Source organism: Amphiprion ocellaris, chromosome 6 (assembly GCF_022539595.1).
Source record: "Amphiprion ocellaris isolate individual 3 ecotype Okinawa chromosome 6, ASM2253959v1, whole genome shotgun sequence".
Taxonomy (NCBI): Eukaryota; Metazoa; Chordata; class Actinopteri; family Pomacentridae; genus Amphiprion; species Amphiprion ocellaris.
In genome coordinates, this window is record NC_072771.1 from 18,170,443 (window position 1) to 18,313,736 (window position 143,294).

Genomic DNA, 143,294 nt, shown 5'->3' on the forward strand with positions numbered 1-143,294 from the left:
AATCACAATCAGAATCAGCTTTATTGGCCCACTTTTTACACATAAATAAGAAATGTGACTCTGGTGAGTCTCTGCTCTGAGTGCAGTAATCAGGGAAAGAAACTAAGAACTAAAAGTAGTAAAGAAAAAAACAGGAACAATAAAAATAACACCAATATAAGAACACATGAACAGCAGCATTTACAGTGTGTGTGTAAAGTGGCTTACTGAGGGAGAAGTGGTACATTTAAAGTAGTATTATTAGTACTGGTAGTAGTATTAGTTGTAGTGATTAATAGTACTGGTAGCAGTATTATTAGTCGTGAAAGCAAATGATAAATAAGTATTATAACTGAGGAGAAGATGATGACATCAGTCAGACTGTATAAATGCAAAAGTTAAATTCCTGACATGGAATAAGAGTTCTGTTAGAAGCTGATGTTCACTGAGATGCAGATGGAGTCTCGAGGTTCTGGTTCTGGTTCTGATGCTGCACAGCCTCCTGGAGGGAAACAGTCTGTTAGTAGAGTTATGGAAATAAATCAGAGTACATGTATCCTAGTACACACACACAGAGTGTATATTACTACACACACAGAGTGTACATTACTACACACAGAGTGTACAAGTATATTACTACACACACAGAGTGTACATTACTACACACACAGAGTGCACAAGTATATTACTACACACACACAGTGTACATTACTACACACAGAGTGTACAAGTATATTACTACACACACAGAGTGTACAATTATATTACTACACACACAGAGTGTACAATTATATTACTACACACATAGAGTGTATATTACTACACACACACAGTGTACATTACTACACACAGAGTGTACAAGTATATTACTACACACACAGAGTGTACAAGTATATTACTACACACACAGAGTGTACAATTATATTACTACACACATAGAGTGTACAAGTACATTACTACACACAGAGTGTATATTACTACACACACAGAGTGTACATTACTACACACAGAGTATACAAGTATATTACTACACACACAGTGTACATTACTACACACACAGAGTGTACATTACTACACACAGAGTGCAAAAAGAGTACATGTATATCAGTAAATACAGAACACGTGTATAATTTGTGAAATTTTAACAGTGTGTGTGTGTGTGTGTGTGTTTATACTGCAGTATAACGGTGCAGTATTTTCCACACTTATACTGTGCGCGTACCGGTACCGCCACGCGCACGCGACGGCACCGTTAACGTGCTTCGTTTTGGCCGTTTCGTTCCGGACCGGCCGTTTCGAACCGTCGCCGCGGCCGGGGATCGATCCGGCGACCGCTTTTCCCTCCTCCCCCCACCGAGAAGATTGACGACCTGAGGCAGGTTAACATCTGAAGCCTAATTCACACAATTCAACCTGTTACCAACCGTATGTAGCGCCGCTTCATCACTGTCCAGGGAAACCAGCTCTGTATGTTACAAGAAACTGCAAAGCGTTTCTCACAATCAAAATCTCTGGAGGTTGGAAACACTTTTAACCCCATAAAATACTAAATAAACGCATTCTGGCTCTGGACTGTGCCATGTTTGCAAGTGTTGTGAAGTTTACACTTGGTGAACATTTTCAATTAAAGTTATTTTTTTGTAGATTTCAGATCACTTTGACTCCAAACATGAAATAAATGTCTCCGGTTCATTTGGATTTTCACAATAAAAGCTGCAATAAAAATCCAGAGGGCCACTGTCTGCCAGTAGCAGTTCACAGGGTCTTTTCACATTGCTTCATAAACAGTTTAATACATGAATTTAAATCATTAAATAAAACATTTAAAGGAATTTACAACTTTTTAGAGATGTATTGAATCAACTTTAATTTGGTGCATTTTTTAAAATCTGTCCTAATTACAAATTTAATTTGAAATATTTTATGAATCCTTTAAAAGAGTTAATTGATCAAATGTAATATTTGTACTGGATGAAAATTGTATGTTTTATTAAATCTTTATGTTAGTTAATGGGGCAAAAATGAGCCAAATAACCTGTGCTGTTAAGGTGACATCATTTTATGACTTCATTTATTTTATTCTACATTATTTTTATTTTATTATCATATTCATTTTGCCTCTGAGTGATCATTTTATGGTTTATGGAACCCAGTTAGTTTGTATCATGTGTATCATTTGTTCCTGTCTTTCCACTGTGGAATAACCAGTAAGTCTGGAAAACAGGATTCCTCAGTGGCTTGAAGGTTGTTTACACAGAGATGATTGTTCTCCTCGTTAACAGCATCAGGCCTCAGGATGGCGCTGTTCACCCAGTAACTGACACTGGTGGGCAGGGGCAGATTTAGAGAAAAATTAATAGGGTGACAAAGAGATGGCAGATACATTTTAGGGTATATATATATATATATATATATATATATATATATATATATATATATATATATATATATATATATATATATATATATCACACTCTGTCAAGGAGGCGGAGCCTTGGTAGAGTGATGTGATGATTGGCATTGGTTTGTCTGTCTGTTAGCAAAATTACTCAAAAATGGAATGACGGATTTCGTTTAAATCCAGGAAAATAATCTTTAAATAACAACTTTTTTAAAAAAAGTTTAAATTCACATTATATGCTTTTTCCTCTTCTACATCTCAGGACTGATTGCATTGAGATCATTAAACAGCTTCACATCTGTCTTAAAATTCTTCTGCTCAGTAAATTTCAACCGGAATTGAGGATTATGTTTGTTGACAAAGTAATTAAGTCTACTTAAACTTCTTTTATGTTTTTAGACCTTTGATGATAAAAAGAAAGGACTAATAGTTATTTCCTACTGCCACAAGTGCACACTGAGCGAATTCATATCGTAGATTTGTTTTTTCTCAGGGTTTTACCTCCACAAGGAGAAGAAAAAATGCAGCAGATTGGATGATGCTGTCTTCATGTGTAAAGATCCAGTTAGTACAATTTATGCAGCTATTTTTTTGTATTATTTTATGCCTTTTATGATGTGTCTACAGGTGCAGATGGGGACGTTTTGATCAAATCAATTAAAATCTACTTATTAAATGAATCACTAAAACCTCTGCATCAGTGTCAGATAACGTGTTGGGAAGGAAACAGCACACTGTTACATAATTCCAGCAAGACATCGCTTTTATCTCAGGAGTCTTTCTCTCAGAGGAGCACCAGCTATTCCACTGCAGGTACAATATTTTGGCAGCAGATGATACTCTCGTTCCATTCTGCAGGATTTAGCCTGAAGCTACTCAGCTGTGTTATGCACACAGCAAACCTTGAGCATACAGACCCTGACATCCGTTTAACATGTGTGCGATTTCCAACAGTACCATTATCATTTACCCATGAAAGCATCTATAAAAATTTAGATTGAAACATCTGACCTCTCTGCCGCCCTAAAGGTATCATTACACTGAAGAATCATTTTATTACTCATTTTGGCAGTGGATGAATGTGTTACCGGCCTCCAGCCTAGGGGTACCTGGGCCGGTAGCGTTGCTGCTTCACAATCCTAAGAAACTGTGGAGCAGTAAGGAACAGACACAATGATTTATGTGTGACCGCTGCAAGCGTCATTTTATTCTGCCCGTATTCATAAAACAACACAACATTTCCACACATTGTCCCGTCGTGGCTAACGGCTAACTCAGACACACATCGTGGTCACTGTAAGCTAATGGCTAACTCGGAAAATACCTTGTACACAAACCATGGTCAAACTCTGTCCTCACACACTTGTTTTGTACACCAGTAAACCAGGATGTGTAAACAACTCGAAGTGAAACACTGGCTCATATTTAAATGATTTAATATCACTTTCTACGTACCTGTGGAGCAGTAAGGAACAGACACAATGATTTATGTGTGACCGCTGCAAGCGTCATTTTATTCTGCCACTTACGTGACAGTACGCTTCAGTGGTGTTTCCCTTACTGGTCCTGGCACTTGGGTGACACCTACTGTCACAAAAGGGTTATGACAGTGACCTTTTGACATTCTCATCTGATTGAAAAACAATTAATCAAAATAGCTCTACAACAATGTATTATTGTGTTTTGTTTTTGTAAGGGGGGTGTCAGTTTTTCTATAATACTTTTAATAGAGGCTTTTTCCCATCCTCTACAAATGCTGCAGTGAAACTGCTGCAAGTCAACAAGTGCTCCAGACCAGCAGTTATGATAATAACATTATGGATAATAACATCCTCCCTTCCTAATTCAGTTTAAAAGAGACACAGCACTGCCCTGCTGAAACCTCATGACATCATCTGATTCTAATAGAGAAAACCATTTTAGATTGTCCTCTAAAAGGATGATATTTATATCATCAAGATGTTAAAAAGTGTGGATTTGCATCCAAGGCATCTAGGAAACATACAAGCCATCGTGTTTAAGTATATGCACAGACAAAGTTGTTTTTTTTCATTGTAGTGAGTGCTATATGGAGGGCATCCATTAGTTTGAACACAATACAACAAAAGCATTTCTTTTGTTTTTGTTTTTTATCGGGGAAAGTGTAATGGTGTGACTACTGATTTTTGCATCAGGAATTCAAATGTCAGTGATAATCAAAGTAAAGTGACTCTAATTATGATCTGTCATAGGCCCATTTTACTTTAATAATTTGTCCATAACCAAATCGTAGCTTGGTTATATAATAATTTCTGCGCATGCATCCATTACTAGCCATTAACCTAAGAACAAGATCAAATTTGAAATTGAGGTTAATCTTATACAGTGACCTGTTCCTCTCATTTAACCAAATGTGTGGTTGTAGGATTGAAATGATTAAATAAATAAAATCTAATTGGCTGATTTAGATAATCCCTTTAAGCTGCAGACAAGACATTGGTTTAATGGGTTGTGTTGACATAATAATGTTGGCAGTTGCATCAGCATAACATTGTGCATAATTTAAACCTAAACTTCTGTTAGCTGTTTTAAAACTAAATTCAAATTCAGGTAACTTGATGAAAATGACTACTTTTTCTTCAGGATATCAATTCCGCTCATTTACATGGTTAAGATTAATAAGTAAACATAACTTTGATTGTAGAAGAAAAGCTAATTCACCTAACAGTGTAATGTGTTTGTTTAACTTCATTTTATTATAAGTTGTCATAACTGAAAACAAATTGGTTCAAGATGTCATGGTAAGTATTTATTTTCAAACATCCAGTCCACACATCATTTTTTTTAGATTGTAGATCAAAAGACTTGTGAGATAAAGCACCTTCTAAGAGCTTCTTTCCTCAATAGTTTATCAGAGGATGATGTCTCCTTTCAAGATTTTACATTCATTTTAATCTTACATGTAGTTTGACTACAAAGCTGTTCTGATTTAAGTGCCCAGTGTTTGTTCCAGCACTTCTTGTGTATAAATAATATTGAAACTGAAAATATAGATATTTTAAAAGAAAACAGACATGGTTCTTAATGGCAATCCTACAATAGTTTATCCTTCTGATCATTATCTTCCATGTTAATAGTGTATCCACCGTCTCTCTGTGGCTGACCCTGGAACACAGCTTTACAGTGTTTCCTTGTCTGTACAGTCTTATGTGCACTAATAGGAACTACTTTACTGTCAGAAGAATATTTGACATCTCTCTGGATGCAAACGAAAAAAAAAAAAAAAAAAAGCACTCAGAGAGCGTAGTACTTCGCCAAGGCTGCTCAGATCAAAACTTTTAAAAATTTGTGGTCCACAGCAGTCGATTTGTAGTAGGATCGTAATCATGTGGTTGTCAGCAGGCAGCTGATGTAGTGTTCACTTGTTACAGTGACGCCGTGCAGCTATTTCACAATGATACAGAAATCTTTAACAAATCCATAGGTCCAGACTATAAGCCGCGTCACTGCCAAAATCTAATCAGGTGGTCCTTGTGTCGTTTCTGACCTTCCCTGAAAATTTCATCCAAATCCATCAGTCTGTTTTGAATATTGTTGCTCACAAACAGACAGATCGTCACATAACTCAGCCGAGTCCCTTGGCGGAGTAATAAAATAAAGATTTTGATGCTGGTTAACAGGGGTTTTATTTTGAAACAGAACACCGGAAGTTGCACTCTTGTTTTTTTTTTTTTCTACTCTTGACACTTTGGATGGTTCTATCTTTCCATACAGGTGTGCCGGGATATTTGTTTGCAAGGCGGCGAGGATTGCGTGTTTTACTGTGTGAACGCATGATGCTGCAGCGGAGCGGCTTTTCCTCCGTGCAGCTCTCACACTGACGGCCGAGCAACTGGGGCATGCATTCTGTGAGCACAGCGGTCCAACAAGCTGCTGTGGTCTGTGGCACATTCACGGGAATAAAACGACTTCTTTTTGCTTTATATACGTGAATACAGTGGATTACTGGTCGCTGCATGAGGTGGCTTTGAAGCGGGATCTCAGTCTGAAGGATCAGGAGATATCACAGATGTGAGAAGGCAGGTGCGTTTCGAGATTCGCACCTTTTTTTTTTCTTAAATCTGATTTTCGTCCGGATCCTGTGAAATGCAGCCTCTACCTGACATATGTGTGACACCACAGCTGCAGCCTACAGGTCTGTATCGCCACAATCAATCCGAGCTTTGTTTTTTTGTGTGTGTGTGCTCTGAAAAATCGTCCAATACGAGCCTCTAACACAGAATACTGTAGAGAATTATTAGAAGCAACAGAGACAGTGCCGCTTGTGAGGCTTTCACTGCATCTGAACATCTTTCTGTGTAAGTGATCTTCTGTCTGCTGCGACTGTAGTAGGATCTGTCTGTTTGTGCACACTGCTCTGTTCCTTCTACACTCATCTGATGATTTTACTGCTGAGGCAGCTCACACACTCATACCCAGTTTTAGTTTCTACATTCTGAGTAAACAGAATCCCCCACAGCTACAGGCCACTGTTGGGCTCTCTACCACAGAACAGGTTGTGTCATCTCCTCTGAAGCTGAGAAATAACTCCTGGGACAAACAGCAGCGTTTGTTTACCGGTGTCTCTGTGCTTTTCTTGTCTTTTGTTCAGAGAGAGTCTCCTGTCTACCTGCTGCAGATCTGCTGTGGTTGGCTGTGGAGGACTGAGACTCCTACAGCTGCAAATCTCCCCATCAGCAGCATCTGCCACTTCAGTCGCGACAAGACGCAAGGGGACGGAGGCTGCTTTTTGCCTGATCAAAGTGGCAGCTAGTCAGAAAGCACCTGTAGACGATGACTCCAGTGGAGCTGTTTGCTTGACAGCAGCATGAGATAATTGAGGACTGTCATACTAATCGCTGATTCAAGCTTTTTTTCCCCCTGTTTGACGCTGATGAAAATGTTCCAGGGTGTCGTCAGTTGACTGACAGGGTGGCAGTGGTGCTCTAGTACGGGACACAGCCAGCAGCTGAAGGCACAGACACCACCAAGGAGATGGCTCGTCCGGGATCAGGGTTGCTGGTGCCCATAAACGGGTTGGGGTACCCGCCTCAGAACCTGGCCAGGGTGGTGGTCTGGGAGTGGCTGAACGAACACGGGCGCTGGAGGCCCTACAGCGCGGCGGTTTGCCATCATATCGAGAATGTACTGAAGGGGGATGCCCGGGGAAGCGTGGTTCTGGGGCAGGTGGACGCCCAGCTGTCCCCTTACATCATCGACCTGCAGTCCATGCATCAGTTTCGACAAGACACAGGTAGGTGACGTAGAAGTTTCCTGCGCAGATAGAAGTACACAAAACTGCACACCGGACAGTTCTCAGCTCTGAAGTACTACAAATGAATCAATGGATGAATTATGTTTGTATCTATAGAACAGATGATGTCGTGTTTGCTCTCTGGACACGGTTACGACACACTCAGCCGCTGTGTGGTTGCTACACAAACACTCTGTAACTTTCTAGGGAATAAACGAGAGTCCTGAATGCCCCCATGTCTGCTTTGGGACTCACGCAAATGAGCCACAGGTAGAGCTGAGAGGAAACAGAACATGAAGCGCAAAGATGACAAAAGTGCAGCAATTATTTATTCATCTAGGAGAGCCTTTATGCAGCTGCTGGGATGCCGTGACCTTGCCAAAGGTCATTACGTTGGAGGGGCTGTGAATCCATCAGGCAAATGAGAGCTGCAGCTCAGAGCACCGCTCCTCCCTCTTCTCAGCTCCCTGTGTTCGTCCACTGTGTTGTTATTAGTTTGTTCCTATTGTAGCTTTGTGATTTAGTAACTGGACATGGTAGTTTCTGCTGCATTATCTCAGTTTATTGAACTTTTCACACAATGGAAAGAATGCGCCTCATATGGAAAAATGGGGTTGGAATCAATATCCTGCTGTGTGTGAACGGCTGAGTGTTGAATCACAAAGTTTGCCTTCAGTTTTGTGTTTTATGTTGCTTCTCTGAGACAGCATGAGACCAACATTATCTTGATTGAAGGATCGATCGTCGCCGGCCACAACATGCAAACAGTGAAAGCTCTTGAACTCCCCCCTCCTGCTGCTACATGTCGCTTTAGAGTGAAATCCACCCTGTACAGCCTTTGTTTGGTTCGCTGTAATTCTCTCTGGTGACGGCTACCTTTTTAAACACGACCAGATGTTTTTGTTATGCTCCACCAGGGCTCGATACTCTCTCTGTGTTTGTCTCGATGTGTGGATTCACCTTCCTGCTGTCCCTGTGTTTGAAGCAAAGATATGGGGGAGGTTGTAGACATCTGTTTAGACCAGCCTTGGAGATTCTCAGCTTTCTGAATTATTCTGCACGATTCAGCTGCACATCACTGTGTTGTAGTCAATTATGAGCTATTTATTCTGATGTCTTTGTTGGATGTTCTGGGGAGCAGGTTGATCCCATCTGAAGATATTTCGTCATCTCATTGATCAGGTGAAGCATGAAGAGTACAACTACTCACACTTTTAAGTCCGAGGCAGGTGTCTCACTGTATATGAGGGCGTTATGTAACATCACAGCATCACGAGGTGCAGCCAGATACACACATGGGATCCACAGAAGGTGACCTCACTGTGCATGCATCTACACTGTGTCACCTTTCGTTAATTTGCATTTGCATTAATGCATATTTATTGGATTTATCTTGGACTGCTATGCAAAAAACAAAATAAGCAGAGTCTGTGGAGCATCTGTCAAACCAACAACTCACTTATTTTTGGGGAAAAACTCTTAAGATGTAATTATAAATGTCTAATTGTAAAGGGTTACAGTCTGCCAAAACACATGCATGTGCACTAAGCAGTAGCTGTATATGTGCTATCTTTTTAGTCTGCATGTACTTTTCTGCAGATGGGTGTTGCAAAACTGTTGAAGCTATAAATTCTGTGGAATGTGGCAGCAGTGGAAGGTCCCCTTTAAAAATAGATATGAGCAGTAACAAAAATACATTAAAAACAGTCAGTAATGGATAGACTGTAAAAATACCATGTCTTTATGCTGCAAAAGCTGGCGTGAAAGCTGCTGAAGGCATGAAAAGGCCCTCATATGGACTATATATGCTACACTGAACAACCACTTTTTCTATTGGTTCTATATAAGAGATAGTATGTAACACATGACATATCAGTGTTCTCTGTTCGGAAACAGTTTTCCGATGTTTGAGATGGTGAATATGAACACAGCTGTGTTCCTGAACGACTGTCGGGTGGGTTGTAGTATAAAGAGCCGCCTGCCTGGGCTTCTGCTGTTCTCATTGGTGTTTTCCCTTGTGATAGAACATAACGCAGAGCAGCACGTGTCGGGGTCGACTGGCTGTGAGATGAGCCACTGAGCCGTTTGTCAGCCATTACCACGGTCCTGACGTTAATCGCCCCTCGTTGTGCCGTTCGGTGTGTTGCCTTCCCCCTCGGCTGGGATAAACCTGTCACAGCAGGACCTGACGGACAGCAGCCCAGATGTCTCCTCTCCCTTCTCTCTGGTCATCATCTCCACTCTCTGTTCCTGTCACCAAAAAGGGGCAAAACTCCACCACACCGTCGTCATCGAACCGAGCTCCCGTGAGGCCTAGCTTCCAGGCTGTTGTGATGTTGTCGCACCACTGTTTGCACAAAAGGCCTTCAGTAAGCTTGTTATGATGTGGATTGTGATGCATCTGTTTCACATCAGATGTTTGCTATATTTGTAACTCAGCAGGTCGCCCACAGCCACTCGCTCTGTTGCAGGCTTACGGATTGTCCCTGTGGGGAAACCCCATTTTGTCGCAGAGCCAGTGATCTCGTCCTCTGAGGCTGTTTTTTGGCAAGAGCTGCAAAGAGAGTTGAGCGTACTTGACATCCATCGTGTATGTGTGTGTATATACGTCCTTGTGTGTGAGTGAAATGCTGAAATGTGTGTGTGTGTGTGTGACGGTGCCCTTTGCCAGCTGTGGTGTTGGCGTCCCGTCCCTGGAGGCGGTGTGAGGGTACCCTGCTCTCCTGTGGGTTTGGGAGGATCTCTGTGGGTGGCAACCGGGCAGAGTTGCTCCGGCTAATGAGGCAGCAGCTATAGTTTATCTCCATGGTTCCCTCTAATCAGAGCATCATGACGACAACACGCACCGCAGCAGGGCCCCTCGATGGAGGGAGCGCCCTAAACACGTCTGTATTTAATTGGCATTGAAAAACACAGGGCATGGGTTTCTTCCCAGTACAGCTGCTGGTGAGTTACACCAGTCTGTGGTGAGATCCTGAGCCCCAGTGCTGTGTGTGTGTGTGTGTGTGTGTGTGTGTGTGTGTGTGTGTGTGTGTGTGTGTGTGTGTGCAGTTTGAGTGAAGGCTTAGAGGCTTGTATATGTAAAGTTTGGATGAATATCTGGCTGAAGGCAGGGAGAGGATTGGCTCCCAGCCAAGAAACATCGATCCATTCTCCTCCCCAGAGGGGCATTTGAACCTCTAAACACTGCTGTGGACTGATCCCCTTTCACTACACCCACTCCCAAAGCAAAACACGTGGGCTTGTCTGCCATTTCCATCATATACCAACACTTCTGCTGCGTCTGATGGATTTCACAGCTACTTGCTGCGACTGCCTCACTTTTAGGCACTTTAGACATTTTAGATTTTCCTTTGTGGTAGAGAGCTGACACAAATCAGAGATTATCTGCTGTCATCTGCACTGTTGTAGCGTCACTACATGTTACTGGAAGAGAAACTTACTTTGTAGGAAACAGTGACTACAGCACAATAAATAGGTCAACCATACCAAAAGGCCCTGCCCTAACTGTAATGTTGATCCAAAATGAGAAGAGTTGCATATTTTTCTATTATGAATTTTTGTTCTTTTTTTCCAGTGTTGTTAATTGAAGTTTCATTTACTTAAGCACAGTAGGCTTTTTTATTCATTAAATGGTCAGAAATAACAACAGAATGCATAGATGTCTATAGATTTCTGTCAGATAAGGTAACACAGACACATTGTTTTTGCTACATGGATTGATCATGCTTACTGCCGTGTGTCGTGAAGCCTTACAGGCCCATTCTGAGCCAGGAAAAACCCTGCAATGTTGGTGATTGGATGGATGCCATGTCTGCATAAGCAGTCACTAAAAATAGTTCCTAATCACTTATATTCTAACAGACACACGTGGTTATCTCAATAGTTTCCATCAGTAGTAATGTCTGCTGCTTGCTAAAACTAAAAACATTCACATTTAAAAATCTAGATACAGAGGATTTAGGATTTAGATTTCAGAGGGAAAAAAATGCACAAACTGATTAAACAATTATCAGAGTAGTTTTCAATAAATATGATAGTTGACAGCTCAGTAAATCGTTGCAGAGTAGCTTGCTGAGTAGAATACAAACTCAGTGACATGATGGATCCTGCATTATCGCTATTTTTTTTCATTTTTCCTCACATGCTGTGAAGACAATTGAAATTTAGCTTTGACATCAGACAAACAGAATGTAGCGTGCCGTTACCTTCTGCATCTGCGCCGCATGTGTTTGTGGAGTTGTAAAGGACCATTACAGGGCCTTTGTGCTCACTGTTGTGAGATGGCCCGTGTGTGACTGCAGAGATAACCCCTATCAGCAGCTGTTGGCTGCTGTTTTGCAGGATTGGGCCTTTGTTTGTTTTGATTCCAGAGGCGTGAGAACCTCCTCTGCTCTGGTCTGTTTCCCTCAGCTAAGTGCCCTCTCTGACTAATTACAGTGAAAAACAGCAGAAGACAAAGATCTCATCTTCTATGTTGAGCTGCCAACCAACAGTAGCCTTGGTGATGATTTCAAAGCTACCTGTAAACTCGTCGAGCATATGTACTGCTGCAGATCGTCGAAGAGGGCGGCAGATTTGCTTTTTTTTTTCCTTTAATGTAGTTTAGTGTGTAGTAAGTGCGTGTGGGAACTGTTTTGGTGGTCTGTGGGAGGAAGCTGTAAAAAGGATTTCTGCTATGTACGTGCTAAAGGTCAGGTGCTGTATGCATCAGCTCTGACTGTGAAATCCCACTTGCGTCAGAAGAAAGCACAGTGAGCAAAGAGAGGAGCCCAACAAGTCAAGAAACGGGCTTAACAAGTAGAAATAGAAATAAGACAAAGCCAGGTAGTCAGGTGTGAGTGTAGTATGTATGAATGTATTTTTGAATGTGTGTAATGGAGCAAACATCAGCAGCACTGTGATGTTAGCTGACATACTGTGTTATATCTGTACATATATATACAGTGGTGGAAAAAAGCTTTCGGAACACGCTTAAAATTTTACACAAATATTATCATGAAATATTTGTGGGAAAAATCTGTTTTGCGTTTAAAAAGGTGTGGCTGCATTAGACAGACACAAATGAATACAAATGATATTTTTTTGTTTATTGTTTATAAGAAAAACTAACAAAACTGAATTCTTGACCGTTTCAATATGTCAGTTCTCAACATTATTATGGTCATTATTATTATTATTATTACTATTATTATTATTATTATTATTGTTGTTGTTGTTGTTGTTATTATTATTGTTTAGAAATTGTAGTATTTTGAAGAAGCAGAATAGATTTACAATCATTGTGTAAGGAGAAGGGATTAGATAAGCTTCATCTTCTTCCCACTCCTTTTTGAGCAACTTATTCATTGTCTTTTGTTGTTGTTTTCTCTTTATGTTGAAATGTTCAAATTAAACTTTCAAAAAACAGCATAAAGAAAATTGTTGGGATCAAAGTCAACAAATAATAGAGAATGTGTTCAAAACGGAACAAAAAATAAATTAACCATCAAATTAATATTTAGTAGTCCTGCCATTAGCATTTTGTAGAGCTCTAATCCTGACTGACATGTTCGCCACGAGCCTTTCACACTGTTGGGGGGTAATATTGTGCAATTTTTCTTGAATCACTGCTTTTAATTCTTCTAAATTCTTTGGTTTATGCGTTGAAACAGACCTTTTAATAATCCACCATAGATTTTCAATGGGGCTCATGACCAGGGATTGAGCTGGTCACTCTAAGACCTGGATGCTCTGCTCCTGCAGCCACGTTCTACTGGTCCTGGATGTGTTCAAGGGGTATTATCTTGTTGAAACATCCAGTTTTGACCTCGACGGAACAATGCATGTGCAGAAGGGAGCATGCTGGTTTGGAGAATGGAACAATACTTGGCAGAGTTCAGTGGGGGATCACAGTCAGTGAGATGACCGACACCAGCAGCACTCATGCATCCCTAAACTGTGATACTGCCTCCACCATGCTTGACAGTAGGTACTGTAGATGTTGGAGATAATGCTTTGCCTGGCCTTCTGCGTACCCTCACATTAGCAGGAGTAAGATAAAGCTGAAAACTGGACTCATCTGACCACAGAATCTTCTTCCAGTTGCTGGATGTCCAGTTCTTGTGTTCGTAGGACCAATGACGCTGTGCTGACCTCTGTCTCTCATTGATCAGGGGCTTCATGACAGCCTTGTAGGACCTTAAGCCATGATCTAAAAGTCAGTCATGTACAGTGCAGGTGGAACACTGGACACCAGTTTGGTTTGACCACTGCTGCTGAAACTCCTGTGATGTCATTCAGCAGTTTTCCCTGCACGTGTGGATCAGGATGTGGTCATTTCTTGCTGAAGAAACCCTTGGATGTCCAGATCTTAGTTTGTCTTCCAAGCTGTTGGTTCGTCTGTATTTCTGCAGAGTGTATCCAACTGCTGAAGGACTGCATCTGCACTTCCTGACTATCTGGCAGCAGCTGTACCTTCCTGGCTGAGAATCTGTATCCTCAGGCGTGTTTCCTGCAGTAGGTTCCTTGTTTTGGCCATTTTATTTCTGAAGAACTTTCAAATGAGCTGGCTTTACATAGACACAAAGCATGGCAACAAAAATTGTGTCTTTTAATAAAAAAAAAAAACATGACCTTCATTAGTGGATCATTGGTACCAAAATGACCCAATACTAAAAATGTATTCTGTATTTTTATGGAACCAATCAATTTTAAGTTTTTAATGGATTTTTTTAGGATTTGTTTAGTATTTTGACTGTGACTGTACTAAAAGAAATTGCACTTGAAGACCTGAGTGATTCTTGAAATATTTCACAAATGCATGGGGAGTCTGAAAACTTTTTTCCACCACTGTATGTAGTCGTATAAAGTTGTGCCCACGATAATAACTTTATTTATATAGCACATTTCTGAAATAAAGTTTCAAGATGCTGCACAAAGCAGACATTAAAATACAGGGGATGAAACCAAGCGAGCAAAACACCAAATACATAAAAGAACCAAATTAAATAAAGCATAATGTAAAGGACAACAAAAACAAATGGACCAACATAATAAAATATATAAATTATGAGTATAAAGTAAAATGTACAACAGTAAGAAATAAATAACTACAATAAAACCAACTGAGAGAAACCTTTGCGATAAAAGAAGGTTTTCAGTGGTGTCTTTAAAGAAGACAAAAAGAGGATTCTATAGCTTCGGTACAAGAACGGTGATTGATTACCTCTGATCACAAGCAGAGATTCAGAAACAGAAGGTTCCTGCCAGAGGACCTCAAACAGCAATGAATCTCATCAAATCAGCAATACAAACTTAAAATCATTCCTTAAACTGACTGGTAATTAGTGAAGTCCAGCAAGAACTGGAGTGATGTAGAGAAGCAGCATTTTGGATTAACTGAAGCCTTCTGGAGAGAAGTGTTCTACACTAATTGAGTCTACAGGTGATGAATGCCTGAATGACCTTTTCTACGCCTGAAACTGAAAAATATGATCTGACCTTAGAGATTGGCCTGCATAAAGCTGAATAAAAACCAGACTCTATTTCCTTTGTCAAGCGAACATTTAGAGAAAAACATTAATCAAAAACCACTCTGAGATTTCGGGCCTCTTGTTGAATGGGCTAATGGACCCAAAGCAGACACAAAATGATGCTTCTGGAAGGAGAAGGTGTGATTATAATGATTTCAGTTATCCATTATGACTTTTACCATGCAAGTGTTTGGATTATAGGAGGATGCCCACACATGCAGAGGTTCAAACCAGGCTTATTTTGGCTTAGACACCATGAGATTGTTGTGTGATAGAATTTGTGGATCCCACCAAGGACCACAGGTACATAAAGCTCTGTAGTGACATCCAACCACATCCCCAGTGATGTGGACAAAACAAAAAGATGAAGGTGAACAAATATGACATAATGGCCAAAGTAGTTTTTCCCTTAAAGCATGTTGTAATTAGCGTCATTAGCCAAAAGAGGCTCTTGAAGTGAGTGAAAATCAAAATGGTGCTTAGCCGATCCAGTGCTGATGTGTCACTGCACTCAGGGGTCCATTTTAGCACCAACCAGCTGGCTGGATTCCACTTGGATGTCGGCAGGAAAGCGAGCGACGCTGCAGGGAGGGAGTGAGGGAGGAGCATGCAGAGGTGAGGAGAGAAGAGGAACAGAGGGAGAGGTGGAACGTTTTCCTGATGGAAAGTGACAGTCAGAATGGAGGGAGGGATAATAACACTGGAAAGACCCTCAGCTGTCCACATTCCCCTGTTCCTTCACTCTCACACACATCCAGCTTCAGTGTTGCTGCTGTGAAGTCTCCCATCCGGAGTCCAAAGGTGGTAATTAGGAATTAATCTGCCCAGATTTGTCATCAGTTATGTGACATAATGTTTTGTTCATACAATATAATGAACAGAGACAGAAGCCTGCCAAAGCTACCAGAGTCAAAAAGTAATTTATATGGTGTGACCAGCAGTCGAAAGTGGAGCAATGCATGTGATTCTCTGCTTCCAGTGGCACAAAATCTAGAAGTCAAATTAATTTTACCATTTGTGAAACTGGGAGCACGTTTTCATAATTTTACTTTTAAATGTAGCTAAATATATCAGCAAAGAAAGAAGGCACAGTTTTGAAAATACTGCTTTTTCAGGCTACATCTAAACAAAATTTTCATTATTGATTAGTTTTTAGAATTTCAGTATTAAGTCTGCAAAGTATATGAAATTATCAACATGAACCCAAATGGACATCTTCATATTATTTGTTTCTTTGTTTAACCAACAGTCCAAAAACAAATTACATGCAAGTAAAAATAGTCCAAAATAGACAAAAAGTAGCAAATATCCATGCTGTAGAAAGATGAACCAGCAGATGGTTTTCTTTAGACTGATCATTTAAGCACAATACCTCTCCATTTCTTAGTTTTTTCATCGTAAACCATCAGCCTGACTGTTGTTCTCTCGTAGAGCGACCTCGTTTCCAGGGTCATGGTGCTTCGGTCTGCTCCATCCTCATCCTTATTGCATTACAGCTATGAGTCGGCTATGCAGCCTCTGGCGTCGGTAGCAGTAGCATCTCTGCGCATCTCCTTTTAACTTCTAATCCAGCGAGTCACCACTTTTAACTTTTAACTAAAGTGGATATCTTACGTTTTCATCATGGAAGCAGCTTTAAAGCTGCTCTCTGCACCACTCGCTTATCAGGCCTCTCTGGGAGGTCACTCAGATCAGAGGCTGTTGTCTGCCTCAGCCCATCAGCCCGCTGCTGAGAGAATAAGAATGAGGCTTCATCACAACATTGTTTGGGTACAATCCGCCTCCTGGCGCACTTCATTGACTGATCTGTTGACTTACTACTGCATGTCTTTAAATATCCTCACTCTCATCTTGTGTGCTGTGTTTGCAGTAAATCATTCTTCCAGTCTGTCCCAAAGATTTTCATTCATAAAAACGTCACTCATCATTACCACTCAAGTCAACAGAGCTGTTACAAAACGTGATAAAGTGAATGTTGATCCATCTGTTGTGTTAAAAGATGAGTTCTGCATACTCTTATAGCACACTGGCTCTCAAGCGTACAAACCAAATGTTAGCTGTCATGTTTAAAAGGGACACAGTGTTCCTGCTGTAACCAATGAGGTGGCTTTGATCTGCACGAGCATATGGTGTTAACATTTACTGAAAGCATCTTTTGACTGAAACCAGAGCTGCACTGATGCAACTCGGGCTGCCAGCGGTTGCACTGAGCCAAACTCAGCGTTCCCTTGATCAGCCGAGACAAGTGCAGAAACACAGCGCGGGACTTTTTACTTTTGGTCTCAGAATTTTCGCTCATTTTACAGAATAAAAAATAAAAAACCCTCCCCACTCTTATCCCGCCTTAGCACTATAGAGGCATGACAAATTGCTAAAGCTGCAATGGGATGGTTTTCTCAAAAGCATCTTAGTGGTAAGACAGTTGTCAGTGTTCCAGTGTAAGCTACTGTAATGGACAAAAAACATCTTCCAAAGTCTGGACAGACAGGTAGGCGTTTGCTCAGAGGCTGTCTGAACAATCAAGTACACTTGCTGCAAGTTTGGTAAACAGCCTTAGTTTACTCTGAGATTTGGCTCGACTGCATTCACAATAAAGTTTTTTTTTATTTACTATTTTGTATTCATGGGCCAATTAAATGTAAACACCTACTATGAGTTGTGGAAGAAGTATTCAGAATCTTCACTTGATGTAATGCAATATATAAATACCATTACCTGTAAAAGTTCTGCATAAAAAATCCTACTTAATTAAAGTACATTAGTATTACCAGCAAATTGTAGATGAAGTATTAAAGTAAAAGCCCTGGTTGATCCCCCTGACACTGACAAATACTGAGGCATCAGTTTGTCAGCAGCATATTCTTAGAGTACTTCATATACAGTTTTATATACAGGGACAGTAGATCAATCTGAGATCTCCTCACATGATTAATGGGAGAGGAAAGAAAGAAAACACATCTGATCCACTAATCTGTTCTCAGCTTTTGGACTTTTTCCTCTAATCTTTTAATTTTCAATGAGATATTGGATCATTTCAGGATTTACGGAAATGAAACCATGTCAGAAATTTAAAAGAGCAAAAAAATCAGTATTCGTTTGAGCTGTTAGCAAATCTTTGACATCTTATAAAAACATCAAAAGCCAAAATGATTGATTTAATATTTAGCAATGGGTTGTGTTTTAAAAGCTTTTTATATCATCCATTTTGAAAATCTTCCTTTCTAAGGTAACTAAAGCTGACAGATACATGTGGTGCAGTAGAAAATACAGTACTTCCTGCTGAAATCTAGTGGAGTGGAATAAGCAGTGATTTTCAAGTACTTGAATAAATGTACTCCATGATTTGCAATAAGAACTTAAAGGTCAGCTTGAAGGGCTAAAGTCAATATATAATTGAGGGACTTTTGAAGTCCATGGGATATATCTTGATGTTTTTTTACATTCATTATGATCGTGTCTTTACAAATTCCATAATTATTTATTATAGAAACAATCACTTATTAATAAAAAATGACTGGATATCACTAAAATGTCCACTAAATAACCGTCCAAATTTAATAACAACCACCTTCTAATTATCTAAACAATAATAAAATGAGCTGATTCAAATAACGTTTGTGTTCTTTTTATTAAGTTGAGATAATCATGACAGATATTTATTTTTTGGCAATATATTAAATTTTATATGGAAAATAACAAATTGTATCAGTGTCTGAGAAATTACTTTCAACTAAGTTACCCATTACAAAAACATCTCTCAAGGAATGTGTTAGTTCCAAATCACATGACCTGCTCCACATGATGTCATTTCCTCCTGAAGAACAGACTGGAAGACTCCAAGACTTTCTGAGTTATTTAATATAAAGTAGTGTGTGAGTCAAGTGTGAATCTATCACATGTCAACAGGTGTACAACAATATCTTTATAAATAACTTCCGTTTCAATTTTACTCAATTGAATATATAATATTTAGAAAAATCATTCTCTAAAAATGCCATGTGGTGTTTAGTTATCGGCGTCCATGTTGATTTTAGGCTTGAAAACAGCAAAAATGTCAGCTATGTTACAAAAAGTCTTGCAATTATATATTGACCCACTACATGAACATTCTAATGACATCAGCTTTCGTTGTACTCTTTGTTTTATGCTAATTAATAAATATAACCTCACTGATTGACAAAACTACAACAGTAAACGTGGTAATTCAGAGTAGACATGCCTCAGTGGCTACATATCTAATTGTGGTCATGTTAACATTTTAACGTTGCAGTTTAGGTCAAAGCATCACTGTGCCTCAGTGAGCCACTAGCATATCTTTGTCCTCTTAGGAAGAAAAATGTCATTTGTTGTCATCATATCATTGTGTATTGAATATCTTTCAGGGCTTTAGGAAGTTGTAATGAGCTTTTTTCACTGTTCACATGTTAAAAAATGTTTCACGTATTTGAAAAATATTTGCATACAATCATCGATGGCTTTCTGCAGGTACTGTTCTCAAGTTTTTGTGTGGACTTGTGCTCTTACAGTGAAGTCAGAGACCATTCAGACTGATGAAAACCAGAGGAGGAGTTACTGCAATGAGCACAGGCCTCCTTTTCACCTGTATAAAGAGCATCACTTATTTTGATTGTTTGCTGTCCGGGCGCTCCGCAGAATATCAGCGTGATCCACTCTCACCCTCTCCTCTTGTCTCGGTGTCACCTGTAAATACTTCCGAATCATTGCTCTTGGTGAGAGTCCAAGTTGTGCTACTGGTCAGCGTGCGCATCCTGCAGCAGCCTGAGAGGTGAAGAGTTTTTGGCCAGGTGCTGCTGGCAGCCGACCTCCACTTTTGTTGCTCAGAAGAGCTACTCACACACCATCCCTTTTTTTTTTCTTTTTTAGACATTTCAACATGAATGAGAGTGCGTAAACTCTCTAAGGATTTATACCTCTGGTGCTTCAAGGTCAATTTTACTCTGTTATTTCCTTTGCATGGATGCATTTTTGTCAGAGACATTTTTCAGTAGGAATGGGAATGAAAGTCATTGCAACAATATCTCTCAGGCTGAAAGGTTGATGTCTGAAGCTGTCAAGTTTTTTATCACGTGCACTTTTTCTATTTTGGAGGCAGATTTATTAAGGTTAATAGAGCAAACTGCTTTTTCTGAAGGACGATGTGAACATTAAATGCCTTCCTGACAATAAAAAAGTGTAAAAAACAATAAGTCGTTGAAGTAAACCTGATGGAACTCGTGCCCCAAGTTGTTGTCATCATTTGTATCATTAATTATTTGGCACAATACTCACTTATGTTGTCTCAGGTTTACATTCAAGCATTGTTTCAAGCAAAATATCATGAAAAAGAATAATAACTGTGATTGGCTCAGTGCATTAAATGCTGCTTCCAAATGCTCTTCTTTAAGTGCAGGTTTCTAAACACCCTTATTACAAGTGTTGTTAAGCACCTCATTACTTTAGCTTGTATTTTTGCTTTGTCTAATAGCTCAGCTGCTGTCATTTGAGAGACAGTGCTGGAGAGTTGAGGCAGCAGGTGGACGGTTCGATTAGACTTGTGTCACCGAATGTGAATGTGTTAGCTTTTCAAACGGTGGGAAATTGGAGGTGTTTGCCTGAAAGTGAGTCTTTTTCGTGAGAGCTGCACTTGGTATGTGAGATCTGGAAGCTCAGTATAAATGTCACATGTAATAATTATAATCAAAAACACTTCATTGTTCCCCACAGGAACATTGCTTTGTAACAGTTGCTCAAGATTGTGGAAGCTATAAAATTATACAACTTCAGCAGAAAGAGGAGGAATTATGTAACTGCATGGCCACAGGAAGGACCTCCTAAAGTTCAGTGGAGCATTTAGTCATTCTTAGTCTCTTGCTGAACATGCTTTACTGGCTAACCAGAACTCTGTAGAGGCTGGGTAACATTTTCTATGATGGAGAGGAGTTTTGACAACATCCTCGTTGCTTCTCTGCATCTGCGTGCAAATTGTTCAGCAACAGGACTGAGCTGGCCTTCTGGAAAAAGTCGTTGAGTCTTTCGGTGTCATGCACCCTCAGTCTTCAGCCCTAAAATCAAATAACAGAGTAGAAAATAGCAGTGACACCACAAACTAATAAAACATACACAGTGTGGTGCTACAACCACTAAAGAGACAGAAGCTCAGCAGGAAAAAGAGCAGATTCTGAGTGGTTCTGTAGAGAGTCTCTGACTTTTGGGGTAAAGGAGAGAGGAGTAGTATGAGTCTTACACCTCCTAAAGCTTAAAAATTCTTTAGGTAGCAGGTCTGTGTTGCATCTAAAGTCCAAAGTATGAGAGAGAGGAAAAGCGACTGGAAAATACCCTGTTCATTATAGTTCCTGTCATACACTTCTGAAGGTGCACATCTGGTAGAGTAGTCCATGATCCAGGATACCAGAGGAGCATCAGCCTGCATGACAGTCATCTTCCTCCTCAACAGGGGAGGGGAATAGTGTTAAAGGTGCTGGAGAAGTCAAAGACCATTAATTCCAACAGTGCCATCTGGCCTGTCCAGATGGGTATGGGCACAGTGGAATAGGTTTTGATGGTATCATCAACTGCTGTAGGGGGTCGAATGAAGACTTGATTAGTTGCCAAACGATATCCAGGACTAGCCTTTCATAACCCTTCCTTGATGGCATTGTGACAGGCCTTCTTCAGTACAGAGACCAGGCTGGATCTCTCCCACAGCACAGAGACCTCCTCCAGACGTAAGCTGAGAGTTTGGGTCGTGCCCTCCTTACCTGTTCAGCAGAGGTGGTCAGTAAGTTGGAGGTGTCTTTGTTGCTGCTGATCAGTTTGATCAATGGGATGCTCTGTGTTAAATTTACAGACGAAATGGTCCAGCTTGTTGGCTCTGTCGATGTTCCCGTCTGCTGTTTGACTACAAGCCTAGAACCACTGATGGTCTTCAAGCCTCTTTAGATCTATCTGGTGTTGTTCTGCTGCAGTCGCTGCTCCAGCTTCCTCCTATAGGCCTCCTTTCCCTCTCTCATATTCACTGACATTTGTTTCTGCTCCGTGTTTCAGACAGAAAATATCTCATGAATGTGTTTTTTATCTACAATAAATTCTAATCGCCAATTTGTTAATTCTTAAAATCACTTTTTTTTTATCTCCCAAATCTACGAAGATGCAAATGCTGCATTTCAAATTTTAACTACTTCTACTGCCCCTTCAGCATGAATATGAAAACAGCCTTCTAACATCAGTTTTTGTACACAGTGCAGGGAGACTTAAACCTCCAAATCAAGCAACAACATGTAAGGCATTTTTTTTAGCAGAGGATGAAGGTGATGCTCAAGACTTAGTATCAAGCAGTCACCCATGTTGACTTGAAATGTGGTTTTTAGGTTTGTAATTATGTTTTGTGGTCAGCTTGACTTTACACCAGTTAAAGAATATCAAACCGTAAACTGAAATGTGCCAGACTACCCCTGTGTAGTATAATTTGTTCTCTTTCGCTGGCCTCTTTTGTGGTTCAAGCAGCTGTCCAAAATACAGTTAAATACTCTGCCTTCAGCTGAGCTTTAGAGCTTTGGACCTTCAAGGTAGGAAGCAAAAGCACAGAAAAGCTGCAGATTTTTGGCTATCATTATAAGCCCGGATATCCCGCCCCTCCAATAGCCCTAAGAGTCCAACATAAATTGAATTTCAAAGTTGACCATCATCTGTTCTAGAGCAATTACACCTTCACAGAAAGTCATGAATGATTTATTCACTATAGTTCCATATAAATTATGAACATTTCCTCCAGCTGTGAGAGCCCCGAGAGCATGAAGTCATCTTCTCCAACCGATACTACACTTAAAACAACTTTCGTTATGATATCAGTGCACCACAAAGCAGCGCAGTTTCCTAGAACACCTTTTGAGCAGCTTCCTTTCCCTCCTCCTGCGCTGCAACGGAGATGACGACTTCGAAAAAGTGGATTTGTGAAATGAGTTTCTCTGTGTGCTTTGACCCTCCAGAGTCAGTGTACCGCTGTTTTACCCATGTAGGCTCTGATGAGGTCCACTGAACCTGCGGTCGTGCTTTAAGCTTGATAAAAGCTTTTAGCAACTTTGCAACGAGGACACGACCCTGACTTTATTCAGGCTCGACATTTAGCCTCGACAAGCACGGGTTGGTTCCCTGGATATCCTCTTTGCCTCACACCTAGTAGTCAAGTTTAGGGAAAGTGTACAAATGCGGCAGTAAAAATAACTGAGCTTTTACAATGAGCGATTAATGCTGAAAAAAGGAATGTCTCTTCATTCATTTTGAGGTATGAACACACCAGAAATGTGATTACACTTGTGATTCAGCAGGGAAAAGGTCCAGGCCTAATAATAAAAACTCCTTGGGAAAGTAGAACATACTTAAGGTGAAGCTGTGTTTGGTAAATCCATCACAGTGGACATTAGGTGAAGCATTCATCTCCTGGTCTGATGCCTGCTGACCTCTCTCACACCGTGTCCAGTTTACTGCTGATCAAAGCTGGCCAGTGTAGTCTGGCGCACTGACAATTTGCTTTAATGTAGCCAGACGTTTCCTCTGATAAGACCTGACTGCGTCTGACAGCCATGAAGTGTGTTATAAAAGCCCATCTCAGCAAACTCATTTACTGCATGCTGTTCATCTCAATGAGTCAGACTCCTTTTATTTGTCACATGTAATATTTCAGAGCAGCTTTACCTTTTTTGGTAACAAGAGCCTTTCCTCAGATCATCTGATATCATGTGTTAGAAGTTAATATTGTAACTAGTGGTTGAGCGTCCATATAAAGCTGGAGGTGGCTGCGTGAATAGGGAAGTGAGTCAGACATGTTTGACGTCTGAGCCCTACCAGACAATAAGAGATGAGGTGGTGGTCATGTGGAAACCTTCCTTATCTTACAGCCTGATTTGATGCTGCTGGTGTTTGCTCAGATTGTGATCGGTGGCTGTGCAGAATTAATTCTGGATCCGGTCGTGCAGCAGTAAGTGTTGCATGTCGCAGCGTGGCAGAGGTCACCTGATGGAGAACCGCGTGAGCTATTCCTCAAAGTCTCCTCTCATGTGCTACGGCCATCAATCAGGTTTCTGCTGAACACACAAAATGCTTTTACTGATGTACACTCTGTCGTTGCGGCGTGACGCCTGACATGAAATATCGCATCGTCACAGATAAGTACTGCACCAAGTTGGGGTGTGAGAGTCGTGTGTGTGTGTGTGTGCACGTGCGCGACTTTCTACTGCTGAATGGAGGCAGTCTGCAATGTAAGGTCAGGTGCAAGAGAATCATTCACAGCATTAAAACTGATAACATTAGTGCCACAACAGAGTATGAATATACTATTAATATCAATCACTTTATTGGATACCTGTGCAATCTGATGCCGTCCACTAAAACTGTTCTGCCACAACTTTTAGATATATTCATTTTTTTTGACAGAGGTATCTAATATATTATACAGTACATAATAATTTTGGAAATATGTCACCAGGTGAGCTCCATCACACGTTGGGTGTGTTGCTGTGAAGCCATGATAGTACAGTAGGAGTCGACCCAATATCAGCTTGGCCAGGTTTCCAATCCAATATCAGCATTTCTCTGGGCATCCTTATTACTTTTAACTTGTTCCCAATGAAGTTAAAAATTCCAAATTGTGCCACATGGCTCTGATGCAGCCATCTCTCCATCTGCAGTCACCTCTCTGTGGTCTTAATATTCTGCCCTCAGCACCGTCTGACTGGTTCCTGGTCACAGGTAATATCCAGTCAACACAACACAAAAAGGATAAAATTCTGCTTTAATTTAATGTATAAAACATAAGTAAGCAAGGTTTATGTTAGAGTTTGTGTTATTCTAAATTTTGAGATTTTCTTATTACTGGAAATCTATTATCTAACATTGGTCTCCTTGATTACTCATAATTGTATGTTATGTTTTATAACCTCTTTGTAACTGCTTTAGCCTGATGTTATTTTTTTGATTTCCACATGAAAAAACTTCTCTAAGTTTAGTGAGTAACAGCTGGAAAACCATGAATCCAATATTAAATTACCTCGAGCCCTGTGGATATGAAACACTTGGAAGAATTTTTGAAAAAATAAATCTCCTTATTCTTCCCAACAGGCCAAAGTCAGATCTGAAAAACTCCAGCAGAAACTGACATTTTTACTCCCACTTGATCAAAACAGTGAATTAGTGAGTAAATTAAAACCTGAGAACAATCAGTCAATGCCACTGATGTTATTGAAGTGCAGACGATAAGTAAAGATGGATGAACCCTCTGTGACGTCAGCACCAGACTTCTCCAGGTTTGTCCAAAAATGAGCAATGAGGTGGAGTGTGAGGGAATATGAGGCAGGTTATGCAAACATTTCTGGGCCATGGACCGTCCTATGACAATTGTCACTCAAGGCAGCCACACTTTTTATTCTATACAATTTTAAGACTTAATAGGCTTTGAATGAGAGAGTTCCATAAAAGTTCACCCTCCATACAGATGGCATGAATGGGACAAGTAGCTGTAAAGACCAAAATCGTTTTTGTACCAGGCTGTAAACACAGCTGTTTCTGCTCTAAGTCTGACATTGGTGTTTATAGGGATTGACTCACTTTTAGAGCCATCCCCAAGTGGCATTTGAGGAACTGCAGCTTCATTATTGGTTTAATTGTTTGGTGCCTGAGGTTGCACTTGGTGTTAAACAAAACCTTTAATTTCTGATTTGTCACACTTTTTAAACCTTTTTAGACTTGGAAAAAGTTTTTAAAACCAGGAGAAAGTTTTTAAAACGTTTTCTAAGTTTAAAAAACTAATTTAGTCAGTAACAGCTGCAAAACTGTGCAGCCAAAATGAACAACCATGAGCCCTATCAATAAGAGACATGTGGGAACGTTTCCATATCTCCAGGCTGTAGTGAGATTTTTCAATATATTCCTGCAAAAATTGACAATTTCACTCCCACTTAATCACAAAATAGTAAATTAGATGGTTAATAAAAGAAAACATTGAGTCAGTGACATAGATGTTCTAAAAATTCTTCACTGTAATGCTACCAAGTCTGATGCAACAGAAATGAAGCACTACATGCATTGTAATCATACTTTAGTCATAGTAGTACACGGCAGCCTCTCTACTGAGCTTGTCAATCTTCAAAAAGTGCTACCAGTAGTGTTTTTACAACAAAAACATCCTGGTTCCATTAGTGAGACCTGCAGGCACTTTACACAGAACTGTAATTGTTATCACACAAATATGTAGAATAATACGACAGTATCATCATCATGTGATGACCCTAAAATTGATAAATGGTTTATATTCTTCAGGCAGAAACTGTAGTTTTTCAGCTAAAATATTGCTTTACATACACTTAGCATGCCCAAGATGTAGCACTGCTGTTCAATAAAATGACAACTTAAGGTAAAAGCAGAACCTAAAGTTTTAATATAACTTATGTAAAGGGGAAAGTTTTTTTAATCAGATGAGCATGTTTTACATTTACAACATGTTTGAAAAAGATTGTATGTTGTATTTTTGTTGGAAAGTCAGTTATACACAGTAGATATAAATGGTAATATCAGTCTTCAGTGAGTACAAAATGGTAAACGTTCATGTTCACATAGTCTTTTACCCTTAATATTTTTAATTTCACACCTTCATACTACACATCTACTCACCATAATGTTTAATCCAAGTGTACTCATTGTGCCATTCACTCAGGCACTGATGAGTTTTCTAGACCATGTAGTGGTTTGGGCATCTTTTTTAGCTGATCTTACCTTCTTCAAAATATTAATTCATTTATTTGTAAAGGCTGAATCCTTTTGGAAAAAGAATGTTTTGATGCAGTGCATATTTCAAAGGTTTGTCATTTTCAGATTTCACATTTTTTATGTATTTTTTTTAATACGTTGTGCGGTACTATCTGGCAACACTGTACTCAAATTGGACCGATGTCAGGATGAAAAAGCTCAGCAGTACCCAGGCATAAGAAGCCTTCAGCTGGCAGCTACCGGGAGTGAGAAGAAATGCTGTGATAAAATAATAAGCCTCAGTAGCGCACGTGATGGAAGCAGGCAAAAATCCCAGAAAATTAGTCAGTCTCATACCTCAGAGGGAAAAGGTTGTCAGAAGCTGCATCGGCATATAAGCTGTGTCTGTTTTCAGCGTTGTCAGTCTGTGAGCCAGAGCTGCTGTCTTTCCTGGAAACATTAGCATGACAGGATTTTAGTTTTCGATGTGTGAAAGTGGCTCCTCTCTGCTAACAAGAAACCTGTGTTTACTGTAGCACTGGGCCATGTCATGTGAAGACTGCAGGTTTGTGTGTGTGTGTGTGTGTGTGTGTGTGTGTGTGTGTGTGTGTGTGTGTACGGCACGGCGCTGACACACTAATGAGGTTCCCGCTGGACATGATGAGGCTGAAATGGTGTGAAGTGGAAGCGATTGTGCGTTGAAACACACACACATATGCGAGCGCCGTGCGTTCAGACACACTGGCCTCCTCAGCGTGCCACTTCTGCCGTTTCTCTCGTACACAAACACACACTCGCGTGAAGTGTGCGCACACAAAGTGAGTCAGAGAGCATCCTCAGCAGAGCCGGAGCCGCTCGGCCGAGGACGGTCACGACACCATCAGAAGGTCGTTTCAGGGTCTGTTGCTGCAGTACAGGAGCTGGCAGGTGGACAGGACTGTAACTTAATTTTCTCAAGATTTTTTTAAATTTTTTTTATCCACTGTCTTTTTGTGGTGCCTCAGTAAGTGCAAACTCTGCACAAGTGCAGGGTAACTGGCCAGCTCTCCGGTCCAGGGTGTGGGAGAGTTTGGAGAGTTGAAGGGGGCTGAGGATGAGGACGGCTGCAGTGGGAGTTAAGCCACTTTTCTTCACCACTTTGTCTTGCTGGCAGCAAAAACTGTATTAGCTGGGCTGGTTTTACTGCAGTGTTCACTTTCTTAGCTCGGGCAGAAGTGAGACGTCCTCTTTTTTTTTTTATTGTTTTTTGGCAGCAAACCTCCACTCATCACATGCCTCCTATCCACTCCCTCCCTCCTTGTATACTCGCTCTACTTCTTTTCTCCCTCCTCCCCCTTTGTCTGGCCCTTTTCCATCCCCCTATCTTCCCTTTACATCTTCTCTCTCTCCTCCCTCCTTCCTACCTGCATGTCTTTCCTTCCCTCCCCTCTGTTTCCTCCTCCATCACTTTTCTCCATCCTTCTCCCCATGCCCCCCAACCATCAGCTGCTCCACCGCTTTTGTTCATCCATCATGTTTGTCGACAGAGATGAGGATGCTTAGGGGAATCCACGTCACCATTCACTCCTGTAGCTCATTATAAAGAAGTGCATCCTGGGAAAACCAAAGTGTCATCTCAGTATAGAAAATGAGCTTTAATGTGTGATTTTGTGAGAGAGGAGCGGAGGAGCTGCAATATTGTAACATATAATGCTGCTAAACCAGCTTAATGCCAGACTGTCATGCTCATTATTATGGTCTCTGATCTCTGGGTAATCGTTAATGAGCAGATAATGCTCCTACAGATCTCTCAGACTTTGATGTGCAGGTATGACAACAGCTTTTGAAATGAAGAGGTTTTTTTTGGTTTTTTTTTTCCATCCAAAGCCTCAGTGGGTCATGCATTTAAATGAAAGTTCACTTCTTATCATATTTATATCCTTTAGTATGAGATGTTTTCGAGACAGATGCTCTCTCTCAGCCTGCGATGCATTTAAACCACTCTGCAACACTCTGTCTCTTTATCATCCCTAATAGCCAGCTTGGGTTTATTGTTTGTGAAGGCCCTTTTTGGGAGATGAAAGTCCTTTTTTTTCCAAGCTGTACTCTGGGGTTTATGGGAAAACATCAAACGTGCTTCAATTATTTTATTTCCCCCATACTGTAGAATTTATTTGCATATTCATCATGTGTTCACTATTTATATGTAGGACATTGTGAAGTCTGTATGATGATAATTCGTGATGCTTGCACTGATGTAGTTGTGCTTTATGGCTCTGTTCTGTAGGTAGGTTTGTTAACTGTTAAACAAAATGAATGTCTACTTCTGGAAGAAATCAGAATCTTGTATGCTTATATGGTTGCTGGTATTAAGCTTGTGTTAATTTAAAAAGGTGGGCTGGAGGTGCAGTGAACAGTGAACAATGAACAGGGCAGCACTTGTGGGAACACGTTGTTCAAGGCATCAGCGTGACAATGGAAACTAATCCAGAGAACACTGTTGAAGTAAAAGATTAGTGCGTTTAGCAGCTTATTAAAAGGCGCTAATGTCTCTAATAACAGCAGTTTGTAATACTCACAGACAGAATTTAACTCTAGAAAGTTAGCATGACAACAAATATTTTATATTATATAACAATTATGAAGTAAACAGCAGAAATACAGTATTTAGTATGTTGTTTTACGCGTGACCTTCTTTCGGAAGACGTCTATAACCATACTAGAGGTTCAGTGAGGCATGCAATTATGTATATATTATTACCATTCAGAATTAAGATATTAAAATATTCATATGTGTAAAAACAATGAAGTTAACTTTAATATATAGAAATTAAATTGCCTATAATGTATCATGAAATATAGATAGGTTTACCAATGTTTATAGCTTTTATACACTGAAGAAAACAAATTTGTGCAACTTTTTTTGTGATAAATTCTGTGATTATACAAGATATCTTTCATTTAACAAACAAATCTGTCAAATGATAGAACCAGCACTTACTTTGCAGTTAATTGTCACTAATTGTATTAAATGTTAGAAATATATTGAAACTATTAAACTTGAATTTGAATGTTTTGTCTTTTAAATAAAAAGTAAATATTTGTAATTTGGCAGGTTTGTCATATAAAAATGATGTCAATTTTCTTTTTAAAAAATTGATTTGTATTTGTTCATATATGTAATTTTTAACATCATTTGACAATAGACATGTAAATTCGGGGTCTGTTTTGAAGTTTTGCTATATTTTTGTATTTTTTCAATTTAGAAAAAAACAAATCAGTAAAATGAAATTTTTCAACATTTTCAAAATTCCATAAAATCTTTTTTTTTCTTTTTTACAGAGCATAGCCCTCATGCTGAGCAGGTGTCCTCTCTGTGTGTCATTTTAGATGCTTCTGTTAGTACACTTCCATGTAGTACACTGTGTACACTGTGTGTACTGTGTATTATTTACTGGAATTGTACATGAATTTCATCAGGGCAGTGGGATCACACATCACAAGTTGTGCACTTACTGGAGATAACAATCACTAAAATGTACTGCAATTATCACCAACCAAAATAGCCGCCAGCTGTATTTGGTCACATGTATGTGTCTCTAACTTACATTTGTGTGGTGCTGCGTTCACTGTTCCAACTGCAGCTTCCTCGGCTGTGTTTTCACAAGTTTATAAATTGATTGGTGGCCAACATGGCAACAATTTAGGGTGGGAAGCGTGCAGCATTTCGCACTCAGAGTTTTGACCGTTATAAGCGCACCATCCGTGCACAGCGTGCTGCTATAATTGTCAGTGTGAACACACTTAGAAAAGTGATTCTAAGTAACACTATTTGAGACACAGCAACTGTTTACCAGTGTGTACCAAACACCGTTTACACCTGAGGCTGATGGAATGTCATTAGTTTTGAATTTAGAAAATAAACCCAACCATTAACCAAATCTGGGCTAATTAAAATTTTGACCAAAAGAAGATCATCAAAGCTAAAGCTCATCACTAAAATCAATGGGATTCATTCTCTGGGCAATGTGAATGTTTGAACTAAACCTCTCTTCAATTTGTTCAGTAGTTGTTGACATATTTATTCATGATAAAGCAAAAATGTTCTGCTAAATATATTTTCCAAATGAGGATTGTGGGTCCGTGTAACCCTTTGCAGTTGTTTTGTTCAATTTATACCATAAAAATGAATGAAAAAAGAAATAGTTTTGAAATGCTATTCATCTGTTTATATTTTTGTTTGTTTGTTTTCTGGATTACCTCACAAATGGATAATGATCTCAATTTACTTTTGTAATCAGTCACGTTTGGTTTGTTGCTTCAGAATTAGATTTTTGAACAAAAATCCAAAATGACTCTGTTTCTGTGTTTTGTATGTCAGGTTGGACTGTACCATTGGCACCCGGGGGAGTCTACAGAAAGCCACGGACATAGTAACATGTTATGTGTGGGGGTTGGGGAAAGAGTTACTCTCAAAGAGGGATTTAAAAGCTGCACGTCTAAGATTAATCTGAACAACACATAAAAATGTAAAGTCTATGTGTAATGCTCACATATGCCCCCAATCCCTCCCAACCAAAATAGGTTAACAGATAAATGATTGCATGGTCAGATGTGCTCTACATAATGTGGTGAGGTTACTGGGTCTGTAGTTGGCTGAGCACTAATGGTACAGCTCGCCCACAGGTGCAACACACTTTTTAAATTTTTGCTCAAAAATCTAATTCTTAAGCAACAGCCCAGACGTTTCAAACCAATTGTTCCCCAGGAGGAATGATTACAGCAAATCATTGCTTTTTCACTGCTACTGTGAGGAAGATTTGAAAGAAAAATGTGAACCTTTTCACAAAAGTCTACTCATAAATATTGTTTAATTGCAAAGTTTCCTTCAATCCATGATGAATACATTTTAAATATACTTGCTGTCGTAACCTGTCCCATCCTTATCAGTTCTGATCTGTCTTTCAGCAGCTCTTGATAAATCCCAGGGCCTCTCTGCTTTATGCGCACTGGGACAGATCAGCTACAATGTAAGAACAATATAAAAGGCTTTCTGACCAAGTGAGAAAAGTGAGAGAAGGGCATGAACAATGCTGCGGAGTACTTTGCCCTGCTGTTAAAATAACACAAAGCCACTGAAAGAGGAGTCGTGTTCCCCACCAGTGACTAGCTGTGGTAACACCTCTGCTGCAGGAACTCAAGTAGAAATTGACTTTCCTTTGTTTGCGGTGATTAGTGTGTTTGTGTGCTTGCTGAGAATGGTTGCAAATTAGTGAGTCTAGAAGGAAACAGTTACATCTTCTGTTGGTTCAGTTTGCTCCAGATTTACTTGAGATTGTCTGAATATTGAGGAATATTAACACATAGCCTAGTGTAGGTGTATTCAGATTCTCTTAAATCATGATTGTCTTTTACAGTGTCCTTCTCCTTCACACTTTTTCATAACCTCATTGGAAACAATCTAGAAAAAATGTTTAGAATATGTTTTTTTTTTTTATATTCTTCTCCAACTCTTGTTTGCCAAAATGTCTTTGTCAGTTTCTGCAAAAGCAAGCAGAAATATGCAAATTTAAACCTCTGAATTCAAAACTCTGCTGGTGGGTTTGAAAGGCATGTCGTCTTTAACAAATTCACCAACATGACACCATTGATAAGAAAGTACAAAAGCAGAAAAAATCTTTCTGTTTCGAATTTTTCAAAGGTCTTTGAACTACTCATCTTTGAGTGCTGTTCCGGAGAATCAACGAAAAGCTCAAAAATGGAATATTTCATCACACCACATTGTACACGTCTCATTTTTAAAAATCTACCAAAATAAAGTGTTTACTCAAACTCAATCGATCAATCAAGTGCCATGCCTTTCAGCGTAGGTGATCATTTCTCTCCATCTAATCCGATCTTTTGCTTTCTGAATTGTGACTTTTGCCTGTTCCATGTGTAGCCATGATGTCAGTCTATCTATCATTTTCATTCTCTGCCTGTCTCGTCCTCTCTTCCCATTAATTTTTCCAGTTGTGGTCCAGGGTCTCTTTCCTTGTGATGTGTCCAAAAAATGTTGCTGTCGTCTCTATTTTTGTTCAACAGCGTATAATTTGTTTTAAGACATCTTCATTGCTTATTCTGGCCATATAAGATATAGGTAGCATGCGTCTGTAAAACCACATTTCTGCTGCAGTGATTTTGTTGAGATTTTATTATTTATGTTCCAAGATTCACATCCGCACATCAGAACTGGTAGAATGCAACAGATGAGAGTCACTCAAACTAGATTACGTTAAAAAGAACAAAAAAAAATCTCCTTGGTGAAACTGAGAAGCTATTAGTGACTCAACTGCATCAAACATTTATGTGACAAAAATTCATCAACTTTTCAGCTGAACTGCAGGCTGTGTAAATATTTCTATCTATAGCATGTAGAGTCACCTGTTTTCTCCCTGGGGGCACTTGATTCCTGGTGTTTTCAATTTTGTAAAATAAAAACGGAAGGCATTCAGCTTTTGTTTTTTCTTTTTTAATTTATGGCATTATAGCTGTGTCATACCACACAGAAAACATTTCTGAGTTCTCTCTATTTCTACTCATGGTTGTTCCATTTCCACAGAGGTGCAGGACTTTATATAACAGTGAGAAATGAGCCCATAGTGAGTAAAAATGTGAGAGGAGCATGAAAACGCCCAGAGACTGCTTGGGGCTCAGGGTGTTAATGCCATCAGTTAGGTTTCACACACTGTGTAGCACTCTCTGTGACATGTAAACTGAACTTGACTGTACATTTAACCTCCTTCCTTGGTGCCCCCTGGAGTGTTGACGTCTTCATTTGCATTTGATTCACATGTCAAACAGGTCGCTCATGAACCACATCCGTATCGTACAAAAGCAGGCCTCAAATTAATTCCTTCTTTTGTGGTGTTCCCTGTTTTGTACTATACATATATGAGTTATCTCCTCTCTGGCAGAGGTCTGCCTGCTTTCCAGCAGAGACCCTAGATTAGCCGGCTCTAAATACCTCTCAGACAGCACTGAGACATATGATGCTGGACCTGTTACTGGCCTCTCTCCTTCTGTAGTTAAATGAAAAAAAATGCAGCAGTATGTTTTAATAGGCTCAACGCTGCCCCGGGGAAACAGGAGAGGCTTGTCAATTATAGGGATGTATTATAGAGCCTGATCCGGGTGCTTCTCACTGCTTTTTCCTTCTACAGCAGCAGCACAAGGAAGAGTATTAACTGCAAGGTGATGTGGGTGCTAATTCAATGACACAGATTTCTACTCTCTATCCAAGAGTTGAGCGTTGTGTGAGAGCAGAACGGGGTCCAGTGAGTGACAGAGTGGAAAATGTGAAGAATGGCTCAGCGTGTTGGTCAGGATCCAGGAGAGACGGCGTGGAGCGAGGGGAAAGCTGGCGTCAGCAGCAGATGAGATGAGTGAAGAGATCAGGATTTGACTGTGCTGGTGCAGTTCTCAGGGAAAGGAGTAGTAGGAAGGTTCACATACAGACCAACCTTCCTCCTGCCTCAGCCCCAGGGACGACTTGCATGACAACAAAGACTTTTCCTCAGTGTTTTTGTGACAACTGAGCCTGGATCTCATGCATTTTGCAGCAATTCTTCAGGTATTACCTGTGGTCACAGATCCCGTTAAGGGTGTTTTCATCACACTTTCTTGGACGACCACAGCGCAGAGGTGTTGGTGTGATATTTCTACTTCAGTGACAGATTTAGAAGCTCACGGTGTGGAGTGAAGCAGTTTCATGCTCTAGATGAGCTTTAAAGAGGTAGAACTAAATGTGGTCCCCATAGAGTCAAACCAAGATTTTTTACTCCGCCAAGGAATGCGGCGGAGTTATGTGACGATCAGCGTATTTGAATCTGTCTGTCTGTCTGTCTGCAACATTATTCAAAAACTGACTAACTTATTTGGATTAAATTTTCAGGGAAGGTCAGAAATGACACAAGGACCAACTGATTAGATTTTGGCAGTAATGCAGCTTATAGTCTGTATCCATGGATTTGTTGAAGATTTACCATTGCGAGATATAGCGGCACAGCGTCACTTTAACTATGACAAGAAGTGAATGCTGTCAACTGCCTGCTGACGATCACATGATTGTGATCCTACTACAAATCCACCGCTACAGACTTATCGTTTGGAAATGATACAAGGGACAATTAATTAAATTGTGGGAGTGTCTCTGAGTCCCACCAATTGCCGCCGCCCGCTACATATTTAGGTCACACGGTTCGGTATCCATACATAACGCACGCATGCATAACACACGCCTGTGTTCAGTGCAAGGTCATTTTGTTGGTGGGTACATCTATATTAAATGTCCACATTCTATGTTGTCATGACTTCTGATCATCAGTAACTAATAAAATATGCTGCATTTCTGACAATGCCATATGGGGGAATGAACAGCCTTGGTGGAGTACTGCACTCTGAGTGCATTTCTTGTTGATTATATAGTTATTTTCCTTATCACTTATTTGAAGATTTAAATGGTAGAGTTCGTTCTGGCTGATATAGTGGTCTGCCAACATTATCAGCTAATAGTATCACAGATAACAGTATTGGAACAAGCATGGTCCCATATGTGCTGATATGAAAACATTTTTCTTTTTTACAGAACTGAATGCATTAAGATACTTGAGATCATTTTTGAAACGGTGGTGTCTTCATGGTACTTACTTGTGATATACACTGCCGTTCAAAAGTTTGCGGTCACCCAGGCTATTTCATGTTTTCCTTTAGAACTCACACTTTTATTCATGTTCTAACATAATTGCACAAGGGTTTTCTAATCATCAGTGAGCCTTTCAACACCATTAGCTAACACAATGTAGCATTAGAACACAGGAGTGATGGTTACTGGAAATATTCCTCTGTACCCCTATGGAGATATTCCATTAAAATCAGCTGTTTCCAGCTAGAATAGTCATTTACCACATTAACAATGTCTAGACTGTATTTCTGATTTATTTCATATTATCGTGATTGGAAAAAATGGCTTTTCTTTCAAAAATAAGGACATTTCTAAGTGACCCCAAGTTTTTGAACGCTAGTGTACATTTAAATTCAATATACAACCACCCCTTTTCCATATAACTCTAATACACTATGTATATAATATCAGCCAATATAGTGATACAGGTATTTTTTACTTTCCAAAAATCGGCATCAGCCCCTAAAATCCAGTACTGGCTCTGAGTAGAGTATAACAGGCTATACGATGCAATATCAGCAAATCCAAATTACAATGCTTTGTGTATAGGAAAAAAATGTGTTTTAGTTCTGCTTTGAGGTTAAATCACATCTTTACGCTACACTTCTTGTATACAGTTTGTACAGTAATTGCACAGTTCTGATAAAAGCATCCAGTGAAAATGACTACGGAGCATCATGTTGCCAATCTGCTATCGTTCCCCGCAGTATGCCTCCGAGGGCAGTCAAGGATGTTGCAATTTAATGATGCACGTCCTCCCATTTAAAAGACTGATTCAGACAGGCCCTTTCTTCACTTCCAGAGGAAAACACAGCTATTAACGATGGAGACTGGCATGGCCTCACATGGCAAACAGACTGCAGGAAGCTTCCCCTCAGCTATGATGTGAGAGGGCGACCCGGCTCACCCTGAACCCACCTGGCCCCACATGACAGCGGGGTTAGCGTCCCACAGCGAGGCCCGATGCGGCAATACATCACACAGCCACAGCTTGCTCAAGGGGAACCACGCTGGTGTTGGGAAAGGACAGCTGGAGGACGTCGTGGGAGGGAGATAAGGGATGAGAAGGGAGGGCAGGAAAGATGGCAGCCAGAGGAACGCAGGGCCAATCGGGAAGTGGCCACTCTCGCTAAGTTTCCTGTTAGGAAGAGCATGAGGGGTCAAAGCGAGAACATCAACAACTGAGTGCCGATTTTTTGGCAGAGGCAGCTATATTATACACAGCAGTAAATTACAGCAGAATAGAAGGCAGGGATCAGAGTTTCAGGCTGTATGTTTTGAGTGAAGCTTCCCACGTGAGGCCCCGGGGCTCTTGTGTTGTTGTGGCCTCTGGTCTTTCCTTCCAGGGTCACTCATCAGCAACTTCTGCAGGCCCTGCATAAGAATGCAAATATTTTTAAAAAATACTCCTGCTTCATTAGATCTTGGCTTTTAATTTTGTAGTTGTGGCCATCAGTAATATTAGAAAAAATAGTGTTGTACGTATGAAGTTAACTAATAAGATGTGAGGGATTCAGCTTCTCGAAAATTAAAATTAAAACAAGCGATCAAACAGAATTATACAGGTTTAGCTAAACACATTTATCAGACAAAGCAAAGGCAAAAAGTTAACTCGTGAAAACGTTTTAGTTACAACTATAAAAGTACAGACTGACCTCTGTAAAGGAATAGTTGTTCGTGTAAGTGTACTTTTGTCCGCAGAGACGAGAACATTGCTACTCATATAACCATCTGTTCAGTTCGACTCAGGAAACAGCTTAGTTTGACATGAAAGCGGGTGCAAACAACGAGTCTGGCTCATTCCCAGGTTAGAAATATACAATTTTTTTTAATAGGATAAAAATGTCAGTCTCTGATTTTCAACAGCTCTTATCAAATGATTTTTTTCACCTTGTTAACATGTTCATGTGGTGTTTTTTATATGCTAGATGACACATCATGAGTGAAATAAGCAGTCAACACGATGACGGAGCCTTAAGTTTACTGATGATAGTCCCAAAAACACAGATTCAGACCCCCAGAGTTTCACATGTAATAAATCTAAGGAACCAATCCTGTCAGTTTGCCAGTTAAAGGGATTTCTGGATCATTATTCCTCTTTAGAATCAGTTTCCAGTTCGAATTTTTTATGCTTCAAATACCATTTGATCTTGTATCTCATAGAATAGATTTACAGTGTTTTAGCAGATTCATAGCTGAGCTGGTGTGTTCAATTGCAACTACAAGTAGCGGATGGACTTCATAGATCTACAGATCTAAAGGTAGCAACAGTGTAGAGTTAATTCTATGCAATTTTAAGGCAGGAAGAGATTACTTTTATAGAAAACCTAAAAATATGTAAATTTGGTACACAAAAATGAGTTTTTAAGGGGTGACTTTGAGGAGATAGCTGGCTCTGTAACTATCTCACTTTGCCTGCTAGCTCCAGGACATAACTTCCCATAAAACTACAACTTTTTGAAGCTTCTCAAAACATTATCCAGACAGCAGTATAGCCAAACCGATACTGGATTTTTAGGGGGTAAAAATTCTGATATTGACATGTCAGCTGTTTTTCCTTGTTACTGTATGTTTACAGATTATGTATATGTCCGTAAACACACATATGTTGGTTTTATGTTGGTCAAAAGGAAAATGTATGGGGCTATTGCTTCATAATTTTCCAATAATGAGACATTCTGGACCATCTGCTCTTCCGCAATGTGCGCTCTGCTACATGTGCTGCAGGCATCAGCGAGAGTATTGTAAAGAATAGAGTAGCTCTGCTGAACAAACTGTGTGATGACACCATTTCTAAATGACCCCAAGCTTCTTTTTTGTGCCTTTATGTTTTCATATCAACACGTATCAAACAACACATATGCCACAGGCCATTTGGATAGGGCTGTGAAGGCTGTGCAGTTCTTTGTCCCCACTTCATTTTAATTACACTCAAGAAATCCAACTGCCAAACACCCGTCCCTCGAAGCCCACTGAACTGTTTATAGAAATCTCTTTCAGCTGAGTGCATTTCATGCATCAGGCGCCATCAGTGCACTCATGAACAATTAACAGTGCTAATAGGCCTTCGTGAAGAGATACCATTCATCTTTCCTCAACCAAGGTGAGACGTGTAAATTGATGCCTGGGAATAAAGCATCTCCACATGTTCAAATATTCATGAAGCCCGTGTTAAACTTGCCGCTTAGCAAGACCGTGTGAAGCTGCGCTGCTACTGACCGTGGCCAAAAACTTGCAGCGGTGGTGAAAGTCTTGGACGTTGCGCATCCCTCGAGAGCTGCAGTGATGAAGAGTTCAGATGTGTGGCTCACCATCACAGAAAGCTCCACTTCTATGAAAAAGTCAAGAAAATGACTAATTTGAAGAAGATATGAGGGTGTTTTATTTTGAACTACATTGCGGAAAACCGTTTTTCACTATTATCTCCTGTGAAAATGGATGAAATCGTTGCCAGCAAGCTGTGAGCAGGCACGCATGCAACTAGCTGAGAGAGTTGTGCGTGGCTGCCTGACGTGAGAGACACAGGCAGCTGGCTCACTGAGCAGTCATCTGTGAGTGTGTGTACGTGTGTGTTTTGTGTGTACGTGAGTGTGTGTTTCTCAGCAGCTCCAAATGAAATTAGCCGTCAAGCCAAGTCCTTTAGCAGCAGTCTGCAGCAGCGACTCAAGGTCAGACTTGCTGATTCTGCTGATGCATTTTATTCTCCGGAGCCAGCACCAAGCTGCCGGATGAGGGGTTACCGCTGCCCACCAACCCCCCTACTCACTCCCACTCCCATTCATCCTCTGCACACACTCCCCGTCCCTCCATTATCACCCTGGTCCTCCCTGGCATGGGAGTGTGCATTTACCCGTTAAATTAGGTGGGGAAGGAGTGGGAGGGGTGATGCTTTCTGCCGGAGCGCCTGGATATCCTTGCTGACGTGCGGCACGGAGATGGATAGGCTAAGGTGTCCTGATTTCCCATGTGACCACAGTAATTGTGTTATAATGGAGGTGGGAGCTGAGTGGCCATCAGCAGAGGGACAGAAGCACAAAGCCACCAGCTCCTGTCTGTCGTCATGTCAAGCAGAGTGCAGACAGCATGGCATTATGGGTAATGTGTCTGTTCCTGAAGTTCTGTGTGTGCAGTTTAACACACAGCGGGAGCTTGTTGGGGTGAGGGTGTTTTACTAACGTGTGCACCCCTGCTTGTTATTCCCTCAGGCAAGTAGTGAATGTTATAGCTCATCTCCATCAGCTGGCCACGTTGCTGTCTCAACGCTTGTTAGCTTACCCGCCGAGCTCGAAACCGCAGAACCATTAAAACTTCGTCTTGCCTCAGGCTAATGTCACCAGCAGTTTGTCTTTTGTTTTTTATTCCTAATTTACACAGTTTTTCATTTACTTTGTTAATTGTCAATTGTAATGAAAAGGTGCCATCTCAAGCTCACATAGTTTTAGTTAAAATAGCTGCCGTAATGTAAGTAATGCTCTCCGTCTGTACAGTCTACCCAGAAATTATCTTGTATCTTTTTTTCTCATTAAATTACCACCATCTCATTTTCTGTCTATGGTTAATGTAATTAATTAGAGTAAATTAACCCTCTGAACCCTAAGCAGTTTCAGGGTGTTTTTTGTGCCTGCCACATTAACTCACCGCGAGTTCATTTTTCACTGCAATATGAAGTCCTGTACCTCTATGGGAACAGCACAACCATGACTGGAAGCAGAAATAACACAAATGTATTCTGTGCGGTATGGCACAGTTACAATAACATAAATCATTGGAAGGAAAAAATGAAGTTACATTTCTTTGACTATTCATTTTTTTAAAAATTAAAAAATGGAGTCAACATGTACATTTTTCTAAGTGCCCGCAGGTGTGACTCATACCACTGATTTTTTACCACTTACATTTTCATTCAATTTGTTTCTGTACTTGTCTCCTCTCTACTCTCTGTAAACACATCCTGCAGTTCAGCCCAGTTCAGTCAAAAAGTCCCTGAATTTTGTCATGTGACTGTTGGTCTCAGCTGAATGGATTCACATTTGCACCAAGGAGTGCAGATGTTATTTTATTTTTTTACAGTCTGGTTACTGCCAATGATTTATTTTGATGAGATACAACAATTGTGTCTTTCTGTTTGAAAGGATGTGATTTTGGCAATTTTTAACGCACATTTCAAAACCTCAGGGCGTTCAAGAGACACTGCACATATTTTACACGTGAAGCTCCCGCTACTCATCATGAGGAGCACCACTCTGCCTGTGAGAAGTGCGACTCATGATAAGTAGCTCTGATTACATCATCTGGCATTTCTTGGCTCAGGCTTGAGACTTCTTGCTTTTCAAACTGGAAGTGTGGCATTTAAAAGAATTTGGCATTCAGGAGTGAGGGAGTTGGAATGAAAGATGCTACTCAGTTGTGTTACAGAAAATGTAATGCGTTATAGGATGTAGGAGTTTTTGGGTCTTGCTCCACACTAGAGACTGAAAGCAAATTCCTTTTTTAATCTATTTCTTTCAAGTCCCCCAGCTTTAGTTGTGGCATGCTAAATTACAAGGAATGAAATGCTTTAACAACTTTCTAAACAAAAACCCATCCTTACGTTCTCCTCTGTTCTTTACTTTTAGGCACCATGAGACCAGTACAGAGGAACTTCTATGAGCCATCGTCCGCCCCGGGGAAAGGCGTGGTATGGGAGTGGGAGAACGACAACGGCTCGTGGACACCGTACGACATGGAGATCTGTGTGACCATCCAGAACGCATACGAGAAGCAGCACCCCTGGCTGGACCTGACCTCTCTGGGCTTCTGCTACCTCATCGACTTTAACAGCATGTCTCAGACCAACAGGCAGAGCCAGCGCAAGCGACGCCTGCGGAGACGGATGGACCTGGCCTACCCGCTCATCATGGGCTCCATCCCCAAGTCCCAGTCCTGGCCCGTGGGAGCCAGCTCCGGCCAGCCCTGTTCCTGCCAGCAGTGCATCCTTGTGAACAGTACGAGAGCTGCCTCTAACGCTATTCTGGCCTCTCAGCGGCGGAAGCTCTACGGAGGGACGGCGGGCAACCCGGGCGCTACAGGAACCCTCACTGTAGTGCGGCAGAGCAACACCTTTGCGGGGACCTCCCTCTGGTCTCCAACATCCGGCTCCTCCGGCACCAACAACAATAACATAAGTGTAGGAGGCGGGCAAGCTAAAGCTGAACAGGTGCAGCTGCCTCTGTCCACTGCCAACTTCCCCTGTTCCCCTGTGATGCCATCTCTTTCATCCGCCCATGGCCACCACGCTCTCACCATCAACGGACAGAACAACCTGAACCGGCCGGGCACTCAACGCATTTCCATGGGAACTGCCAGAGGAGCCATCCCACCAGGGTAATGATGTCTGCCAACAAATCATGCATTAGTCTTTTTTTCTTATTTTCAGGAGTCTGCAGTAGCCTTTTACTTGCTATAGCCATGGCACTATTCTCAGACTCAGTTGAATTTACAGTTCCGCTGAGGCAATGGGTGGATATAAAAAGCCAGGAACCTATCTCCATGTCCACTTCACAAAGCTTTACCCTGAATGTGTCGGGCCGACTGTACTCATTTTCTTGTTCCCCTTTGCCCTCTGCTGATTTATGACTGCTCTTGTTAACATGTTGATCAGTGCATCTGCAGAAAAAGTCCAGTTCAGTTTCCTTTGCATGATTTTCCTGAGCAAGAAGCCTTTCCTTCCATATGTGTGTCTGCGACGGTTACTGCTCCATAATGAGCTTATGTTGGCCCCGATAGGCGTGAAATACTGCAGCTCTTCTGGATCATTGTGTTGCCTCTGCTTTGAACTAATTTGTTACTATCACATGCTGCTGTGGTTGTTGTGTCATGGGATGTGAAACGGTCTGACATTGTATGTGGAATATCTGAAAAGTGTGTGAGTTTGACGGCGTCTTTGTTTCATGCTGGGTGTGTGTGAGTGTGAATGCACGGTCAGACATGTGAAACGGGCTCTGGTGTAGCTGTGGAAACCTATTTGCCATGGAGGCAGAGCTCCACTGGGGAAGAATGAATAATGGATCAAGGAAAAATGGGAGCTTCTGCAGAGCGCTGTGACCTCAGAGCGATTCAGAGAAAGGATCCAAGGAAAAGAAGTGTGTTAGCGTTGTAACCGATACTTCAGTCCCCTATCCTGCTTTCTTTTACTAAAATAAACCCTCTCCTGATCTAATTTGATTCCATTTTGTTCTCGCCGCTCATGGGGAGAGACACACTTACTGCATGTTTGAATAATACCGTCCTTCACCCAGGCACAAACGCTTTCACTTTCTGTGGCCTAATTCGCTGTCACCGAACTGTACAGCGGATTGTGCTCGCCATAGCAGGCCGTGGTGTTTGTTTTGTACATCGAGTAGGTGGGAGATGATGCATCTCTGTGCAGTGGTGTTCGTGGTAGAGAAAGTCAGCATGGGATGACCTACTCAGGGATGTTTCTTCTGTATTTTAAGAGTGCAGCGAAGGCTCAGGTGCGCGGAGTTGTGGATGAATTGTGACTTTTTCACCTCGCAGCACAAAGGCTTCTGTGGAGACGGTGTGAGCGAGAGAGAGGAAGAGACGGGGGGGTGGAGGGTGGGAGGGGGTGAGGCGGAGTGCATCGGTTCCCAGGCGAGTGGCTCGACATACAGGATGACTGTGGTTAACATACACACAGCAGGACATGAGAGCTCGCAAACACGCACACACACACACACACACAAACTGAAATGTGAACTCCCTCGCACAGCCCCACAAGCGTGCTGCAGACAGATAACAGAGGAACCCACACAGAATGTAAAACATCAGATCTGTTTTTTCACACACCCACGCCCTAATATAACCGGTATTTGGTACAAGGAAGGTGTTTGGCACGTTGTGGATTGTTTACATGGGTTTATTCAGCTGCTTTACATACATAAACAACCGAGCTGTGTCTGGAATGACGGACAAATACTCACGTGTGATTGATTTCACCTTTACAGAAGGCAGCATGGTGCCGCACATGTTTTTATGACCCGTGTGTCATTGATGAAGAAGGCTGCAGTTCAGATATTGATCTTTTTATTGTTTCTAGGAGCCCTTGGTAGTGGGCTGTGACGGGGGTGGGGGCTGTACTGCTTCATGCATCTGTCTTACATGCACAAATATTAGAAGTGGCACCATCTGCTGGTTTGTGTCAACACATCAGTTTATCTTATTACTGAGCAGCCCACATATCACCACCTGTACAGTGTAGTAGCAACAGATGCAGACTGCTATGGATTTGTTTTTCAAATCGCTGTTGGATGTGCTCGAAGCAGGGCTGTAACAAAAGATAACCCATTTATCAATTCCTAATCATTAATTCTTTAGTATTTTCTTGAATAATTGGTTGAATTGGTTCACACTGGCTGAATCTAGGAGAAGAGTTACTGACATTTCTGCTTAAAAAAATAACAGAAACGATTATCAAAATAGTGAATTTTTCTGTCAGTTGACCAGTTAATGCATCCGCAGTTTGTTTCAGGTCTACAAGAAAGCAGAAAACTAAATGTAACTATATTTTACATTACAATAGCATTAACATCTTAGATCTGTCGTGACATTTATGACATACTTTAAAATTACCGGATAAAAAGTTGCTCATGTTTTGAATCCAATGTTTTTGTAGCAAACATAATGCATAGCTGTGCAACAGTTACTTATAAGTATAAATTAGGGATGCATGATAGTGGATTTTTGCTGATGTGGTTTTGTTTTTGTTTCTTTAATTTTGTCCAGTTGTACACTACCGTTCAAAAGTTTGGGGTCACCCAGACAATTTTGTGTTTTCCATGAAAACTGACACTTTTATTCATGTGCTAACATAATTGCATAAGGGTTTTCTAATCATCAGTTATCCTTTCAACACCATTAGCTAACACAATGTAGCATTAGAACACAGGAGTGGTGGTTGCTGGAAATGTTCCTCTGTACCCCTATGGAGAGATTCCATTAAAAATCAGCTGTTTCCAGCTAGAATAGTCATTTACCACATTAACAATGTCTAGACTGTATTTCTGATTCATTTAATGTTATCTTCATTGAAAAATCTACCTTTATTTGAAAAATAAGGACCCCAAACTTTTGAACTGTAGTGTATATGCTGTTGTATGCACATACTTTTCAGATCAATTGCAGGAATCATCAAGTCTCTCCTGGGGTGGAATTAACATGTTAACCTGCCCTCTCTTACGGCACTGACCCACTGATGTCATTTTATCACCAATAATGATGCCAATATCATTGGGCAGTCCTAGTATATATAGTGGTTACAAATGTGCAGGGTTCATCAGCAGTTATCTAGTCTGTCCATCCATTAGCTGGATCTACTTTATCCTGTAGAAGGTTGCATGGGAGCTACAGCTGCTGACATTGGGTGAGAGGCAGGACACATCCTGGACGGCTTCTCAGTCCGTTGCGGGCCAAACACAGAGAAAAACAACCCTGCACTCTCACATTCACACCTACAGTCAAATCTGTGCAAGGAGTCTGAAGGAGACCCACATAGGTTCAGGGAGAACATGCAAACATGAACCCAGGTTTGAACCCAGAGTCTCTTGTTGTGAGGTGTCAGTGTTCGCCACTGTAACACCTTGTCAACTCAATTTGCCCAGTGAAGACATGTTTTCTCTTATAAATTTCACTATTTTGTCATTAACAATCTGTTTTTACATTTGCTTCCATTTCAGGGTGCCCCACAACAGTAGACAAACCAATGAAGCTTAAATCTGCATACAATCACATTAGCTGTAAATGTTAATAAAATTTATTATACATGTCAAAGGGGAGCTAAAATTACTAACTACAATTAAGTGCAAAATCATATGAATAATACAGGTGTATGTAAATGTGTTCAGTTATTTCATCTGCAGATCAAACTTGTGATGAAATATGAACCAAAGTTCTCAATGTGGGATCTGTTGTCACGACATGGAGCATCGTGATGATATCGAGTCAGCTGCCTGTTTGAAAGATAAAGAAAAGAGACATATGTTGTGGTGGAGTGAACACAGAAAGAATTTCACTCTCAAACCACTTCCTCTTGTGCGCCTTCTCTCTGTGTTGAACAGACTGGAGGCCAGCTTTGTATGTCTCTAGACAGACTTGTTAAATATTACTTTCTGTCCTCTGAGAGGTGAAATATGAAAGGTAACAAAAACAACTGTCCTGTCTCAATCAGCTGAAAGAAAAAGCTTTTGAATAGCATGTGTTTGCACGCTGCTGCCGGCTGTGTTTACGAGCTCCTTGTGTTTAGAACTCTAGTCTGGCTTTTGACTGGAGGGCTGCGAGTGTATCGAGTGCAGAGATCATTATCCCTCAGTGGGCTGCTTTGCCGCTCTGCTCCGGTGCTCCCCTTACGATAAAAATTAACACTGAACTAAATGAATAAATCATGAAAGCTCATGTGGACCAAACTGGGGTAATTTGGGAATCACTCGTTATTATTGCTGATTTTTGGGGCATTTTAGGTACATTGTGACACATATTCCCCCCTACAACCATCTCCATTGTAGCAGGAGGGGGGCAGGGCTCACCTCTGCCTGCTGCTCCCCACATCAATATGCAATTAAGCACTCATGGACTTCTCTCCATTCTACCCCCCTCCCACTGTCTTTACAGCGCATAATAAACAGATGAGGAGATATTAGCCCTCTGTCAGCACTTTCTCAACTCGGCTTAATGTGGTGTCTCTATTTGGGGAATCACATCTGATTAAGGCACGCTGGAGATTCCCCGAGGAGAAGACGGATGATGCTGAGCGGGAGGCAGAAGAGGGACAGAGACCCTCAAGATCTAACTAAGCAGGGGTCACGATTAATGTGGTGTTAATGGATTAGATATGTGGGGCAGCTGGATGTATTACTTGATAATGGCACTGGTTTGTGGTCAGACATTGCAGCATTTGGGTGTAGCCAGGCTTAACTTTTCTCATGCAGAGGAGGTGGAGAGAAGGGAGAAGTCCAGAGGAAGAGAAAAATTAGAGTTGGCAGCATAAAGGAAACGCAGAGGTTGTGGTTTGTGGAATGTGTCTCATCAGAACTGGAGTGCAGAAAGGCACAAGGTCTTTGCTTGTTTACACCGATGATGAGGTATAATTGCTTGAAAAATCTGAGCAGAAGCCAACAGAGCCTGTTGTTCAGAATCATTGATTTTTTTTTAACCCTAAAAGTGCCAGTTTCATCGGAACAACAGACTCTGACATAGTTTTTTTTAGCATGAATGATGGATGAAAGAATTCTGCAGAAGGGAAAAGTTAAATCCAGAGTCAAACCCTGGAAGCCATCCAGCGTCGGGGATTGTCAGCACAGTGGGAGGAGGTGACATGTGTCTTCAACCCCAGCGCTCCAGGCGTCAGCCATGACGGAGAGGGTCACTGCCTCCAGAAGTGCACATTTCCAAATCAAAGAACAAGTCAAGAGAATCAGAATTAGATGGAAAGCAGCAGCTGCTCACCAGCTACAGGTTGCTTGGCTGGTTAAGGACAGCCTCTTGAGAGAGCAGTTTCTGCAGCATATAGATACAATAAATGATCACAACCATTACAGAAATAACAAAACGGGATGAGAGATTGTTTGCAAGATATGCATCTGTCTACCACAAACACGGCGGAGATAAGTGTGTTGGCTTGTTTCCTTCCGTCTAGCCGATAAGGATCATAAGTAGCTGCTCCTGCTTCTGTTTTTTTTTCTTCTGCTTCTGCTTCTTTTTTTCTCGGTGCAGCTGTTTTTATCAACATATTCATTATGCTCTACACTCTGCACCTGATAGCAGGATCTTTGCTGGAATTGAAAAGCAATAAAGATGAAAGGCATTTCTAATTAATGTTATGTTACAGATCCTTGACAGATCTGCTGCACTGTGAGCTTACAGTTGGTGCAAAATGTGCAGGCGGCACACGATGAAGATGGTGTTGAGGGCTATTGTGGTGTGTCGTCCCATTTCTTCTCCTTATGAAAAGAATTTGTTTGATCATGGTGCTCTGTGTGAAATTATACTTGCGCTCATAAAGGGAGGCATCTTGTTGATGGCGTGTTGTGATTTGATTTAGGCCTAAGTGCATGTTTGAATCAAGGACAGACTCTCCCACCAGCCAGCAGAGTATCAGCTCCTGCTTTAGTTGATCACGTTTATTTCTGATATTTCGTTTTAATAAGCTGCTCCTCTTCCTTTCACACTCTCTTCAACAGCGAAAACAAACTCTGCCTTCATTTTCCGGTCAGACAGAAGAGACTGCAAACCTCTGACTCAAGCTGCTACTGTTATCGAGTGAAGGGCAGCTGAGCTGTGAGGCATCGACTGGTTAGTTTTTGTTGCAAGCACAGACTGCAGGAGGTGAGCTCACCTGATCCTCTGCTGCGGTTGAAGGTGTGAAGTTACCCGCTGTCATCTTTGCTTCGAAAAAAATCTCAAATAAATCAAGCCTTTCGTGGTTTCCTGAACTCGTCATGCTTGCGTTTATCCGAGCTGCACATCACATGTACTTATATTTTGACACATCAGTCCAGACACGCAACAGGAGTCTGCTGATCCGGGTTTCTGGTCCACTGGTGGGAGATACAGTGCGTCCGAGTCCTTTCCAGAGATGGGATAGGACACATCCGTCTCAGCCAGCCCTCGCGTCCCTTTTTGTTATTGCACTCAGCTTATTGAAGGGCTTCCCCTGGCACAGGAACAGAGGCTCTCACTAATATCAAAGCCGTCTGTCTGAGGCGGATTTGTGCAGCGCTGCAGGGCCAAAGACCTCAGTCGCTTCATGGTCAAAGAGATTTAAAAGTATATGTGCAGTCGTGTCTGTCTGTTGTTGATTAACTGAGAGAGCAAAGCAGCGAGCATCTAGACTTTTGTTACTTTGATCTGTACACAAAATGACTTTTTAAACAAACAGGTCTAGTAAATGAGACTGTATGTTTGCTATTTCTGTTTACACATGACAAAGCTGTATAACATGATGAATCTAGAGGAGGTGTGAATAAAATGTCTCTCAGAAAACCTCAAGTGGTTTAGGCTATTATAAACTTGACCACTGGTGGTCTTGCGTGCAGCATCTTTTCCGAAAGCATGTTTGTTTGTCTAGTTTTTTGCACTACCACAAGCCACTGAGTGTCATGATGCTACCTGCTGCAATGGACAGTAATGCAAATGTGAGTATTTTAACAAAATGTTTCATCAGTGTGTCATGTTGCCCATCATGTTTTCCAGGAAGCTCATGTCTTATTTTATCTTTATTTTGTCTTATACAGGCTCTCCTGTAGATCACACTGTTCAGCTTAAAAGATTTGCGATATGAATGCACTGAGAAAAAACAAGTTTATTGCTGTCTCCATGCTGAGTTGATGTCTTTACACATTTCATCTTAAAAGGCTAATTGAGCTCCTGCATTTGGTATTTTTAAAATTATTTTTTCTTTGGCCCTGACAGATTTCAATATGTTATAATGTTGGTTCCTTCAGCGCAACCATGTCTACCAAATGAAAGGGACAAGAACAGCTTCATAATGGCTCTCAATTTAATGTGCTTTCACATATTGACAGTAGGCAGCAGCATTAAGCCATAATGCAGCGCATCGATACATTAAAACAATCTGCTTTGGTAACATTTCATTAGGAGGGAAATACACTGAACGTATTTGTCAGGCCTCCATTAACTGATTGTTTTACCACTTGGTAGTGGCGCAAAAAGCTGTAAATACAACCCTGACATATTCTCATCTTATAAAGCTGATTTGGGAAACAGTTGTCCGTTTACTAGCAGACACTGAGCCAAAGATGCTCTTATTTACACAGAGTTTATAGCACTTTGTTTTGGTCTCACTAATTCCTATGGGATATAGTTGCTAAATTGGCTAATTGCTAACTTTTTCCATTTAACAACACAGCATCAATCTAGCCCAAAGACACTGAATAACCAGCTGAACGCTACAAATTGTCTGGAATCATTTTCAGTACAATTAGAAAGCAGAGCATAGTTATTACACACATTGCAGCTTTAGTCTGGATGCTTATTTCCAGTGTAAATGGGGTCATTTTATCCTGAAGTTGAGATTTAACTTCATGTTTTGAGGTTGTCCCGCTGCTTCACATCCAAACCACATCCGGCGTGATTTAATACAAGCTTTAATGACTGCAGTGTTTCTGTCAAATAACGGCTTTTTCTTGCTGTGACTTGAGTTGCTACAGAGTCCTGGTTGTAACCCGAGGAAGGGCAACTTGTTCCTGCGCTCCGCTGTGCTGTGGGATGCCGGTTGAGTTGAGGCTCCAGTCCAATGAAAAGAGAAACTCACTGACTTGTGTGCTCATATTAGTGCCCCGAGTGCTTTTGCCTGCTCTGCTCCACAGATCTTGAAGAGCGCGCAAGTCAACTGTCTTTGTCGTCTGTGTTTCCCGTGAACTCCAACCCGTCCAGATGTCATCCTGAATCAGGCTCTGCTGCAGTGCTTTGTACATGAGTCAAGCTGTCTCATCCCATTGCAGTCGTCTCTGTCTCTGCGCTGAAGCACATGTGACATTTTAACTTGAGTGTTTTTCATGGCGTGCAGAGCAGAACTATCTGCTGCTCTCAGGATTTTTCGGCTGCGGTGTAAAAAGCAGCGGGACAATTTTCTGTCCGTTTTAGAGGTCACAGTGCCATTTAAGGGATATAAAAAATGTAAATTTCGAATGGACTGGCATGATAAGAAGCTCCCCCTGCTCACATAGAAAGGGGAGTTCCTCTATGTGGATGTATGATGTGAGCAGGGACACACTGAAGAGCTTATTTCTTTATTACTGCTTTGTTTCACTCTCTATTACTTTTCTCTTATAGTGTTCCTGCGCTCCCAGTGAAGAACTTGACTGGCTCTGGACCAGTGCACCCAGCACTAGCAGGTTAGACCACATCAGCAGCATCTGTTTGGCTAAAAAAAAAAAAAAAAAGGATTATTTTTGTGAAGAAATTCTAAATCGTATGTTTGCTCTTATTTCTCTTATCTTCTATGTGTGTGTGTATGTGTGTCTCTGCTCTGCATATGCATCAGGTATGACAGGTATCCTGATGTGCGCTGCAGGTCTGCCGGTATGCCTGACTCGAGCCCCGAAGCCCATACTGCACCCACCACCCATCAACAAGAGCGACATGAAGCCTGTGCCAGGGATCAATGGCATGCGCCGCAAAACCAAGAAAAAGCACCTAAGGAGAGGTGAGCCGGAGGGTATGAAGAGAAGGATTTACACAGAAGACAAATAATGAGAAACACCACTATTGTGCATTTTTGGAGAATGCGTGAATTAATAGGAAATGCACTGAGGAGAGGAGCAGGCCAACCGCTGACAGGCAGCAGACTGTCTTTGTCCTGCCAAGCTTTGCGATGGTTTCCGTATCAGCTGTCTGCGAGTCTGTTGTTTAGCGTGCAAACAAAACTACCAGATAAACTGTTAAAGGATCCTTAATTGTTGTGTAACTGCCTCCACTTTAAGCTCTATAAAGATGACATTAATTATAACCTCCTCAAGGTTGCTGAGGATTAGTTAGAAAACTTTTTTTTTTACCTTCCAAAAAGCTCATATAAAATGTAATCATGATTTCTGTTTCAGATTTATGATTAAATACGGTAAAGCTTTGATTAACAAGTTTATAGATGTAACGCTGGCAGAGGCAGTTGTAAAGAAAGTAATTAACAAGGGTCTGTTGCACTGAGCTGGTCTGAGAGGAGATCTGGTGTTTAGCTGGACGGCTCTGGGCTTCAATAAGTACTGGTCGATGCAGGCTGTGGATACTGCTGCCCTCCCAAGGGAGCCTTTGTCCCAATTGATCAGTGAGGCTTCGAGTTTCCATCTCTGCACCGTACATGTCCTCTCAGTCAACCCTTAAGAGCTTTTCTTTACGGTAGACGCAGATGTAATTGTGTGAAGATGACGTGATAACGGTTTATTCTACCGGCCCCAAATTTTAATCTAATTTCTTAAGAAGGAAATGATATATATGTAAATTTGCAGAAAGTTTCCGCAAAGGAAAAGGTTATTTGATGCTAATTATAGGGAAATGGAGACAGTATTCAGATGGTAGAACTGTATTATGAAGCAATTGCTCATGTAGCCTAGAGCTTGCCTCTATATAGGCACATATGTCATTCCATATACTCCATATAAAAAGCAAAGTTAAATATTTGGGTGAGTTTAAACGGAGTAATTTCATGGAATGTAATTTCCTCTGAAAATCTGTAACTTCTGATGATTCCATGAAACTAAATAATCTCAAACCATAACAGAACCTACAGTCATGCTATGAGCTGTGTGAGACTGTAGCCAGATCTGGGTTAAATGCTAACGTATCTGGTAGCACTAGATATGGAATTGGAAACTTTGAAATTTAAACATGACACATGAAATGCAAAGTTAAGTGATGAATATTAACTGTATGTCTGTGTGTGTCTGTGTGTGTGCGTGTATGTGTCTGTGTGTGTGCGTGTGTGCGTGTGTGTGTGTGTATGTGTGCGTGCTTAAAATATTTCATTAAAATGCTCAGATTCATAACCAGATATTTTTTGCAGTCTAGACCAGGACTGTAAACTCACAGACAGATGCTATCTGTCTGGGTCTTACCCTCTAATTTGTTTTTAGAATATTTCCTGGAAAAGTTAATAGAAATTATGAACCTTATAAATGTTAGCTGAGTGAATGAGGCAGCAGCAAAATGTGCAACCTGCATGTACTTTTTTTTTGCAGAAACATCAAACGTATTGGAGGGTTGCGAGAGGAATGGTATTCTGCTTTTTTTTACTTGTGCGGGGAGATTTAGATTTATCCTGCTCTGCTTTCGGCAGAGTAAACAGTCAGAGATTCTTGATCCGGCTAATGAAGCCATCAAACAGCAGTAGAATAAAATGCGTATTCCAGTCTCTTTCTGTTTTCTCTCCTCCCTCCCTTCACAACTGTCTGCCACCTCTGCCCACCCTTTGTACCTCGGTGTGTTTTTTAGTCTCTTTCCACTGCTCTCAGTGCCTCTGTTCACTGGCTGTCCCTCAACTGAACAAACAAAGGCTCCGGGGGAAAGGAGGTTGCCTGTAAGCGTATTAGGGGTGTAAGCTGTGGGTGTGCTCTCAGCCATGCTAGCCTGATTGCACACAGGGATTATCAGAGAGTGTGGGGACGGCGGGTTGTTGTGTGCCAGTTTGAAGGTGACCTCCTCTTCAACATCACAGATCTATAGTGTATAACATGCACACTCACACCCTTTTATCTGAAAAAAAAGGTGACCAGGTCAGAGTGATCACTGAACTGATTGATCAAGGTCTAGCTTTTATCTTCTATGTTCAGATGACAATTAAGTGCCAGGTGGAGAACCATCTTGTCTTTATTCAGTTGAAACTTGTGGTTTCTGGATTTAAATAGGTTTGTCTTTTCTTTAATGGTCATCTCATTCCTCGTATGTTTCATTTTGTGACCAGGGAAAAACCCAGAGGATGTGGTGCGAAGATACACAGAGAAGATTAAAGTGTTGCCAGATGAGGTAAGAAAAAAGACACAAAAAGGCGCACGCACACAGAGGACTTCAAAGTTTCGTGCCCACCAAGAGATGCAATCTGTCACCGTTCAACGTCCGAACCAAGTCTCACAAATACACAGTCATGCACAAGTCGAATGGCAGCTGAAGTATTTTGGTTGGCTATTCCAGGACTGTACCATCTGCATGGAGAGGCTGGTCATGTCATCAGGCTATGAAGGCGTCCTGCAGCACAAAGGCATCAAGCCAGAGCTGGTGGGCAAACTTGGCAAGTGCGGGCACATGTACCATCTGCTGTGCCTGGTGGCCATGTACAACAATGGCAATAAGGTGGGTAAACGCTTCTGAGCCAGACGTTGTTATGATGTCATTCTAGGCTCAAATTCTAAACCCGCGATGTCTTGCAGCTTGACTGCGTTCCTGGCTCTGGTGCTTGATCGGGCCCCAGTAGTGTTGCACACAGATGGGGATGTTATATAGTCTCATCAGAACAGTCATATAGAACTTGACAGCACAGTACTTTGTAAAATCAACCACTTACTTGAGTCCACTTGCATGGAATACAAATTTTCTCATTTACATTTGGTGGTATCAGGGTATATAGATCATTTTGGTTTTATTCATCCAGATTTCCCTTTTTGAGATTGCTGCCTTTACCCCAAAGCATTAAAAAACCACATTTGAAGGTTTAAACTGCATCTTTCCAGAAATTATTTCCTCACATTCCATATAAACAATTTTTAATCAAGATGTGCATTTGTTTTAAAGCCACGAATGGTGATCTTTGTGTACTGCTTAGTAATACCAGTTGTAATAAGGCTTTTGTGGCTCCAGAGAGAATGAAAGTTTAAACCAAGCAAACAAAAAAACAAAAATTTGCCACAATTTAGAAACAAGAAAAGCACTCAGTGAGTGTGGCACTCCGTCAAAGCTGCTCAGTCATGTGATTTCTGACTGATTAGTCCTGATAAGTCCACAGTGGTGGATTTATAGTAGGATTGCAATCATGCGATCGTCAGCAGGCAGCTGATGTAGCATTCACTTGTTGTCATAGTAACAGTGCACAGTGCTGCTATCTCGCAATGATACAGGAATCTTTAACAAACCCGTGAATCCAGACTATAAGCCGCATCACTGCCAAAATCTAATCAGTTGGTCCGTGTGTCATTTCTGACCTTCCCTGAAAATTTGATCCAAACCTGTTAGTCAATTTTGAGTAATGTTGCACACAGACAAACAGACAAACATACGCATTTTTTGGTGGAGTAATAATTTCATCAGCCACTACTACCAAAACTTAAACCTAGTCAAGTTGCATTGTGGGTAGTATCAGTCTCAGTCATAGCCAGGCTATTCTCTAGCACCGACACAATGCTGTGAAGAATGGTCTGGCTGCACCCCATCATCATCAATCTCTGGCATGTTTGTATTTCTTGAAACCAATCACAATAGTCCTGGGTGGGACAAACAATAGGATGCACAGACAGTTCCCTCACAATGCAGGGGAATTGTATTACTGTTATATTTTCATGCAGGGAAAAATATAGCACAGCTGATTTAGTGTACAATCCAAAACTTCAGCAAACCTTGAAATTTTTAGTGTGAAACATTGCAGCCCTGAGGTTGCTGTGTTCTGTAGTGAAGGGGTTTTGAAAAGGAGACCAGAAAGCTGTGAAATGCACGGCCAATGGCAGGCTCATACCCACAACCTGCATCCAATGATGCATATGTTGTTGGTAATGTAAGGTCAAGTATTAGGAAAGCAAAAGAATGCATTAAAAAAATAACCTTGGTGCATTTTTAGTCTTTTGTAACTGTCCACATAGTGAGTCTGACACTGTTACAAGAAAACAATGCTAAACAGGTGCAGTGCTCTGTTTAAAGAAATTGCTACATAGCACTCAAACATTAACGCAAGCATTGATTTGGTGTTATGTTTCAGGCTTCACAACCAAATGCTTTATACTCAGTTATGTTCAGTAGCTTGATGCTGACATCAACAGATAAACCCAAAGGCACAAAGCTCTGTACAGCCAAAAGGCACAGAGCCGGCTGATAATATTTTATATAAGTAAGTGACTCCTTCTCCAGTACACATACTCACTTGACTAATTGTCAACACAACATTGTTGATTAATGCTGCTTTAAATTTATGTTTTTATAGCTTTAAGCATCACAAATTAACTGTCCTTTACATTAACTGGGATGGGTTTTCATTAAACTGTTGAAAAAATGTTCTTATCACTGGAAATCAGACATTTTTTTTTACTTTTAGAAAAAGAAAAGATAACTTAGCCAATTATTGTCACAAATTCTGTGTATTTCTCTTCAAGCAGGATGGCAGTCTTCAGTGCCCAACATGCAAAACCATCTATGGGGAGAAAACGGGCACCCAGCCCCCTGGGAAGATGGAGTACCACGTCATCCCCCACTGCCTGCCTGGCTACCCAGACTCCAAGACCATCCGCATTGTCTACGACATTCCTGCCGGGATCCAGGTGAGAGCTGTCTCCCTTTACTAAATCCACCGTGCCGCCTCTGTGCCCTGATCCACTGTCTCTCACACCGTCTCTCTAAATCTCTGAACTTTCTACAACTGCTTATCCGCTTAAGCCTGACGGGCAGTTGTTCGTGCAGGAAGTTGAGGTGTTGGGGCAGCGAGGGAACTGCACTCTCAGGGATCACACAGCAGTTCTGGGCAAAGACAGACAATTTTTAAAAATGTGCGACACGTGTAGTAGTCATATTGGCCATTTTCTTGCCCTTACCTTTGTCTTTATATATATACGATATACACTACCATTCAAAAGTTTAGGGTCAAGGGACAGAAATGTCCTTATTTTTAAAAGAAAGACAGTTTTTTTCATTGAAAATAACATTAAATTAATCAGAAATACAGTCTAGACACTGTTAATGTGTTAAATGACGATTCTAGCTGGAAACGGCTGATTTGTAATGGAATATCTACATAGGAGTCTCTGTACTCCTATGTAGACATTCCATTACAAATTTCCAGCAACCATCACTCCTGTGTTCTAATGCTACATTGTGTTAGCTAATCATGTTGAAAGGCTAATTGATAATTAGAAAACCCTTGTGCAATTCTGTTAGCACATGAATAAAAGTGTGAGTTTTCATGGAAAACATGAAATAGCCTGGGTGACCCCAAACTTTTGAACAGTAGTGTATATGTGAAATGAATGAATACAAACATAAATAGGAAAAAAGCAAAACTAAGCTGAGTCCAAAAAAGGTTATTTGCACCTGAGTGTTTTAAAACCTGAGCTGGTGGGTTGGTGGAGATGAGAGGACTGCGTTTTTTTATCCTCACTGCTGAGACGAGCTTTAATGAAGTCAGTAAACTGACCTTTTTACGCTAGCAGAGCAGGATTAGTGTCCCCTGGGTCAGAGAATACCAGGGGTCACCTGACCACTCAGTTCAGCACAGCAGCATAATGCACTATTGCCAGAGAGAATTACTCTTCCTCAGTTCACCCTCTAAACATGCTGACAGAAGTGTAATACTCTCAATGGACAACAGTAAAATAACATTCGGTTGGATTAAAGTAGTTTTATATTCACCAGATGAATGACGATTAACACAGCCGTCTGTCTTGGTTTCATAGTGGAGACGTGATAACAAATTTACAATCAAAAACTTATTAGATATCACTTTTAAATACATAGTTTTACTGCTGATTTGCACTGAGATTGGCTTTTTAGTGAAAGATGTGTATGCACACATTTCTGTCTTAATAAAGAGAGGAAGACAGTCAGTGGAGAAAATAGGACATTTAACCCATCCAGGGAGCTTAATAGAGGCAGAAAGAACACAAAACAGGCTTGAAATAGCAGTTTGTCGTCACTGGGGCGCTATAACTGTAACTGTACCATACCCTTTATTAATAGGGTTTTGGGTTTTCTCCCCCTATTCTTACCCATGTGTAGACATGATTTATTCAACCTGAGGTTTTTTTTTTTTTTTACATTGGAGGCTTGAAAGAGCCAATCTAAAATAAGATCATTAAAGAGATAATTCAATGTTTACAGTAGCATATTTCTCAGATAATTTTTACAAAAGGCCATTGTAAGCAATGTGAACAATAAAGCTTGTCCTGTGGGTGCTGGTGACATTTCCCACATAATTATGTCGTAATTGGAAGGGAAGGAGTTGTAACGTTTGTTTTTGTTGTTGACATTTTTCCAGACCAATGAGCACCCCAACCCTGGGAAGAAGTTCAGTGCCAGAGGGTTCCCTCGACACTGCTACCTCCCTGACAACGAGAAAGGCAGGAAGGTGAGCTCTGACACCAGGCCCAGGAAACAGTGGTCCTGCACGTGGTCTGTTTATTTATTTATTTGCTGTAATGACATTTTTCAAAACCCTTCTTTTTGTTTGTGTGTCTCCAGGTTTTGAAGCTACTGATCATGGCCTGGGACAGACGCCTAATCTTCACCATCGGCACGTCCAGCACCACAGGCGAGTCAGACACTGTGGTGTGGAATGAGATTCACCACAAGACAGAATTTGGCTCCAACCTGACCGGTCACGGCTACCCCGACCCCAACTACTTGGACAACGTCCTGACAGAGCTGTCGGCCCAGGGGGTCGGCGAGGACAACCTGAAGGAGTGATGGTCAGCTGAGCTGGTACACAGGAACTCAAAGCCCCGCCATCTCCCAGAGAACAGGGACGCTGCATGACCGGCCAACATGCAGTCGACAATTCTTTACTCCCCACAAGCTAAAATATCCTACAGAAGTGGTGGCACGAGAGCAATGGAAGCAAAAATAATGGTTCTAATCAATGTTATGGTTTGTATAACCTAGAATTCCCCCCTGCTGTCTCTTTATTCACGCCTTGAGCATGGCGTGTCCATGGCACGTGATGAAGGTTGATGGTGATAGGTGCAGTTAAATGGTATTAGACCTGTTTTCGGTTCAACTGAAACTGTTTGGCTGTACGTGCAGTAAACCGACAAGGGGCCAGAACTAAACACAGGCATATTTGTAAATGCTGATCTCCAGAATGCATGGCCCCGACTAACGCTGCATAATGAATGTCAAGCAAATACCTGCAGAAGGGTGAGGTGTCAGCGGATCAGCTGTTGCTTGATATTGTTGAGATACATTTAAGAGAATTTCAGCTTCTCATTTGAATGATAATTGATTACTTGCTTCCCCTTTTTACTATTATAATTAACTATTGACCTGTAACAAGTTGTGAAACCTGGTTTTGTGATTTGAAGGAGAGGATCTTCGCTCTGGTGATGTCATTTAAGGTTGCACTGGGCATCTCTGACATTTTCCACTTGTGATACGACGGATCAGTTATTCTGTGTGTTCTGTAGTGCATGACGTAGATTCCAGAGAGCTAAAGGCTGTGAAATATGGTGTTTGGTCATAAATGTATGTTGTACGGTTAACCTTGTAGACTGTCCGTGAGAGGAGAGATGAAATGGACGAAACAAGCTTCTGACCAGTCAGTTTACTGCTTGTTGCGATGTGTTGTAACTTGAAAGGCTGAGGTTGTGAAGTGGGATTTGCGCCTACGCTCCAAGGTTAAACTCATTTGTTTTGTTGACACACTGATGACGCTGACCTCTGTGAATATAAAGCCTGCATTATTATTCTCCCGGTTGGAGCAAACCCAGGCGTTGGCACGATCCATCATGCTGACCATACATGAGGGGTGAGCGGCGCGCTTGCGTGCAAGGAGGCGTTATTGTGCTGGCTTTGAGTCCTTGAGGAGAAAAGCTGAATACACAGATGGGTGTTCCTCTTTCAAACATCGACGGTTTTCCCACTGGAGATCCATCTTGGCCAGCGCTCCTGCTCGCCTGAGATCTACAAGTCTCTCGTGAGCCTGTTTGCTGTTGTTCACTGTACTGGGTTCATCTGCTTGTACAGGGAGCGGTGAAACATCTCATTCCCTACGTGAGCTCTCTCATAGTCATTAGGTTGATCCTGATGTATGGCTTCAGCCTCACTCACCGCCTCCTCCTCCTCAGCTGCAGAGTGCATCATTCTAGAAACCATGCAAATGCTGGTCTAGTATGTTACTGGTTGAGGCTTTTTTTTTTTTTCAAACGCTCTCCTCTTTCCCCCCTTGATTTCACGCCTGCGAGCTAAAGACTATTTGAAGGTCCTTGCTGGAGATCCTGTGATGTTTCTTTACCCAGAGATTAAAGATAACCCAGTGCTGCATAATTCTCCATAAGTATATCTGATCAATTTTAATGAGCGGGGCTGTTGGTGGGCACCCAGCTGTGGGCTTAATTTGGGGGTGAATCATAGTCTTCCATAGCACTTTGAGGCAACATTTTTGTTCAATCAGTCATTTAATTTTTAGGAAAATGTCTTATATTGCAAAGAAAATCTGTCTTTTTTTATGTTGATGTTTATAAAATGGCTTGCAATGCTTTAAAAAAATATACATAATATACATTTGCAGATGTGATATACCTTTAAATTCAAGCTCAATTTGAGTCAATGGTGTAAGTTTAATTTATTTTTATACTCTTCTATGTAGAAAATATAAAGACTGTCCCACATATCTATACACAGGCACATATTAACATGAATACATAAAATCTGGCAAAATTTGTCAGTATGTCAGGGACTGAAACATGTATGACTTGTTATGGACGTCTTATATTACAAGTAGTCTTAGCGTATGCTGCTGTTGTTACCTTAATGTAGAATCTGTGTAGTTGATCCCCTGTGGGACACCAATAAATACAGTAAATGTGTCTTTATTATTGGTGGGGAAGCTTTAGCAGCATGAAGATGGCTGTTTCCCCCCAAATGGGAAATTTCTCTTTTTTCTACTTGTCCAGAAAATGGGAACGGATACAGTCAGGCATTTTTGTTGAGTCTGAAGGTGAAAACAACCTGGGTTAAATATCAAACTGCAAATATTCTTAAGAGTTTGTTTTAGCTCACTGAAACAAGAAATTGGTGGGATTTACTTCAGTTAGTCAGCAATCAGGACTAAGGATGCTGATTTAAAGAACCTAAAGACCCTATTTTCCTTATTAAAATCATAAAGTGCTCATTTTCTGGCATCAAAGCACCCTACATATATGCACATACATGCCATATTCATGCAGATAATCAGTGTTGCACATGTCTAACAGGGATGTTGACGGATAAATTTTCTGCTGATTTCCAGCCGTTTGCTTTCTATCAAATATTTAGCAATGATATGTGATGATGAACGATATGTTGGTAGATTATAGTTGTGAGTTGTCCAAAAATACATTACTTTCTGTAGATCATAACAATAATATTTCTATAATATAATAATTAAGACAAGCATACCCACCTTCATTTGCCTCCAAGCATATTGTTGATTGTTTTTGCTATAAATTGACTTTGATTGTGTACATTTGTTTGGAAATTTACATATGAATTTCTTAAAGATATGTGTAAAAATTACACATATTTTTGCAGGCCTCACAATTGAGTTTTAATTGCATTTCAGGCGAATTATTATACAAATTACATATATGTATATATGTTTTACATAAGTAAATATTTCCACTGAGACACACATTATTTTCAGAAATGGTAAATGGAGTGTATTTGCCTACACTCATAGTATCAGTTGGGTTTTCCTGAGTTAGAGCTACACACAGCTTAACTTAGTGTGTTCCTGTGATATCAAATTCAACACATTTGGAATACTAAGATACTGTAATTTTTATACAATTTCTTGGTTAAAGCATTTATTTCAATCCAAAACAGCACAAACAACTGGTGTTTTGTAGTATTTCAGCTGGCTTGAATCCCTCTGCAATATGGCAGCCAAGCAGAGACACATTCACAAGCTGGTATGAGGTGTTTCTACCAAAATTAGAACTGTGAGGATTCATGTTTTTTATATTTATATTTACCCGTCTGTCATTATTTGTGCAAATTCCCCAACCTGATGATTAGTGCAGTTCATATTGATATTTAACTCTTCATTTTAAATAATTACAAAGGATATTTTCTCCAACATTAGCTTTGATTACTGTTAATTTCATCATGCATGTTTCACTTTGAAGATGTTTAATGCAGTTGTATTCAGCATTTATAAAATAATTGTGTATCAAATGGCAATGTGGAAACCTCCCCTCAGCTCATTGTTTAGCTGTCCAGCTTTTAACTGTACTGTTTGGGTTCACTCTCACACTGTGTTTAGACACAAGGTGTAGAGAGGAAGTGCATTAGCAGAACATTGAAAACACAAGATGCTAAAATCACAGAGCAGCACCTTCAGTCTTTCATCTGTTTCTACACAGAATACATGCAGCCACAGTTATGAGGTGTAACTCACCAGCATACATCTCAACCCATTCTGATGCCAACCTCTATCACCCAGTGGAAAATTCATAAATATCCATAGATATATAGATTTGTTCATATATTTCAACTTTATTTTAAAGATAAATTAAAAGCAGTGTTTAACGTTTATGATGCAAAAACACAGGAATATACAAAACAATGCAATACAATAACTTTACGGGCTCAGTGCACGTCTCTCCACCTCATCCTCCACTGAGTTCAATCTGATTCCAGCAACAGAACCAGCTTTTTTAATCAGTTTGTTCAGACGCCTTGCATCCTTGTTTTTTTACCATATACCTGACTGAACTTTCACCAATCTCATGTTAATATTGATATTTTATTAACCATGCGATTTAGTGTATGCATACATTTGCAAGTTGCATTGGGGAAATTAATTACGTTAATTAATTTACGTGCATTCTGTTTAAGCTGACATGCTTGCACCAGCGTTGTGTCAGCAGCTGGATGAGAATACACAATCACTGCAATTATGGGTAAAGATGAAAGAAAAAAGGCCTGAGGCATAAAAAAAACCACATGGATTGAGTGTGTAGCTTGACAACTACATGAGAAAAAAGTCTCAGCTGAAAGCGCACATGCCTTCATTGTGACATTTTTATCCACACAAAACGAGAAGCTGACAGCGTACAAAATAGGTTTGAATTTAATGAGTAGCTCAATGCATTTAGAAGCTTAAAAGCCAGATATTTCCTCTGTTATTGTGCAAACACCAAAAACAGATCAAAAAGTGAATAAATATTGGACTAGGAATTCAACAGGTGAACCAAAACTGAATGCTAAAGAAATGATAATGTTGTTCTGCTTATGAGTTGCCTAAATGTTGCATTCCCTGCTTCCACTGCAACCAGAAAACCACACTATAGACATTAGTAGTTTCACATTTAAGCGTTTACTTAAATACTTCAAGCCACTAATAGGATTATATTTCTTTAAACTGCTGTTCTGTGTGTTCAGGCTGTTCCCTACAGAAGCTAAAACAAACTACTTAAAGTCATTTGAAGTGTGATTTTGACCCAGGTGGTAAATACTTTTTGGCCTGCTCCATTTCAAGTTCTCTCCTTCACACCTTTTGGACACCCTTTATAAAAGTGGGACAGCAAGAGAGAATGCTTCCAATCTATCAGGGATTCTTTTTCCATGTTGAATGAAGTTTCATTAACTAGAGAAATCCAAATGTTTGCTTCTTCAACTTTTCCTTTCCGTGTGTCGGTCTCGTAGTGTGAACGATGCAGGCCCTTTAGACTTTTCAGGTGTGTACAGACGTCTATGGGAACGACCGCTAAAACGTGCTTTGGTATTTGTGCGAATTAAAGAGAGAGATGGTTTTTATGCAATTTACTATTTTTAAGATCTAATACATGATTTAATGTGTAGCAAGAAGGTGGATTCTTGGTTTAAATGACAGTGGATGTTTTCTTTATGGGGTGTCTACCTCCAGGATTCTAAACAAAAAGGGGTTGCAATCGGAGGACGTTCACATGCTATGTATTAGAAAACATATATTTTTGATGTCTTTTTTTGAATGATTGTCTCTAAAAAAGAACTATAACATAACATTTAATGTATTACTCTTATTAAGATTCATTCCATACTATCCATTTGAGTAGAAGCGGGATAAGAGATTAAGTCGCTTTGTCCCGACATATGAAGTATTTACAGTTGTACCCTCTCGTAGTGTCTACTGCAAACTGTACTTCTCTCTCTAAATGATACCTTAACATTTTGTGTGGATATACTGTGTGTTTGTATCTGTCTGTCTGTGTGGATGTGTGTGAGTGTGTTACTGAAGTGAGCGTTTAGTAGACAAAGCTTAGGTTCATGTCCTTCAAAGGTACAGTAATGTTCTCCTAGAGGTGCATGTTAACCAAACTGTGAGCGAGTTTATTGACAATGCAAAGCTTTTTGTTGCGTACGAAAACATCATTGGCTTCTTTAAAAGCATCACCCTGGTTTTCTGGTGATTTAGCACTGTGGTTTTGCAACTTACTCCAGTTAGTTAGAGCAGTCTATTTTCTTTTATTTTTCCTCTGTTGGCTTTGATTTACACAGATGGGGACGTGATAGCGTTTGGCTGCTCTCCTCACTCATTTGACGACATGTAAAACATCTGAATGTTTTGCATTTAAGTGCCCATATTAACTGACATCTTCAAATCATGACTTTTGTGGTTTGATTTCTCTTCAGCAGCGTCTGAGTATTGCTGTTTAAAATGGTTCATACGAGGACAAATTGAAATAAACTAAAAGCAAGATATAGACAGACATTGATTAAACTATAAAGGGCTTCTTAATCTATTGGTCTTTATTGAATTGTGATGACCTTGTTGCATGTTTGTGTGTTTCTTGTGGAAAAATAAATGTGCCCTTGATTGGGGTAGTTTGTTTGACCTTTTTGTCACCTTGGCTCTTCCTCGTTTTTTTTTTTTCCCCTCCAGTCGGTGGCATGTCCACCTTCATTTAGCTCCACCGTTTCCTTCTCCCTGTGCAGCTCTTTGCTCTCATTATATGGATATAAATGAGTTTTGCTGGAGCTGTGGAGTGCAACTGACACTGTTCTCTCTGGCAGTAAATTTGCTTTATGGCCATTTTCTGTCTTTGGCTGCTGTGTGTTGGAGCTGCTGGTTGATGCATATTAAAGCAGGCCTTGGGATGTGTCGAAGGCCTGAGGAGATCAGGCTCCCCTCCAGCACTGACCCAGCAGCTCGGGGGTCAGTCCCCCTCCTGGTTCTGGTGCTTAAACCCCACCGCCCTGCCTCCTGTCATCGCTCACCTCTCAGGTCTAATGAGAGTGCTGGCGGGGAGACTGCTGCATCATTGCAGGTAGGTCTGCTCTCATTAGCATTTAAATAAGGCCTGGAGGTAGAATGGCTGCACACTTTGTTTGTGTGGCATAATTTAACATTAAATTCTGACTCTTGTTGGATCATGAAGTCTCTGGTTATGGCGGTTTGATTAAATTATTCATTTGAATGAAGGGGCGGCATGGTAACCATGACATTGTGAGCCTGCTCTGGCATCTATCAGACATGATGGGATGTTTCCTGTAGTACAATGAATGAATGCTGAGTCAGACTTTCTACTTTAATACCAACAATAGAGGTGGATGCATACAATAAAGTAAGTTAGATATTTAGCATTAATAATTTTTGCACTTAATTCAACCCAAGTTAACAAGAATGGAAAAGGCTCAATATATTTGTTGCTAATTCAGATAAATATTTCTGGAAATGAATTTCACGCTAGACTTGAGAGCTGAATTAAAAGTTTATTGAATAATACAGCTGTGTTCACAGTAACAATCCACTTGGAACAAACCATTATGGTGAATTTGCAAAATAAGGTACAGGCAGTGTGTTTTTCTTTTCACAACATGAGTCCTCATTTAGAGAACAGGAAGTTCACAAGTCAGTAATGTTCACTCTGGTTCTGAAAAGACTCGTGGCAAATCAATGGATTTTGGAAAGATGCAAATATCAAAACACATAGACTACTGTTCAAAAGTCTGGGATCACTTAGAAATGTCATTTTTGAAAGAAAAGCATTTTTTTTCATTGAAAATAACAATCAGAAATACAGTCTAGACATTGTTGTGATAAATGACTATTCTAGCTGGAAACAGCTGATTATTAATGGAATATCTCCATAGGGGTACAGAGGAACATTTCCAGCAACCATCACTCCTGTATTTTAATTGTACATTGTGTTAGCTAATGGTGTTGAAAGGCTAACTGATGATTAGAAAACCCTTGTGCTAATGATGCTAGCACATGAATAAAAGTGTGAGTTTTCACGGAAAACATGAAATTATCTGGGTGACCCCAAACTTTTGAACTGTAGTGTATAATAACTGGAATCGAAGTAGCATGTTCACTGTTAAATTACTGGCATGTGTGCTGTAGTTTATTCCACATAGTTGAACCAGAATAAGATCTAAACAGCTCTAGAGGCAGAGCGACCTGCTGAGGTTATCTCAGGGATTACAGATCTAATTTCATTGCAGTCACTGCCCTCCTCTGTTTAAGGGACAGATACTGAACAACACTTGCTCGATGGAGAACATTTTTCAGCATGTTTGTGTGTCTCATGGATAACTAAAGAAAACTGACTGATTTCAATGCTTCAAAAAACATTTCTAAAAGCAAATTTGGCATCTTAAACCCACCCTGACACTTGTGAGCCAACTCTTGTGGCACCAAATTATCAAGAAAAGTCAAATTGGAGTATTTCATATATTTTGTGACTTCTGTTGTCTCAATTATATTGAAGAGTGACTCTTTGTACGTATGAACATTATATAATTAACAGGTAAATATTACCGATATGATTTTAGCAATGGCTACATCAAGAGTAAGGAGATTTTAAATATGCAATTTACATCAGAACCAAACATTGAAGTTGACTGGCCATAGCACCAAACAAAAGCACATTGTTTTGTATAAAGGGACCAAAGCAACATATAAAATAATATTCATTTTGCTCACTGTAAAAGACAGTGTTATACTGTGGCATGTGCACCACCATTTCACAATCTCATGGTGGAGAAACTTGTAATGTCACTGCTACACTGCTGCCATGGTGATAAATTGCCTCAAAAAAATACAAAACGTTGATAACAGCAATATCAAAACACCTCACCTTCAGGTACTGTAGATTACACTACAACAAGCTTTTTGCATAAAAATGCGTGACTGAGGTCCTGTACAGTATCTCAAAATATGAAAGCTTCTTTTCACATTTCACAATAAGTGGACGCAGGCCATGCAACAGATTGCTTGTTATCTACATAAAAAATATCAAAGTCAGATCATGCTTCAAAGTCCCTCGCGCCCCTTTATCGTCAAGTTTCATAATCTCTCCCCGGCACTGCTGACAGTGGCACTCAGAGAATACAAAAAGATTACAAGTGGCAGAATTCCCTCTGCTCTTCACAGCCAGCGGGGGAAAGTAGTAAAAGGCTGGAAGAGGTTGTACCGTGTAGCCACATTTTCTTCCTGGCAATCAGGAGAGTGGAATAGCTGATGCTCGCTCGTGTTGGTACAGGACGCCCCGACCCACCCCCACAACCCGCCACCCTCTAGGCATTAATGGATCCCAGTCCGTGTGGAGTCTAGGGATTCAGAATGACACTGGTGGCGTCCTCTTTCTCTCTGCGCTGGAAGGTGGTGTGAGCCTGCTCCAGATCCTCTATCACCGCCAGCAGCCGAGCAGCGACGCTTTGACCTGGCTTCATCAGCTGAGCGTTGCATTCGGCACCATCTACCAGACAGAAATGTACAGATTAATTGATGGGTTTTTTTTTTTTTTTTTGCTCTTTATCAATTTCAACATCATGCCACTGTCATACCTACATACAACGTGTCATGCTAAAATGGAGCATTTGTCAGAACACTATCAGGATACTGTAGATAATTATGGTGATAACATAACACAATAAAAATATTTCTGCCAGAAGTGAGGAAGTTCCAGTTTAGTCTCACCTGGGTGAATGTCAGTGTTGATCTTCTTTTCCTTATTGCTCGATGTCTGATCGGCATCTGGCACCTCCACATACTTTTTCCTGCAGTATCAGTCAGAATCATATGAAATGATCAGTGCCTCTTCTCTGCAAGCTACTTTGTCTTTTCATCCAGTGACAGACAGTTAAATATTTGATTCCTTGTATTGTCAAGAAGCATCAAGAAGCAGCAGTAGCAAAGCGGTGCATTCCTGTGCTGCAACATAGACCTCTAGTGTCTGGTAGAGTAACTGCATCGAGGCGGAGGATGTTGACAGACACTGACCTGAGTTTATCTCTGCCCTGGAGAAGCTGCTTGTATATCGTCTGAGTCTCTACATCAGGATCCAGCGGGTCACTCCAGTCACCCAGAGTAACAGCTGAGTGGGTTCTACTGCAGCCTGTAACTGAGAATCAGCCTTTGATTAAACAGTATTGCTCTGCTTATGAGGCTCACACAAGTGCGCATAGCACATCTTGCAACCCTCATAGTGCTACAAGCTTGTATACTATTCAGCGTGAACAAGCCTAGTGGCAATTAAACCCTAAATTCTCACACTGCATTTTACTCCCTGTTTTATGAAACTTCAGGGAATTTGTATTATAAAAGCAAGTAATTGGTCAGAGAAAATCGCATTATGATTCTCAGAGCATGTTCTCCATTGAAGCAACAAAAACATGGCAGCCACGAACTGAGCGTTTCGTCATGAAATATGGATCACATTAAACGCATTCACTCAGCTATAAGTTAGTCGACCTGGAGGGAAGTCAAAAAAAAAAAAAAGTAAGCCCGTATGTTGATAGACAATACTGCTTATTCCCTAGGAAGCTGTTAATTCCCCACAATCCTTCCAGCACCGGGGGGTGTCATTGTAAATCTGAGCTACATTTTCCATATGTGCTTATAAAAAGCACAATAAAAATAGGTGTGATAGTCAGGCAGCATCCTGAGTCCTAAGAGAAGCTTTCACAGCATTAAAAGTAATAACAGCAGGATTACCAGCACGGTCTGCCTGCAGGCAGCAAGTCCACTTGCCACTGCGATGAGCCCCCGGGTGGAAAGAGGGCAGCATGCGCTCATTGTAGATGCTGACTTTCCTGATCGCAGACAGCCACTGGTTTAGTTCATTCACATTCTATTTAGACAAAAAACAACAAGAACTCTGATTTCAGCGGTCTGAACACGGTCAGCAAAGGGAAAAATTACTTTACGATGAAAAGATATACCATTCTTTTCCTTGAAGGAGAAAATATTCTGTCATGAGTGTTTTATTTGGTATAAATGTTAATCTAAGAAGACTGCCAACATATTAAGAAATGTAATAGAAGTAATAACTTAAACACTTTGGTGGTGACTGGCTGGTGTCAGTACCAACATACCTTGCACTGGATGTACATAGTGTGCAGCTGTCCATCGTTGTCCTGGGTGATGACCTGCATTACATTCTGCTGTTGAAAGGCATTTTCATCCACCCTCTCCACGGCACACACACACTGAATAGGGATTGAAGAGCGCACCTGCAACAATTCAACCACAAACCACAACACCAATTAACACAAGTAAGTACATGCTGGTCATGATGCATCGTGCTTTTGCCTCAGGCTGTTTTACTCTAAGGTTTCGGTGAAATAAAGGTGACATTTGATCACAGAGCAAATTAATGAAGCGTTCTCTGATACTGAAGTGCCTTGCACACATTAAGCAACAAGGAACAGTGTGAGACCAGAAAGAAGTGAAGCTGAGATCACAGTGGCAGCATAGGCTACTTTAAAGTGTAAATCAGCCACTTCCAACAGGAGCTCGCCTCACTGAGACGGGAGTGCTCCAACATGGAGGAAAGGGGTCAGGACATTGTTTGCAATCTGATTTGCAATGTTAGCATGAATATCCACCGCCTTCAATTAACCCTCGCCTTTATTCCAGTCACACAAAGCAGAGACTGGCTCAAAGAGAGGAAGAGCTTTTTATCGGGCTAGGTTTGGCTGCTCCCCTCTCTGTCTCCCTTGGTTAGCAAGTGAGAGGAGATCATTATCACGAGGTAAGGCACCACATGGCAATAACACTAATGATGTTTTCACAGGGGGATCAACACAAATGCATTAAAGCAAGCTGGGGATGACTAAAATGTTTCCTCTTTCTGTGATGAATGTCCTTCAAAGGGCACACACTGGGACTAATTTATCATAAGAAGGCATAACACCTTCGAATAATGGATGATTCACTTTCACATGCCTTTGATTCAAACTTTACTCATCTGTTTGTGGCTGGTGGTAAACAAAGAGAATAGATAAGCATTTATCCAGCAGATAATTATTTGTATTGATCCCAGACGTCGCAGTAGAAGAGCACTAGATAGCAAAATTATAAAAATAAAACACAGCACAGTTGCTGGTAGATAGTAGATACACATGTGACGTATGTTGGTGGAATGTAAAACTCTAGGCCACTTGTTCAGTACCAACCTGCCAATCAGAAGTCTTGGCATAAGAGAGCGTCTCACTTGTCAGCCAGAAGTAGCGTTTCTTGAAGGCAAAGCGGGACAGAAGTTGGGGTCCCTCCGCTTTGTGTTTGTTGAGGTAACCCTCTTTGACTGTGACTGAAGGCATGAAAACAGCCCTCTGAGGCACTTCGGACACTGCAGCAAGAAGGGGAAGATAAATGTAAGTGAATTTCAGTGTATATATAGTGGGATGTTCATCCAGACAGACACAAGGTGGCGCTGTGTTAATAAACAAACGGCATACATTCTATTGTTTAAGTGCTGCATATGTGTTTATTATCAGCACTCCTCAGTGTCCTACTATCACTGCGTTAGACAGCTTCAAAGAGGAATAACAAGCATGCACTTATGTCCAGTAAACCCACCTGAAGAGCATTAAATGTCAAAGTGTCCTTTAAGAGAAAGAAGTGGGTGTGATGGGAAGAAGGAGGCTGAAACATGATATGTCAGAGGGGGAAGATGTTTCACAACAACAGCCGTATGACACATGACAGTGAAAAAGCTGCCAAGACACACTGAGTAACCAGTGTGGCGTGTACAAACGCCTGCAGCTTCTCAGTCCAGCTCCCCGCCAGCTCATTAACCATGTCATCTCTTTTCTCGACTTCTAGCTAGTTATGAATATTTCACCACAGGGCTACAGTATTATTTCTCTTAATCCCGACATCAGCTGGGAGCCGTAATGCTGGCAGTTGGTCTGCGGCTGATGCATGACCTCTGGACTTTGCTTTTGTTTACAAATTGAGTCATGTGTTCGGCATTATTGGTCTTACCAACATCATGATCTATGTCGATTAACTTGTCCAAGAAGTCCTTGACAGAGGCCACACTGCGCAGGATGATGGGGTGAAGAGGCGCCATCCACTGCTCCTTTCCGTGACCCAGCTGAAGCCCCAAGTTGCCGACACTTTGTAGTGCCTGGTGACCATAAAAACACACGGTCTGCTCTATGCTCATATCTTCAACACATAAAATCTCCAGCAGCTGACAGAACTCGGTGAGTGACTGCATATCTCAAAGTCGAAGATCAAAAGGGTCCCTGAGGCCAAGCATGCTGTGAGGCCCTTTGTCCAGCCCACACCTGGCCTAGGGAGAGGAGGAAGTCCCTCTCTACATCCCTCTCTGATGCTTGGCTTTGAACCGCAGTCTGGTCGCGGCACACAGAGGTAAAAATAGCCCGTTCCCTGTCTCTGTAGAAGGCCCATGGCAACAGCACTTCAGCACCATGGACAGCAACCACAAAAGCCACGTGTTGGGGAGCAACGAGGTTTTACTCTCCTTCTAGTATGTTATCATGAGATCCTTGTTTTAATGGCATCCAAGGTGTTAATCTGAGTGACCCTTAGTGACTCTTCTGGCTCAATCCAATCAGAAGCGTGACTAGCTCAGGGTTATAACCTGCTAGCTGTGTTTTCTCTCAGTCTCAAGGAAACAGCTTTTCAGTAGAATCTTCCTTCTGTAATTTGATCTATTTCCAGTTGAAACAAGGCATAATATTGTTTGAAGCTGTATGACAAACAATGGCACTAGGAACCACTGCATACTCTGTGAGGTTGGTAAAGCAATCCACTTGAAAATGTGCTGTATGTGATCCTGACTTTTCAAAACATATCTTATTTCTCAGATGTGATGTGAATTAACAAATTTGTATATCAGGAAAAAAGCAGCGATGTTGCTTATTTAACAGCATTACATAACTACTTAACAAGGTGAAAAAGCAATGAGCTGCTCTGTGCTGTACGTGCTGTTATTGGCATTCACTGCATTCAAAAGCACTGCTGCCTGGACACACAGTACAAACACTTCATGTTGTATTTTTGCCTGATATTCAATAGTTTTACACCTGGAACCTGGAACATGAAATTCTTTGCATCTGGCAGACAGCATGTGGCTTCATATCCAATGCATCCACCTCTTGACTGTTTGTTTTTTCTGCTCTTAAGTGTGATGTCTGGACACAGATAAATTATTCATAGCAGTGTGTGTGTGCATGTCTGTTTGTTGAATCATACCTTGGCCAGTAGTAACAGCGTTCTGCTTGTACGTGTGTCAGCGTGCTGGTCTCTCAGCTGGAACAGTTTAGGCGTGAGGATTGCAGGAGCAAAAAAACGCAGGAAGAAGAATCCACTGATGGCCAGGTATTTTACATCCTGTGAACATCAAGGTCAGTTTGACAGGAAAGTCGATGAATGAAGGACAGTCACCACTCAGGATAATAGCTGTAGTTAAACCACAAAACCTACAAATACATTGCTGTGTTTTGAAAAGCTTTTCTCCGTGTTTTGTTGCAGACTGACCTCATTCTCAGGCTCTGTGAATTGCTCCTCTACTCTCTTATGCAGCTGTTTGAAGGCCACTCTCATGACAGGAGGACACTGATCGACTGAGCCCACGATTGATTCAATGATGCTGGTTAAATAGCTCTGCAGCATCTCCACACTGCTGTCCCGCACCTCTGCCTCTGACACTGCACCCTTAAATGAAATTCGTCTTCGGAGACAAAGAAAGATATGTGTGAGCGACTGAACCACAGAGTTCTACTGAGTATACATAATCCACATATTGTTCGTGGAATTGGCTGAATTCTTTAAAGACATGCTGGATCCTGTTAACTAATCAAATATACTCCTCTCTACTCTGTATTTACAGTCACTCATACAACATGACTGGTCACCTCCCTGTGCCTGATTATGTCACTACATGTAAGAGCCTGCTATTACAGAGACTGGGCAGATGAAAAAAACAATGAGTGCTTTATTGAAAATGTCCTAAGAGATATATAGACAGGGAGTGTAGAAAACAAATAACATGATCAGAGCCAGATCTACTAGAAACATAGAGGATGTTAGATCCTGGATCTCCCTCCATGTCAGAGATAGACATCTCAGGGGGCTCATGGCAGTTGCCAAGCAACAGCCTCCCCCCCCCTTTTTATATTCCTTGTTTTCATTTTCTCACGTTGATGCCTTTCTCTCAGGGGTGAAGTGGAAAGAAAGTGGGCAGTCTCTTGCGACAGCTTTGTATTTGACCATTTTAACACATAAATCGTTAACTGCACACATAAATATATGACACAAAATCCCCACTTGTCTTTCGGAGCTTAGGACGAGCACCTGTGAAACAGACCTGGACTATTTTTAGGTTAGAACATGATGATGGTATTGAGGATCTGTTTTACCTTGTGCGGTTCAAGTCAATCTTACATGGGTCCAACTCAATGTACTTCTTCTCATCAAAGATGCGATTGATGATGGGTTTCAGTACCTCGTGCAGATACAGCATGCCAACAGCCTGACAGCAAAACATGACCATATGGTGAAGACATCTCATTTACATCTATGCTACAGGGATTGATTCAGAAATGTGTACACCTGCATTGTTAAGAGAGCAAATAAGGTACAGTATAATGCAGTAGGGGATCATAATACATGTGACTAACTCAGCGTACATTTAATAGAGATAGAGATATTTGGAAAGAAAATAGGAAAGACTGATTTATAGGTTGGAATAATTATCAGAGAACTTATCTTTCAAGCACAGACAGAAAATCAATCACATACAACTCCTGGAAAAACAAAAAACAACAGACATGTCAGCGCACCTTCATGAACTGTTCCATGGCTTTGGAGGCGAGTGAGTTGGAGCGAAATAAAGTGTTTGGATCAGCTGTAAGAACAAAACAGAAAAGAAATGTTATATCATTATATTAAACTGTAACACTTCAACAGCTACTCAGAATCAAGAAACACATGGATATGACAATGTTAAAGAACTACAAGGAAAGTGGCTGTTGTCTTGTTTTCGTACAACATCTGTCGCTGTCCTATCACGTGTCTCTCTGCTCACTAGTCAACCAAGTTTCTCTTCATCAGAATCAAGGAAAACTAAAATGTATTTGCCTTTTAATTGCACGCTTAAGCCAACCAATCAAATTGCAGATTACATCTAAGTCTGCCCAGAAGTGACCTTTGACTTTTCAGATATAAAATGCCATCACGTACACATTATATGGCCAAAAACTGTGTCACAGGTCACAGTGACCTTTGACAACCAAAATCACATCAGTTCATTATCCAATCCATGTGAATGTTTGTGCTAAATTTCAAGAAAATCAGACAGCGTTTTTTACCGTAATATAACGATGTCAGACTACAAGGCCCTCCGAGGCAAACTTAAATTGATTTCACTGTGCTTAGTAAGCTTTCTCCAGATAGTTTTAAACCAAATGAATTTAAAAACAAAGGGTTAAGAAGCTCACCATAAATTGCAACAATTCATGGCTCATTTGCTGTCATCTCTCTAATGTTGCACCTAAAAAACACTTTGTTTGATGTATATCTGAAAGCAGAAACAGGGAAAAGTATCCCACTGCTGCATTAACCACCAATAAATGTAATGAACTCTCAGAGACCCTCATTAGTTGCATAATTATGCTCGATGAAAACCCTTTAAGACTGAAACAATACTTCATTAGAGTGGAAGCTATCGATACGGTTGATGGAGCCTTCATCTGTTCTTGCCCTCAGTTCAGGCTTTTCTTCTGGCTCTTGTATACATTCCTTAGTTATGCATGCTTTCTATTCAGTCTGACACTTGTTTATGAGCCAAGAATTGATCAGCTACAGAAACAAATAGCTCAGTGTCACAACTGAGGGCAGGCTGCTCTTGCTGCGACGTCAAAAAAATCCTTCGGAGTTTTGATACTAAAATATGCCTGATGACAGGTCTGAGTTGCCGGGTAAAATATTCAGTTGGGTTTTCATTGTAGCCCAGTGGCTGTACAGTACATTTCTTAGCCTTGCCTCCTGTTCTCAACTTTAATGTCTGACTGCTCATGGCATCTACTCCTGATCAAGCAGTTAGTGTCTGGATCATGTGGAGTTGCTATGGAAACTTAGTCACTATGCTTATTATCTCAAACTACACCAACAGAAGCCAAAGACCAGAGCACAACACAGTGTGAATTATCATGGGAATATGGTGCGGAGGCAAAAACATGACTAATCCAGACCACAGAGAAGCCACAAAAAGATTGCTGGGTGAGTAAATAATTGGCATTGGGGTGGTAAATATAGCGCTAGTAGGCTTTTACTGCCCACATACAGACCATAACGGCAGCGCTCAGAGACCTTAATGTCAATTCAGAGTTAAACAGCAGCAACCCTCAGAGGGTCCCAGGGGAGCGGAGCAATAACAGCAAACTGGCATGTTCCAGACTCTGACCAATCCAAATACTGACTAACAGAGATACATTTAGATCTTACGCACAATGCGTATTGTGCAATCACTGTTGTTACATGTTAAATGTTTAGCACTTAACTAAGCAGGAATCACTGTTTGACGAGAATACAGTGCAGCCTCAAAAAGCAGACTGGTAATTTAATACAGGGGTGTCAAACTTATCTTAGTTCAGGGGCCACATTCAGCCAATTTGATCTCAAGTGGGAGAGACCAGTAAAATAATAACATAATAACCTATAAATAACAACATTTTTTCCTTTGTTGTAGTACAAAAAGTACATTCTGAAAATTTTCATATTTAAGGAATTGTCTTTCTACAAAACATCATGAACAACCTGAAATTTCTTCAGAAAAATAAGTTCAATTTCAGCAATATTATGCCTCAGTTTATCATTTACACATTGAAACTTCCAGATCACAGACTGTCTGCAAAGGAACAAAACATTTAATCACGGATATCTGGAAATGAATGATATAGTATTTTATTTTATGATCAAAACAACAAAAGTCAGACCCAAAAAAAGGCAAAAAACAACAAAAATTAGACAAAATATTACAAAAATGAGACACAAAGCAACAAAAAAAATGGACGAATGACATAAGAAAGACAAAAAAAGACACAAAACGAGATGAAAACAATGAATAAAGCGAAACAAAATGACAAATATACGAGAAAAAACACAAGTGATACAAAAAGGAAACACAGAACTATACAAACAAGAAACAAAAAGACAAAAACATGAGACAAACAACAAAAGCCAAAAAAAAGACAAAAAACAACAAAAACAAGACAAAATATTACAAAAAATGAGACACAAAATGACAAAAGAACAATAAGAAATCTAGTATTTTACTTTATGATCAAAACAACTTGTCATGGTCTGGACATTATTGTAAATGTATAGTTTTACAAATTTACAATTTGCAGTTAATGTCTTCTCTGTAATCTTTACAATTTACAAAGTCGTCCCACGGTCCGGACTGGACCCTCTGGGGGGCCGGTTTTGGCCCACAGGCCGCATGTTTGACTCCCCTGATTTAATCCCTTCTGACACATTAAATTATGAGTAGGTTATCTGAACTACAACCTATATGTAAATAAAATAAATTATCTGCATATCCTAGTTTCCTTCACTTCACATTGGTTCACACACACATTAATATTTGAAACCTGTTTTTCCTTTAATCTTACTAGTGTGGTTGACCTCCCGGGTATTAAGGTAATCCAGGAAGGGCACCACCAGGCCTTGTCCCAGGTAAATCTTCACCAGAGTCATCGCCACATCCTGCCTGCTCTCGACTGTGGTCACGTCCTCCAGCATGGTCAGAGCACTGCTATCCTCCACCTGGTGAGAGGAGGACTCAGGTCACAGGGCTAAGAACGCGAGTGTCATTGGAAAGCCAGTGTAGGATAAATGAATCAGGTGGAGCGATCGTAAATGTGGCGTAGGTGAAAAGAAAACACTACAGAGAGGTGAAACTAATGTATGCAGCAGTCTCTTGACACGATGGTCGTGAACAAATGAGTCAGTGTTGAGGAGGAGCAGTGATGCTGACCTCTGCAGGGGAGATTACCGACTCAACTAGAAGGTCAATGAGGGGCTGATAGTACATGGACGGCAAGATCCGATCCTCCACCAAGCGCACCTTCAGACGCAGTGCTCCCAGTTTGCCGCTAGAAACAAAGGACAATGTCAAAACACAGAACTTTTCTACATGCTTTTATCTTATGCTGAAGCAGATCTTTTTAAAAATAGCTAAATGATGAAAAAAAAAAGCATCTGTGACAATCGCAGTCATTTTATGGACTGATTAGATACTTGCAGATGTTATTTTTTTAATTAGCTTTCAAAACTTCAATAATATTATAAGAAGAAATGTTCCTCTTATACTCATTTAAGCTAAATAACAAACCTGACAGTATGTTATTAAAGCAGTGATATATTATTTTGTCAGAGGAAATTACATTTCCTAGATACAAGAGTCAGGAAAATTGCTTTCCTAAAGCATCTGCGGTCACTAAATATCTTTTGCAGTGACATTTATTCCCTTTTTTTTGCTGTTGTGGCAATAGGTGTCAAACTTCTACTCATCCGTCTATAAAAAACATTACAACTGTGAATCATTCCCGACAGAACTTGTGAAATTCAATCTTCTTTGACGCTGTGCCTTTGCAGTTCACTCAGCCCTCTTTGTTCTAAAATTATCCCAAGGAACAGATGCTGTCAGAGACCTGGCTATACACCTCCGAATATTCATTTAAATGCAACAAAGATAGCTTGGAGGGAAGTAAATACTTTCCTTGGGTGCATTTTAAAAAAGACACCCTGATATCTGCATCACTTCAAGTTTTCAAAACCAAAATGTTTCCCAGGTATACAAGCACACAAACTTGCTACATTGTACAAACAAGCACACCCCTAATCCTCACCCAGCGTCGACCTCATTGTTTCCCAATGGTAGCAAACGAAACCAGCCCTCTAACAGAGGTGTCTTGTGCAAACAAGCAAAAGGGATTTCCACCTATGGAAAGAAAGAACAAGGATGCAATTTCAGACAAGAACAAAAACTTATTACTTCTTATTTTATCTGGGAAATACTGGACTCATAGATGGAACATATTTTTGCAAGCGATCATAACATCCATCCATCCATCCATTATCTATACACCGCTTAATCCTCACTAGGGTCGCGGGGGGGCTGGAGCCTATCCCAGCTGACTCAGGTGAAGGCAGGGGACACCCTAGACAGGTCGCCAGTCTGTCGCAGGGCTACATATATAGACAAACAAGCACTCTCACATTCACACCTACGGGCAATTTAGAATGATCAATTAACCTCAGCATGTTTTTGGACTGTGGGAGGAAGCCGGAGTACCCGGAGAGAACCCACGCATGCACAGGGAGAACATGCAAACTCCATGCAGAAAGATCCCGGGAAAGCCGGGACGCGAACCAGGGATCTTCTCGCTGCAAGGCGAAAGTGCTAACCACTACACCACTGTGCAGCCCGCGATCATAACATGAAACTTAATAAATATGGATTACTCTCACCTTTCCCAGAAAGTCATTCTTGCCCACCATATCCCAGTCCCAGACCTCCACAGTAACAGCATTGTCCTCCCTCAGCTCCTCTGGATCCAACTCCAGCTCCAGGGTCTCTCCCCAGTGAGGGAAACGGGTCTTCTTGATGATCTAAAACCAAGCATTAATAAATGTTACAAAATCCTTCAACCACATCCTCTTTGACGCACTTCTTGACACCTTGGCTCTCTTATGTGTACAATAATATGAAGTAAACTGACAATCACATAATCAACCATAGATTTCACTGAAATAACACGTGCTTCTGGCTCCAGTGCAACCAAAACATAGTGTATATGCACACACACAGTGCTCACCGAGGTCTCTGCACTGTGGTTGTTGAAAAGAACTCTTGCAAAGGGATCAGAGGTTCCAGAAATGTCTCTTGGAGCCAAGTCTCTGTGGGTGTTACCAGAGCAAAAGACAAGAGAACTAATCAATACATGAAAATGCTTAACAAACTCGTATTACCTGTTTTGCAAATTAAATTAGTTAGGGTGGTACAGCAAGGATAGAAAGCCAAACCACTGCTTCCCACTTGACCTTATTCTTTCAAACTTAATTCACGTTCATCTGAGCGTGTTTGAATAACACAGTGTCAAGCCCTGACTGACGTGCTCATTAGTGCCTTCGCTGAGGAGGAGAGATTGTAGCCTGGGACACACAGATGGGGAAATGAATGGTGTGATGGTGGCAGCATGAGTCAGAGGGGAGCGTGGAGGACTGTGGGGTGATGGTGACAAGATTTCAGCTCAGAAATAGTGAAGGTTCTGCCCTACTACGAGGAGCTCAGCTACAGAAACGCAACCCCATATAACATGACAGCTGTACTACATTTACACTTGCTTTTCTCATCTATTGCTCAGCCATTGTTGCTATCTCGAAGTGAGCACACATTCTCTCTGAAGTGGCAGGATTTCATTTTACCTGGCTTCAATGACTTGACAACGTAGGCTGAATTTCTCTGCATCTTTCAGCAGCGCCAGACTCAGATGGATCTCTCCTTGGACTTCTTCATCAGGATCGACCCTTGTCAGGTTCAACCAACTATCCAACCCTGACCACACCACACAGAAAGACATTATTCTCTCATGCTTTAAACACAAAGAGACGATAACTGACGTGACAACTTGGGATTCAAAGTGGGGAGGTAGGATGTTGGAGTCTGGCCAGTGTCAATATTTTCCAACTTGTTATCCAATATATGCACATATTTTTTTTACCTAATTGCAAAGAACATTAGGCCTCTCCTGTAGAGGAATTAACATGTTATTATACCTGCTGTTCTCCTGATGTCCACTGGTAGATTCAAACATTTAATACAATGCAGTTTAATACAAAAACTGTAAACTTATGTGCCAAATAGTGGTGGTTTTGGCTGAGGCCAGCTTTCCATTTTAAAGCCAGCAACGGCTGATACTGATGATGATGATGATGATGATGATATCACCGATGATCCCTAGTTTAAATCATATATTTTTAAACTTAACTGATGAAATGAGCTAATAAGTCTGTCGTGTCCAGCGTTTGTTTTTTTTATGTTGTAGCTTGCTGGGGAGGGAGCACTAAAATTTAATGTTAATGTTACTAACCTGCCTGACTTGTCTTTTTGTTATTTCTGCTGTTATATGCAAGCTGCTGCACATTTGAATTTCCCTTGGGATTAATAAATTATCTATCTATCTATCTATCTATCTATCTATCTATCTATCTATCTATCTATCTATCTATCTATCTATCTATCTATCTATCTATCTATCTATCTATCTATCTATCTATCTATCTAATAATTTCAGCACTAATGTCAAAATAATGTTCTAAATTTTAAGTTGACAGCAATACAAGGAGACTTGTTAATCTGCAACAATGCCATATTCCCTAGATCCAGCTTCTCAGTTGTGATTATTTGCAAGGAAGTGTAATCTTTAGGGTCTGGTTTTGCCTGTCAGAAAAACAAGCAATCTGAATACTTTATCTTAGGGAAATATGTTGGATATGTCACATTTCCTTATGACATTTTCTGATCTACTCGATCGGTGAATTAATTGATAATTATTATGTATCTGAGTAAATAGGCAATTAATATAAAGGGTGACTTTTTTTGTGCAAAAATGCCTATAGTTCTCATGAATACAATTCCAGGTAAAAGCATGCAGAGTCCTTAGTCTGATACTGTTTACAATCCATTTTCATTTCTCACAAATATCAAACATGAAAAAAGGTTCAACGTCAAGGCCAGACTGTGAGAAAAATCCTGTGAGGGAGCCACTGACTCAGTGCCACCACGTAGCAATAAATCACAGGAGTGAAGGCCATGCCAAGTGGCTTTCGAAAGACAGGCATCAGTATGCAGCAAACATACCCTGATAAACACCTCCAGCAATTTATTAAAACTACAACACCATCAAGACATGCTATATTTTAAATGACGTGTCTGGCCAAGGTGCTACAGTTAATGCTGAGGTGAACACTGTGACTGATTTCTTGAACGTGAAAGCTTCTGTAAGACAAACAGTCATTAAATGGTTCAAGGCCATTTGAAATGCTTGGTTGTTGCTCTTCATTTTACAGCACTATGGGCTGGTTTATGATGAAAAATCCCAGAGACAGACAAAGTTCAGGAGCCCCATCATGAAAACAAATTCATCAATTATTTGTTGACCCTTAAAAAAGTGATTCACAAACGTGGGCGAATCAAATTAAATGTGTGAAAGACCACCAAGAAACATTCCCAGACCTTAAAAAGCCACGTCTCCTCAATCACTCTAACTTCTGACTCCCTCATGGAAACCCGTGTATGTTGAACCTCTGAGCTTTGGCCATGCAGGTCACCCAGTTATAGACTAACGTTGACTTGCTCAGTCATACCTTTAGCCTGAGATCCAATGGTGTCTTTGCTCAGCGTAATCTTTCCAATAACATCATCATGTCTGCAAAGGATAAAAAAAGAGATGACCACATATGAGCTATTAAAAATATGATCGAAGTTGTTGAGCTAAATGATTAGAGTAATGGTGGTCAGGAGAGAAGGGGGGAAAAAAACAACCTTTAATCACTCAATCTGGTGCACCATCTGCCTGAGGATGTTTGTTTATTCAAAGCTTGGAGGTATTTTCTTCCCAAAACATGAGGTTTTAACCCAAATCTATCAATTCATGAACCAAGTAAAGCAAACAGTGAAGTCTAGAAATTGGTGTTGTCAGTTAAGAGTAATGGCTGACTATGGAGTCATTTTACTGTGGATGACAGTGTTACCCAATCGTGTCCTCGTCCATGACATGAAATGAGAGCGAATGGAACCCCATTGGGAGGTGCAACGTGTACTCTTCACCCCAGAAAGGATTAAGGTTCTTCCACACTGTGGCCGTCCTGAAAAAGACACATTTAACATGCTTGTTAAGCAAACCTTACAGAGGAACAGATAACAAGAAAAGATGCAACAACAGAAACCAGTAAAGGCAGGGATGAATAATAATAATAATACATTGTATTTATTAGGGCCTTTCTAAACACTCAAAGATAAAAAGACAATAATCATAGGGGTCAGACAAAATAAAAAGGGTCGGAAATCATTGTAAATGTTGCAGCAGTAAAAGCTCTCACTTACCCAGTTTGCAAATGTACCTAAGAGGGGGCACAGATCACATGCTTTTCATGCAAATTACACAACATACTAGGATTTTTTGAGGGATCACAAGGTTAACAGCATGGGAAAGAAGAAAAACAGCCTCTTACAATAAATTATCCTTTTTTAACTTTTATCTAGATGATTTACATTTATATATAATAATGTTGATTATTTTCTTAACAAAGCACAAGATATTTAGTTTACTGTCACAGAGGAGTAATTAAGTAATTTACTAAGAAAATAAAATCATGGCTTTTCTTAAGAAATACTCAGATCGTGGAATCAGTTTTCAAAATAGTTGAAAACTAACTGATTAGGCGTAATCATTGAGATGTTGCAGTTTTTGCTATAGCCTACAGAAAAGCTTTACTTGTAGACGTCAGTAACAATTATTTAAAGTAAACAATCTGAGAAAAGAAAATCTGTCTGTGGTGGAACCATTCTCCACAGCGATAAATGCACCTTCTGACACTGGGATCACAAAGCAGGCACCACTTCATTTTAGCCATTTTATCTGGTAAAAATTATGGATTACACTCTACAATACACCAGTAATTTCTGATTTAAATCATTATTTTTCAAATTTTGCATTTTTTGGAAGTTCTAGTATGACCATCACACTTTGAAAACATTTCATTCAAAAAAGGGTTTTATAGAAAAACAGGTTTATAGATGCTATTTTTTGTAATGTGTTGGAATCAATACTAATAATAAATGACAGAATCAAAACAAAGAAGTCAAAGAATGCCCCGGTCCTGTGTCGTTTTAATAACTCTTTTGCTTCTAAGAGAGTACTGTAGCCATTACTTCCCAGGAACATCACACTTGAGGAGTCAGTTGGCCAGCAACACTACAAGTACAAGATAATTAGTGTGAGTGTCTGCTGTGAATCATTGTGCTGCTTTCCCTCACCATGCCAGACGGAACAATAGAATCTGAATTCATCCCACATTTTTATTGAAGTCCACAATGAGCACTTTTTAAAAAAGAAATCTCTGTTGCAGTCCAAACACTGCACTGTTCATTTCAGCTGCTCTCTAAAATAACCTTCTTTTGTTAAAAAACTTGGAGCCTCTGTACTTTTGCACTCAGACTGAAACCCCCTCTGAACCCGTGTACTCCGCTCCAAGCATTCTCCTTGCTCACACCGGGTGCTCCCTGAAATAATTGATGCACCCTCTCCATGGTTACCTGCGGGTGTTTTAAAGGCCAGAGGAGTATCAGGTTCTCTGTGATGGAGGGGCCACGCTGTGGGCACCAACACACTGATCACACACACTCCACTCTGGTTTACATGTGCAGAGTAGCGAGAGAACAGCCTGAAAACTAACCTTACTGAAAATATACAAACTGTGACACATCTGAGCACTGTGGCTCTACATAAAACACTTTGCCTTTGTGTATTGTGCAGATTTAATATATTCAAAGGGAACTCACCTGGCCACAACTTCATTGTCAACTTTCACTATGCAGTATGGATCACTGGTTCCGGATCTTAATAAGACAAGAAGAAAAAAAGACAGACTGAGACATAGCATGGTGGATTTGCCTGGAGGGAGGCTTAATTTAATTCTCCCCTGTCTTTAATTATGCTCAGGTTGAGTTGAGTAGATAGACCTGACTATCTCACCTCTAATTCCTACAATTAATTTACAGGAGACAGCTTAGCAGAAATTGACATTTCAAACGTAGGCTGGACTTTTTTTTTTTTTTTTCTAACTTGATAAGTAGCTATTAAACAATGCTGTGTTTATTCCAATAAACAAGACTTGTGAGCACAGAGTCACGCTACTCAGGTTTTACTTACACGTCTTTGGCCGGGAGGTTCCTGCCCTCGACAATTCGAAAATAAAGAGATGTGTTTCTGGCCATTTTCAGTCGAGTGAGCTATTAATCCGGGTTCTCCTATATGTTCCCATACGCGCTCTTATAAACAGAGCTGTTCTCCGTAACTCAGTTTTCTTCGTTTCATGACACCTTCAGCTCGTGACGGCGCACAGCCCACCAGTAGCGCGCGACTCAGGGGCGCGTGCCGTCCAGTCAGTGGAGCAGGTCAGTGATGAGAGGAATCAGCTTCACCGCGTCTTCAGCTCCTCTGTTAAACTGATAAATAGATACACCATCAAAAACGTCAATTCTGACATAAATATGACCAAATAATATGCATTATAATTTCATTATTGCGTTAATAATTTCATTTATAGTAATAATATATTGTGCAATCTGTTCAGAATTGACGGTATTGCATTTTTTATATATATGCTGCCGCGTTAATTTGCAATAGTCATAAATTACAGTCATACCTGATGAGCATGGTCCTCTCAGGAGCGTCTCCTCTTTGACACAATGCGCCATCTGGCGAATATGTGGAGCTACTTCAGGCGCAATTACAGACAGGCATCTTGCCAGGCAGCAATTCGGGGTCCTAGTTAGCATGAATGGAGGCAAATATCCGTGGCAACTGCAAAGCTAAAAACAGGCTATTTCTTCCTGTCGAATTGGTTCAGTTACTTTATCTGCGTTTTGGTAACGTACGAAGCTCATTAGAAACAGACTGGTTAATAATAAATAACTTATTTTTTCCGGAAAACCTTTAACTAAAAAATAGTTAAATTAGCCAACAGTTGCCGTTAGCCAGCTGGTTGTGTTTACCAACCTCCTGTTCTCACCTATCTAGTGAAAGAGATGGACGGTTACTCCGGAGACGTTGACAGCGATTCTACAAAACAACAAGAAAGACATTACTACCTGTTATCTGAACTGCAGACCTTGGTCAAAGACTTACCAAGGTAAGTTACCTACAGGACCTCCCCCCTACACATATTTCAGAAAACTGGTTATACTAGAAAAGGTGTCGTTTCAACCGTTTGTGTGATTTATATCTGCATCCTGATTTTACTTCTTTTCCGTGTTTAGTTCCTTCCAGCAGCGTCTGTCCTACAACACACTGAGTGACCTGGCTCTGGCACTCATAGATGGGACAGTGTATGAGATTGTGCAGGGCCTCCTGGATATTCAGCATCTCACAGAGAAAAATCTGTACAACCAAAGGCAAAAGCTTCACTGTGAACATCAAGGTTGGTGCTCTGTTTAGCCGAAAACCTTATTACTGTGGCTTGTTCCCAAGAAGGATACCTGTGCCTGTTATCTGGATATTTGCTGAGTAGCACCAGCAGTCCCCTCAAGTCCAAAACCATTGCAAGTATTAAACGTGCTACTTGGAACAGGCCCTCAGTTTGAGGTTGTAATTTTCAAATGTCACTGTCATACCTGATGGGATACTTTTGTGCGTAGGACTCAAACAAGATCTTGTACGGAAACACAAAGATGCCCTGCAGTCGTGCAAATCTCACAACCTTGCCCTTCTCAAGTCAAACCAACAAGCAGAACTAGAGGTGAGCATTGAAATCCCACAATCTCTGATTACTGAAAGGGATATGGACCTGCTATGTACTTCTTGGCATACTAATAGTTGTCTGGTGTGTTATCAGGCTCTGGAAATCCGAGTGCGAGAGGAACAAAGAATGATGGATAAGAAGATTGTGGCAGAAATTGATCAAAAAGTGATAGACCAGCAGAACACCCTCGAGAAGGCGGGAGTCCCTGGGTTTTATATCACCACTAATCCTCAGGTAAATATCTATACCTGTCTACTCACTGTATACCAATATCACAAATGGTAGAATAGTAGAGAGGATGTGCACATTGTTTTTAGAACCGCAACAATTATCAGATAGCTGTCAACTAATACTTTTACTACATTTGAGTAATTTTTTAAAAAGGCAAAACAATTTTCGTAGTCATAATATATGATTAATATTTTGTTGTTTGTTTTCACCTCTGTGACAGTAAACTGAATATCTTTGGGTTGTAAATAATAGTAGAACTTTTTAAAGACATCATCTTGGGCTTTAGGATGCACTGATCAACATTTTCGTAGCATTTTTTTAGACCAAGCGACTGCTTGATTAATCAAAGCAGTAAGCAACAGATTAATTGCCGTTGAAAACTGTCAGCAGTTGCAGGCCGTTTGTGATGGAGACGAACGTCCAGCAGGTGGCGATGTATGTCCTAAATAACCGCTCTTTAACCACTATGTGTTTCAGGAGCTGACTCTGCAGATGAACCTTCTTGAACTGATCCTCAAACTTCAACAGAAGGAGTCACAATCTGGAATACTATGAGAAAAATGATAAACAGGACGAAGTATCCCTATTAAGAAACAAAAATACATGTTGTGGCCACAGACAACACATTCCAGTAATTGTGAGATACAGCATGTATTTGTCAACATGTAACACTGCTGTTCTAAGGAGCAACAGGTTCAGAAAAAGTTGAACATGTGTTGTTCTGAGTGTGAGTATCATACTCAAACCTGTTGAAGAAAGCTGGTTCTCAGGTATTCGAGTAAGATGTTTCAAGTCCTGGTGGAGAGCTGTAGCAGGCTGTGGCACAACAGAGCAAAAAGAACACAAATGGTTTTAACTCATAGACTGTGACCATCAATCAGTTAGGTGGTTTCATAAAAACTTCTTAAGACTGAGAGGTGTCTCCTGATGCAACATTTGAGGTGAAAGGGAAATTGTTTTGGTGTGTGTTCACACCGAGGATTCAGAACAACAGAAAACAAAGAACCTGCACTTTTCCAAATACTTTTGCTATCTGCAGTAGTGGAAGGTTGTTGTGCAAAAACTTTGTTTATTGATGGCGTCAAAGATTAAGACTGAAACAAGCCATGTGCTCTGGCTCTTTTTGGAACAGACTTTATTTGGCAATATTATAATACATTTCTTACACATTTTTTTCATATGTAAACTTTTTTTTTCTACTAAGGCTACTTTACTGTTTATTATATTTTATTTTTTGTATCTGTTGAGTTTGTTTTGGTTCCATGGGTCCAAACTAAGTCTTTAGTCAACACAAGTGCATTCACACGGATGTTTTTAAAATGTAAGTGTTGGTTAATGATTATTGTCTGACATAAATGAACAAATAAGCAACCATAAACATTTAAATGAATAGTAGCTTCACTGGACATCAAAAATAAATGGGTGCATAAGAAAATACATCTGCAGTTGAACAGAATTGATGCCCTCTTTGTTTTGGTTTGTTTTCTTCATTTGTAAAGCCTAACATGTACAGTTTACGTCATACATACTCTACAGCAGCACTCATATCTATGCTCTTGACATTGGCTACTGGTTGAGTGTAAGATGATCACCTGTAGAGCCTCCGTTATCAGGTGTCCTGATTACATTGTGAATTACTGAGGCTCCCTTGCAGCATGGAGGAGGCTGCAGTTGTGGGACCGCATTTCTAGGATCTTTGTTTTTAGCAGCAGCAACATCTGGTCAATTGGGTAATGACTTGAGAACCATAACACCCAGAACCTCACACCCAACCCCATCAATCCTAATCACACTTTATTGTCATTTTGCCAGACAGCCATAGGGCAGGCAGAACAAAATTGAGTTTTCAAGGGATCTCCTAGTGTGATAGCATTCAACATTCATCAAGTACACAGTGCAGAAATAGAAGAAATAAAATCAAATCCCTCCTACAAATGCAGCCGAATAAAACTGCAGGCTTGCTTCACTGATAGTGACAGTTCTTTGGACTTCATATGAGAGTTGACCCCACCAGATTCCAAATGCAAATACCACACTTGAAATGACCTCTAGATTTTTTTTTATCTGCTCCTTGTAAATGAATTAAAGAGGGAATAACACACACCCGGCCATGGAACAGCTGAGCAGCCAACTGTCCAATTACTGTTGGTCCATTAAAAAGGAGGAGGGCACATATAAAATGTGTTGTAATTCCTACACTGTTCACCTGGTGTGGATGTGAATACCCTAAAATGAAATCTGACAGTCCCTCCAAAAATCTCTGAAACTGTCATCTCGTCCATCACTTTACATGTTCAAACAGAAGCTGCATCAGACCCTAGCTGACCGCTGCGCATGCTGACTGTTTTCACTGAACTGTTAGCATTAATTTAGGCGATTTTTAATCTCTGTTCAAACATTTGTGTGTCCTTTGTTGTATATGCACTGTTTATTTTTTTAGATTTCTTTCTGCTTGGGCCTCTTGCCAGGTCATCACTGTAAATGATAAATTATTCTCAATTGATCTTACCTGGTTAAAAAAAATAAAATGTGTCTGTGTAAATTCTCAGTCATACAGGTCATAGTAATCCTACCACCTCCTATAGCATCTTTTAGGTTCTTGAAGAATTAAATGTACTCAAACATGGCCCTTGAGGCAGGCTGGCACTATACTAAATTGTAAATGTACTGTCTGAGTTAGTTTTTTAAAACATCCATATTTAATTAGAGCTTTACTGCACCCTGTTAGCTGCTTACATGACTTGTACTAGATGTCCACATTTGATATTCACCCTGGGACCCCCTACCCCTCTCTGGCACCCTCCTCCTGCCCTGCTGTATTGTGGGTGTGGTGTGGTGGGGAAGCCCTCCCAGCTCCAGGAGGTGTGTGTACCTTTAAGAAGCCGTCCGTCCAGGCTGCGCTCGGTGCACCTTCAGCTCCATCATCAGACGATGCGCCCCGGCAACTTCTAACAGCACCCATGAGAGACCCCGAACAGCAGCAACGCTAAACGGTTTGTTAATTTTATCACTCCTAAAGACAACAGGGTTAAAATAATCACACCTAACTCAGGAATTAAAAGTGCGATGCTGCGCAGCGTTTCCATCCAGGAAAGAGGTAGTGTGATGCACTAACGATCCTCGTTTCCATTTTGTCCTAAATTATTAATTTGACATTTAAAACGACGCTCATTGTAATCGTCGTCTGTTCTTATTCTCTATTATTTGGTCGTGGTTATGTTTGCTTGAACATTTTATTGTAAAAAGAGTCCTGAATGAGACGCTCTTATTTCTAGAGGGGGAATAAAGCGTTACGTAATTATCATGGAGACATCCTGTTGTCGCCATATGCCCATCGAGGCTGGGAGTAGGATGCTGCACTGCCCGGACCAGGAGGATGAACATTGTGTACAACTGATGAAAAGACTAAACTAAGCCAATGCACTAATACAGCTTCTGTTGTTGTCCAATGCTGCAATCTCACACATCAGCCGTGGCTTTTAGATGACGTGGACTGGCCTGCTGAGTGTTCAGGGCAGTGCACCTCATCATGGCCTCATAGTGCAAGAACACAGACAAATGACAAGGTGTAAAAGCCACACAGACACTGTAAAATAACAGTGAAACCAGATATGCAATTAGGCAAAACGGCACACACAAATTTATATGATCTGGCTGTTCTGTCCACGGTATTTGTCCTAACATAAGATGTCTGTAAAGCTGTTTTGTTGTTAGAGACTCAGCCCACGGGGGGGTTGTATGGAAAAGACTAAATAAATTCAACTTGGTGAATGCCATGATTGTCCAAAAGACACGTGGGTTTTATGAAGCTTTTAACCTCATGATTGTGTTACTTTTAATAAGATCATGCTTTCTGTCATATGGACCCAAGACCCTACGAATCTCCCAGATCAAATGATTTCATGATTCATGCAAAAATAAATTAAAATGCTGTTAAACTGAAACACTGAACATGCCACATGACAACATATTAATGCAGCGACAGGAATACTTTCAACACAAACTTTTCTTAAACCATCTACATGCTTGACAGTCCACTAAAATAATCTCTTACAATTCAGATCCAGACACAAACCATTTGTGGAGAGAATGATTAAAAAGGCCATATTAACTGAGTGGTTGTTTCTCTAATCACTGTGCATGTATTTATATCTCGGGTTGGCCCTGATGTACTGGGACTTGGTGGTACATGCTTGATGCCACTACTGGTTTTGTTTTTCATTATACAGACAAGGATGATTATTTCCATAGATGCAGAAGCCAAACTTGAAAGACAATTCTGTGTGAAAAGTGGCACAGTATCCGTCAGTTCTTCACATATTCTCACAGTATGGGTTACAAAAACCTGCGCAGTATTGTAAAAGAAAAAAAATTATACTGCAATACTTTGTTTTTCTGTGGTATAAATTGCAATAAAAAAATCCAGGCTTTTCCTACCAGAAGACTTGATTATCTCTGTGTTTAAAGAATAATCACTTGAAAATAATTAAGGTGAGTCATTACGAGGGGGCATCTGTGCAGAAAATGAAAAACTATTTTTTCTAAAGTTCAAGAAAAGCTGTTTGGAACCTTTCTCATACTGTGCGACACTGGCAAAGGTATCAAAACAGCTCTTTGCTTTGATTTCAGTTGAGATCTGGCTTTGCACTGATCATACAGAGCTTTATTGGGCTGAAGTAAATGGCCGAACTAATTAGTCATGTTGCCTCCTGTGGTGAAAACAGCTGCCAGCAACTGCAGACAAATGCCCATTTTCAGTCGATATCATCCTTTCTGTAGCTGAAATATTTCCAGACAGCTGATGTTGTGTTGTTTTTGCAACAAAATCTTCCTTTTCAGTGCTACTTTTCTGTTACTCGCTTATTTTGCTTGCACATGAGGAGCCTTGTGTCTTTTAAATATAGTTTAAAAATTCTGTTTGTTTCAAAACCTAAATCAGAGAAAATGGTGTCCTATCAGGCCGACTTTTCTTGCAGAGTAGTCATAGAAAATGAAAACCGGTTGAGTTTTTTTTTTCTGTGTCAACCAGAGCAAAGACTTGTATTGGTGATGTGTGTAGGGTAATATGCCTTACATCTCATTGACCTTTCTGTCATGTGACTGTTGCGCATACACATCGCAGAAGTGCTGAAGTGATATATCATGCAGCCCTAGCATGGGTCTGTTAGCAGCACTCAATAAAACATGGTGAGCCAAACACCAAATCCCAAAATGCAGACTGCAACAGTGCATCCTGAATGCTGTAGCTGCAGCAGTTTTTCTGCTCTGATGCACCCGTTTGTAAATATTGTGCTCTGCCTTGCAGGTCATCTTCGTAGACAGGTAATGGGTCCAGTGTGAGTACCACAACACCAACCCGCCCAGCTGGCCTGTCTGACTCTGTAGCTATGGCAACTTGTCCAAGAGGCTGTGCGCCAGCAGTGCGCCTTTGTCAGAGACTGAACCGACTCAAGACACTAGATGATGACATGATGGCAACGTCTCTGAAGCGCTGCCTCTCCACCCTGGACCTGACTCTGCTGGGTGTTGGAGGCATGGTGGGCTCTGGGCTTTACGTTCTGACAGGAACAGTGGCTAAAGACACGGCTGGGCCTGCTGTCATCATATCCTTCCTTTTTGCAGGTATTGCTTCTTTACTGGCTGCCTTTTGTTATGCAGAGTTTGGAGCACGCATTCCCAAAACAGGATCTGCCTACATGTTTACCTACGTCTCCGTGGGAGAGGTCTGGGCCTTTCTCATTGGCTGGAATGTGATTCTGGAGAACATGATTGGCGGTGCAGCCGTGGCACGTGCCTGGAGTGGCTATCTGGACTCCATTTTTAACCACGCTATCCAGAACTTCACAGAGACACACATTATGCAGTGGAACGTGCCCTTCCTTGCCCACTACCCTGACCTCCTTGCAGCAGGAATTCTAGTAGTTGCCTCCTTCTTCATTTCCTTTGGAGTTCAAGTGTCCTCTTACCTCAATCATATCTTCTCTACCATAAGTATGGGTGTCATCGTTTTCATCCTGGTCTTTGGCTTTGTGCTAGCTGAGCCAGTCAATTGGAGTCGTGAACAAGGAGGCTTTGCACCTTTTGGGATGTCTGGAATACTGGCAGGTTCAGCCACGTGCTTCTACGCATTTGTGGGCTTTGATGTAATTGCTTCCTCAAGTGAGGAGGCAAAGAATCCGCAGAAGGCTATTCCCATTGCGACTGCTATCTCCCTTGGACTGGCAGCAACAGCCTACATCCTGGTCTCCACAGTGCTCACACTGATGGTACCCTGGCATACGCTGGACCCCAACTCTGCTCTGGCAGATGCTTTTTTCCGCCGTGGCTACAGTTGGGCAGGAGTTGTTGTGGCAGTAGGTTCCATCTGTGGTGAGTGTGAACCTTTAAAGGGGAATTACATTTCATATATGTTTAGCAGTCATATTGACTTCTTGGTGTTGTATTTTGACTTGTCTTCTCTCTCCAATTTCTAGCCATGAATACTGTGCTGCTCTGTAATCTCTTCTCCCTCCCTCGGATTGTGTACGCCATGGCAGAGGATGGATTGTTCTTCTCCATTTTCGCACGAGTCAATCCCATCACCAAAGTTCCCGTCAATGCTATTCTGGTGTTTGGAATCCTCATGGCCACCATGGCTCTGATCTTTGACCTGGAGGCCTTGGTTCAGTTCTTGTCCATCGGCACCCTCCTGGCGTACACCTTTGTGGCAGCGAGTGTAATTGTGTTGCGTTTCCAACCTGAGAAAATCAGCGACAAGGGAACCGCTACCACATCTCCCAACCCCAACACTGAGCCTTCCCCTGCCCCTTCAGAGTCTCAGACCATAACCGAGGACGGTGAGGAGCCGAAGCAGTACGAGTCCTTCTCTGACAAACTCCAGCTGGTCGAAAGGCAAAAGACGAAAGAGCGGCGTGGGGTGGGGCAGCTGAAGGCCTGCTGGGAGCCGTACCTAGACAGGCTGCTGGGGGACTGTGACCCGGGTGAGGTGGTGGCCTTCTGTGTGCTGACTTTGATAGTGAGCTCAGTATCCCTCTGCGCCGTGGTGGAATTTGGAAACAAACAGCTACAGCTGCCGGTTTGGAGCTTCACAATGCTGCTGGTGATTTTTAGCTTAGCTTACGTCATCAGCCTGGCTCTTATATGGGTTCATGAGCCACAAAAAAACAACAAAACATTCCAGGTGAGCTTTAATAAGTGCTAAGTGTAATATGCTCACATAAGACAATATATTGTTGAATTACATTCAGCAAAATAACTATTCTAGAAGAAATGTAAGTCTTTATTTTGTACTCATTGTTGTGTAGGTACCTCTGGTTCCATTGACTCCAGGTGCCAGTATCCTCTTTAATGTGTTCCTCATGATGAAGCTCAGTCTTCTAACCTGGATTCGATTCACAGTGTGGATTGCAGTTGGTAAGAAAAACATCTCTGTTGCATATTTCTGCAAAAGAAATACTTTTCTTGTCCAACTTAAAAGGTGATCAAATGGATGTTTGTTGACACATGTTGCGATATAAATATTTTCCAGGAAGCAGTTTCCTTGTTATAAAAAAACCTGCCCTCTGGTTGCATAAAAGTGTTACACTAAAAGACTAAACAAGCATTTTCTGTACTCAGTGAAAGCAGAGAAACTTTTCCCATTCGTCAGCAATCCCCTGAGGATGTAGGTGGTGGTCAAACTGTTAATGCCCCATCACTGAGAGGGAGGATCACTGGAGAAACATGATTATCTGCATTAGCTTAATGCTTCTCTGGACCACTAAACCGTTTAAACACCACTGTCAGACTGCTGCGAGTTAACAAGATGCACACTCGTTGGGTATTACACTTGACAGGGCCTCTGGCTGGGCTTTCCCTCCCTAGAGACAGAAATGGACACTTTCTTTCCATAATGGCCTTTGAAGAAAAGGCATGAGATTTCACCATTCATCTCAGAGTTAATGTGGAGTGATCAGTGATCAATGATGCACCAGTGTAAACACAAATTCACAAACGTTATTTCATTGATTCTAGTAAATCTAAAGCTGTTGATAGAGTGAGGGCCTTTTTTGCCATGCTAGCATCGTGGTTAGTTGGTCGTTTGTCTGGTGCTCCATTTTGGCACACTTATTTGTGTTTCCACTAAGAGGAATTGTGCCTGGGGATCCCTGATAGCCAAGCAGTTGTGGTGAACACCACATGAGCCCCAGTTTGATTCCCAACCAGCTGTATATTTATTGCATACAACTCCTTTGCTCTCTTCACCACATTTCTTATATCTCTCCACTACACTGCTCTAAATAAAGGTAAATGCAAAATAATAATCTTTAAAAAAAAAATATTAACTGCGATCATCTGATTATTTCTGTGTAGCCTTATCATCTGGTATAAATTTAAAAGTTTAGTTTAAGGCCAAATACCTGCAAAACTAAAGACAGCCTGATCAGATTTAGTGAGGATGTCAGCATGCTCACTTAAGCATTCATTTTGAAGTGCTAGCATGATTGGAAACTAGGTCTGCAACTAACAATTATATCCATTGTAAGTTAATGTGCCTTAAATGATTGTCTTGATTAATTGATCAGTCATTTTCTCTATAAAATGTCAGATAATGGTGAAAAATGTCCATTAGTGTCCTCCAAAGTCCATGATGTATTGTAAATTACCTGGCGTGTCTCCAAGCCAAAGATATTCAGTTTACTAGTAAATATTCACATTTAAGAAGCTTGAATCAAAGACACTGTAGGCATTCTATTTTCTAAAAAAATATTCAGTTACCAAAATAGTTTAGGATTAATTTAATAGTTTGAAAAATGATCGTTTAATCGTTGCACCTCTACTGTAAGCTAGTCCTGTCATTTGAGGTGGAACAAAAACATCTGATAAATTAGAAAATTGTAACTTCCATCCATCACAGCGGTACATGTGTGGGTTTTTAGAATCTATTAATTTTGCTCTCGCAAATTAAAGCTTTTAAAAAGAACAAATCTTTATATTGCTTTTCTAAGCACTTACCTCTGTGCGTTGTTATTTTGATGTAAATGATTGCTCCATTCACAAGTGTTTCGTGCTATCTCTTTCCCAGGTCTCTTTGTATATTTTGGCTATGGCATCTGGCACAGTAAGGAGGGAATACGGGAGCTGCAGCCCAAAGACATGGCCGCCCGGTACGTGGTGCTACCCAGCGGCAGCCTGGTAGAGACAGTGCAGTCCGTCCAGCCCGAAGGTCAAGTGGACTCTTCACACATCAACGCCTCCACTGCCTCCACTGCCTCAACTGCCGAGGAGAACACGGGAAAGAGATGATATGTGACCAATCTTTGTCATCAGTACAACTGCCTGGTATTATCTGCTGTCTCCCACTCATGCGCTCTACTATTACTAGTGTACTCTTTGTATCTCACTCCCTTTAGCGTGTGACAGTCTGTACTTGTTGCTCTGCAAATGTATGCACACCACGGGATGGGATGCACTCTCTCTGTCTTATTGTGATGCATATTTGTATATCTTGTAATACTCAAATGTACAGTAGAGAGCTTTATTACTGTCCTGTAAAACTTTCAGCATCAAAGTTGTGATATATCCTTTAAGACCAGCTCTCTTCTTGCAACCTTGCCACTTTGTCCATGTGGTTGTTTGTTATATATGGTGCTTTCTTTGTTACAGACACTGGAGGATTTTTTACAATGTTAACGCAGCTCTGGAGCTGAAACATTTACATTTTTTTGGAAGATGACTGACCACATTTTTGAAAGATATCAATATGAACAGAGTAAGCATCCATTTGTTGCATGTTTTTATTTTATTTTTAAATTAGGCAAAGGAATGCACAGAGTGTGAGTTTACATTTTTGCCTTTTTTCTCAGATTCTTGTCACACATTTTATTGATCTGGATTCATTTAGTCCAACTGTTTAGTATTCATAGACTTTCCTACTTTTCTTGGTTTCTGGCAAAGTATTTCATCCTATATTATAAGGTAATGTATGTATTCATTTTTCTATCATTCCTAATCATATTTCTTTTATAAAGGTCACAGTAGCTTATTTTTTCTGCTTTTTCCACTCTCATTTTTGTGTTACTTTATCTGCTCTATGTTTTGCATATACCTCTCTTAGTCTGTATCAGTAAATTGTGTTCACTTTTTAAATGGCTGAACACTTCAGTTCCTCACTTAATCTCTTAAATCTCATCCCATGACCCTGTACTTTTTTTTGTGTGCCACCGATCTTGCAGTGTTTTTCTCACGAACTTTTAGACAGCAGCTTTCCTCTTTCTCCCTGTTGGAATGAGATTATATCAAAGCACATTGATTATTGAAATTGTGTGACTGATTTCCTGAGATAACCTGAGAACTAATCAGATAAATGGATATATAAGCAAGCACAAAACTATTGAATGGGAGTCCTTGCACACGAATATTGGCAGGGAGGCAGACATTGGTTGTTATGTTAAACAGGGATCTGCTTCATCTCTCTGAGGCCGTAGTAATCCCAGCAGATTTGCAATAGTCCCTGTCGCCAGTCTGCAGCTTGACCTAGATAAGAGAAAGACACACATGTGAGGATACTCTCATATTATACAACTAACCTTCCCGTATTCTGCACTTATGTTGATAAATGAACACAAATGAGGTTTTATCTTATATCAGATATGTTTAAATACTTACAAAGATGTCTATTCTGTCTTTATTTATTTCAGTTGTGTGCTTGCATGTGTTACTTAAGAAACCAATGGCCTTAAACATGTTGTAATCAATGCAGACTGATCTCGAAAGCTTGTGTAGTCAGTCTGAATGGTTTAGTTTGTTTCATTTATTTGTCTCTTTTATGCTTTCGAACTATTAAACCAAAACACAAACATGGAAGAGAATGTACAGCAGGAGGCATGTTGGCATAGTTTCAAAAAGGAGTCAGGTTTGAGAGAATTTTGTACAACTTTGCACAGTTTGCAAACTATTGTCTGGTAATCTTGTGTCACAGTTATGCTTTTGATGTCGGGGCCAGTTGCAGATATTAATACCGTGGTGCTTTTTAAGCTGAACGTTCTCTCACTTCTTTCTGTCTTCTTTGTGCCAGGAAGCACAGTTATAAATGATCCAATTCTTTATTTCTTTTCTTACTTCTCAATAGTATTGTACTCTGTACTCGCACATCTAAGTCTCAGATCTTTCTGTTATATAGTGTATGTCTGTGTAAAATGCAAAAGATTAAAAAAATAAATGTTTTGAAGCAGCATTTACAAAAATCTAAATTGTAGAGTATTCTGACACCTGACTTCTCACATCCTAGAAAATTAAGAATGGTCATCCTAGCAGTAGCTTTGTGTACAGGGTGCTGGTCTGAACAACAATACAGCAAATAGCATTCACTAAAAGACAACTAAAACAAAAAATAAAAATTAATTCATTGAGGAACCAGCACATACAAATAATGGAATAAAAAAAATTACTATCGCATACAACTTTAAAAAATACACATTTTTTATAATGGTGTACAGTATATTGCAAGTATACTCAACAATGGCATCTTTTGCCATTTACTTCAATAAAAGTTTATACTTGTTTAAAAAATTCCTTACAGATTTAAAGTATCATGTGGTAAGCTTTCCTAAATTTTGGCCCCCACACATTGAATGTCTAATATTATTCCTACATAGGTTGCTATTATACTCAGACATCTATAAATTGCCCGCTGTCCAACCATTTAGGCATATATACACCTTACTTGCTGCTAAATATGGAACAAATAAAGGCAATATTTACTATTAGAATGATTAAAAATGTTCTATCCTATAAGTGATTCAGTTATTGTGATAGAAACACGTTGCTGTGATGATAGAAAATGACTTTCATTTGCATTGTAATCATACTTATTTTCTTGCAATATGTAGCTCATCTTCGTACTCAAGAGTACATTATTTAGTCATTATAGTCATATATGTAGCTGCTAAATTCCATGTTTTCTTTAGCTGCTCTGCCAAGCATAAAATGGATATAATTTTCACTGGCATCTATGATGTTGGTTAAAAGAGCTTAAGACTAAGTTCAATTATATGCGTGACGACACAACTGTACAGTTAACCCAAGTCAGGGATTAACTCTCAGGTCACGAGATGTCTGTTACGTGACTTAAATGACAGATCAGGCGTTCATTCAGGTAGAACTAATGAGAGGTCAGTGTTGATTTTAACATGATTATGATTTCTTACCCTCTGTTTGATTCAGACTACACAACTGAGCTCATTGCATTTCACACTAGCGCTGCAAAGGAAGCTGCATGATGTCAGCTGCAAATACAAAAGTGATAAACGAGAGGCATAGCTTAAAATGATGTACAGTGTGTGGTCTTTAACCATTTGATGCACCACATGGGACAAAAGTGACCCATATTCCACTGATTATGGGTCACTTTTGACCCATCTTGTGCATCAAAGGGTTAATCTGTGTGCACTAAAGACGAGATACTGTAAAATTATGCTGGAGAGACTGAACTGAAGGTTTGAAATGAATCAGCAGACCGTGAATCCTGCGAATCCTGCAAGCGCTCGCGTTTCCATGGAAACTCCCACTCTCCACCTTTGTACTTCAGCATACAATGACACAGACATCTGTCTCCATGACGCTGTTTGTGCTGCATTCAAGGTTGGACAAATTGCTCATTTACTTAGAACCATGTGATTCATCTGCTGTGAAGGCCAGCCATTAAGATACATGCAGGTGTGTTAGAGAAACATATCATATATCCTGAAACCTAATATGCAATGGCTGTCCGCCATATTTTAACAGCAGTAAAACAATAGCTTTTCGTGAGTGTATCCGCAGTATGTTTATTAAAGACATATTATAACTTAACGTAGTAAGAGATGTCGTGTTACTTTTGTTAATCCACTGTCATCAGAATACACAATGGCAATGTAAAAACATTACATTACATTCTTGGCCATGAATCCTTATATAACGCTGGGTACCTTCTGTTTTACACCTTCAGGGATTCATTTTTTCTTCAGATTGAGTCCTCTGGAGTGAGAGCGCAGAGAAGCACTGCGTATTTGTGTATGTCTAGTAGCAGCAGTGTTGAGTTGGAGGGTTTGAAGGTGAATTTTCAGGGATGAGGGGGAGGCAGACACATGATCCTCTGACCCGGCTGACTCCACACCACTTTCTCCTCCACTTGGTTCCTTTCCTTTGTTACTGTATCCCAGTTGTGCTGCACTGCTGCTCTGCCTGCAGCACACAGAAGATGAAGGCAACGATGGAAACACAGGATTACTTATTTATAAAATGTTTGTTTTGTGCTGCTTGTGTTGGAATGTAATATAGTTCAATAAGAGCAGAACACTTACAATAGACTGTTCTGTATTTGTGTCAGGTGATTTAGTTGTTTTTCTACTGGTGTGCTGGGCAGAGAGGTGCTCCATGTCTGCTGTGGTGAGGCTTCCTATCAATGAAAATGCATAGATACAATTTCTAATAATAGCAAAAAAAATTGCAGTAACATCCACAAAGTCATGTAGGAGCTGAATGTACAACTATTCATATGTGTGTATTGCAAATCAATTCATGTATTTTCACATTTTATACTATTACAGATGTCCTACCCTGGTGGCATTATGTTGTGCTCTTTCCCTCAGTTTTTCCAGACTCCTGTGTAGGGTAGCATTTTCCTGCTCCAGAACTTTTATACGAATGTTATTTGCCTGCAGCTGCTGCTCCATATCCAGAAGCACATTTCCTGTACCTTGTAGGCAAAGACCAATGTAAGCATTCAACATGAGTTCAGTACTCAAAAAAGAGGTAGGTGGGTAGTAAGTGTCAAGATTTCAGACATGATTCACACTTTACCTGTGCAAATAATGCATGTGGAATTATATTTGTAACATTAGATTTTCATTGCTGCCTTTGCCACATACAAGTGCACAGAGACAATTTGCAGCCTTATTTTTCACACTCTGTCTAATACATTGTCTAAACAACACTGAACTAGTTTTATGTACATACATGCAGGTAATGTTTTCTCAGTGTGTTATTCATAACTGCTTACTCTGTGGTTGGGCCTGAGCCAGGGGGGTGAGCTCAGGGAACGCCACCAGCAGCCTCTCCCTCTCCCTTAAAGCTTTCACAGATTCTTTTAGCTCAGCCACACAGTTTTTTAACTGGTCAGCATCTGTTTTTAGCATCTGCTTCTCCTTTTGGAGCTGGAAACACAAATCCTGATTGGAAAAAAACATAAAAGCATATGCTAGTTTGTTTACAAGGATTGATTATGGGTATTACAATGGATAATGACTGTTAAAGGGCTCTGATTTACCTGCTGCTGAGTGAGCTGAGCCTGCAGTTGCTCCTTCTCCTCTGATGTGTGTTGCAGCTGATTATGTAGGTTGATCTGTCTCTCTTCTCTCTCTCCCAACTGCCTCTGCAGCTCTTCACACTCTTCATCGAGACCATCAACTCTCTCTAACAAAGATTTCTGTTTTGCCTGCATCGACTGGATGCAAAATCCAAAACCAACCTATTACACCTGTGTAAATCTATTTAATTACCGCTGTGTGACCAACAAATAATCTGGTATTGGCTCACCTCTTGTTGACGGCAAGCACTCTGGTACTTGGCATTCTCCTTGTCAAGAAGCAGCTGACTGTCAGAGATTTCACTCTCTAACTGCTTGATCCTGTGTTGTAGTTTACAGCAGACCTCTTCCTCAGTTTGCAAGGTTTTGACTCTCTCCTGCAACTCATTCTTCTCGTATTCTAACACAAAATAAAACTATTCATTACACAGCATAACAGTTTATTTTATGTACGCTCCACAAAACATGAAAAGTGAATGAAAATAAAAGTGGCATGACGGTGAATAAATCATACATTCCCATACCAAGTGCTTGTAAAGTATCTTGCTGCAATGCAAATTCCTCCTGTAGTTTGGAATTCTTCTCCTCCAATGACAAAGTTTCTGTTAGAAAAATGCAAAAGTAGCAAATGGGATCTCAGTGACTTCTCATCTTGTGTACTCATGCATTTACTCACTTCTCATGAGTTGTTGGTGCTCCTTTTGTAGCCTTTGCTCTGTTTCTTTCATGGATCTCTCTGCTTTCTGTAGTGAAAACTCCAGCTGGACTGTGTTTTGTTGGTGTTTTTCCACTTTTTCCTTGAACTCTTTCTGCACTCTGTGCAGCTGGCACCTGTACCTCTCTCGTTCTGTTTCTGCTGCTGCCAGTCGATCTTTAAGAGGCTGTATTGTACTCCGTACATCTTGAAGGTGTTTTGCCAGCCGGCGCATGTCCCTGAGCTGCTCATTGGCCCACTGAGCAACATCACCTGCTGTCATATGTCCCAGCTCCACAGTGTCCTCTACAGCTGCTGAGAGAGGCAGCAGAGACGAGGGCAGGCCCTCACTCTGAAACAGATCTACCAAAGCATCTCCTGTCTTTCTCAACAGAAACTGCACCTGGTGACATGCATTGCAGGGAATGAGGGATGATTCAATTGTCTGGCAGCCTACGTTATGGCTGTCGCCTCTAGGAAAGCGTGGGGTGTTGTGAGTGGGACTGGAGGATAGGTGATTCTGAGGGGAAAATGTAAATGTGCTCGCTGAAGACCCGGCAGATAAACAATGTCTGCAGGAGTCACACCTTGAGCTCATTTGGGAGGAAACAGGTGAAACTGTCTTTGTCTCATCATCATTAAATCTCTTTGTTTTTGTCTGTTTTTTAATGTAGTTGCACATCTCCTAAAAAAAAAGAAAGGAAGCACAACAAATAATGAGATCAAACAGTTAAAAATTAGGCATCGTTTTATTTTATTATCCTTACTTCAGAAGCACTGTGCCTACCTTAGTGGTGGCAAATTGAACTAAACTACTCCAATAGCTCCTGACCACAAGCCCAACAGACAAGCATCCTTTCTGCTGGGTCTGCTCTCTCCTGCCCCTTAGTTGCTCAACATAAGCACTGAAGCTTTGCAGAAGAAGCAGCAGTCTAGTTCAAACAGAAAGTGAGAGAAAAGACAAATGTTGGCAGAGGTCTTGAAAGAAGGCTTTAGTAGATGTAACGCGATATATTACCTGTCAATCACCAGCTCCAATAAAACAATGTGGGAGTGCTGACTGAATGCATCCTCCCCATCCACAAAGTCATACTGCTCCAGCAAAGCCACCATATCCAGATTGCAGGACAGTTTGTCTGGGAATTTCCAGGAGGAAAAGCGGACCGGTCCGGTTCTAGAAAATACGTCCAGAATCGCACCTTGAAGGTCCACCAGGTCCTTTCGGAGACTGTCGATACAGTCCTGCCGACCCAGGAACTGACTCATGTCTGGCAAGCTAATTAGCTGGTATATTTTCTAGCTAACACTGTCTTTAAAAAAGGAGGTGCTGGCTTGTTGACATTCCATCTCCTTGGCAACATCTTTTAAAAAAAAAAAAAAAAAAGTAATCAAAATTCCATAATGCTTTGCGGCTCGTAACCGGAAGTGAAACGCCTCCATTGGGTCAACGAAAGCGCGACGCAGTAAGTGTTTAGCCACCGCGAATTTAGGCATTTAACTGTTGCGTGTCACTTTTCTATTACAGTATATGGCATAAAAACTATCCTTTAAAAATACATATACTCTTCTTGTGTGTTGGGTGTTTGCAGATAGCTCCCGGTTTGAACACAGAGTCGCAGCCATGCCGCCTGGGCCTGTTCAAATAGTTCAGCCGGAGACCAACAACAAGGTAACGATCCGTCTTCAAGTTAGCTAATGTTAGCCATGTAGCTCATACACTGCTTCTGTTGCCAAACTAACGAACAACCAGGTTTAGCTCTACTTTCCTTCACTGTGAGACATGTCTCTGGATTTGAGGCTCAGGGTGGCCACCAGCTGTTTGAGATAACAGTTGAAAGCCTAACGTTAAGTTTGGTTAGCTTGTTGTTAGCTTTGTGTGTCAGTTCATCTGAATAACTCTTAACACGCTTTAACTGTGGCAGTTAGATGGTAAAGACTCTGCTGTCAGTCCAGTACAACGGAATTTGCCTTCTTTATTGATATTAAGAGCTTACATTTATAAAATCTCATCAGTAATGTTTCTTTTAAGAAAAACTGTCAGACCTGTTATTACCACAAGTTATCAGTAGTCCCTCATTATGGCTGTCACAGTGAAATGTGTGTTATGCATTGCAACAAGGATATTTTACTTAAAAAAGTGACATTAATGCTTTATTTTTCGCCACATTTATTTGAATGGTTGGTTATGTGCGTTTAGTAGCAGCAGTAGGAATAACATTTTCTTGCAGAAGTGTGGATGCCAATTTAGTGCTCTAACTTCTGACTAAATTCTTTTTTAAAATCTTGCAAAGTACAGTCTAACAAATGTAAAATTTGTCAACAGAACGATGCACCACCAGAAGAAACCCCAGCAACTAAACCCATTGTTGGAATCATATATCCACCTCCAGAGGTCCGAAACATCGTTGATAAGACTGCCAGCTTTGTTGCCAGGTTGGTTACGACATATTTAGGCATTATATACAGCTGTAATTGTACCTGGATTTTATGTCAGTGATATAACAGAACTGACACGACCAAATTATTAGTTGTCAAAGTTGTCTAGTATTAATCTAGTATTATTCCAGCTTTTTACATTTGAATGTTTTTTGGTCTCTGCTTTTCTATGACTGTAAAATAAATATCTTTGGGTTGTAGACAAACAAGACATTTGAGGATGTTATTTGAAGCTTTGGGAACACTGATGGAAATTTTTTAGACTGAACACCTAATCATTTAGGATATATAAACGACAGATTAACTGACAGTGGAAATAATCATTAGTTGCAGATGTAACTACTTTATTGTCATTTCACAGGAATGGGCCTGAGTTTGAAGCAAGAATCCGGCAGAATGAGATCAACAATCCAAAGTTTAATTTTCTTAACCCCAATGACCCCTACCATGCCTATTACCGTCACAAGGTCAATGAATTTAAGGAGGGGAAAGCACAAGAACCATCTGCTGCTGTGCCTAAGGTTATGCAGCAGCAGGCCATGCAGCAATCCCAGCAGCTTCCTCAAAAAGTAAGACATTGCGCTTCAATCTGCTCTTTTAGTTTTTTTTCATGGCTCACAATTAATAGTTTTGCGTACACTAATTTTATGTTTATCAATAGGTGCAGTCGCAGGTGATTCAGGAGACAGTGGTGCCCAAAGAACCACCACCTGAGTTCGAATTCATTGCAGATCCTCCATCAATCTCAGCATTTGATTTGGATGTTGTGAAGCTCACTGCCCAGTTTGTTGCTCGCAATGGCCGCCAGTTTCTCACTCAGCTCATGCAGAAAGAACAGAGGAACTACCAGTTTGACTTCTTGCGGCCACAGCACAGCCTTTTCAACTACTTCACTAAACTGGTTGAGCAGTACACTAAGGTGACAAATTGTTCCTCTTTGGTATTATTGGTATTGTTTGTTTTGGGGGTGATTCTAAACTGTATTTTTGCTTTTGTCTCTCAACCTTTAGATTCTGATCCCTCCCAAAGGCCTACTGACCAAACTCAAGAAAGAGGCTGAGAATCCGAAAGAGGTTATGGACCAGGTAATCTCCTTTAACAATGACTGTTTTCAGAGTAATCTTTTAATAGCATGTTAATCATATGTCTTACTACACGTCCGTCAGGTGAGGTACCGTGTTGAGTGGGCAAAGTTCCAGGAGCGTGAGAGAAAGAAGGAGGAGGAGGAAAGAGAGAAAGAACGAGTGGCATATGCCCAAATCGACTGGCATGACTTTGTAGTGGTTGAGACGGTTGATTTCCAGCCTAATGAACAAGGTAATTTAACCACAGTAACTGTAATCTTGAAACTAAATATAGGTAGAGTCATGTATCTTAATTGGTATTTGTTTCCTTAGGCCACTTCCCCCCACCTACCACACCAGAGGAGCTCGGTGCTCGCATCCTGATCCAAGAGCGCTACGAGAAGTATGGAGAGAGTGAAGAGGTGGAGATGGAGGTTGAGAGTGAGGATGAAGAGGATGAGCGGGAGAATCGTGGTGAAGGTCAGCCTTCACAGCCTGATCAAGACACACAAGTGCAGGATATGGACGAGGTGAGAACTTAAAAAATAATTCATTATTGTACATTGCAAACTGTAAACTAACGATAAGTGCTGGTGCCAATGTGTCTTTCTTCCCCTGCTGCTTTCTTCAGGGATCTGATGATGACGATGATGGCATGAAGGCTCCACTGCCACCAGACAACCCCATGCCACCCCCACTACCCCCAACTCCAGACCAGGTTATTATTCGCAAGGACTACGATCCCAAAGGTGACATGCTTCTGTAGACCAGAGAATACCAAGTGTATAACAAGCTGCTACTACGTACAGTATGTGTTAATCTCATGCTACGTATTCCTCACAGCTTCCAGGCCTCAGCCATCAGTTGCAGCTCCAGATGAGTACCTCATCTCTCCAATTACCGGTGAGAAGATTCCCGCCAGTAAGATGCAAGAGCACATGCGTATTGGTCTGCTGGATCCACGCTGGTTGGAGCAAAGAGACCGCAGCATCAGAGAGAGGCAAACAGAGGATGAAGTCTATGCTCCTGGTTTGGATATCGAGAGCAGCTTGAAGCAACTGGCTGAGAGGCGTACTGATATCTTTGGTGTGGAAGAGACGGCCATCGGTAAGAAGATTGGTGAAGAAGAAATCCAGAAGCCAGAGGAGAAGGTGAGAACATTTGTGGGTTTATTCTGCACAGTTTAGATTAAAAGAATCTGAGATTAATGAAGTGGAGTCTGAACAGTCATCCTTCTCAAGCATTGCATGAAAATTGGTGGTTTTTTGCCTCCACCAGGTTACCTGGGATGGCCACTCTGGAAGCATGGCTCGCACACAGCAAGCAGCTCAGGCCAACATCACCCTGCAAGAGCAGATCGAAGCCATTCATAAGGCCAAAGGACTGGTGGGAGAGGATGACACCAAGGAGAAAATTGGCCCAAGCAAGCCAAGTGAAATTCATCACCAGCCTCCCATCCCCTCCTCTGCAGCCAGTTTGCCTAAACCTAGTCCTCCTGTCACAACGTTGCCTCGCCCACCCTCTGCTGTAAGTTACTGCATTTGAAAATATATATATTTATATATTTTTTTTAATGATTTATATGTAACTCACTAATGTGGTTGTTGTACAGGTGGCACCTCCAGTGCGCACCACTCTCTTGTCAGCTGTACCTGTAATTCCAAGGCCGCCTGTGGCTCCTGTGGTGCGCCTTGCACCAGGGCAAGTTATAACACAGATGCCTCCCATGATTCCTGCCCCCCGCATCAACGTGGTTCCCATGCCGCCATCGGCACCTCACATCATGGCCCCCAGACCACCTCCCATGGTTGTTCCAGCTGGTAAGAGCAAGTTTTACAATAAGTAACATTAGAAATAAATACTAAGTTCTGAAAACAAATGTGCTATTTAATAACTGAACCTTCTTCACATAGCTTTGCTTATTTTATCATTCTAAATTAAAATGAGCTATTTCCTTTTCCAGCCTTTGTCCCAGCTCCTCCAGTACCACAGCCACCAAGTTCTGCTCCAGCACCACCTTCCCACCCACCACCACCTCATGAGGATGAGCCAGTCAGCAAGAAGATGAAGACGGAGGACAACCTCATTCCAGAGGAGGAGTTCCTTCGAAGAAACAAGGTTTGTTGGAGCACTACTGTGTTGGAAATGTTCTGCATTGCATTTGTGTTGCACATACAGTGCTACTTGTTCATTCTCTATATTAAGTAACAGCCCCTGACCCGCATGCAGACAAATGTGAAAATACAGAATTTGAATCTTCTGTTACCATCAAATTCTTTTACCAGTCATCTAATATATCAACTGCTAAGACAACAACTGATATGTTGTAAAAATTAATGTTTGTGTACACAGTAGTATGTTAGGCCTCTATTTGTTATAAAGGTCAACTTTTTTTAGTTTTTATGGGGATTTAGTTGCAATAAAATGCTCAGATTACTACATTACTTTAACACCTATGTTTATATTATATTATATTATTCCAATTCTTTTCTTGTCTCCAGGGTCCGGTGGCAGTTAAAGTACAGGTCCCCAACATGCAGGACAAGACAGAATGGAAGCTGAATGGCCAAGTGCTGAATTTCACCGTCCCCCTCACAGACCAGGTATGCAAATGTTGTCTTCAAGTGTCCCTCAGTTTTAGTGAGCATATGCAAGTGTGCCTACTGTGTTCTTATCACTGTGTAAATGCCACGTCTCCTCAGGTGTCCGTTATTAAAGTCAAAATCCATGAAGCTACAGGCATGCCAGCAGGAAAACAGAAGTTACAGTATGAGGTAAACTTTCCTTTTTATCCTTTTTAGAACATTTAATCTCATCCGCATTTATGTAATGACTAATAAAATAAACATTGTGGTTTTTTGTTCCTTTTTAGGGCATTTTCATCAAGGATTCCAATTCCCTGGCTTATTACAACATGAGCAACGGCTCAATCATTCATCTGGCACTGAAGGAGAGAGGTGGAAGAAAGAAGTGAGCCAGAGGATGTTTTGTCACTCAAGTCCTGTCATGTCATTTTCTTTTAATAGTAATTTGTAGGAACGGTAATGCATTTTCATACAGTTTTGTGTGAATGGCGTGTTGTTAATTGTTAAATGAAGTATACACTTCCTGGCAGGCATGATTTCACACTATTGGTTCAACTCCTGATTTGCTAATGATGACATACAGTAAACGGAAACTTGTAAGAAAACATGTCGAGCCTCATGAGGTTCATTCAATTAAAGAATTAAAAAAAACAGAATCTGCTTTTGTTGTTTTTAATTATGAGTGAAGTTAGAAATTGGCTGATTATAATAGAATTAGCCAAAATGACATGGTTTAGGGCAGACCATGAGTACTGATGCACAAATGAGCAAGTGAACAAAAGGCATTTGTAGACAGCAGAGTCCAGCAGGCAGTGAGATGGTGGTGCAGCCATAAGCTTCACTTCCTACTTCCACGGCATCCACAAGAGGACGCTGCTAACATAAAAATATTAAAACCGACCCAGGACAGGGAGTCTGGTTTGCTGGTCGAGGCAGAATCTGTCCAGCACACTGGGAATGACAGGACAGCACCAAGCCACCGTTAACTGAGCACACATAAAAGTAGTCATCTAACCAGCGACCGTACTTAGTAAGTAGCTAACTACGAAAACCGAAATGACAATGTGGCGTCAGTTTAATTAAGGTAGAGTTAACAGAGTAATAGTTTTGGATTGTGTTGGCACGAACAGTTAAAGCTAACTTTACGTTAGCAGCCTACCATTAGCCTGCTAATGTTAAATCGAAGAAAGTTAAGCTATCCAACTAGCTAACGCATAACCTGTTTGATGTGTCCCGGTAGTTGTAGCCTAACGCCGGTGTTGGTTAGTCTTTACAAATTTAACTCACTTGGAGAAATCATGGCGTCGATGCAGTTTGATTCGACAACATATGCGGAGGAGCAGATTTGACTCAGGGCTGTCAACAAGCTCGCTGACGTTAGCTAACCTGGCTAGCCTGCTAGCTCTCTTGCTACCATGGCCAAAATAGAGAACGGCCGTCAATCGGCGGACACCAGGAGTATCAGGACCATCAGCAGCAGTCACATTGACGATGAAAGCTCTTTGGGATCCGACTCGGAGATCAACGGCTTCACCAGCGACAGACAGACCGATAAATATGGATTTATTGGCGGGGCGCAGCAGTACTCGGAGGAGTCGTAAGTTTGCCTCAACTCTTCAACTGATTCATTCCTGTTGACTTCAGCTGTGTTATTTTGCGCTCTGAAACACGGTTGGTATGTTTTATAGTCCACTTGAGTCAAAGCAGGGTTACAGTGTAGCAGTGAATCTGGTCATGATTACACAGCTTAGCTTGTGGTGGTGTGTTGTTGTCTGGGTGCCTCTGAACAACACTGAGCTCCAAACCAGCTGCGTGGCACAGTGTTTTTAATGCCCACTGTTTGCCTCTCAGCGGGGCAAATAGCAAAGCATGCAGATGAAGATGAACCGATAACAAAAAGCATCGCTCTACTGCCTTCTGTCGTGTAATGCATTTTCTGTTTTAGATACTATTTGCCACACACTTTGTTTTGTGGAAAGCTGAAAGAGTTGTTCTGACTGTCACGTTTAGAATGAATGTATTCATGGCCTTCAAGACAAGATACAGTGTTGGTTTTTTTTTTCTAAGAAGGCCTTTCTTTCTTCCCTTTTTACTGGAGACCAAAACCCTAAATGACAGCACTGAAATAGTGAAGGAGTGGGTAAAAGTTGTGCCAAGCACCGGCTGGCTAGGAGTTTCCTGTTTTCTGGAGTTTTGGCAGACTTTGAGCCGCAGCTCTGGTGCCTCTTTACTAGAGGGCCTCTTTTGGCTCAGTTTTACAGTCACAACCTCAGGCTTTAACTTACGCTGTTTGCCAATGAAAGTAACTTATCTAAACCCTGTGGAGGCTGAAGTATAAGATCTCGATGTACAGATCTCCAACATATAGCCTACACTTTTAACTGAAAGAGGGTTGCCCCAAAACTTAAAAAAAAAACCTCTTTGAAGACATCGGAGCCCTACAATTACAGGCTTGTGCCGATGAGATAATTACATACCTTAGTAAAGCATCAGGCCTCATTCATATTGTAGGTTAAAACTGCCTACGTTTTCATTTTCTGTTAGCAAATATACCGTGAACTCCTTAGTTTTTCTTGCCTGAAAACATCTTGAACTGAAATTACGTAATAAAACAGACAAATCCCGGCTGCAGCTCTCTGAGGTCGAACGAGCTTTGTCATTAAATGAGCTACATCTGAGTTTGTTTCTTTTATAGGCTGCTCAAAACAAGTCCGGTAGTTACTATTTTTGAATCATTGCACAGTTTACTGACTGCAAATGAGTGCTGGCCACACACGCAGATCTTATGGCGCATGCAGAAAGATAAACTGCCTCTCTGAGGATGTGTTGATGTTTTTGTTGCATACTCGTAAAAGAAAAGAGCCTACCCCTAACCCTAAATGCCTTTTTTTTTTTTTTTGCCTATCTAATTTGAAGGATTATTTTCACCAGGTCCATGCTCTTTCTGCAGAACTGAGTAAAGATTTAGGTGTTGTTTGGTCTTACTGGGTTTAATTTTCTCATCTTTTCTCTGTTGTAACCTCAGAGCTCAGGATGTGCCTCCAGAGGTGCTCAGGCAAAGGGAGGTGAAGTGGCTGGACATGCTCAGCCACTGGGACAAGTGGATGATCAAGAGATTTAATAAGGTCAGTACCAGTTGTTAGCTCACTAATACAAAACGTCATGCGGCTTGTTTGTATGTTTTGCATGTGGGGTTTGCCTGATCTCAATTGGTTGAGTTTCTTCTCAAGGTTTTCTCAAGCTGCTATGTTCACTTTATCTTGTTGCCTCCGGGAAGCAGCTTTCCACTCCTGAAGAGGTTTAAACACATGATTAAACAATGTAAAGGGCATTGCTCAAGTATTTGATTGCACAAGGACAGGACTTTATGGACACATTGTTTTCGGCTCCACTCGTTGAGCTGGTTCTGTGTGAAACGCTCTCAGCGATTCAGCACAGAGCCGCGACTTCACCTCACTTTCATGAGTCAGCAGCAAGCCTGGACACAACCCATCCCTTTATCACCCCACGTACCATGTGACAAATTGATAGTCTCACATTCAGGGTGGGGCTGTATTGACTTCCTATGAGACAGCTGTGTATTAAAGGTGCTATGAGCGTAAACTGTAGACGTTCTCGAGGGCAAGACAGCTTTTCAAAGTGAACAGCACATCGTTAAGCAGTCAGTCGGGTTTATTTTTTAGTGCAGCATCACCATGCAACTTCACAGTTAAGGAGAGCACATGGGACAAAATGGCAAGCAATTACAACCTAAATAATCCATTAAATGGAAAGTGATGGATCCATCTAAGTTTTTAGTGTTTTCTGCCTTCATTTAAATATTTCATTCGAGCATGCTTCATTATCCTGTAATGGAAGGTCATTACAGAGAAAGGGAGCACTGTCAGCAACTGCTCTCAAACCAATTGATTTGTGCTGCTGGAATGACCAGGAGACCAGCACAGGGAGCTAAGAGGACGTGCTGGTGTGTGTGGTATAATTATCTCATACAAGCATGGTGGTGCAAGGCCTTATAGTACAAAGAAAAACCTTAAAATAAGCTTTAGGTAACCAGCGAGGAGAGGCCAGCATGAGTGGTTTTTCTTCCTCATGACAGCAACTTTAGTAGCAAACAGTTAGTCAGTGCAGGTCAACTTTAAGGTCGTGCAGTTAAGGTTAGAGTTTCTGATCCCTTACTGTGCTCCTTTGATTGATAGTAATTGTGCTGCAAGAACTGTTCTCTCCTCGGGGGAAGTGTGCCAGCTTCGTATCAGGGAAAAAAAAAACAAACAACAGTGCTCAGAAATGGAAATGCAAGTAAAACCAGCATCACTGTCTGTGACATCTTGGAAAACTGAATATGTGTCTCAGGTCAACCAATCGGTTGTGTCAACAGTGTCTTGTCACTCTTCATGTAAGATTATAGCTGGTCTGCTTGGATACATCACATGAGTCATATTTCAGTTTTGTCAAGGTGGTGTTTAGCTGCATACTTCTGTACACTGTAACTACATGCTGTACCGTTTGGGTACATGAAGGTCACTGTATTCCTCTTCTAGATTTGGTGACAAGCAAAAAAAAAAAAAGTGCTTTTCTTGAGTAAACGTCTGAGGAAGGATTTTGTTTATTTAAATGATGCAACGTTGCAATCAGTGATTTGCAAAGGCTGAAATTTAGGATATATGTTATGTAGCATGTCTGACGTGTCATGTTAATGGTTTAGCACATTTCCTAACATCCCCCCTTGTGCGACAGTCACGCTTTTGATGGTTCTCTCGTGCTCTATCACATGTTTTAAATTATACCACAGTGAATAATGAACTGAAGCCTGACTTGAAATTAGATCAGAAATCACACTGCAAAAAAATCCGTCAGTCCATTCACTTGTACTTGCTATGTTTTAAATACTTTGTGGAGTGCAAGAACTTATTACTAATTGTTATGTGCTGTTACATGTCAACACGTCCTACTAAATGTGAGCCTTTAGCCACCATTTTGAACTAGATAGCTGCGTTTCACTTGGTTTCAAGAAAAGGAACCAATACCAAGTAGCAAGTCCATGATTTTAACCACTGACTGTACATGCCAGATGCATATTGGCTTTTTTTGGCTTTTTTTTTTTAAACCACTGTTGTTCCCTTGGTTTATTTGGTGAACTTTTGTTCTGCTGTGGCTCAGGTGAGGCTGCGATGCCAGAAAGGAATTCCTCCTGCCCTCCGAGGCCGCGCATGGCTCTACCTGTCAGGGGGGAAGGTGAAGAAAGAGCAGAACCAAGGAAAGTTTCAGGTTAGACGGCTTCCTCTTTCGCTTCCTCCTCACTGATCTTTTTATGCTACATTTTGGGCTCATTTCACTTTTAAATTTTCGTTTGAAATTGTGACTGAAACTGTGGTCATGCACCAGTTACCCTTTCCTTTGAGATCCCTAATGTTTTAGAGCAAGTTTCCATTTAGTCACTTTGTAATGTAAAGTGTACTTAATTAATTCTTAATAGGTGATAGTATAAGATGGATTTTTATTTAACTCTTTGGTGTAACTTAATACAAATTCTACAAAATCTTTTAAACCTTTGAGCTTTCTTATCATTATTGACTCATAAAATATCCACTCTCTGAATTTTTTCCACTTAAGAAGACATTGCCCTCAATGCAGTCACTATAGAATAAAAAGAAAAGCACTCTTGAAGAGTACAGCACTCCACCAAGGCTGTTCATTCCCTGAACTGAAACAGCCCCACAATTTTGTATCATTTCCGACAAGTCCGCAGCGGTCGATTTGTAGTAGGATCACAGTCATGTGATCGTCAGCAGGCAGCTGACAAAGCGTTCACTTGTTGTCATAGTTACGGTGCCGCCGTGCCGCCGGCTGCATCTCGCAGTGGAAAATCCTTAACAAATCTGTGGATCCAGACTATAAGCTGCATCACTGCCAAAATCTAATGAGGTGATCTTGTGTCGTTTCTGACCTTCCCTCAAAATTTCATCGAAATCCGTTAGACAAACAGATTCACAGACAAACGTACGCTGATCGTCACACAACTGTCGCGTTCCTTGGCGGAGTAATAATATCTCACATGTCGTCAATGTGTTTTGTCAGGAGCTGGATAGCCAGCCAGGGGACCCCAAATGGGTTGATGTGATTGAGAAAGACCTTCATCGACAGTTTCCCTTTCATGAGATGTTTGTGTCACGGGGAGGACACGGGTAAGATGTCCAACTGACATTAAACACTGGAAGTGATGTCTGTGTCTCGTTTGGCATTTAATTTGTCTACATGTTGTGTGTGTTTGTTTTGACCGTCTACAGGCAGCAGGACCTGTTCCGTGTTCTTAAGGCCTACACTCTCTACAGACCAGAGGAGGGATACTGCCAGGCCCAGGCTCCCATTGCTGCTGTGCTGCTTATGCACATGCCTGCTGAGGTACGACATGCTTTCTGTGTACCGTCCACTCTCGCATCACATAAACTGTCTCCTTTGGTGTACATGTGCTGTTCTGAAGGCTCATTGTTTTGGTCTTTAAAAATGGAATCCTCTATAAAAATAGGAATCACATGTCTTATTTTCTTTAATTTGTAACCTTGGATAAGTCTATTTATAAGCCGTACAGCACAGAGAAACAATGTGCAGATGATGTAAGCTGAGGATAAATGCTAGAGCTGTGCCAGCGAATGAACAATACATGCACTGTTAAAACCGTATGATAGCGGCTAATGTGATTTTAGAAGAGTTTAAGATATCTGAACTTGTATACACTCACAACAGTATAGCTGGCAGAGCTTTATAAAACCACAGAGGAAGTCATTATCTTATTATCAATGTGCGTCAGCGTATCATCTGTCATCAGAAACTTTCTCCTAATGCTGTCAAGAATTCTACTTATTCAGTTTAGCATACCTACCAGCCATGTGAGTTTATACACGTTAACCGCAGATCTGTCACTTCGATGTGTGAGTTCTTTAACGAGGGCGGTGTATTAGTCGTAAAAATGCAAAGTACTTATTCAAGTTCTAAATGCAAACAAAACGCACTGACACAGAAAGTATAGCAGAATAAAAACAAGTACTGGCATTTTTAAATGTTCTTTTATTGTCATAGACACAGTTTGTCGTTGTTACTGATTTCCATGTGAACTGAGAAATGTCAGTGAGTTTCCTTACATCATCTGTATTTGTTTCCACAGGATGCTTTCTGGGGACTGGTCCAAATCTGTGAGAAGTATCTTCCTGGCTACTACAGTCCTGGCCTGGTGAGACCGAAACACATGACAGCATGCATGATGACATCACCAGATGTTGAAAATGCACAGGGAATATAACAGTGAAAAATATTGCAGGGATGCAGCAGCAATCCAGTTGTTCAGTCAGCGATCTATAATAATGAACTATTCAGTATGAATAGATGGCTGTTTTTCAGTTTGTAAAGTTGTCTTTGTCTGGGGTTATAAAAAGCCAAAAAAATACATATAATTAGAGCAAACTTCCCAATGAAAAATCATCAAAATAGCACAACAATCACAATATCTGCTGGAAACTGTAAGCGGCACAGTTTAATAAGCAATCCTCCAAGTGTCCACAAGAGGGCGCTCTCATTCTCAACAACGGATCTACTGCATGTGTTTAACTGCCAAAAGCAGCAGTAAAAGCAATATGCAAATAAAGTCAAAGTTGACATTACTTGATCGTCTACTTGACAGGAATGAATGTAAGCACTGTCCTTAAACTAGAGGTTGTAACAAAACACTGAACACTACTGCAAAAAGTCTGTCAATAATAAACTGTATGTATTTATGGACTGTTGTTTAATCATCACAGCATTGTCATATTTGTAGGGAGCCTGTAGTAATAAAAACAGTGACGCAGTTTCATTCGAGCACAGCTTCTCACCAACTGCCTAATTAGCTATAAACAGTCACTCAAATTTTCTCGGTTTAGTGTTGTGCACGTATTGAGTGACGTAACCGTCCTTTTCCATTTGATGAGCATGCTTAGACTGCCTGAGGGCGAACCAGAGCAAGGAAATTTGCACAAAAACTTCATCTGACTCCTCTGTTACAAGGACTATTATCCACACGAAGTCGGCTTTCAGTGTGATTACAGTAAAACTGGAATGCGTTTCTGTTGCTCTCAGAGTGTCTGGCACGGGGATACTGTGGTTAGAGCTTTCTGATGAAATCAATGGCATGTTGCCAGTCTTTTGAGCCATAATTTAACATCGGTTTACTTTTCATGGACAACAGCATGAGTAAACGGATTTGTGTAATTAATTTAGCCACTTGGTTACTATTCAGCATTATTGCTTCTGTACCATAAAATTGATTTTCAATGGGGAAAAAGATTTTAAAATGAAATATTTTCTCAAGAAAACATGGCATAGAGCTGCAAAAGAAGATGCTGGTAATCGGGATAATGCTGCACCGTGGGAAACAATTTGCAGAAATATGAAGCATTTGAACTGTTTGAATTAAATGACTGAACATCCACTTGCACATTAGGTTTCAGTCCAAACAATAAAGAGCACAATGGGTTTTATTTTCTCTGTTAATGCTTTACCTGTATCTCTTTCAGGAAGCTATACAGTTAGATGGAGAGATTCTGTTCGCTCTGCTGCGACGTGTCTCCCCGCTGGCCTTCCGGCATCTGGAGAAACACAAGATTGACCCCATCCTCTACATGACTGAGTGGTTTATGTGTGCCTTCTCCAGAACCCTGCCCTGGGCGTCAGTGCTGCGTGTCTGGGACATGTTCCTCTGTGACGGTAATATAGTCGTATCATCTGCATGGGTGCTGGGTGTTGTGGAAAATCTGTCCATCACAACGTCTTTGCACCCAAGATCACCCACCTGGTTTTTCTCCCTGCTTCAGGAGTGAAGATAATCTTTCGTGTGGGATTGGTGCTTCTCAAGTGCATGCTGGGGACTCGGGAGAAGCTGAAGGCCTGCCAGGGTCAGTATGAGACCATGGAGCTGCTCAGGGCCGTAGAACCTCGATACATGCAGGAAGGCTTCCTTGTCCGAGAGGTAAGAGCAGACAAGCAGCCGCATAGTGGACTGAGACGAGATGCGTCCTTGTTAACTATTAAGGGGTTCCAAATCATATGTTCACAAGTATTCACTCTGCTCAAATGTTCATAAGCAAAATATCCAGTGTCACATTGGTGTTTGTAACCTGTCATCTCTCACCAGTATAAGCACACTCTTAGATACAACTGAACCCTTTATCACACCAGCAATGACTCATATGGATAACGATGCTTAATACTTCCGTTTTCCTTTACATTAAATGTTTCTAGGGATAACCACAGCCCAAATTACATGCCTGCCATCATGTCACACTTGAACAGCTATTGACTTCTACATCTACTTAAATAAGATTACAGGGGTTCCTCGGTTTACGACGTCACTGACCTACGGCGTTTCGTCGTTATGTCAAAACTAGTTATGGTGAAGTAGTTGGCAAGCAGAGCAGAAGAATACGTCGTCACCCGTCGCTATAAGACGACTTTGTTCACGTTCACCGATTGTATGTAGTCGTAGCAAATTTGACTTTACTGTGGCTCTTGATACACATTACAGAGTGAAAACTGCAACGAAAACAGAATAAAACAACATAAATGTATGTAAATAAATCCTTTTAACATAACCAGTAAGTCCAAAAATGAAGTTAACTACTTATGACATTGCCTCTGTGGCGTTTACAAAGTAGAGAGCCATGCATCCAGAAAAGCACGTATGTGTGTAAAGCTAAACCTCAAAATACCGGACAGGAAGTGACAACTGTCAGCAGACAACTTCAAAATAAAGACCTTTTCAAAATAAAAGTACATCTATAATTCTTCCTTAAAGACAACGCACCATGGAAGTGAAATTAGATATAATAAAACACTCAGAACAGGGTGAAACACCAATGGCATTATTAGATCAAGTTGTAAACACGAATGAAAGTCATTGTTATTCATGACTTTTATGAAGAGCTGATCAATATCATGATGCACGTAACGACATCGTCTACATTTTCTCTGGAGTTCCGACTTACGGCAAAAATCAACTTACATCAATCTGTAGGAACAGAACCCTGACATAAGTAGAGAACCCCCTGTATATGGCTAAAAAAAACAAGGTTTTCTAACTACTCAAACAGTTAACGACAAGAAGTTATATTACATTGGTATAATCCTGTGATGACATAGAGAGTGTTGTGTCTTGTTGTGGATATGGGGTTGGAGAGAACAATAAGTATTCACAGATGTAGCCCAAGAAAATACCAAAGAGTCTGAGAGAGTGACTTGAAGACAAATTGACCAGAGTGCTGGCTGCCCAGTGTCTGCTTCTTGTATCAAGCTTTGTGTGAGTCTCTGTCTACTCCAACAATACCCTCTCTTATATGTAGGGCTGTCTGGACTGTGGGTGACGGTGCATCCACGGCAGCCCAAAGCCCTTTGGCATTTACAGACAAAGTTCACATTTTTACCACGTTGGTCAAACATGGAAGGAACATATTTTCCAGTAAGGGCTGTTCCTTTGAAAAGGATTAGTTTGAGTCCAGCTGTGACCCTGTGACGTGTCTTTTCCTGTCTCAGATCCTTGAGGTGCCGGTGACGGCACGAGACGTGGAAAGAGTGCATCACAGCCAGCTCAAGCGCTGGAAGAAGAACCGTGGAGAGCTGAATTTCAAGCCGCCTCCGAGGATGCACGGCGCTCAACTCATCATGCTGGCCGAGCCGCCCAGACGCCAGGACCTGCAGCAGAACCCCACTATTGTGCTCGAGGCGTCTCAGCCTGCCTCGCAGCTGAAGAAGGGCAAGGAGGAGAAGAAGAGCATGAAGAAGAAGAGCATGAAGAAATCGCAGCCCGTCGAGGAGATCCCTAACCCTTACCCTCTTCCTAATGACCCTCCACCCTCAGATCCACCTGCCCCACCTCCAGACAGCACCAGCTCAACACAGGAGCCTGAACCACAAACTGAAACAGACTCACCTCACCAGCAGAAAGAGCCTCCTACAGACCTTCCGCCTGCCAAAGAATCTGCTCTTAAGCGATCCACACAAAGCCTTAGCAGCACAGAGCAGGACACATACCTGTAGCTCTATAGCAGTCAGTGTGTGTTTGTGTGTGTGTGTGTGAGTGTGTGGACAAAGCACCAGCACCTCCAGTCAGCAACCAGCCAGCCTTGCCAAAGTCTCCGACTGGCCAGCATCACTATTGTTGTTGTATTGGACTGTTTTGTATTCATTTAGACACCATTTTGCCTACGATATTATTAGCATACACTAGAGCATCATTGCTGAGTGTAAAACCGTTTCGTTGCTTTTGCCATTTGTCAACACAAAGCTGGTGTTGCCTCCTCTAAATGCTCTTATTCAGACCATAAGTCTTAGTATTCTGTTCACAAGGGAGACAAGTTACTGAGTTTTTGGGAGCAAAGTGTTTTCTTCAGAAGGTTTAAATGGGACTTAAAGAATAATGAGGTGCCATGGCTTATGCAGTTTTATATATGTTTTCACCCATATTCAACACTATTGAGTTTATCAGTTATACTGCGCAGGAAAGGATGTAAACTCCTGATCTAAACTTGATGCGGCTCTACTTCTTGAGCCATTATAGTTCATTATAGGTTTTCGTGCACTAGAGGGCAACCTCGCACAAATTCCAGCTGTAACTCCGATGGCATTCCTGTTAATACGTCTGACCACAGCAAGGAGGGGATTCACTAAGTTTGGGAGGCATTATTCTAAGATTGAGCTTACGTTTTTCTATTCAGGAAATAGTTGCATCATATTTTATAATCTTAATTTTGAATCATCTTCTTGAATTGATGGAATTAAGCCGCCCTGCATTGTGTTCAAATCTTTTTCTACAAGCACTATTTATTTAAAGATCAGTTTGAACCTGGATTTGTTGTTTGTGCACAAGTGGTCACTCATATTGATCTGGTTCAACTCTGTATAAACTCCGCTTCTCATTGTGCCAGGCACTTCCAGCCACTTTAGAGCAGCAGTAGTTCTGTTACTTGGGCGGCAGAGAGGAGCACACTGGACATTCCTCACTGTATGACACATTCCTGCCTTCTTAAAAGCTAATTACTTTAAAAATTCTGCCTTGCCAAATGCAAATCTGCATAATATTCATATTTGTGCATGCACTTCCTGTCAACTCTTGGACAGTGAGTGATTGCTAATCATCTAATGGTGCTGATCTTCCTTTTGGCAGTGCTTGAAGTCCAGTTGGAGCCAATAAGACGCTGGGTCTGTTTTCTTTTATATATATGTTGATATTTTGCTAGAGCATCCAAAGCAATTTAAGACTGTTCTGAGATAATCTACGACCGCTACCTGTGACAAGACTTATTCTATGTATACGGTCAAGACAGATCATGGGATTTCAAGATTTCCTGGGATATTTGTAGCATTTTTTCTTACCAGAGCCCGCCTCATTTCTTTGGGAAACATGGAGAGTTGCAGGGGGTTGAGGCATTTTCTATAAAATACGACAATCTATTTTCAAACTTTCACCACAATGGTAAAGGGAGTTTTGACAACATATATGCACACGTATGAAACGTGTTTGTGTGTATAATTTACAGAAACAAATCTGTGCTAAAAATGCATGTGTAGGTCCATCATATACAGCACTGGGGTTTAAAGGATAACATTTCACAAGCACTCACTCGCCCGTATGCAATTGTTTTTTAGTTGCTTGCATTACGCACCTCACGTTTCACTTATGTTCTATTTTAATTTAATGCTTTTTGTGTAGATATGACATGTAAAAATAACAATCTGTTTTGTAATGAAATTTATTTTTCAGTGTATAACGGTATATTTAATGGAGCAGTTACAGAAACTGCAGAGGAGACATTTCTAAATCACTTGCAGTTTAGAGCAGCATATTTTAGATCAACATTTGTAACACTAGAAAAAAAGTTTGCTAATTTGGAATTTGGAGATAACTTTTGCCACTAAAAATGTTTGTTCTTGCTCTAAAGACGGATTGGTATTATTTTACCTTGTTCACAAGAGTTACAAAAGAGATGTTTGACAACCATGGGGCATGAGTTTTAATGTTACAAAAAACAAATTGTTTAAAGCTAACTTAAAACATTTCTGTTGTGTGTTTGCCGTCAGCTTGTAGTAATCATGTTGGTATTTTGACCTGTTTGGATGCAATGTCTTGTTTTCCCCAGCAGATGGAGCACCAGAGTGATCACTTAGAATTGACAGTGTTTTCTATTGTGGTGGAAAAACAAATGTCCTTGTGGGCCCCTAGATGTCTTCATTACTGTATAATTGTAAGAATATTGCACCAGATGTACCATGACCCAACAGTTACATTAACTGCCTTTTTTTGTTACATTCTAAAACATGCCATACCTGAGAGTGATGTGACAACTCTATACTTACGAATAAAATTCTACAAATACATATAACTTGTCAACGTTTTGTTTTTTTTGTTTATTTTAGGTTCGATATTTATCAGTAAATCTACCCACCAACATAGCTCAAGGCTGCTGACTTACTGTTTCTGAGTGGCTGATACCATGATATCCATCAATGACACTTATTTTCTATAAATTGAATGTGTTCTGTTAGTTTCTTGAAATAAGTTCTTTTAACAATACAAATATAAATATAAACATATTTATTTGCAGGAATTTGAAGAGTTTGAGGACAAGATTAGGGTTGCCACCCGTCCCTTAAAATACGGAATCGTCCTTTATTTGACAATTAATTGTTGCGTCCCGTATTGAATCAATACGGGACGCAAATTGTTCCGTATTTTCATAAACGTCCCATACACGTCTGTCAGACACTCATCAAAACTGCATAAGGAACAAAATAAAACACAGGAAATACTAAGGGCAGCCAATTTAAACTTCGTAGGACCCACGTAGCGAGGACCCGATGCGAGGTCCAGCAGATCACGCTGCACCCGAAACTCCACCACGTCCACAGAAGCAAAAACGTTTGCAAATGTACAGACGTGAGTGGGAAGAGTGGAACCCCTGGCAATGAGAACAAGGCAAACTGTGTTTTCTGTTGCTCATGGATTAGCTGAAGCAAAGCAGCATCAGGAGACCAACATGTAAAAAGCATGAGAACAGAGAGAACCCAACCAGCAGCTCACAGTTTATCATCATCTAATCATCTCTTGAAGTCCATATGGTGAGAGACATCAGTATCTGGTTGTTAATTTACCAGAGAATGCTTATGATCATGCTGATGTGGTCATAGACTCTACAGTATTATAATGACTCAATAAATGCTTAAGTTGTTTAGTATTTTTTAATGCCTTTTAGTTTTTAATTAACGTTTATATAATGGCCAATATGTAATCAATAAATGGCCTTTGCCTATCTAAAGAAAAGCTCAGAACTCTGATATGCTAACAGCACTAAATAAATCAACAAATACATGCATACACACATAAATAAGGTAATACATTAACTGTTTTAAGATTTACATTTAGATGAAAAAAATGTCTGTAGAGAATTTCTTTGTCCAGTATTCTGCATTCAGTTGTTTATGTTTTTGCACACTGGTTGCTCATTACATTTTATTTCATTAGTATGGTTTCACAGTTTAAAATGATGCCACTTCCGTTCAGGCAGAACCTGGGATCATAAAACAATACAAAATTCTTAGTTTCGTGTTAATAAAGCACTTAAAGCTTTAAGTATGGCTAAATGCTTTTTTCAAAATTGAATATATCACTCCTTAGGTGGTAGTGGCCCCGGGTTCAGTAAAGTTGGAAAGATATTCACAGATTCAGACTTCTGACATCAATAACTCGTTAGATATAGGTTATCAAAACATAAACTGCCTCTTTTCCATCATTGTAAGGCAGACAATGTGCTACAAGGCCAGTTTTATCAACAGTAGCTGTCTTTCAAGCTGCACAAATAACATTGATGTCTATATGCAGCCGGCTGTGTGACGAATACACAGGAACTGTCTGCAGAACCGCTGCAACAGCAAAGAGAGACACAAAAATTCAATAACCTAAATCTTGTACTCTGTAGTGTCACCAAAATCACTGCAGCCTTCAACTGGCTCCTGTTGACACCAATGTTGTTCCTGCAACTTGAAAGACAGCTACTGTTGATAAAACTGGGCTTGGAGCACATTGTCTACCTTACAATGATGGGAAAGAGGCATCATTTATGTTTTCACAACATATATCTAATGAGTTATTGATGCTGGAAGTCTGAATCTGTGAATATCTTTCCAACTTTACTGAACTGTGGCCCCGAGGACCGTGGTGGGCGTCCTTTATTTTCATTTCTGAAAGGTGGCAACCCTAGACAAGATTGATACCAGTTACACTAAATATGTAACTGAAGTGAGTTACCTTAGAATGCTAATTTAGTTGATACATCTAATTTATTGTCTACACAAAAACAGGGTTTTGTGAAGAACTCTTTATTGATTTTAATATTTGAGCTTTGGGCATGTTGGTAGATGTATTTTCTTACCTAATTTAGGTTGAGTCGAACAAGCTGGCTATTTTCCAGTTCTTATCGCATGCTAAGCTAATCAGCAACTGGATCGAGCTACATATATAAAACCATGGGAGTAGCATATCCATTCATCATACAACTTGGCAAACAAGTAAATATGCATCTTTTAATCAATTTTGTTTGTTCTGTTAGTTTCAAAAAAAATAATTATTGTACAACACAAATACAAGGCTGTTTGTTGGCTTTGTAAGAGTTTGATGAAAAGATGAATACCGCTCTCACATAATACCTGGAGCCAGTAGCCAGTTAGCCTAGCTCAGAATGCTAATCCTGTTAACATGCTATATCTTGTTTATACAAAAACTGTGGGTGTGTTCAGGACTATTGTTTCAGCTAGTTAGGGAGCTTCAGGTTTGCTCGTAGATGTTTTTTGCTACCTTTAGTTGAGTCATGTTAGCTTGTCATTGTTTTCAGTACTTGTTATAGGATAAGCTAGCTAACCACCTACTTATTTTAGCATACAGGTATCAATCTTCTTATATGACTTAGCAAAAAAAAATAAGGGAATTAGCATTTTCAGAGGGACTAGATGCCCAAATATTAATTTTAAAGCATGTGAGAAAGTGTGCCAAAGTAGTTGTTCCCACTGCAGGTTTAGAGGGATTTAAAAGTGGACTTTTAGACACTTAAGATTAGTACATTTTATCACTAATAGCATAACTGCAGAATTTAGACACTACAATGATAAATTTTCATTCCTATAACAAAGTCACTCTGCACTATGTCAACTCTATCATGTCAGATAGGAGTTTGTGGTACAAAATCTTATCAAACTGGGAGTCCTTGGTCTGGTGTCTATCTGTCTGAGCACGAAGCCACTGTAGGAGTGCATCCACAGCATATTTGACCTCTCTCCTTTCAGGCTATATCTTCAGCTTGAACGACTTCCCCCTAAAGAGGTCATTCCTGTACCCTCTCCTTGTTAAGACTAATGACAGGTTGCTATTCTTTTCTTAATTCACTGTTTGAACTGCCAAATGCCTCTTTTCTCCACCTTGAGGTGTGGGATATTTGAAGTTTTTGCCTCAGGCTTTAAAGAGTTCAGTGCAAATTGCTGCCTTGATGACCCCAGTAAGCGTGCTAACTCATTTCTAATCGTCCAGCAAGGTGTGAGCTGCAGCTGTTGACCTCTGGTCATCAGGGGTTCAGTATAGAGATAAACAGAATGCAGCAAACTTGGTGTAATTTGGAAATTGTTGCTGTCTTAATAACTGTTTGATGCATTCTAATTTTGTCAGGGTCACTGCAGGTGACTGCAGACATGGCTAATATCTTACGTCTAGGAGAGTACCTTTCAACAGATAATAGCCATACTCATTCATTGTGTCAGTCCACTGAGGCCATTATGGGCCATTATGGGATCTGCTGATGTTTGCCCGCATGAGGCACAGCAACAGTTAATGGTCTAGGTCCCTGAGGAATGCATGCACCGTCACGCTTTCCCTCTTTGCATCGGACACCTGGCCCTCTTTCAGTGCCACCGTGCCATTTACATCTCAAAGGGGGACGACCAAGAAGGCTCCCTCTGTGCTCCCTTCCTTACTCCAGAAATGATCTGATTTATCTCTTCATCAACGGAAATATATGCCTTTGGAGGGCCATCCCGCCTCTCTCATCCCCAGCTAATAGAGATGGGAGCAGGAGCAATAAAAAGAGAGACTTGTGATCCTCCGTGTGATCCCAGACCCAACGGACCCCTGTCACAGTGCTTGATTCATGTGATGCGGGTGACTTTCTCTCTGCTCCCAGGCTCAATGTGTTAAGGCACTGGGAGGTGGTGGTGCTGGTGGGGCATCACGCAAAGCAAAGGCGCCTGTGTTCCTGAGGTATCCGATTCCCACGTTTGATGGAGCATGACAGGTTTGCTCAGGTCAAATTAAAAGGCCGCAGTAACAAATATGAGGGCAGACACTGAGACGGTCTGTACAGGTGAACTTTTCATGGCAGTGGGAATAAAAAGTTATTTATTGCACCACGGGAAAACATTAGTCTTTGTGCAAGAGGCATTAAGAGGATGGATCCCTGTGCAAGGACCAGGGTGGATAATTGAATCATCCCTGTGTTGTTCTTTCTGTGTAGACATCTTGTGTTCATCTGCCAAGGGAAAATCCCTCACTTTTATCTTCCTCTCTTAGCATGAATGACTGTGTTCCTTTCCAAATCCAGACCTCTCTGACAAATTACCTATACCTGCCTTTAATTTCTGCAGTCCAGAGCAAACGTTACGAATACTGCAGTCTGGTCCCTGGCCCTGCAGGTTTCTTATTGATGGAAGCATAACAGTTAGTTTTCCAGACATAGTCTTCTAAATATTTTCCATCCTTTGGCTCCTGAGAGCTATTCTGGACCATCCTCAACTGAGCCTGATGTTAAATAATGTTATAAATGCCTGTTCATGTTTTAAGTTTGGAACTGTGCCTGCAGGCTCAAGCATCATGTGAAACACAAGAGTCTGCCTGCATCGGAAATGTAGTTTTGGCACCTCTGCTGTTTCCATTGTGTAATTCTGCTTCCATTTAGGGTCTGCAAATGGCTACAGATATGTATAATACTTAGATGGTAAATTTAACATAGAAAAACACCCCAAAACTCTCATGGGTGCATTTAGCAAAGTACTTTAAATGTCATCACGGTTCTCATTCCAGCTACTCCCAGAGGATGCACTGCGCTGCATTAGGGACTGTTTGAAAATGACTGAGGTGGGGAGAGGCGGAGGGGGGCTTAACTTCCCTTAAAAACAAGGCCCTCATGGTTTAGACAGCCCACTTCAATTTGAGAGTAATTCTCAACTTTGATTTAAAGTTATGTACATTAAAGGAGCAATAAATTAGATACAAGTGTGAGAAATTATAGACCCTTCCCTGCCTATAAAGTGTAGACCAGCATCCCTTATGTAAAAAGAAAAACAAACCATAACAATTTAATAACACCACCTCACTGGTAAGGATTTTTAAAGCAGTTAGTCATTTAACTTAGCCTTCAAATCACATCGAGCAACGAGCCTGTCTCTGTCAAATGAGATTCGAACATGCGGGTGAATGGCAAAAAGGTAAGTGAGGCATAGTAATCGTATCTGCTACGCCCACAGGACATTTTAGCTCCAAACGATGGGTGTGTGTGGGTTAAGCGGGGGTAAGTGCAGCACACCTGTGTGACTGTCAGACTCCTCGAGGAGTTTTAGGCGTTTCATTTAATCTCCATCAGTTGTCCCCGCCACCCCACCCCTGCACCCATCTTCCTGACCTCTTAACCCTCTACATCCCCTGAATCAGTGGTGCCAGAGGCATGCGCAATTATGACTGTGAAGATCTGTCAAGTAAATGAAGCATAACCAGCAGCCACATTTTTCCCGACACTCCTGAAGTCTGTTGACTTGACTCTCTTCATTCCCTGCTGGTGGTAATTATACCTGTCACAATGGGTTTTTTTTCACACCCTTGTGTCCAGATTGAGTTATTTTTCTGTTTTGTCTGACACAAATTCCCTCCGTAATGAGGACGATGAAACAACCTGAAGCTAATGAACCCTATATTCACAACTGGCTCTTCCTTATCCCCTCTTACCTCTCTCTGCTCAACCCTGTCCCCTGCTTTTTGGGTGGCACCGATAATCAGTATTTAACAGAGCTAGGTAGAGAGTTTGCTGTTAAATGGCTCTCTGGGTGTTTGTTTACTTGTGTGTGTGCCTGCAGAGGCTGCTGGCCGGTGGGTGATGAGTTACAGACACAGATGGTGGGCATCAGCAGGCCGGCTGGGGGCAGATTAGCAGCCTACCGGTGTCTGAGCAGCCCCGTCCCAGCCCACTCCCACTCCCACTCCCACTCCCACCGAGCCCCAGAGGAGGGCTGTCTGTAACTCTACTCGCTTTGGAAAGCCTCATGTGTTGATGGAGGCCGACCATGAGCTTATCTCGTCTCATTCCACTACCAGTGGGCCCAACGGGCTTGGGGCTCCCAGAGAGGAGGGTGGGGGTGTCTGCGTGAACAGCTTTGTTTTGAAAAAGTAGTGCTGTTGCCTTTAAGTGGCACACATTTTGTAATTAGAAGGTGTCTAACCTTTCTTTTCTTCATTAACTACAAAGCCTTTGTATGATTCATAGACACAGTTTCAAGCTATAACCCTTCATGTGCTCATGCGTGGGTTGGCAGCTGCCACATGTGCCACCTTCATGAGGATGTGTTGGTAAACCCCCTCCTCCAGAGAATTAAGAATGCCTACTGTGCAGATTTTGCCATGATGCTGTATTCACATGCACTGGACAGGATGCACAGTTCAAACAGAGCAGGTCAGAGGTCAGCCAGATGCAGAGTAGAGGGCGCAGGAATGGGGGGGTCTGAGCAGGCTGTAGGTTCGCATTCAGGGGACTGTTTATTTTATAAACAGTGGGAGCAGATTAGTATTGGAGCCAGGCTCCCTCAGCCATATGGGGAGGATGTCCTCTGTGTTAGTGAGGCTCTTAACAAACCATTGTGTTCAAAGTTGGAGACACACAGTCACTGGCATCATTTCTGGTCACCACTAATGATGAGATGATGTTGTTGCCAGTACACATGTGTGAATCCAGGGATGTGTGGTCTGCTTCACTTCCATTCTGGGCATAATAGAGTATTGAATGATTGTGTTAGTAGCACTGAATGAGTTTTGAGTCATTAGTGGTGTTGGCACACGCAGCCACTCGTCATCGCTTAGCTGGGAGGTAAAAACAGGAAATGGATGGATCCCCCCAACCTCAGCGCCAGTCTAATGAATCCTGCTTGAAGATGTTTGTGTGGCTCATCTCCTGAAGACTTGCAGCCCCTTCCTGCCATTGTTTAGGGTTTTTGTGAGATGTGGCAGCAGTAAAGTCTCTTTGATGACCCAAATTGTCAACTCTCAGTTGGACTGGTGGTTCTTCATCGACATGAAAGCATTAAAGCAAACACGTGCTTGTTTGATGATTAAAACGTTTTCATCCAAAGCACCTTACTGTTACATCAATGCACATGTTTTAGGATGGTTGAATTTAGGAGGAAATCCCAAAATCTGATCTCAGAATATGCATCCATCCAACCACTTATAGCATCACAACTTTTTATTTCTTTTTTTTTTTTTTTAAATCTAAACAGGAAGTCCCATTGAGACCAGTCTCTTTTACAGGAGAAATTTGAACACAACCAACATACACAGCTTGAACATGGACAGACACTGAAAATTCACACACACAATCTTTGTTTCATACTGAGAAAAGCAATTACAAGGAGATTTATAGATTTCACTGTTCTCTTCTGAAAGTATCTCTTCTAAGTTCAGTTTTTGATGCAGTTAATGTTCAAACGTCCTGTGGCCTGTCAAGTACTGTGTTTATAGGAGACCAGAGAGTAGAGGCAATGACACAGTTTTTATAATTCCCTCAGGTGAAGACTGCTGCAGTTTTACATGTAAGACACAACGCAACGGTGAACGAGGAGTTCAAGAGGGTTTTAGGTGGAGAGAGAGGCATGCATGTGCACAATTTAAAATGCAAATATAGTGTAAGCAACACATTCAAATGTAGAATTTCAGCACACCATTTGGATGATTTATCATCCTACTAGTTCAAAGTGTCTCCTTCTTGACTGGCAGCTGGATCCTCCTCCAGACAGGGATGCTGTGAGCCAGATAACATTAAACTGTGCCAGGACACTGCAGAGCTGCAGACAAGTCTGCTGCAGAGAAACAGATATTAAAGACACATTTACGTAATCCTCTGTAGTAGCAGTGTCATTATACTCCTTGCTTAAGCAGTTCAATCAGAAGCTTTTACTGTATGACGTACCACCACGTATGTCTTATCAGACATAATTCAAGTATTACGAATTATTAGAAATGACACATAAGCATATAAATACCAAAGATGTGTTAACAATGTCTCTGTTGTACAGTTTAATTGTAGTAGACTGGTGACAAATCTATTTAACTGTAAAATATCCTATCCTATTTCTTTGTCACTAATATTAAGGAAAAAAGGGGACATTATCAAAAATATTTCTGTGTATGGGTTGTATAAATTTAATATCAACCAATATATCATCAGTGGTTCATAAATCCTCAGATATCAATATTGGTAATCTGCCTCAAAATTTGTGTAATCGTTTGCGACAGTTTCAGCCATTATCCAACCCTGTGTAATCTTTTCTGCCACCGACTCCATATAAATATGTACAAACCCTCTGTGCTGTCTATGTTATACATAAGTTTCCTGAGCAGCTGCTTTGAAGCTTGTAGAAACCAAAGCCATTACTTCTCTCAGGCTGTAAACTTGATTATTTCTGTCTATTTCTGCAGGTATTTTAACATTAATTTCTATGGGATTTGATTCGCTTTTATAGCCAGACTCAAATGGTCATTTGAGGAACTGCAGTTTTTGGCACTTTCACAAAAAAATTTTCAGACCTTAAGGTTGCTGCTTGGTTTTAGCCTCACCTCCAGCTTACTAACTAGTCTTCATGTACTCTCATACACAATGCATGGAGGGTTCATGTGGTAACAGCTGATGTTAGTGGGAGGAATGTGCTGGTTGTAATCTAAAGACCAGACAATTTTAATATGATTTCTATTTTTCAGTGAGCTTTCCAGTCCTACGGAAGATTCCATGGTTGGGAATCACTTACTTTGATTAATGAGCAACATTGAAACATGGAATCCTGGAGATGATGGAGAAGATGTGATGTTTCTCCTCCAACCTTCTCCCTCTCCAATAAGCCAGAGACAGGTCAGTGCTCCTGTATGTCTGTCTTCACTGCCACTTAATCAGAGCAATAAAAAAGAGTAATGATCTACCATTTACGGATAGATATTCTGGATGTTGGGTGAATCCATTTCATATGAATCAGCAGAGGTTACATGTAAGGAGGTGTTGTAATAGTTTTGGAACCTGCTCTTCATCCTAAATCAGACAGTACAGATTCCCAAGCTGGAGCCATGAATACCCGTTCACAGCTTATGTCTTATGTGGACCAGATGAGGAGAAACCTGAGCGTTGCAGAGCAGGAACCATAAACCTAACCAGCAGTTTTGATGTTTAGCAGTATAGACGGGACCCCCAGATTCCAGTGCTGTGAGGAAGACAGTCGTACAGTGCTTGAGCAGGGTAAATATACAGACTGAGGAACACAAAGCAGGTTTGTTTCCCATGGAAAGAGTTAGAGTTAGGCTTTTCTGTTATTTACAATGAGCTGTGGGGATGAAACAGCAGCTCATATATCAGCACAGAGGGTGTTGTGTCTTCAGAGCTGCACGGACAAAGCCTCTTCATCTCCAGGCCGAGGTATGACTGAGGAGGATCAGGGCACAGTGGTGGGACTTGTTAACTCTGCTGTTACAGGTTCCAGTCTTAGCCAGAGGGCTGGATGTGGTCGCAAAATATCGTTAGTTTATACTGGATTATGACTCACAAGCATTGATTGTTGATTAAATCTGTTATGCCAACTTGTTCTCTGTATAAATAAAGATATTAGCAGAGGGTTCAGCAGCAGGGCAATTTCCAATCTTTCACCTAAATCCTAAACACAAGCAGAATCCTCATAAGTGCATGCTTAAGGCAACACAGGTTTCTTTGTGTAGCACAAAAAGTCAGTTGAGATGGTAGTCTGGAGAAGGATGGGGCCAAAAAACTGTAATTACAGGGATTTAGACAGAGTGAATCCACCAACTTCCAGTTTAGCCTCACTTTTATTTACTGAAGAATTGTTTTGTCTTTTACATTGGCACAAATCTGCATATTATAAGTTTGTAGCTCATCATGTTAAGCTGTTTCAGCACTATAATATAACAGACTACATCACAGGGAGGTGCTCTATAACATTTTTAAAAAGAAAAACAACAATTATACCTAAATAATTATTTAATTAGTGAACCTCTGTATAGTTACAATGTCTGTTTCCTCTTCCACACAGCAATTACTGTCTGGAGATTTTGCTATATGTATGTTTTAATTTAACTTTAATGCAATACATTAGAAACTTTTGACCTTTCCTGTAATGAAAATAAACCACCTCTTAATGGGACAAAATGACTTTAATGTAACTGGAGTCAATGAAGCCACATAAGAGCACATCTGGAGTTTGAGCTTCAGCTACGGCTCTGTTCATGCATTAATATGAACTCATTATACCATATCATAAATCTTCCTGTGGCCATGATTGCGTGTGTGTGCTGTTGTCACTTAAACTCAACCCCAGACTTACATCTGCTCCAGGCCTCAGATCATGATAGATGTAAGAACATGATTGCTGCAGATGAGAGGGAAGCACTAATTTTAAATCAGCAACAAGCACATGAACAAATGATCGAGTCAGAGATGTTTAATTGAGTTTGCCCTTTCTATTTAACTCCAATTATAAGGAGCGCTAAACGTATATAGTACATATCTTTTATTACTTTGCTGGCTGAGTGGGGTCAAAAGTGAGTCTACTTTCTCAACATGAAGAATCCTAAATTTGTTCTATCTGATGCTTTTTAAAGAATTGCAAGGTAATGTGAGAGGATTGCAGGAGAGTAGATGTATAGAGGAGAGGGGCCCTGAGAAAGAGGAGTTATGTTGGGATAGCGTGCAGGCCGTGCTGGCCATGGAGATTAGAAAGGAAAGTAGAGAGCAAGCAGGCGCTGCCAGTGATAACAGCAGGAAAGATAATAAAGAAGGTGGTTCCTGTGAGCTCCCTCAGTAACAATCCTCCTGCATCCACTACTTTACAGTAGGTTTATTGTGGACTACATGTAGGCTCACGTCTTGGTGGCCATTTTACACTGATATGCTGTAGCATCATAAATCAAATGAAACTTTATTGATTTTTGCCGTCAAACATGGATGGATTATGAGACAACAGGCTGGGCACTGACAAGTTTAAGGCCCCCACCCTGCTACAGAAGAGCAAGATGCCCAGTATGAACAAAGTATAAAATGAAATGAAATATGGGCAGAGTCTCTCAGTTATAGCCATGAATAATGGCCAGGAAAGGGTTTTTGAAGTTGAACTTTGATCTTTACCTCATCGTTATTTTATTCTACTGAATGTTTGCGTAAACTTTTGTCGTGATTAGTGTATGAATTCTTGAGTTACTGCCACTAATGTATTTTATGGCCTTAACCTTTTACCTTTAGCTCTATAATTCTAATTACTTTATTCTCAAGTTCAGTGAATGTTTTTGCCAAATGTGAAGAAATTCCGTCTCGTCATTCCTGAGTTCATGAGAACGGGAAGGACGAACAATTTAAAAATGTAACGCCTCTGGCCATGGCTATCACCGGCACGGAGGCATGAAACCAGATGGACATGCAAGCATATTAATCCAAGCTCTCGAGATCCTGTTGTGTTCTCTGTCCTTTACTTGATTCAAGACAAACAATGGTCTTGGCTCCTAACATGTCCTCAACGACCGCTCTCCCTCTCACGATGCTATTGTCCAAAAGTTTGGCTCCTCTGGCTCTAAAGATGAACTCGTATGATCACCTTCAGCCCTTCCAGATGTCACAGGTGCTCTCAATTTCATCACAAATGAGGTGTTTGATCACGTTACTTCCAACTTCTGTGAACCCCCATCTGAGGGGAACGTCGCCACCAATAACGCTTAAAACCTCAGGCCCAGCCGGAGCGTGCTGAACAGAGCTTTGTTTGGCTGCGCTGTGTTTCCAAGCTGTTGGTTCCAGTTGAAAGAACCGCTAGCATGCTCCAGCTGACTTTTAATCACACTCACCCAGGCACTGGCGCAGTCATAGAGCAGTAGGCCTGTAATTAGATGACAATGGGCCCCTCTCTGTTGCACATATTGATGGCTGACGGGTAGCCACAGAATTATTGATCAAAGACAGGAAGAGTTGGGGGAGCAGCAGGCCTGGTGTGGATGTTTGGCTGTGTGAACAACAGGTGACATGCATCTTACAGGCATGAAACTAACCGTGGCCTGCTGTGAATAATTACGTCTTACAGAGAATTTGCCACCTAGGAGAAGTTGTGCTGAAGGACTGATGTCTGATGACAAAAAGGTCCTTTGAGACAAGATGAAGCACAAGTGGCCATTATTACCCAGTTGAAATGAAACTGATGGTGCAGAGCCAATACCGAAAACAAGCTGTTAATACTGAATGGTACCCTGAAGGGATCATTTGCCATTATTTTCACACAGAGGTCAACAAAAGCAGTCCTTTAATTATGCACAATGAGGTAGTGCTACTGTAAAAAGATCCTCCAAACTTAGTACAGCTTCATGCGCATCAGCTATAAATCAGAGAACAATCCATAGACAGAGCTTCTTGTTCTAACTTACCTATATTCAGATATGTATAAGCTGCGTTCACTTGCAAAAGATTCACTACAGAGAGAAGAAAGCAATTATATTTAGCTCTGTGTTATCTGATACTTGAAGGGATTTACTAAATTGGCCACAGTTAAGTATCCTTTAACTATTGTAAATCCCACTAAGAGCTACATCAACATGAACTCTGACCCCGTTTAGCAGAATCACATCAGTTACCTCTTGTTCTGCAGTCATACATGGGCCATAATGTGCAAAATACAGTAGCTCATTCAAGTATGAATAATCCAGTGTTGGTTGGATGGATCCATGGGTGGCTGTACAACACGTGTGTTAGTTCTTTGTAGCACGGCCTGGACCCAGATGGCGAGGTGGAAGTGGTCCAGCTGGGGCTCCACCTCTCTCCTCCCCTGGCCTGCATGCTTCGGATATCACTCTGATGTCATGGGAGAGGTTGCTATGGGCAGACCAGGACGCCCTCCTCACCTCTGAGCGGAGGTGAAAAAGTCACAAGGTGCAAGGGGAGAAGAAGAAATATGCAGTCAGGCTCTTTATTCCAGCCCTGCTGCCTGCTCCTGAGTTCATACATTCAGCACCATTCAGGAAACGAAAAGATCCTGGTGATAAAAGTGTGAAACCCTCTTTTTATCCTGTGTAGTAATTCTGTAGCATTTCCCCAGGATCCCTGCAGCGAGCTGTGTGTAAAATCCCCATCCCAACTGTATCATATGAGCTGATACTGAATGTCTGGCATGTTTTCAGATTTGAGCTGAGCTGAAAGTGTGATTATGACTGATTGTAGAGGATCCAGGAGCCCCTCAGGAAGTCATACTAACACGGAATCCACTTGGTGTGACGACAGGAGCGGCCTGACCAGCCTGTACAGTATTCCCACTGCTGAATACTGTACTGTACCCTGCAGATTACTGCCATGTTTGGAGCTTCAATGTACAGTTTTACATTACAGCAGCCTCTTGTGGACAGGATTTCCCCGCCAGTAAAAAAAAAAAAAAAAAAAAGTACCCACAAGATACAACTGGGAAAACAGTAGTGACACTTCTCAAGGTTCAGGAAGAGACTTTGTGGTTCTTCTGGTTCACACCGTGACTAATCTACTGTTTTGTTATGAGAGGAGCTAATAGTCTTCGTCAGAGAGGGACAGTTTTTCCCGAGACACTTGCAAAACAGAGATGCGGTGTGACTGTCTTTTGATGTGTTCTTCTTTTCACTTCCTGCACTGGGGGCCATTAAAAACCATACACTGTACCCCCTCCGACACATATACTTGAACTTATGGAGCTTTTCATGCTGGTGCAATTATGTGCCGGTATTTCCCCTGCTTTGGAAAATACTTGATGTTGTTGGCATACTCTCTGCACGCCTTGTATCTGTGGATAAAAGCCAGTGGTTACAGGCAGCGCTGGCTTCTTTTTCTTTTTCCGCTTTTATGTGGGAAAACTATGAGCTTAGAACATCCAAACTTTGGCTTAGAGTGTATTGGGACCATTACTCAGACGTTATGTTATGTGTTTTGCTCATGACCTCTGTCACCCTATCAGTGCACACTCATATAGTATGGATTTACTCATCCCTTCCCTTGCTTCTTCTTATCCTTGAGATAGTTTTGTCTCATTTAATTCCCCCTCCCAAAACATCTATTTTGTATCTATATGTGCCCACTATCACTATTTATGTCTGCAGAAAGTTATTTGATATCAGTCAGCAAGCTGCTGACAACCATGATCAGTTGATCCAGAGTATATTTAGACTGGCTCAGTGTTTGTACTTTGCAGATTTCGTCCTTTGAACATCTTGTCTCATTTCTATCAAAATAAGTTTCTATTACTAAACCGAACAGCAGCTTTTCTGACCACAGAAGTTGGTATTTTTGCTTTCAAAATAGCTAAAACAATAGACTGACTATTAATAATAACTCTAATGATCCAGATATGTCCAGACACAATGAACTGCACAAGTTTCTGTCCTCTGCCTGCCTGCTGAGTAATAATACTTCAGTCTCACCTTCACCCTGCTGTGTCTCTCTTCCTCCTCTCTTTTGCTACTCCTGTTTTCTCCTTATGAAAACAGGAAGAGGGTGTGTTTGAAGAAGCAGAGCCAGAGGAGTCAAGCCGTTCTCTGCTGACTGACCGTAGTCTTTGTATGAGTGTGTGTATGCATGCCAGGATAATTGCTTACAGGGAGCCCCTCAATGACTTGCCCTTGTTTCTTCAGCTCTTCAGAGATCTGCAGTATTTGCTTTGGGCATTGTGCCCCAAAGGCAACATTTTAAGTGTCGTGTATATGGCATGCTATCTGAAGCATGTCGCTGCATGTGCGTCTTGCACACATGACTGATTTACCAACTCACATGCAAAGTGTGAGCAAATATCTTCCGTGCTTCCTTGAGCATTTTTCACCAGCTGTACATCATTCGTCCCACTATATTCTCTGTACGAGGCTCCGCAGGGCTCTTCCTCCGGTCAAGGTTCTGTGCTGCGAGGATGTTCAGCATCTTAGACGAGGTACCAACCTGGCAAAACCCAGTCTGGTGGGGATTAGAAGTGAGCTGTGCCTTGTGTGTTCCCCTCCCAGCAGGAGCTGTCATGTCAGCCATGGCGCCCTGCCACGAAGCTTCGCTCCCATTGGGTGGAGGGCAGGGGCCAGCGTCAGGTCACACCGCTGGCTTCTGCAGCCTGCCTTCCTCTCACACAGCCAGAATACATGCAATCTGACAACCCACGCCTGAGCAACAAAAGAAAAGAAGAAGGCATTCTGTGCATGTACAGTGCTGTTGGACCGTAACAGCTGGGCCCTTTAATTAGAAGCTTTTAAGGCTAGATTTTGTTTTGTGATTCCGAGTAATTTAACCACAATTACAGTTAGCATCTAGCTGCTGCAGAGTTGTACAACATTTCCATGGGGTGTGGAATGTGCATGAGTTGTTTTATCGCCAAAAATTAACTTTGCATCAGTGGCATTTTATGATTAAACGACCCAACTTAGTAGCTAATTCCATGCTGGGGCTGTTTTGCTTGATAAGATGTTCCTCTGGAAAGTCAGCGGGCCTCCCTCCTTCTCTGCCCCATGGCGCTTTTTAGCTGTGGAATTTAGTGTGTCTGTCCACGGACCAGGCAGGTCAGATAGACGCTGAAATGGAATGAGAGATATGTGTAAAACCTCCTCAGAGTTATGCATGGAAAGGAGAAATGTATGGAGAAGAGGAGTCAGCATGAAGACACTATTTTCTGGTGAAGTCAGATTTGTTATCATTTTGTTTCTGTGATCACCCTCTAGACAGACTGCAGAGCAATTTTACTATATAATTTTTGCTAACAAATATTGAATTTTGTGTGTAATTAAAAGCTGTACAGAAGGCTGTAGTGAGAGTATAGTGGGTTGATCCGTGAGGGCAGCTGGCTGTAACTTCAGAGTCTCTCAGTAATGACAAGCAGCAGCTGAATGGCAGAGAGGAAATCTCAGTGTCTGCCTTTGAGACTTGTATCTGATCTAAAGAGGAGTCTGCCTGGTGTAGTGTCTCCTGAACAATAACAGCAGCGGTGGCCAGGCTATTAACAGAACTGTCCCTGGCTGGGCCAAGTGCTCCCTGCTCCTCCTCCGCTATATCCACGCTTACAATGTAATGCTGTAATCCTTCCTGTGAAATTTATTATGAAGCCTATAAATCTTTCCAAGTCTGCATCTCATTTCCCCCTTTAGTGGTGCAGCTGGGAAGACCTGAGTTCCTCTGTCCCCTTTTCCTCTGCCAGAGCAGAAAGATGTTTTCTGAGAGCCTCTGTCAGTCTTCTGCTGCTTCATTATTGCAAGTCCAAGAGGCCAAGTTCATCCAGTGTGCTGGGTCACTCTGCTGACCCATATTCTGTTTGTGGTCTTGCCAGAAGGTAAACTCTAATCAAGAGCCAGAGAATGATGTAAGTCTGGCTGGTTTTAGTGCTGCTGCGCATACAAATGGAAATTACCAAAGACTGGAATCTGATGTAATGTAATGTCAGTTAACCAAAATGTCTGTACAATGGAACAAATGGACTAAATTTTGTACGGTTATTCATGGTCCCCAGTGGATGAATCCTACAGGCTTTGGTGATCCTCTGACTTCTTACATACGTCTACATTTGTGCTTTGTATGTAAATATCCCAACAGTTATTAGATGGATTGCCATAAAATTCAGAACAGACATTCATGATAAAAAATAAAATCTATTTAGTGACGTCTTTGCTTTTCCTGTAGCAGCAGGTCACCAGTAGGTCAAACAATCACTAATCTGTCAAATATCTCATCATCTACTCAGTGGATTGGTAGAGAAGTTGGTAACAACGTTCATCATTGTTGATTTTCCTAGTCTGACTCACCGGATGTAGACTTCGGGTATACGTTTGCCTTTTCTGCTGCATTTGTCATGCAGATTTCTCCTCTCCTTCTACTATCGGTGTGTTATTATGTTCAGCATCCCATTTGCTATGGGAAACAACTACTGCAACCTCCGAGCAGCAACCTACGTACAGAAAATTTTTGAAATTTGCCAAACATTTAGATTTTTTTTATTTAGCTTTTTGTGAATTTGTCATTTTAATGACAGTGTTAAACTGACTTTGTGTAATTGGCCCACCAAATTCGATTCCCCGTTGTTATTTTGTAGGAGCATTATCGCTGCATCCTGGACTTAGCACCACACAAGACAAAAGTTACTGGTTGAAATAAATACAAACATGCCAGAGCATTTTTCCTCGCCTACAGCAGAATGACAGCAGCCGGAGCTACAGGCCTGAATCAGCACCGTGGAGATGTCTAAGTCTGACTGTGCAAGACTAGAAATCTGGTGATACTCTGACTTCTTCTTAATTGCCACCAGCCGGCTGATGGTTTTGGCTTACTGTAAACCAACAAAGACTGAATCTTCAGTGTATTTGGTGCAGATATTGATGGTGCCCAGAGAACCAAACAAACAGTCCTGCAAAACTTCCAACTGCAGATTCTTAGTCTTGGTTCATTTTTTTTTTTTTTTTTTTTTTGGGGAAATTGCACATGTTCCACTTAATTGGTCCTTTGACTGATCTATTGGTGCCATTTCCACTTTTTTTTTATTGATCCCATTTAGACAGTCCCTCAAAGGTCAGAGGTCAAACCTGAGTGATGGAATCTGTAGCCTGTAGTGATTGCAGAGTAGACCTGTTGACCTGTGCATTGTCTAAGTCAGCCTCAGGTTCAGTGGCCTGATGGGTTTAGGTGAATACGGTCAACGGTGCTCTGTCACTTACTGCCATCTGAGGAATTTTACATCCATACAAATGCATGCCTGGAAGGGGCCCTTAAAAGCCAGTGAGTGTGAAGTCAAAGTGTGGCATAAATTTTGCTAAGTTCCTCCTCCTGATGTGGTCAATTATGTCGTTGGAATTTGTGTAGGAACAGGAGGTGTCACAGAGCTTTACTGTGAGTGACTGACTGTATGTCTGCATTAATAAAAAACAGTATCTGCTGATTTATACGGTGTTGAAAGACTAGGGAAAGCACTGTTTCTCATGCAGACACAATTTATCACCTCTGGGAGGTTTTTTTTTTTGCTACAGAGGTTCTTCCACTTCTGAGAGAGTAACACGCATGATGGTCTGACCAGCTGAGGTGTTTACTGCTCCTGTGTCCATTTGTTAAATGGAATCTTTCCTGTTTATGTCTTAATGCCCTTCTCCTGTTTTTATTAATGGCACTTCAGGTGTGCCAGCGCGGGGGAAAATTTCATTCTCATGCAAGGTCACGCTGTTTTTGACATCTATCCACAAACAATGTACAACACAATAGACCTGAGGCGTAACACACTTTCTCAGACTCAACAGTTAGCAGCGCTGCCTCCCAGTTGACCAGCTGACCACAGGAGAGTTCAGTCTCCAGACCCTGTTTGGTTTCCTCTGCCTGGCCAGGGAGGATACTCCACTACCTCCTGTTTACGCTTCACACTGGAGCCCAAAGAAAGTGATGGGGACTGGAGAGGCACATGGCTGGACACAGCGGGGGGCAGACGCAGCAGCCCGTTTTTAGACCGGTGTCATCCTGCTATTGTGGGTGCTTTACCAAAGAGTGGTATAGAGGTCCACAGGGGGAGGAAAATAAGTGCATTGCTGCACAGAGCAATCAGTGCCTTAAGGCCGGAGCTGATGAAGGATCATGTCTGCAAAAGAGGAACAAAAGCCACACTGACCTCTTTGAGCCTCTCGGCACCCGCTCGAAATTGTAAATCGGTCAAAGCTGACTAGTTAGAATGATGAAAATACAGATCAAAAGGCGAGATAAGAGTCACTTGGAGATGTGTCAAATTGAACTTGGCTCGGGCTCCCATATTGTTTATTGTGTTCACTTGTACAGACATCCAGTTTTGAATCAGTGAATCATCCTGACTGAAATAAGCGCCAACTGAAGGGTTTATCGGACCACGTCGTCTAGGGTGGAGGGCCAGGGCGTGGATCTGTTGCGGTCTCGTTACACTAGAGGCTAGTCTGGACTTGGAAGACAGATTTGACCAGTGCCCTCCACTGTGCTCCAAGGAGGTCCAGCTGATGGATGGGCTCTAATCAGCAGCAGACAGACCTGCCACAGGAAACATCTCCACATCACGTTTACGGAAACCAGCACTTCTCCAGAGACCCGCTGATAGCCGCACAGGGAGAGGGGGAGGGAGGCGGAAAACAATTGGATTCTCCCTCATTTTCTCAAAAGAAAATCAGCAGGCTGTCGACTTTTCACTAAGCAGAATATGATTTACAGGCCTGCAGCCAAGTGACATCTTCGAACAATACAGTAGTCTCAAGCTTGATTGCCTTCGAAACAACAGCCAAAAACTTATTTTGGGAATACACAGATTGTTGAGTTCCAATTGCATTCTGTGTACAGTTCCTTCAGTTGTTAAAGCAAGAGTTTGACATTCTGGGATATATGCTTACTCATTTTTTTAATCAAGAGTTAGATGAGATAAGGTGAGATGTTTGGTATATATGACACCACAGCCTTGAGACGTTACCTTAGTCTGTGTACCATAAAGAATGGAAACTGACAGAAAATTCTAGCCTTCAGATATGACATTTTAATTACTCAGTTTTAGACTTGCTGGAATAGCTTTTTTGGTCTTTCAACAGAGAAACACCAGTCTTTATGCTAAGCTAAGCTCTAGGGGTGCTTTCAGTAGTAGCATATTTTTAGCACTGGGTTAATTCCTGCACAAACGTTTCACTTCTGCATTGATTTCACTTACAAGGAAATTTCTCAAGACACATTAATCCGAAAATGACATAATGCTTAAATATAGCCGACAGTACCACTCATGATTGCAAGAAAAACCACAGCATACTTAAACTGAAACTAAGATGTTCTTTTTACCTAAACATCAACATTATTAATAAAGCAATTTATTGATTTTTATTTCAATAAGTTGGATGTTTTTGACTTAATTCAATGCACCACAAAGGAGGCCAACAAACGCTGCACGTGTTGCTGTTTACTCATTTGTAGCCACATATTTACTGACAGATATTAGATGGGTCAACTTTTTCATTAAACTCAACAAGAAAGCAAAAATTGTATTTTCTAAAATGTCCTCCCATTCATTCAAACCTGGTAGAGAAAATGGAAATATAACACCAAACAAAACTACAGTCTAGGTAGAATTTTAAATCAAATAGACTAATAAGTTTCTGCAGTGAGGAAGTTAAGACAAAGATAAGAATCAACAAGATGCTTGAGTCTGTTTCTGCAATGCATACATTCATTATATTTTGTTAATAACAAGAAGTTTCCTACCTATATCTTCTTGCTTGTATCACAAAGAAGTAATTTCAGCAAGCAAATGTTGTTGTGTGTAATCTTAAGTAAGGGTTAGGCACATTTTTCCTGCTAAGACTCTATAGGAAGCATCTTTCCTGTCACATTTTGCTATGCACTTTGTTTCCTGGCCAAAGGGGCTTTTCTACCGCTGACAGGTGAGGCTTCTCAACCTGCACAACAATTCCTCTCCCCTTGCAAGTCCGGATGAGCGAGGCGATGAGTCGCCATTGGCTCTGAATAGACCGATGTGTCTGCCATGTTGGAATGCTAAGAGCTGTTTGCCTTTTGGGCACGTGAAAGCTTGTCACTCCGTATTTTAGTTGCAGAGATTATCCCTGAAAAGAGCCAGGGTGTCCCTCTTTCTCGTCTCCCTTCTCAAACTCTCTAACCTTGATCTTGCTGTCAGGAGGCCTCCTGCCCTCTGCATGGACCCATGCAGTCACACAGTCGCAGATGTGAGGGGGAAGATCTCCTGCCCTTTAATTACGGAGGTTTCAGCATGATGGCAATCAGAAAAGCTTTCCACTTTGTTAAGTCATCGTAAGTGAGGTAGATGATTTGTTCACTCATACCTGTATTTGTGGATCATATGTTGTAAAGTCTGTGGTTTTTATAGGAGCAGCCCGACCTTTCGTTCTACTTGAATGGAAGGTAAGAGAGCAAGTTGAGACTTGCCCTCTCAACCCTAATCCTTACGACCCTCAGGGTTGCAGCCCACTCAGCCTTCTGTTCAAAAGACATTCAGTTTCCACAATACTCATGAAAAGAGGCACATATCTTCCTCTTTGTCCTGTTCAATTTACAAACAAATACCACAAGCTTCAGCTGGCATTCAAGGGTAACGTAAGGTCTGATCTTTCAGGACAGGCCTGTAGAGCAAGGGTCATGGACAAGGGCACCCCTGGTTGATGAAGGCACACCACCCTAAACAAAGACCAACAAAGGCAGGAAGGGCTGAGCCAGTGAACCCTACACCCAGGCCAAACCACTGCATCCATCCTATGCATAGAGTGTCAGCAGTGTGTGATGGGTAGTGCAGACTGTTTTTCCTGTTTAGGTATTCCCTCTAAAATGATTCTCCCCCCTGCAGTACAGTGTAAACACTCGCAAATCAAATGGCTCTGATGTGGATATTTAGACATCAAAAGGTAAAAGTGTAAATACAGTGTTGTGGGCGGCTGCTTATTAGGTGAAGGAGGCCATTGTTGCAGACTTTCTTCCTCTTGACAGCAAATGGAGGAAGACATTAGTTAAACACAGCACACAGGGGCTCCTGGATTTATCCACATTAGCTGCATAAAGGGATGTAAATGTCCTGCTCGCCATTTTTGTTTGGATTATTGAATGAAGTATTGTGAATTTTGGTGCAGGCAATCATGAAATTCAGATAAAGAATCCTATTGACTTTGGTAATCCCCTTACTTTTTTCCCCAAGAGATTGACATGTAAATCTAAAATTTGTTATTGGATTCTATGATGCCATTGGAATGATTTTCATCTGGTACCATCATGACTTCATAATTGGACTTCATCCATCGCGTTGCAATATGAAGTCATGACTATAAGACTAATGATGTTCAAATATCAACCTCAGCTGTACTTTGTAGTGGTGAAACAGATCATTGTTGTGATGATCTATACAAATCATCACCCACACATGTGAACTACAGATTATCTGCAAAGTTTAATCATGACAGTGTGAGATGCAATTTTATTCATGCTGTTACTTTTAAAAGAAACCCAGTAGATTTTGTCATATTTCCAGAAGACCTGCAACAAATCTATGGAGTAACAAAAATGCATGTGTTTCAGTGATTTATCTTAGAAAATTCAGACTTATAGAAGTCATGGAAACTCAAGACTGATATCATATAAATGGGCTTTACAAGTACACGTTTACTTTTGTTCACGACTGTACTTTTTTTTGCTTATCCAAAAAATGACCCAATCCATAGCTCAAAGGCCATGGTATGATTGAATCATCATCTTTATAATCTATTGTATCCCTTGTACTTTGTGTTTAGCAAAATTGGCAACATGCTAAACTACAATTATGAGCAACATAGTTGCATTTTTGTCACAATGTTAGCTGGTTTCTTGCATGCAAACATACTGTATTTCAATAATTACATGTAGCCTGAAACCTGCATCAAAGGCCTGAGTATTCTTGTAATTTAACTGGTATGTGCAGAGTATATATGGCCATACTCAAAGACTGCTGCTATAGAGGGGGTCAAGTAGTGACAATCATTGAAATGGGGATAATGGTGCAGAATCCTTAGACGGTCTTTTCTAAATCATTCATAGTATTGCACATGCAAAAGGAAGATGATTTGCAGGTAAGAAATCCGTTCAAATTCCCAGACCACCTGTGCTGCTGCACATCAGACAAACCACTGTGAAGATATCAAAGGGTTAATAAAAGGCCTTCTACTGCTGATGTCAGAAAGGTCTAGAGGGGAGAGTGTTTTCAGATGCTGTGGTTGATGCATAGTGGTCCTAAACTAAAGCTAGTTTGTTAGTTATTAACCTGCACTTTGTAACAGAGTCTAACTATAACTGATCAGGTGCAGGCAAAGTTAATGAAGCTCAGCTTTTGTGAGCGTGGCCAGCTGTCACTGTCCAACAGAAGAGATCATATTTCAAGATGGTTCTTTCAGATTTCTCAACATTATTATGACCATATGGAAACTGTGTGTATAATGACGTAGGTGCAAAGACTTTTGAGGAGGCATGAGATGAAATCATGTCTCACATCTAAGGTAATAATAGACACAGCTATTCTTCCCACTGAGCTTTCACCTTCTGATTCATGTGTGCTATCATGTTTTGGTACTTGTCTTGGCGGTTTGGAATGATTCTCCGTGGTGGTTAGCAGTAGATTAAAGAAGGGTAGGAAGGTGTGGTGTGCAGCTGTCTGTTTCAGCTAAATCATAGCTGGGTGAATGTGGGGTACAAATATTTGGCTTCAGAAGGGATTGCTGGACCAGCCAACATATGCTTCCATCATGGCCGATCTGACACCCAGCAGCTCGCTTCGTAAGAACGGCTGTCAGAGAATGTCCTGGTAGCGCAAAGGATTACAGCTGTATTATGAGCACAGACCCAAATTGTGAACATTATTCCAGGCCGCAGAACATTTCTGGCCACTATTAGCTGTATTTTGAACTGAAAAATATTGAAAAGTTTCTTCTCTAGTCATTAATAATGCAACAAGTTTGATTAAATCCCTCAGCTGTGGTTCGAAGCCCTCAATCCTTGAGCAAGATGAAGTGCAACAACATGTGCTGAGTGCAGAGTATGTGGATCAACCCATTTTGGAAGCTGAAATAGTGCAGGGCTTTGTCCAAATATTTTCTTAGAGTCCCAGCTTCTTTTTGGAGGCAGTTGACCCTCCCACACAAGGTTCAGAAGAGTGACACATGGCTTTGACATTGACTTTAGGCCTGTTTTGGGATCGTTAAAGCCCAATTTGTCAGCATTCAACATGGGGCAGACAGTGAGATGTGTTGCAAGGGGCCTCACATCTGGGCCTTTTGTGTTTTAACAGTGTCCTGCTTCCTCTTTTAG

At 41.0% G+C, this 143,294-nt stretch overlaps 7 protein-coding genes and 1 long non-coding RNA gene across 12 annotated transcripts; 5 read left to right on the forward strand and 3 right to left on the reverse strand.

The window, feature by feature from the left end:
* Positions 1-2: 2 nt before the first annotated feature.
* On the reverse strand, positions 3-4,081 carry LOC129349151 (uncharacterized). Its single transcript, XR_008602036.1, has 2 exons — positions 3,836-4,081; positions 3-481 (listed from the first exon to the last, which is right to left on the reverse strand). It is a non-coding gene; the product is annotated as an uncharacterized LOC129349151 (long non-coding RNA).
* A 1,990-nt stretch (positions 4,082-6,071) lies between these two features.
* Positions 6,072-63,846, forward strand: dtx1 (deltex 1, E3 ubiquitin ligase). Of its 2 annotated transcripts, none has more exons than XM_055011511.1 (10): positions 6,072-6,554; positions 7,011-7,652; positions 41,219-41,966; positions 50,430-50,491; positions 50,671-50,802; positions 53,050-53,111; positions 53,277-53,435; positions 55,442-55,603; positions 57,313-57,402; positions 57,516-63,846. In XM_055011511.1, the coding sequence occupies exons 2-10, from the start codon at positions 7,394-7,396 to the stop codon at positions 57,738-57,740; spliced, it is 1,899 nt and encodes a 632-aa protein (XP_054867486.1). In that variant the 5' UTR covers positions 6,072-6,554; positions 7,011-7,393; the 3' UTR covers positions 57,741-63,846. The 2 variants fall into 2 exon arrangements, with proteins under 2 accessions (XP_054867486.1, XP_023150833.2); XM_023295065.3 differs by having other exon boundaries at positions 6,074-6,554; positions 50,641-50,802.
* Positions 63,847-64,711: 865 nt separating this feature from the next.
* LOC111578431 (rasGAP-activating-like protein 1) lies at positions 64,712-84,215 on the reverse strand. Of its 2 annotated transcripts, none has more exons than XM_055011510.1 (22): positions 83,710-84,215; positions 83,214-83,509; positions 82,844-82,900; positions 81,034-81,147; positions 80,647-80,708; positions 78,706-78,835; positions 78,096-78,177; positions 77,749-77,889; positions 77,127-77,218; positions 76,271-76,370; positions 75,888-76,041; positions 73,056-73,120; positions 72,633-72,745; positions 71,752-71,944; positions 71,467-71,604; positions 70,228-70,372; positions 69,417-69,589; positions 68,334-68,471; positions 67,954-68,089; positions 67,240-67,360; positions 66,937-67,016; positions 64,712-66,715 (listed from the first exon to the last, which is right to left on the reverse strand). In XM_055011510.1, exons 2-22 carry the CDS (start codon positions 83,276-83,278, stop codon positions 66,567-66,569), a joined length of 2,448 nt encoding a protein of 815 aa, XP_054867485.1. In that variant the 5' UTR covers positions 83,279-83,509; positions 83,710-84,215; the 3' UTR covers positions 64,712-66,566. The 2 variants fall into 2 exon arrangements, with proteins under 2 accessions (XP_054867485.1, XP_054867484.1); XM_055011509.1 differs by having other exon boundaries at positions 76,253-76,370; positions 83,710-84,212.
* On the forward strand, positions 83,825-86,491 carry dgcr6 (DiGeorge syndrome critical region gene 6). 2 transcript variants are annotated; one of them, XM_023285248.3, is made up of 6 exons: positions 83,825-83,937; positions 84,084-84,195; positions 84,323-84,483; positions 84,701-84,801; positions 84,898-85,038; positions 85,513-86,491. In XM_023285248.3, exons 2-6 carry the CDS (start codon positions 84,092-84,094, stop codon positions 85,588-85,590), a joined length of 585 nt encoding a protein of 194 aa, XP_023141016.1. In that variant the 5' UTR covers positions 83,825-83,937; positions 84,084-84,091; the 3' UTR covers positions 85,591-86,491. The 2 variants fall into 2 exon arrangements, with proteins under 2 accessions (XP_023141016.1, XP_023141015.2); XM_023285247.3 differs by having other exon boundaries at positions 83,825-83,932.
* A 1,393-nt stretch (positions 86,492-87,884) lies between these two features.
* Positions 87,885-96,260, forward strand: slc7a4 (solute carrier family 7 member 4). The gene is made up of 5 exons (XM_023285246.3): positions 87,885-88,028; positions 90,341-91,404; positions 91,509-92,215; positions 92,340-92,448; positions 94,100-96,260. Exons 2-5 carry the CDS (start codon positions 90,423-90,425, stop codon positions 94,318-94,320), a joined length of 2,019 nt encoding a protein of 672 aa, XP_023141014.1. The 5' UTR covers positions 87,885-88,028; positions 90,341-90,422; the 3' UTR covers positions 94,321-96,260.
* A 1,555-nt stretch (positions 96,261-97,815) lies between these two features.
* On the reverse strand, positions 97,816-101,469 carry ccdc157 (coiled-coil domain containing 157). Of its 2 annotated transcripts, XM_023285250.3 has the most exons (10): positions 101,074-101,469; positions 100,843-100,987; positions 100,038-100,740; positions 99,886-99,963; positions 99,592-99,761; positions 99,323-99,499; positions 99,056-99,224; positions 98,613-98,752; positions 98,358-98,452; positions 97,816-98,238 (listed from the first exon to the last, which is right to left on the reverse strand). In XM_023285250.3, the coding sequence occupies exons 1-10, from the start codon at positions 101,319-101,321 to the stop codon at positions 98,007-98,009; spliced, it is 2,157 nt and encodes a 718-aa protein (XP_023141018.2). In that variant the 5' UTR covers positions 101,322-101,469; the 3' UTR covers positions 97,816-98,006. The 2 variants fall into 2 exon arrangements, with proteins under 2 accessions (XP_023141018.2, XP_035810975.2); XM_035955082.2 differs by lacking the exons at positions 97,816-98,238; positions 98,358-98,452; positions 98,613-98,752; positions 99,056-99,224; positions 99,323-99,499 and having other exon boundaries at positions 99,621-99,761; positions 99,886-99,946.
* On the forward strand, positions 101,445-106,796 carry sf3a1 (splicing factor 3a, subunit 1). Its single transcript, XM_023285242.3, has 16 exons — positions 101,445-101,518; positions 101,645-101,724; positions 102,379-102,488; positions 102,853-103,060; positions 103,153-103,410; positions 103,502-103,576; positions 103,658-103,808; positions 103,889-104,085; positions 104,187-104,304; positions 104,399-104,706; positions 104,834-105,082; positions 105,168-105,375; positions 105,519-105,673; positions 106,057-106,158; positions 106,258-106,329; positions 106,428-106,796. Exons 2-16 carry the CDS (start codon positions 101,677-101,679, stop codon positions 106,527-106,529), a joined length of 2,361 nt encoding a protein of 786 aa, XP_023141010.2. The 5' UTR covers positions 101,445-101,518; positions 101,645-101,676; the 3' UTR covers positions 106,530-106,796.
* A 252-nt stretch (positions 106,797-107,048) lies between these two features.
* LOC111578430 (TBC1 domain family member 10A-like) lies at positions 107,049-119,540 on the forward strand. Its single transcript, XM_023285243.3, has 9 exons — positions 107,049-107,737; positions 109,166-109,265; positions 111,298-111,405; positions 112,216-112,322; positions 112,425-112,539; positions 113,300-113,365; positions 114,684-114,873; positions 114,981-115,135; positions 116,695-119,540. Exons 1-9 carry the CDS (start codon positions 107,556-107,558, stop codon positions 117,196-117,198), a joined length of 1,527 nt encoding a protein of 508 aa, XP_023141011.1. The 5' UTR covers positions 107,049-107,555; the 3' UTR covers positions 117,199-119,540.
* The last annotated feature ends 23,754 nt before the right edge of the window (positions 119,541-143,294 follow it).

Coding starts and splice junctions, on each gene's coding strand:
- dtx1 (XM_023295065.3), top strand. CDS start 7,394: ATGGCTCGTCCGGGATCAGGGTTGCTGGTGCCCATAAACGGGTTGGGG. Junction 50,803..53,049: donor GAAAAAGCACCTAAGGAGAG/GTGAGCCGGAGG, acceptor TTTTGTGACCAG/GGAAAAACCCAGAGGATGTG. Junction 55,604..57,312: donor ACATTCCTGCCGGGATCCAG/GTGAGAGCTGTC, acceptor ACATTTTTCCAG/ACCAATGAGCACCCCAACCC.
- LOC111578431 (XM_055011509.1), bottom strand. CDS start 83,278: ATGGCCAGAAACACATCTCTTTATTTTCGAATTGTCGAGGGCAGGAAC. Junction 72,746..73,055: donor CCATGGAACAGTTCATGAAG/GTGCGCTGACAT, acceptor TTTTGCTGTCAG/GCTGTTGGCATGCTGTATCT. Junction 70,373..71,466: donor CGCTGTTACTACTGGCCAAG/GTATGATTCAAC, acceptor TATGGTCACCAG/GCACTACAAAGTGTCGGCAA.
- dgcr6 (XM_023285247.3), top strand. CDS start 83,845: ATGGAGGCAAATATCCGTGGCAACTGCAAAGCTAAAAACAGGCTATTT. Junction 84,802..84,897: donor ACCAACAAGCAGAACTAGAG/GTGAGCATTGAA, acceptor GTGTGTTATCAG/GCTCTGGAAATCCGAGTGCG. Junction 85,039..85,512: donor ATATCACCACTAATCCTCAG/GTAAATATCTAT, acceptor TATGTGTTTCAG/GAGCTGACTCTGCAGATGAA.
- slc7a4 (XM_023285246.3), top strand. CDS start 90,423: ATGGCAACTTGTCCAAGAGGCTGTGCGCCAGCAGTGCGCCTTTGTCAG. Junction 91,405..91,508: donor GGCAGTAGGTTCCATCTGTG/GTGAGTGTGAAC, acceptor TCCAATTTCTAG/CCATGAATACTGTGCTGCTC. Junction 92,216..92,339: donor AAAACAACAAAACATTCCAG/GTGAGCTTTAAT, acceptor ATTGTTGTGTAG/GTACCTCTGGTTCCATTGAC.
- ccdc157 (XM_023285250.3), bottom strand. CDS start 101,321: ATGAGTCAGTTCCTGGGTCGGCAGGACTGTATCGACAGTCTCCGAAAG. Junction 99,225..99,322: donor CTCAGCTCACTCAGCAGCAG/GTAAATCAGAGC, acceptor TTTTCCAATCAG/GATTTGTGTTTCCAGCTCCA. Junction 98,453..98,612: donor CACAACATAATGCCACCAGG/GTAGGACATCTG, acceptor TTTCATTGATAG/GAAGCCTCACCACAGCAGAC.
- sf3a1 (XM_023285242.3), top strand. CDS start 101,677: ATGCCGCCTGGGCCTGTTCAAATAGTTCAGCCGGAGACCAACAACAAG. Junction 103,411..103,501: donor TGGTTGAGCAGTACACTAAG/GTGACAAATTGT, acceptor CTCAACCTTTAG/ATTCTGATCCCTCCCAAAGG. Junction 104,086..104,186: donor AAGTGCAGGATATGGACGAG/GTGAGAACTTAA, acceptor TGCTTTCTTCAG/GGATCTGATGATGACGATGA.
- LOC111578430 (XM_023285243.3), top strand. CDS start 107,556: ATGGCCAAAATAGAGAACGGCCGTCAATCGGCGGACACCAGGAGTATC. Junction 107,738..109,165: donor CAGCAGTACTCGGAGGAGTC/GTAAGTTTGCCT, acceptor TTGTAACCTCAG/AGCTCAGGATGTGCCTCCAG. Junction 112,323..112,424: donor GTGTCACGGGGAGGACACGG/GTAAGATGTCCA, acceptor GACCGTCTACAG/GCAGCAGGACCTGTTCCGTG.